General features: G+C 59.2%; 1 protein-coding gene across 2 annotated transcripts; it reads right to left on the bottom strand.

Annotated features, from left to right (window-relative positions):
- Positions 1 to 676: 676 nt before the first annotated feature.
- Positions 677 to 70,086, bottom strand: BAHCC1 (BAH domain and coiled-coil containing 1). Of its 2 annotated transcripts, none has more exons than XM_087441772.1 (28): positions 69,922 to 70,086; positions 65,655 to 66,050; positions 39,415 to 39,594; positions 27,597 to 27,719; positions 22,572 to 24,332; positions 22,190 to 22,298; positions 21,597 to 21,805; positions 21,240 to 21,398; positions 20,818 to 21,026; positions 20,320 to 20,650; positions 18,411 to 19,235; positions 13,920 to 14,119; positions 13,646 to 13,782; positions 13,154 to 13,282; positions 10,972 to 11,092; positions 10,529 to 10,573; positions 9,912 to 10,207; positions 8,532 to 9,102; positions 8,159 to 8,266; positions 7,936 to 8,074; positions 7,739 to 7,853; positions 7,567 to 7,642; positions 7,332 to 7,440; positions 6,471 to 6,590; positions 6,133 to 6,309; positions 4,846 to 6,026; positions 3,796 to 4,032; positions 677 to 3,005 (listed from the first exon to the last, which is right to left on the bottom strand). In XM_087441772.1, exons 2-28 carry the CDS (start codon positions 65,830 to 65,832, stop codon positions 2,799 to 2,801), a joined length of 8,052 nt encoding a protein of 2,683 aa, XP_087297898.1. In that variant the 5' UTR covers positions 65,833 to 66,050; positions 69,922 to 70,086; the 3' UTR covers positions 677 to 2,798. The 2 variants fall into 2 exon arrangements, with proteins under 2 accessions (XP_087297898.1, XP_014644903.2); XM_014789417.2 differs by lacking the exon at positions 10,529 to 10,573 and having other exon boundaries at positions 8,532 to 8,833; positions 8,924 to 9,102.
- Between the last annotated feature and the right edge of the window lie 36,830 nt (positions 70,087 to 106,916).

Below are 106,916 nucleotides of genomic sequence, written 5' to 3'. Positions count from 1 at the left end.
AAAGCCCTCAGGGTCCACAGTCACTGGGCGAGGCTCTCTCTAGCTAGGGGGTGCATTGAGGTGGCTTCCCAGTCCCCTAGATGTACCCCCCTTCCTGACACCCCCCAAACTTGGGTTGTCAACTCTCCGTTTAACAGTCAGGAGCATTGTTTATTTATTACCCCTACACAGCTGTCAGTCAAGAAAATGTTTGTTGAATGAATAAATTCATGCCCTCCTTGAGGAGGGTGTCTGCTGTCTGGTCTGCCCACACCACTCCCCCCACTGGCTACAGAACTTTGGGGACCACCCTTCCCCCTTATGCCTGTGCCTTGTGGGGGCTGACCCTCCCCTTCTCCCCTCCAGGGCCGCCTGCCCTGGCCACATGGGCTGGTTCAGGCTGGACATCTGACCCACGTCTGGTGAGATCTGTAAAGAAAGAGACCCTCGTCCTGGGAGGGTCTCAAAGGCCAAGACCACCCCAAACCCATTCTGGACCAACGTTCCTCTCACGGGCCTGAGACCCAGTCCCTCGAGGGGCTCCGCTCTGGCTAATGAGGGGGCAGCCCTGGCCTGGACGCCCCAGGCTTGAGGCTTGGGCATGTCTGCTGAGACCTCCGAGTCTCTGAGGCCTCCAGGGAGTCACCGTGTGACACACACGGACACTGAGGCAGAGTTAGGATTCCAGACCACCAAAAACTGTACAATAGTTCATATATTTATTCTTAAGCAAGTTATCAATAAAAAATTTAATACTAAAATGCCTTTACATAGAGTTTGCTGTTCATAAAACCTTTGTGTTTTTTTTGTTTGATTTTAGTGTTTACATTGAAAAAAAAAACCCCAGCATCCTCTTAGTTTTACACATTTACAATAGCGGAGCTTCTGCCAGGTTTAACTACGGCTCAGGGGAGGGGCTGCAACGTCCACACGCACAGATGCAGGAGGGACGAGAAGAGGGCAGGACAGAGGAAACCTGCAGGAGGGGCAGGAACCCGCAAGAAGGGCACCTCCCTTTGCCTGGGTTCCATTTCCGCAGCTGGGCTGTCCCCACGTGGAGTGGTGCACGACTTCTCCATTCAGCATCTTCCTGCTTCCCCAGCCGCGGGCAGCCCCTCAGCCACTGGACACCACCAGAATGATGCCACCAGGAATGAAATATTGCACTCGGTCGAGACAAAGGGGAGGGTTGGGTAGCAAGGGCAAGCTGGGGTTCGGGGGGGGCCCCTCCTTGTCCCTGCACTTCCCATGGAGCCGCCAGGAGCGGGAGGAATACCCTCCAGGTAGGGCCAGGATGGTTTCCTGGTCTGAAAGAAAGAGAGGCCGAGAGGGCCCAGGCTGGGGTGCCAGCACCCACCGCCATGCCTTGTTTCCCGGGGAACTGGGCTGTAGGGCTGTAGGTCACACAAAAACTTGTCCTAAAGAGCAGTGGCTAGCTTGGGGGGCTTTCCTGGGGCTCCCAGTGGGGCCAGGGGAGCCCTGGTGTGGTGCGACATGGGAGCACATGGCCCTTGGTGGGTTTTGGGGACAAGGGCTGTGGGGCCACAGGTCTAGCTTGCCCTGTCTGTCCTTCTTGGCCGTGGGAAAAGTGAAGGGTGACATGTTCTCTGGGGTTCCTGGGGTGGTGCTGAGGGTCTGGGACACCCACCCAGCACCACAGTGCCCAGATCACTGGGCAGAGGGGAGCTCCCTCCACTCAGGGCCAGGGTGTGGGCTCGGGCGGGCAGGAGGGACCCTTGCTCCACACTCCAAGCACTAGCCTGCCAAGCCATCTGCCCTGCCAAGGGGCCAGAGACAAGGCCCAGAAACCTCCACGTGTGTTGGCAGGGGCCAGTCCCTTCCCTGCTCTGAGTAGAGGCTGGACAAACTGGCAATCGAAACGGAAATCAGCAATAACTTGGACTATTCAGGAAATAAAATCAAAACATCACTTTTTCATATCAATACTTTAAAATATTTGTTCATTTTTGTTTTTTTTAAACAGAGGTAAGATACGTATGGCTGCTGTCACACTCACGGGCTGGGGGGACCAGCTGATCCTGGCTTTCATTTTAGCTTGTGGAATCCCTTCTCTCCCCAAGGGACCCTCATCAATGAATCTCCCCCCAATACTTTTGTTCCTAGGAGATGAGTTAAAAAGAAATAAACTCGTGTGACTTCCATCTTACACAGTCCCCCCAAGAGATCAGCAGGTGTAACCGAGGGTCCCATTCGACCCCACCTGTGGCCTCCAGCCCCTGCCCCCTCCCAGCTGCCTCTGTCATCACAGATGCCCCAGTGGGAACTCAGCTAGGCTGAGAAAAACAGTGCATTTTCAAAGAAAACCCCCCAGAACAAAATCTCTACATACACACACATACACACACACGCACACACATCCTCGTCACACGTGTGGGGAAAAAATTCCTTTTCCACAAAACTTCCCCGCAGAAATACAGTATTTACATAGAGAAATAAATAGACAACACACCTGATTTCTGCTTTCCCTGGTGGGAGACAGTCGGAGGTACTAGGGAAAATATGGCTTGGATTCTAATCTCTCATGAACTGCCGGTGTGGGAAAAGAGAGAGTGGCTGGCTGGTGGGACACAGCCGACTCTCTGCAGCAGACAGGATGGGACTGGGTTCCGAGGCCCAGGAGCTCTCTTTCCAGGGAAAATAATAAAAAAGCCTGGATCTTGCCTGGTGGGTTTGCATATTTGCTCAGACTCGCCCCTCAGGCGTGCGGGGCTCGTGGCCGCCAGTCCAGCGTCCTCGTGGCTCCGCGCCCTGGGCATCACTGGGCGCGCAGGGCCTCTGCGGGCCAGTCAGGTGCAGGCTCAGCACAGGATGGGCACGCCGTCAGCTGTCACCAGGCGTCCCGTGGTGGGGTCGTAGGTGCCTGCCAGGTAGTAGAGGTCCCGCCGGTCCTGGTACTTGCGGCTCCGCGTCATCCGCTCGTACTGCTCACGCCCCACGACCTGGCACTTGTGGGAGATGGTCTGCACGTCATTCTCGTCCTCGTGGCAGGACTGGTACAGTGCGTTCTGTGGGGGTGAGGAGGGTGAGGAGCACTCGGCATCAGCAGCCAGCTTGGCCAGCGCACCCCACCCAATCCCTGGGTTCTGGAAGGAGACTTTTTTTTTTTTTTAAAGATTTTATTTATTCAGTTTTTCCCCCCAAAGCCCCAGTAGATAGTTGTATGTCATAGGTTCACATCCTTCTAGTTGCTGTACGTGGGACTCGGCCTCACGTTGGACGGAGAAGTGGTGCCTCGGGGCGCGCCCGGGATCCGAACCCGGGCCGCCAGCATCAGAGCGCGCGCACTTAACCGCTAAGCCACGGAGCCGGCCCTGGAAGGAGACTTTTAACTGTGTGGCCGGGCAGAGTTGGAGAAATGCTTGTTTCTGCACCATCTACAAACCTGGGTTCTTCTCAGGGCAGACCGGAGAGTGCACGGGGGCGTTTTCTGTCTCAGGCTGGCATTGTGAGGCAGGGAGCCTCACAGGGCCCGTGGGGCAGAGAGGGGCTGCCTCGGATGAGACCTGCTCGGTGTTACCTGCTGCCATGGGGCACAGCCCCCAACAAGGTGAAATCATCACCCATTTCACGGGGAGCCTCAGAGGTGCGGCTGGGGAGGGACCCATGCGGCTTGGCTCTAGGGCACCAGCCCTCAGCTGTGTTGTTCCCTGAGGGGCCTGGGGCCGCCCTGGGCTGAGAGGCTTTGGGGTGTGGGGGATGGGGAGGGGGTGTTCAGAGATGACCACTCCCCTTGTTTCGGCTGCTGCCCACACCACCCCAGAACCCCCCGCCTGCCCACAGCTCCCAGGCCCTTACCTTCCCGTCGCTCTGCCGCTTCCCCAGCTTGGTCTCCTCTGGGTGGTAGAACCACTTGACCTTCACCACCATGTTGCTGCCCCACGACTCCCACATGCTCTCGATGCGGCCGATGTAGGGCAGGTTGGGCCGCCCAGCCGACAGGAAGACGGCACAGTCTCCGATGCGCAGCGTCTCCTTGCCCCGGACGATGGCCTTGTAGAACAGCTTTCTGGCCTTCCCCTTCATGCCGCGCCTCTGCAGGGAAGACAACCAGAAGCAAAGGGGTGACGAGGGGGCCCGGGGGATAGGCGGTGGCTGGGAGGCGCAGGAGAGAGAATGATAGAGACAGAGAGAGGAAGAGAGAGAGTGCAGGATGGACAGATGGCATGTCGTGTGTGTGAGCGTGTGTGCACAGGCACCTGTGAGGGCAAGACAGGGCAGGACAACTGCTGGAGGAACACTACCAAGTCACAGGTCCAGGACAAGGTCGGCCATGCCTGGGTCTACCCTGCCCACCAGGTCACGACATCAAGACCCTAATTGACTCTAAAGGAACGTGGGCTCTGAAGGCAGAGAGGGCAACACCCATGAGCTGTTCCCTGCAGCAGTGTTTACAAGGGCAAAAGCCCTGAACAACTACGGGTCCACCCACAGAGTGTTGGCAAAGAAAACATGTGTGTCCATGCAGTGGTATTTCGAGGCTCTCCCAAAGCTGGCCGTGTTGTTCATCAACGTGGAAAGATGCTCAGTGCAACACTGACAAGTGGAGCCGCAACAGGCAAAACAAAATACAGGACAGGTGCCTGGTGCAAAAGCCACTCATATGATCACACAGGCAAAAGCGAGGACTTGGAGGTGAAATTGAGACAGTGGGTATTTGCCTCCTTGGATCATGGGTGGGTATTTGTTCTTCCCTTGAGTTTCCTAATTTTCTTAGTTGAAACTGAATAGAATAATCCAAAAAAGGAGAGAGAGAGAGGGAGCCGGGGAGCAGGAACACGTGCCAGCTTCCCTGGGCACCAGGGCTCCTCATTGGGCCCCCTGCCCAGGGGGAGATGGCCCACTTACCTGTGTGGGGTTCCCTGACCACTTCCAGAGCTGCCGGGCGGGCAGGAAGGCGGAGATCTTTGGACGGTTCTCCACGGAAGGCAGCCGCTGCCTCCGGGACAGCTCTTTGGCTTTGGAGAAGCTCATGGCCTCCTTACGCTTCAGCTTGGATTTGCTGCCGCTGGGGCCCGTGCCCCCGCCGGCCACTGCAGCCCTGGACAGGAAGCAGCGCTGGGCGTGCGTGTGCGGGCCGCCTCCCTTGGAGCGCAGGGCTTCGGGCTGGGCCAGGAGGGTGGGCACCGGGTGGGTGAGGCATGTCTGCAGTAGCAGGGCCGGGTCCTCGTCATCTGAGCTGTAGGAGGAGCCCTCATCGTCCGAGGAGCAGAGGCTGGAGGTGGACAGGGAGCCGGAGGAGGAGGAGGTGGACGAGCCCGAGGAGGAGGAGGACACGGACAGGCGGGCGAGGAAGCGGGAGGGCATGCTGGGGGCCAGCCCGGGCCCATCCTCCTCCTCGTCTGAGTAGGAGCTGTGGCAGTCACTGTCGCAGGGCAGCGGGTACTCAGCCTGGCCTGTGAATTTTCGTAGCGCCAGCCCCATGGGCAGTGGGTGGACGGGTGCCCGGCCCTTCCTGTCCTTGCCCACGAGGGCCGGGTGTGTGTAGCTGGGGTTGGGCAGGGGCCGCCCCAGCTTGGGCCCGAGGTCCTTGTCGCCCATGAGCAGCGACTTGCAGTTCTTGTTCTTGGGGGAGGTCACGCCCTCGTGGTCCAGCTTGACCAGGAACTCGCCGCCTGCCCGCCGCCGCCCGCCCTTCTCAGCCTCGGCCCGCTCGGCCTTCTTGGCCCGCAGCAGCTTGTGGGTGCCCCCGGACAGGCCCGGGCCAGCCCCGCCGACGAAGGGCGCGTAGGAGCTGGCCAGGCTGCTGAAGGAGTCGGCGCGGAAGCCGTTGCCGAACACAGGCGCAGCCACGCTGTGCACGGGCAACAGCGCCTCGCGGGCCCGCAGCTTCTTGGCGCTGCCGTTGAGCTGGAAGAGGTTCTGCAGCACGCCCGGCCCCTTGCCACCCGCTGTCGCCGCGGCCACCGCCTTCCGCTTGGTCTGCGCCACTGCCGACCAGCTCAGCAGCGGGCTGCCCCGGCGGCCCAGGAAGTGGTCTGAGGCCCCTGAGGAGGGCTTGGCACCTGAGGGTAGGAGCTCCGCTTTGCCTGGGGGAGGCCAGGTAGTCAGAAGTTCCGCCTGCCCACCCCTCCCGCCCCCCTCCCCCCTGCCCCGGGGGCATCCCCCCTCTGTTCTCAGCAGTCCCCTGAGTACCAGCTTTGTCTTTGCTGATGGATTTCTTCCCAGGGGTCTTTGAGGCTTCCGGGCTGTCATGCACCTTAGAGGACAGGCTAGGGGCAGTGGCCTCACTGGGTGGGGGGGCCTCGCAGGAAGCTTTCTTGGTCCTCCGGCAGCTGCTGGACACCAGCAGGGCTGGCGAGGGCTCTGTGCCTGCAGAGTGGACGAGCCGCCTCAGCACTGTGCTGCCGGGTGACCACCTCCTCTCCACCCTCCTCGGAAGCCTGTCTGGACCCAGGGGAGACCCAGCCTGACTCTGGCCCTCGGGGCTGACTAGGCAGGGAGAGGCCCCCCGGGCGGGTCCCAGGGCTCACACTGGATCTTGAAGTCCGGAGGCAGCAGCCTGATGTTGGAGACGGCGATGTGGCCGGTGTCCCCATCGTCAAACTCCACCACCACTGAGTCCAGGTCCTCCTCCTCATCACTGGAGGCGCCTGGGGACGGGGCCTACCTGAGCACGCAGCCCTCCGCTCAGGGCCCACAGGGCTCTCCCTGGCGGCCAGGATGGGAGGATGACAGGATGGGCTCCCGGGCAGCTGACAAATGACGCTGGGAAGATTCTGCTCCCTGGTCACATTCGACCTTGGAGCTGCCACGGCAGCTGGGGAGCAGACGGCCTCCCCTCTGCCTCCTGCATCGTGGCTGGAGCAGCAATATTACCGCCATCCATCACCCCCACCCCGGGGCACGCACACAGGGATGTGGGGCCCTGACCTCTCCCAAGAAACACGTCCACGTGTGCAAATACACACCCGGCCGAGGCCTGCCTGGAGGCCTCCTGCTCACCCACCTGTCCACCTGCCCATCAGATCCCAGGGGCACCACATCCCCTGCCTGGGGGATCGGGAGGATTCACCCTAGGGGAGCTGGTGCTCATGTACCGGTTCATGACCCCCAGGACCAGGGCCCTGGGTCCCCTTCGCTGCCAGCCCTTCTGAAGAGCCAGAGCCCCCACCCTGTCCCTACCCCACATACCCCCTTGCCTCGCCTGGTGACCGAGGAGCTGATCCCACTGTTAGCTCTGCCTGCCCAGCTCCGCCTGGGAAGCAGGGCTGGTGGGAGGCCCTCCCTGAGAGGCAGGGACCCTTCCCCAGGCACTCTGGGGGCCTTGTCTGCAGCTTTGCTTGAAGGGAGGGGCGAAGCGTTTTCGCTGGGGGGCCTTGGGCGTGGCTTACCTCGGACCACATTGCCTGGGTACAGGCAACGGGACTTCTGGCTCCAGTAGGCGCAGACCCTCGTGCCAGGAGGAAGATACTGGCTAGACTGCGGCCGGACATCGAGAACCTGTGGGAACAGCAGGGGTGGCAAACCCTGAGCGGGCAAGGGTGGGCCGAGGGGTGCCAAGAGGGGCACGGTGCAGCCAGGCCCACCTCCCCAGGGTGGTGGGCCGAGTGGGGGCCGTCCCCTCACCGCCTCCTGCAGCAGCTGCTCCAGCGAGTAGATCCTCTGCCGGTTGCCTCTCTCACCCTCGATGACGATGCTGTAGCTGAGAGCCGTTGGGGGGAGTGTGAAGGGACCTGCGGGTCCACGGCCGCCCAGGTTGCAGCCCGCATACCTTGCCCCGCCCACACCCAGGCCTCACATGTCCGGGGGCTGCAGAGTCCTGACGCTGCCTGCATACAGCAGACTATCCTCCTTGGGGATGAGCACGGGCAGCCCGTCCTGCAGGTCCTCCTTGTGGATGGTGCATGAGCGCGCTGGGGGAACGGGGGTGTCAGCGCCTGGCTTCTGCCTGCCCTCTGTGCCCCCAACACTCAGCGCCCCCTCCCGGCCGCTTACCCAGGGCGGCGCTCTGTTCTGCGCTCAGGCGGCCGCTGGCACCCTCCTCCTCCTCTGAGAAGCTGCTGCTGTCGTCAAACTCAAAGTCGCCCTCCACTGCGAAGCTCTCTAGCAGCCGGCTCACCGCCCGGCCCTTGCCCTGGGGGCCAGAGGGGTCAGCTCCCTCTGGGGGGTGGGGGAGAGACCTGGGCCCTGGCTGGACCCCAGGGGTGGGGGACACTACCTGCTTGCTGCCGGCCTTGCTTTTCACCTTGGCCACCTTCCTGCCCCTCCCCAGGATGGCCTTGGCGTTTCGGGGCGACAGGGCGATGGAGAGGGCCCCATTCTTCCGCTGTTGGGGCAGGTGGGAAGGGACTGAGGTGAGGGTGGCACTAGCCTCCCAGCCGGCGGCCAGCCCAGGGTGTAACTCGTGCTGACTCTGCGTGTGAGCCCAAGGGTGTGACTCAGAACAAGGAGAGGGTGAGGCGAGGGTCCCCAGGCCTTTCACATCTGGTACCCACCCCACTGGGCCCGGGACCCTCAGGTGCCCGCTGATCATTGGGTGACCAATTACCCAGCGATGCCCGCTGACTGGGGGGGTGCCTGCTGAGCCTCACCCGTAGTCCCGGCTGGAGCATCGTGCTCTTGCGTGTGGCTCTCTTGAGGCGCTCGCTGGCCAGTTTGCTGCCCTCCTCGCGGCAGGTGAAGGCCCGGGTGGGGCTGAAGAGGGTGTCCCTGCTGGGGGTGGCCCCCGGCTCTCTGCGCCGGCCGCCTTTGGCCTTGCCCTTGGCCGCCTTCTCGCCTGGCGCGCCTGGGGGCCTGCGCCCCGGGGCCCGCTCCAGCTTGGTGCCCACCTTGGCCTTCACCGTCCGCCTCTTGATCTTGACCTCACTCTCTGGGCTGGACAGGTGGCAGGCCCCTGTGGGAGTGAGGGGGGCCATCACAGGGGTCCCAGCTGCCAGGTTGCTGCCGGCCAGGCTGACCCCAGCCGCCTTTGCCGCCGGCTCACCTAGCAAGCCCTGCCGCTCCTTCTTCTTCTTGGCCTTCTGGTTGGCTTCCATCTTGACCACGGAGGAGGGTGAGGGCCCCAGCATGGCCATGCTGGCCCCAGTATGCAGCACCAGCCCAGGCTCCTTGCGGGGTGTCTCTGTTCCTGAGAGACCCTCGCCGTTCTCACTGTCAGAGCCACTGCCTGGGGGGGAGGTGGAGGGTCCGGATGACCTGGCGTCAGAGCAGCACCATTTTGGGCTGGGTTTGGGGGAACTGATCATTCTCATGTGTGGACGTGTTGTGGCGCTGAGACGAGCCCTGTTACTGTCATCCCTGGGGCTGCTTTGAGGGGCAGGCCCCTGGGCCAGGCGTCCAGCTGAGGGTGTTGGACGGGGATGGGGAGGGGAGGCCCCTCTCTGACCTTCTTTTCCTTGCCTCCATTTTCTCATGCCTGGGGCAGTGGGCCGCCCACCTTGCTGGCCTGGGGATCCCCCTCCCCAGGGCAGCCCCGTCCCCTTTCTATAGTCCTCCTGTCCTATCAGCGCCTCCTGCTTCCTCTTCCCCTCCCTTTGTTCTTTCTCAGGGGAGACCTGGCGGGGCAAGGGCTGGCGGGGAGCCAGTGTCTATTTTTCCAGGCTCCTGTTTCTAGACATGTGTGTTTGCTGAGGGCCAGATAACCCCCCCAGGTCAGCCTAGCCCAACGCTGCAGGAAGGTAGGCTGGAGCAGGCAGAAGGGCTATTTTTAGCCCCCTTTCCAGGATGTACCCAGGGGCCTCTTTCCTCCTCTTGGCCCCGATGTGGGGGTGGGGCAGTGAGACAGCTGGGCTCTGCCCTGGGGCAGGGTCTTCTGCCCCTCCCCGTGAGAGCAGGAGGTTCTCCCAGGGTCCAGCACACCCCAGGAGCCCTGACTTGGCTCCAGTGGCCGTCCTAGCCCCTGCCTGCCTTCTCCCCCAGCCCCTGAGTGACCATGGCCCGGAGGTCCTGGCTGCCAAGCTCAGACCAAGGACTTGCCTGCCTCATGTGCTGTGGCCTCTGCTGGCTGGGCGGGGAACTTGGGTGTCTCCCTGCCGCCGTTGCCAATGATGGGCTGTGGGTGCCGGGCTGCCCCAGACACTGTGGCGCTCTGGGCTCGGGACAGCTTCTTCCGAATTCTCCCGCCTGGGGCAGCCTCCTTCCGCTGGAAGGGGCTGAAGCTGGCGGGCAGCCCTTTGCTCTTGACCTTTGGCTTCAGCTGGGCCACCTTGTGGGCAACTGCAGACGCCAGCTCGCCCTGACTACTGGTCTTCTTGCACCGAACCTTCTCCTGCAAATGGGCAAGCGGCGGCTGCACTCACTGGGTCCCTGGCCCCAAGCCACTCTCAGAAGGTGTCACTTCCCTGGGCCTGGCCCTCCAAAGAAGTGGAGACAACATCTGGCCCAGGGGCACAGGGCTTGCCCACAGGAGCCTATGATTGTGCCTGTCCCGTCCCCCACTCCGCAGCCCCTACGGACTGCCCTCCCTTAGGTCAGGCTTGGGGGAGGGAGGCCAAGGGCCTAGGTGGCTGTGTGTGCTCTGGGCAGAGGCACCAGCCTCCTGCTCGGGAGGGGTGGGCAAAGTGACATCAGGCTCAGACCTGCCTCTCACCTGTCCCTTGCAGGACCCTGGAACGGGGAGGGGCAGGAGCGCACCCTGCACAGAGAAGAAGCGGATGCCGGCATCTGGTGGGGGATCCCACCCCAGGGGAGGGGCAGCTGCCCTTAGCCCGCCCAATCCACCAGGTGTGCACTGACCCCTGGACACGGTGGGCCCTCATTCCCTCTGTAACCTGGGGTACCTCTGCATTCCTTTTCCGTCTGCTGGAGTGAGCTGAGGAGGAATCATGGAGCATAACTAGCCCCCCGTCCCACCCGCAGGGTCAGAGGCCAGCCTCTGCTGTGAGGTCCTGAAGCTTGCCTGGCCTTGGTTTGCTCATCCGAGCAGTGGGAGCCCAGCTGGGTATTGGCGCAGGGCTGGGTGGCAGTGCTTGCTTGGGATCTGTCTGTTTAACATCCCACACCCTGAGCCCGAGGGTGGGCCTCGGGACTCACCACAGAGGCAGGCTGCAGGCCCACGTGGACGCCCTTTACCAGTCGGCTTCGCTTCTTTGTGGGCTCATCACCACCGCCCCGCAGCTCGGCACACAGCAGGCTCAGGCTGGACCGCACGGCCCTGGGGGCACGGGGGTGCAGATGGGTGTAGGCCAGATGCAGGCACACCTGGGCACCCTGGGGGAGGTCATGTGGTGCAGCCGCATGTCGGGAGACCCCTCTCTCCCAGTGCTGAGCCCTGCTGGGCATCTGCCTCCCCGCTAGCCCCCTCAGCCCACTGACTGGAGAGAGGCAGCCCAGTGCTCAGGAGCCAGGGCCCTGCGGCCAGCTGGGCCACTGTGTGACTGAAGTTGTGGCCTCAGTCTTTCCACCTGGAAAATCGAGACGGTAACAATTGTGCTTCTCTGCAAGGCTGAGGCCCTCATGAGCCAACTGCTACCGAGTTAGAAAGAAAGAGGGTGCTAGGAGAGGCCCCTGAGAACAGGGCTCACCTCCAACATCACTGCCGCTGCCAGGGGAAGGATGGGGCAGCAGCCAGAGAAACTCGTGCCCAGGGTCTGCCTCCCAGTCCCCAGGGAGTGGGGACTCTGCTGGGCTCAGACCCCTCAGAGCTTCGTCCTCTGCCCTCAATTTGGGGTCTTGAGGGAGGGAACACTGCACCCCCCTGCCCATCTCCCAGATGGGACCTGGGAAGCTGTGATGCCAAGCCTCAGTTTCCCCATGCCCCACATGTGTGAGGCGGGGAGCTTGGCTGTCTGTCCTTTGCTAGACGGGGGCTGGGGGCAGGGCCTCTCACCTGTCCGCTCCTCCGCCAACATGGCGTTGATGAGAATGAGTCACAGGTGGAAGCGGAGCGCCCTGGCCCAGCCCTGCCTCGTGTGGCTGGTTCCCTTCACCTTCCCACCCAGAGAGGAGGCCGGGCAGAAAGCTGGGCTCTGCAGCCATGCTTGGCCCCCGGACCCCAGCCCTCCCACTTCCTGCCTGGGCCCAACTGACAGCAGCCACACAAGGCAGGGCCCCACAGCGGGATGGGGAGTGGGCAGAAGCCCAGATGGGGAGGGGGCAGAAGGGTGCCCCAATCCTTAGGAAGGAAGCTCCCTGGACTTGTTTTCCTTCCCTGTCCCGCGGCCACTGCCCTCCAGCCAGGGCCTGGCTTCTGGGGTCAGTGGAGAAAGTGGCCGCAACACGAGCACCACCGGAGCTTCCAGGGCCGGGGGTTCGATGCCAGGTGGGCTTGAGTGCAGCATGGGGTAGCCTCACCAGGGGCTCCCCGACAAGGACCCTGGCCAGACCCTGGCCTCGGCAGGCCCCACCCTAGCCAGCAGCCCTCACCGTGCTGGCTGGTTCTCAAAGGGAGCCCCCTGGAGCCCCCAACCAGGTAACACCTGGGCAGGGCAGAAGGATGGCTTGGGGAGGCCCCCCAGCCATATGGCGCCTCCCTGCCACCACCCACAGCCGACGCAAAGCCCTCCCTGCACCCTTCTCTGCGTTTGCTAATGTTTTGTGACATAAAGCCCCGAGATTAATTTTTTGCCTCTGCCTTAATTGAAGGAACCATTTAGTGCCGATTTAACTATTATTACCAAATCATCAGGATTGATGCAGTGCGCACACGCGCACGCCAATCGTGTTTGGAGGCGCTCAGAGGATTTATGCAAATGGGCCTGCCGGGAGAGGCAATTTGTAGTCGAGAAGGACAATTATACCAGGCCCGGGAGTGCGCCAACGACTCTGCCGGGCGGGTAATGGATAATAACATCGCGAAGCAGCCGTGAGCAGCACCGCAGCGTGACCAACGACTTTATACAGTGCAGATAAAGAGGCTTTTACGCAACGCTGCCTCACGCTCGAGGGGGCCATGGTCAGGTGTGTGGAGCTGGTGTGGCCGCCCTCTAGGCCCATGTGGCTTCTGGGAGGAAAGGAGCCCAGGGTGGGATGGAGGGCTGACAGTGGGCAGAGGGAACAGGACGTCTCTGCTGGGCTCTCTCTGCTGGGCACTCACCGTGGCCCAGAGTTCTGGGAGGAAGTGCTGGGTCTTTAGGAGGAGCTGTGCAGGGGGAGCAGCCCGGGGAGCCGGAAAGAAGCCCAGACTTTGCTGGCCTGACCTTGAGGGCATCCTGGGCTGGCCCCAGCCCCACCACGTGCCCGCTGGCCTGAGGCACCCCATACACCCAGGACTCACTTGACTTTCTTGCTGTCGCCCCTGGGGAGCTGGCCGCCGGCACGCAGGGTAGGCAGCAAGCTGGAGTATTTGCGCTTCCTCGGCCGGCCGGGTCCTCGCCTTGCCGGACTCCTCGAGCTCTCCTCTCTCCTGGGGGCCGCAGGAGGGGTGGTCTGAAGCTTACGCCCACCCTGGCTCCCTGACAAGGGTCTAGCAGAGGGCACTGCCCTTGGGGAGCTGCGGGGGGCAGGCTCTCCCAAGACTTGGCCTGAGAAGCCTGTACCAGCCTCTGCTAGGCGGTTCTCGCACCTGGACTGCCTCCCGCAACTTGGTTTCTCCGCTGGGCGAACGCCTCACCCTTCCACTGCCTTTATGGACCCTCCCAGACCCTAGCCTCTGGCCCAGCTCAGATGGCACACGGGGGACGCTCCCTGCCCATGAAGTAGCACCCTGAGCTAGGCTGCACAGTTCCCGCCCTTTGGCTCCAGCCCTCCCGCCATGCCCCTGGCGTACTCATGGTCATGCCTGCGTTGCAGGCGAGCCAGCTCCCGCTGCTTCTCCTTGTAGCGCCGCTGCAGCTCTGCCAGCTGCATGCGCATCTCCACCTCTTGCGTGTCCAGCTGGTCGATGGTGGCCTTCAGCGGGCATACCTGGTAGGCAGGGGCACGGGAGCCTGTGAGCCCGGTCAGGGCTTCACGATGGGGCAGGTGGGCAGCTAGCGTGGGTGCTCAAGCTTCCCCTGGGTCATGGCGCTGGGCTATGGGGGCGACCAGGGCCCCCCACTCACAGGCTTGGTCTTGGGGGTCCAGGTGTCCTTGCGCTGCAGGATCTGCATGCGGGGGGTGAGCATGGGAGCCCTGCAGGGGTCGGCAGCAAGGTGCTGGGCTGAGGAGGCCGGGCTGTCCAGGCCAGCAGCCTCCACCAGGGACCAGGCTGAGGCCAGCGTGGCCAGGCGCAGCAGGTTGAAGGCCAGGACATCCTCCTCCTCTGTGGGGGACATGAGGATCAGAGTGTGTGCAGGTGGTGGGGACACACTGTCCCTCAAAGAGGCTCTTGACGTCAGCCTGCATCTCAGCATGGCCAAGACCCCCAAGGCTGCCTGGCTCCCTGAGATGTCAGGACCAAGGGTGAGGGTGAGGCGGCCGAGAGCAGCAAGCTAGGCCCCGGGGCTGGCCTCCAGCACTCTGCCTCCTCTGCGTGGGGAGAAGTCTCCCTTGGCTACTGTGGGCCAGGCCAGCTGGGATGGCACATGCCCTCCAGACAGACCCTAAACCATGTAGTAAAGGCATGTGGCTGGTTATGCTTCTAACAGAAACTGCCCGTGTGTGTGTGCCCACTCCCAGCTTCATGAAAACCTGGAGCCTCACAGCCCTAGTGGGGTGGGGAGGGATGGCCCAGTGCGGGGTCAGAGGGCAGCAGAGGTAGCGTCCATTCAGGGGAGAGGCCTGGAGTGGAGACTAGGACCCAAATGCAATCATGGAGAGGGGGTGGCGGCAGAGATGGGGAGTTCGGTGCGCATGGGGCGGGCTGATCCCTTGAGGAGCTACAACCAGGCAGGGGAGCCAGCCAGGAGGAGCCCTGTGGGGTTAGACGGGGAGCCTGGAGATGGAAGTGTCAGTAGGCAGTCGTGGTTTCCAGAACATACAGCCAGCTCTGGCCTCTGAGAGGGGCTGGGAGCATGACACCCAAGTAGCCATGAGCACACCTAATACCCAGATCTTGGCTTCTAATACCACCCTCTGATAAAAAACTGGCTCCTCGGAGAAAGGGGTGATTCCAGGGGCAGGGAGGTGCGGGGTGAGCCCAGAACACAGGAAGTGCTCAGAGAATGACAGGGACACGTAGGCACACATGGGCCAGCTGAAGTGGCTCCATGGGGCAAATCTGAGACAATTTGGTTACCAAAATAAATGGTGACTGTGACAAATTATAAGTGATTGAAGAGAATAAGAATTCACGAGTCACACTAATACAGATAAATAAATGAATGAATCGAATATTTGAAGAGGAGTGGGTATGACATTGCTTCAAAGCACCTCCCCTACCAAGGCGGAAAGTGCCTGGCCGGCGCCAGCAGATGGAGCCATGAGGGTGAACCACCCTCTGTGATGGCACAAAGCAGCGGGGCGGACGCTGGAAGCTCAATCCTCTGGACAGTGGTTCTGGGCCAAGGCCACAGGAGACCCTCAGCCCAGAGATGGGCTGTTTGGTCAAAGGTGCTCTGGAAATGGGGGCTGAGGGGGGCTGAGGGGGGCTGAGGGGGGCTGAGGGGGGCTGAGGGGGGCTTTCTCTTCCCAGTGACCTGCGCTGCTCCTGCCACCAGCAGCCAGGGCAGGGCTATCTGCCAGCCCCATTTCAGCTAAACGTTCTGCAGGGTCTTCCCATCTCTTGGGGTCACTGTGAGCACTCAGTGACTCTCTCCTCCCCTCCCTCAGTCCTCCCCGAGCCCCCCCGCCACCAGGCAAAGCCTGTTGAGACTGTGCAAGTCCAGAGGGTGAGCCTGGGAGGAGGGTGGCTGCAGGGAGATGGCGGGGAGGGGGACTAGAGGGCAGGCCCTTCTCTGGGCTCCAAAGGACACTCTGCGTGGTTCTCTAGTCTGGGGGGCTGTGGGGAGAGAGAATAACAGCCCCACTCCCAAGCCTCGGAAGTCTCTAACTCCTATCCCCAGGGCTGGGGGGCAAGACGCAGGACCTTGCAGGGCAAGGCTGCTCAGGCAGGCAGTCGGCGTCGCAAACACAGATGACAGCCGAGGCTCAGGCTTCCTCCCCACAGCCTGGCCAGTGGGGGCTGATGGGGCAGGGAGAAGGCCAAGGGGTTGGCCCAGGGGGGTGAGGGGTGGGGGAAGGGTGGAGAAGGGCAGTTCAAAGCGGGGAGGTCTGGGGAGGGTGGGATCTCGGTTCAGCCCTTCACCTGGTTTTAGGCTCACTCAGGAAAGAAGGGGCATCCACGCCCGGGAGGGTGAGGGTCTGGGCTTCTCCAAATTCCAGGGTGGACGGGAGGCCAGTGGGCACTACACCCCTAGGCAGCTCCTCCAAGGGCAGAGTGGGGCCTTCTGGGTGCTCAGGGCCTGGACCCCGCACTTGGGCCTTACCATCCATGGCCGGACAGAAGTGTCCCACTACCCCCTGCCCCAGGGCTCAGCCTGGGGCCCGAGTCCCTGCGTCTGGGATGGGGGTCCGGGGCAGGGCAGCCCGCCCACCAAGCTCCCTGGCCTTGAGCCCAGGTAGGGGCAAGCCAAGGGTCCCTCGGCAGAGGCCTGCCCAGGGCGGGGGTTGGGGCTGTGAGGGGCTCTGGGTGCCCAGGTCAGTGAGGGTGGGATGGACCCCAGCCCAGTAGCAAAGAGCCTGGGCCTCTAATCCCAGCTCCACCATGGCCCAGCCACAGAGCCGAGGGCCACATCGCCTCTCTGAACCCGCTTACCTCCTCACCCCACCTCCAAGGGGCCCCCACCCAGCCTTTCACCAAATGCTCTGTCCAGCCTGGGAGAGTACGGGGTGGGGGGTTCCCCTCTGGGGAGGCGGGGACAGGAAACACTGCTATCCCTCTGGGATCTTTAAGCCTCCCTCTCTGCTCTTCTCACTCAGCCCCTGATCTGAGTTCTCCTACTTTCTCCCTCTCTGAGTCCTGCTGTTTGCTCACTTGGAGGAGAACGGAGCCGATCTAATTAACTTCAGGCAAAGCAATCACTGTACTTGTAGGGAATAGCTCTGGAACTGAGAGGCTGTGCAGACCAGCCAATTAATTGGGACAGAGGGAGGGTGGGGCCTGGGGGTGACAGGACAGGTGGGTGGGGGCCTGAGGACTCTAGGAGGGGAGCATGGGGTGGAGACCTGGCCGTGGCCGCTCGCTTGGTCCACACACCCTAGTGACGGCAGCGCCTGGCTGGACCGACAGTTGCAACACCCACAGCGGGACACACGCGGTCTCCACGTGAGCATTCATTCAGTGCATGGGCGCTGGTCCAGCAGACATTCACACGCACAGACCGGGTGGCCACACACACACGGCACCCGGCATCCGCTCAGAGCAGCCTCATGCCAGACACACTCGCACGGGGGTCCCGGCAGCTCGGGCCCTGCCCGGGGAACCCCCGCCTCACCCTATAGCCCCAATCCCCGAACGAGGCCCTCCTGGGGCTCCCCAGCTTACTCCCCTCAGCACAGTGGGGGGCCCTGTGCAGGCAGACAGGAGAGGAGCGACACAGAGGCCTTCGGGGAAATTAACTTTATAAGAACCTTCACTTTATCTCCACGTGGCACAGAAGGTGCCAGTGGCTGGCAGTGGGCAGCAGAGAGCTTCATGTGTTGGGAGAGGAAGCGGGAAAGTGTGAGGACTTTGTTGGGTTCTTTCTATAAACATCAATGGAACACAATGCCCAGTGAGGGGTGCTCCCCCAGGGAGGGGGCTCTCTCTGGGACAGAGAGGAGGAGCTTCTCCTAGGGGACGCCTGGGCAGCAGGGAGGGCCCATGTGGGGTCCCTGTGGGGCACAGCGGAGGGCTGGAGTGCCCTAAGCAGAGACCTGACCCTTGGGCTCAGGTCCGCATCTCACTGAGAGGCGATACCAGCCCTTTGCCTGTACCCCAGGGCCCTTGGGAGTGTGGGGAGCCCAGGAGCATCTCATCCAGGACATCAGCCCAGGGCAGAAACTGCTGCCGCCCCTGCCCCCAGGCCCTAGCCCCCAGCCCTGGTGAGGCCACGAGGGAGGCAGGAGAGCTGAGGCCTGGGGACCCACCTGAGCAGTCTCGTGCCACCTCCCCTGGGCCTGGGAGGCAAAGGCCAATGTGTCCTGAGCAGGACCCTGCACAGGCCCAGGGCTGGGAGCCTTGTAGCCCGAGGTGGAAAGTCAGGGTTGGAAGCCTGCAGAGGAGGGTGCGATCTTTCCTCCCCCTTCCCTGGCTCAGGTCAGAGGCCTCGACCCCCCCACCCTACCCCATGTGGGTCTGGGCATCCTCAGGTGTGAAATGTGAGCCCCTCAGGGCGTCATGAACACTGCAGTGCAGGGAGGTGCTGCCTAGGGGCCCTTTTCTGACACCAACGTCTGGGTACAGTCCTGGCCCCCAGGGGACCAGTCTGCAGCCAGGGCTGGGGTGACACGGTGTGGGCACACAGCCTCCAGGTTCCTGATGAGAGGCTGGTGGGTGGAGGGGCAACTGCGAGTCCATGCTGCAGAGACAGCTGAACAGGACCGAAGGCCACTGTTTGGCCTGCTGACCCTGAGCCCATGCCTGAGGGTCCATCTCCTGGGGCCCCAGAGGGATGGGGGTGCTGGCGGCTCACCTGGCAAGGCTGGCTCACTCCTCCGCTGCTGGATCTCGAGGTCAGCCAGCTCGCTGAGCAGGGCGATTCCATGAATCCCTGAGCTATGGGGCAGGGGAGCTGTGCTGGGCGGCCCAGGGATAGTGGGGGGCAGAGGATCCAGTGGGCTGACACTGGGCAGGTCCCCCAGGTTAATGGTGGCAGCCACCAGGGCGTCCAGGCCTGGCCGCGTCCTGGGCAAGTGACTGCTGTGGGAAGTCGACCCCCCATCCTCCTCCTCCTCCTCCAGCTCGTCCTCCTGGAACTCGGCCTCCTCCTCTGGCTCTGCCTCACCAGGGGCCTGCCCCTCGCCTGGCTCCAGGGTGCCTGGGCTCCCCACCTGCTGCACCAGGGCCTGGGGGCCAGCCCCCGACAAGGGCCTTTGCTTCCCCTCCGCTCTCCCCTCCTCCATGGTCCTCTCCTCTTGGGCCCCTCCCTGAGTAGAATTAGCCAGGCCAGTGGCCTCAGGGACCCCTCCCTCGAGGAGGAACCCGAATTGCAGTTCTCGCAGCCCTTCCAGTGGGCTGGGGTCTGCTGCCTTCCCCGGGGATTCCTGCTCTGCAGGGTAGGGGGTGGCGGCAAGGTCCTGGGTGGCCTCCCTGGCCCCTGAGGGCAGCCCAGGCTCCTCTAGGCTCAGGGGGCTGCGGCGGGGTGGCTCCCCAGGCGGGAACGTCCTTGCTGGCTCAGGCCGGGCCCCGGGGGAGGCGGTTTGCATAGTTTCAGGGTCCGAGAGGTCAGATGAGTGCATGTTGGGGGGCAGAGAAAAGCCCGAGCCGGCCGCAGGGCATGTGTATCCGGGAGGCAGGTCTGTAAAAGAGGGGCATTATCAGGAGAGAGCAGCTGGGGGGAAGGGTGGCCCCGTTACAGATGGGGAGAGGGCGGCCTCAAACCCCTCAGACCCACACCTGGGAGGGAGGGTCCCCAGCTGGCCCTCTGCTTACAGAACATGTGAGGCAGGAACGGTGACACATTATGTGGAGGGGGAGCCAGGCCTCCCAGGCCCCCAGGCTAGCCCAGGACCCCCTCTCTGGCCAAGACAGCTGAGGCCCCTGGCGCTGCCGCAGCCTCGGGAGCACAGGGGCCCCTGGGGGCCATCTCTGGCGTGGTGTGGTGTGGCTCATAAGAAAAGGGGGGTGTTTTAAAACCAGATACTTGAATCAGGGCTTTCCCTGAACCAGAACAAGCGACAGCCTGTCAGAGGCATTACGCCCCATTAACTGCAATTAAAGAAAACACAAAAACTAAGGGGAAAAAAAAAGCCTAAAAAAAAAACACCACCTCTCTTGGCTCAGTCTCCTTATTGTGGAACTGGGACGGGTTTTATGTTTGCCACACGGGTTTCCAGTGTAAACTCTCAGCCTAATTCAGAGAGAATCAAGTAGCTGAGGGGGAGCTGGCAGGCGGTGGCAGGCGGGCTGCAGAGGCCAATGCTCTGCCAGGCCCCTCTGCCGCAGGCTGCCTCTCTCGCTTCAGGCCCAAATGGGTGGCATCTCTGGCCCCGACGGCAGAGGATGAGCTCCCACGCCCAGCTTCTCAGCTGGAGACAGGTCTTGCGACTGCTGCCACGTGGTCCTGCCCCCGTCCACAGCAGGCCAGTACCACACCATTCACAGGGCCCAGTGCCGCCTCGTTTTGCCCCGTCTGCCAGGGACTGGGAAGAAGATGGCAGTAACCCTGCGTGCTTCCCCCCTGGGTCACCCAGAAGGATTGTGGAGAAGGAAGAAGAGAAGGAGCAGGGGACAGTCAACTTTGTCCTGGGCCCTACCAGGAGGCCTGGGTAGATGAGGGCAACCCTCAGCTCTGGTGATTTAGCTCTGCCCACCCAGGAGCAGGGAAAGGCCTCAGAGCGGAGGGGGCCGGCTGAGGCCAGCCCAGTGCAGCCCACTCTCACCTGGTTCCAACGTGCTGAGGTCAGCTCTGGGCCGCCGGGCCTCCCCACTTGTGTCCTCGGCACTGGATAGCTTGGAGCCAGGCCCGGGGCTGCCGGTGGGGCAGAGGGATAAAGTGCACGGGGCGCTGGGACGTGGTGGCGGTGCAGGGCAGCTGGCAGGGGGCTTCAGGGTGGGCGAGTGGCAGCAAGGTGGCAGCTTGGCAGGGCCTGTGGTGGCGGGTGAGGGGGTGCCCTTGGCCGTGGGGGTTAAGGCAACTGGTTTATGGGTGGACTTCAGGGCCTTCTCCTGGGTGGGCTCCTCCAGCTCCACATGGTGGTCCTCGGGCTTCCGCTGTTGGGGTTAGGGAGAGGCTCAGCCCGCTCGGCCCCCCTGCTCAAGGCACCACAGTGCGGGGGTGGGGAGGTGCAGTGGGGACTCCTGGGCCAGGCCAGGCTGGAGCAGACAGGGAGCAGGCGGTGCCCTGGGTCCCAGATGGGTGTGGCCGTGGGGGCAGGTACCTGGAACTGGGTGGCCCGCTGTAGCTCCAGGGCCTGGGCAGCCCGCTGTTGCTGCTGTTGCTGCTGCTGCTGCAGGGCGTAGAGCTCCTGCTGTCGCAGGAACTGGGACCGTGAGTAGACGGGGAGCTGGCCTGGGTGCTGCATGTGGGAGGCGGGGCCCCGGCCCCCATACATGGGGGGCCATAGCGAGGCCTGGTCCATGACATCAGCTGTGGGCAGGCCCAGAGGAGACATCAGCCCCAGCTGGGACGGGCACCGGGCTGCACCCCCAACCACCTCAGCTGGCCCCTTCCCCACCCCTCACTGCCAGCTCATCCACTTCACCCCCACCTCCCGCTCCCAGGCCAGCATGGGCTGCTCCCCTCCTCAGACATGCTTCCCACACCCCCACATGCAAATAGCCTGGCCAGAAAGGCCCTTACCAAGCGCATGGGGCGTGGGGTGGGGCGTGGGCTCTGAGGGCAGGATGACTAGCTGTGCGGGGGTGTCCTGGGAGAGGGGGAAGACGGAGGGCATGGAGCCGGGCACAGAGGCAGGGAAGCCGGGGGGCAGGTTCTGGTGCAGGGCAGGGTGCCCAAGGCCTGGAGAGACAGAGCCCAGTGGTCAGGCAGTGCAGGGCAGGGAGCAGGGACTACAGGCTGGCTGGGGCCCATGCCACCCTCAGGCCTCCCACAGCAGGCTGGCTGGCCCCAGGCCAGCCCTGACCACCAAGCCTGGCCCCGACACTTGCCCTGCCCCTTGCTCACCGGCTGCCCCCCACCTGCCCTCAGAGCACTGACCATAGGAATGTCCTCCCATCCACAAGGAGGGGCTGCGGGTGCGGGGCAGCCAGGAGGGGTGGGCAGGGTGGGGGTGGGGGGCTGGGTCCCCGCCCAGCTGGCTGCTCTGCAGGGAAGAGCCGCTGGCGATCATGAGGTGAGGGGCCAGGTCTCCGGGGCAGCTGCCTGACGGGTGGATCCGGGAGAATTCCACGAGGTCCTTGTTGTCCCTGTACACATAGGGACCACGGGGGACGCGGGGGGCGCTCAGCACAATTGCTAGGCCACCCGCCTGGCTCCTCACCCCACCCTGTGGCCATCAATCTTGGAGACGGGTGGCTTAGAGGATTAGGAAAGACCCCAGGCTCACTCAGGTGGGTCTCAGCATCAGAGGCCTCCGTCCCAGCACTGGCCCCATCAATGGAAGGGGAGGTAGCAGAGCTCCCCTCAAGATGGGCAGACACCCCAGAAAGCCCCCGGGGTGGATGCACAGCCCTGCCTGCAACAGGCCACAAAATCTGACATCCTGGCTACTTTATCCCATGCAGACTCGAGTGGGCGAGCCTGGAGGTGTGGCCTGGCCCCACCCCAAAGGCCAAAGCCCTGGTTCTTACTGCAGCAGCAGCTCACGGCCGGAGAGCCCCAGGCGGTCCTCACACAGGCGCGTCCTTTCCTCCTCAGCCTCCAGGTCCAGCGCGTGGGTGGAGCGGGGCCCACCGCCAGCTGCATGGGTCGGAGATGGCAGAAGGGATGAGGGTAGGGGTGGCAGGAAGCCAGAGGCACCCAGGGTGAGTCTCCTGCCCTGCGGGCCTCAGGGGTCTGCAAGGGCAGGTGAGGGGAGCCAGCAGGCTCACGGGGCGAGGGCAGGCTGGTCCACCCTGGGAGGTACAGGACTGCAGACATGGGGAGGGGACGGGTGGGAGCACCCAGGGCCCCTCCTGGGGAACTCAGGAGGGTGGACAAGCATCCCGTCTCCCTCCTGGTGGAGGGGCCTACCTTTGAAGGTGGGGGCTGCCCGGCCCTGCCGCCCAGCGCTGGCACCATAGGCCGTCTCAGGTCGGCTCACCGTGTCCTTCTGCCGGGCCAAGGCCACTGCGATGCCCACAGGTGGCTGCCGCACCTCTCCATCGCTGTGTGGGGCATCGTGTTCCCGGCTCCGGGCACAGTTGGGCCTCTCTACCTCACCAGGGGCCTGGCATGGGCCCTTGGAGGCTGGGAACTTCACGTCCTGCTGGGCGCAGCTGGCCTTGAGGCCACCCAGGCCCACAAAGGGTGCCTTCTGACTGACAACCAGCGCTTGGTTGCTGTACTTGAGCAGGTTTTGCATGGCTGAGACTTCGTCGGGTGGGGTGGGCAGGTCCTGGGACAGGAGAGCCGCCTGCTGCAGGCTGCCGCCGAAGGGGTCCAGGTAGGCGCTGCCCTTGCGCTCCTCACCAATGGCCATGGTGGCTCCCTGGCCTGACTGGACGCTCCACGGGGGTAGGTGGGGCCCACTGTAACCCAGAGATGCCAGCTCCAGGGACTTGCGCTTGGCCTCGGCCCCATTGCCCCCTGGCTCCACCTCAGGGGCCACCAAGTGCTGCTGATGCCGGATCCGGGCCACCTTCTGGGCCCCAGGGGGACCCGCGGGGGCCTCCTTGCTGGCAGTCTTGTCTAAAGTGCAGCAGGCCTGGGTGACCTTCCCACCCAACGGGTCCTGGTGACCTGGCCGGGCACAGTCCTGCAAGGGGGTGGGCAACTCGAAGTAGCCACTTTTGTCCAGACTGCCTTTGGGGAGCCCGGGGAAGGGGGCCTCAGGGCCCACACTGTTGAGGTACTCCAGGCCCTTGAGCCGGGGGTTGAGGGCCGCCTCGAAGACCCCAGGCCGCCGCTCACCCTTGCCCTCGGCCTTCAGCTGGGCATAGGACACCCCGTAGGGTGCAGCACGGTCAGGGGCCATGGCCCCATCCAGGTGCCGATCTTTGCCCTCACCTGCCACAGCACAGGCCTCGGCCGCCTGGAAGGGGCGGCTTTTGTCGGCCAAGTGTCCCACTGAAGGCACGAAGGTGGGCCCGCTGGCCTTTAGGTCCCGGGGGACTTTGTCTTGCAGTGGACAGAGCCCGTCCGTGCTGCCATGCAGCTGCAGGCAGGGGAAGGAGCCCGTGGCTGTGCTGAGGGGCGGGGGTGGCCCAGCAGGCAGGCCAGACGGCACTGTGTAGGACACAGTGTGGTGCAGCATTTGCCGCCGCTCCAGGCACTCGCTGAAGGCAGGCCCAGGCTCCGAGGGGCCCGCTGCCTCCTTGGTGCAGCGTCCAGAGGCCGCCACACCCATGCCGGGCCGTGCCAGCATACCCCCTGCACAGCTGGCCAGGGCAGCCTTGCCCATGTCTCCATTGAGCACCTTGGTGTTGAGCAGGCAGGAGGCCAGGTGCTTTGGGCGGCCCTCACAGGTGCCCCGGGGTGCGGCGCCACCTTCCTTGCAGTGCCCATCTGCCGGCACGGGCAGCACCAGCTTCTGGCGCTCCTTGCCACCGTCCTCCTCCGCTGCCGGCCGCTCCTTGCCCTCTGCCGCCTTGCCAGCCTTCTCTCTGCCCAGCTCTTTGCCCATGAGGAAGCGGTCGCACTCTTTGGTGCCCTTCTGCAGGAGGCCAGCCTCACCCCGGTCGCGGCTGCAGGAGCCAATGGGGTGGCCAGGGGCGGCCCGGGCCACGCTGGGGAAGTTGTGGTTGGCAGGCAGAAGAGTGGGCTGGGGGGGCAGGTTGCGCAGGTAGAAGTTATCTGCGTGCCGAGAGAACCAAGGTCAACAGGCTGCTGGGGCGGGGGTTGGACAAAGACCCCCCCCCCAGGACACAGGCTCCACGTGGCTCCCGACTGCTGGCTGGCACTGACTCAAGGTTACTGCCTGAGGAAGGTTTAAAACTGTAAACTGTACATAACATATAACTTACCACTAACCATTTTTAAGTGTGAAGTTCAGTGGAATTAAGTACATTCACATTGTTGTGCAACCAACACCACCATCCATCTCCAGAACTTTTTCATTGTCCCAACTGAAGCTCTGTCCCCATTAAACACTAACTCCCCACCCCCGGGAAGGTTTTGACTTATGTTCAGCCCCCCAGGAGATGGGAGCTACAAACGGCCCGGCCCCCTGCCCACCAGTGCCCCCTTAGGGGGTTAGCGGAAGGAGGGTGGGACTGGGCGGCAGCGTGCGCTGACAAAGCAGAATAGTGAGGTCTGGGGCAACAGGCACCTCCCCTCACCGCACAGGATGCTGGGTGCATAAACTGTTGGGTTTTTACAAATAGCCATCAGAACCTCCAAAGCTTAAGGAGGGTGCTGGGTCATCGCCAGTGAGGCTGGCACGTGGCGTGTGGTGTGATGTGGCCACTGCACAGCGTGCTGTGCCAGGATGCCCAGCCACATGGAGAGTCGTCTGAGAGAGCCTACTGACAGTGGGCCCATGCGCTGTGGAAGGCTAAGTTCCTGGCTCTCTCTGGCCCCCGGTAAGTGCTCAGACCCCCAGGAGGAAGAGAGGCCCAGGGGAGGTGCGTGTCTGAGGATAGGCTGGGTGTGAAGGCCCTCGCCCACCTATCTCCTGAATCCCCTGGCAGGCCCCCAGCCCCTCTGCATTGTAGCTATGGCTATATCTCAGGCTGGGAGGCTAGGGGAACCCTTTAAAAAAGGGAAAAAGGAAAATGGTCCCAGTTGGCTGTCCCCACCTCTAGCCCACGATTGGCTTTCAATGCCCGTGCAGCTCTGAGCCCACCCTGCCTGGGAGGGTGTGGGTATGCCCTTGGTTCCCTATGCTGATCTGTGGCCTGGGAGAAACCCTTCTTGCCTGGGTAGAACCAGCCCTGGGGACACCCACTGCTCTCCAAGCTGGGGCCGGTTACTGTCTCTGGGGACGTTGGGGGACGCCTCTTCCACACCCAGCTGGGGTGGCAGACAGGAGACAGCAGACAAGGGGGAACAAAAGAAACATTTGGAACTTGTAAAACTGTCCTCAAGTTGCGTAAATTCCTTGTCAATTTCCTGCTAATTTAAACAAGGGGAAGAGGGTCGCCTGGATGAAACCTAATTAGCTCTTTTTCCAGAACCCAAGTGCTCTTGGATGAAGCTCCACCACAACACTCTGAAAGCTGAGAGGCCGCCAGCGCTCCAAGGGGGTCCTGGCTCAGGTTCACTGGGTCAGGTTTCTGGGGCTGAGACCACCTGCCTGCCCCTGATAAACATTGTCAAAGCAGCTGCACACACCCAGGCTGACGTGGGAGTCTGGGGGACCCAGCCCATGGTCTGTGGGGGGCTGTCCTCAGGGCAGCAGAGCACCTGGTCTCCAACCCTGAGGAGACTGGGATTTCCTGGGTGTCTGTCCATCCTCTGGGTGGGGGTGGGGAGCTTCTTGGCCCTGCCCGCAGGCAGAGTCTTGTCTGCACCATGACCAGCGGGCCAGCCCCAGGCCAGGCCAAGGTCTCAGCTGCCCCACCAGGCCCAAAGGTGCGGGATGGGCTCCAGGACACGGATATACCAAGGTCCTGGAGTGGGAGGCCAACAGAGAGAAGGGGGTTGCAGGAGGGCCGGGGCGGCGGGGCAGGAGGGCTGACCACAGGCTCACTTCGCTGGGCTCCCCTTCCTTCCCTGAGACTCCTTCAGGACACTCTCCAGTTTAACTGCTACCTCCTGAAGCCCTGCCAGGTGTCCTGTTGACCTCCCAGGCCCCGCAGGGTGCTTTATGGGCCCCTCCTCTGCCTCCACTCAGAGCCCTGGCCTTGGGGCTCCCCAGGATCCTCTCTTGATCCACCCTCCTCACTTGGGACAGCCCCTCTCCTTGAGCCAGATCAATCTCCCCAACCCACCCCTCTGGCACTGACCCCCCACCACCCCTCTGGCACTGTCCAGCAACTGTCTGGATACCCCTGGAAAGGCCCCTCAGCCCCTCTGCATAGAAGCTAAACTCACTCCTTCCCTCTGAACTGCTCCCCACTAGGTGTACCCCCACCCACAGCCTGGGCCATGAATCAGGGGTCACTTAGGACCCCCTGTCCCTCATGCTCCTTCCAGGGCCCCCATGGGACCCCACGCTGCAGTTCAAGTCCATATCATTTGTCATCTGAAACATGGTAACTAACCCAACGGTCTCCCTGCCCCAGCTTCCTAGCCACCACCCAGGGAAATCTTCCTAAAATACAAATGAGATGTCACCCCACCCAGGAAAAATCCTGGAGACGGGCACCAAGGCCTCCAGCCACTCCCCACACCTGTCCCATCTCCAGGTGGCTGCAGTTCCTTCAGGTTCCTTGATGCATGTGTCTGTGTGTGTGTGCGTGTGTCTGCATGTGTGTGCGTGTGTGTGTGGTATGCGTGTGTGTGTGTGCGTGCGTGTGCTCTCTCCCCAGGGAATGCCCTCCCCACCACCCCACCAGCCCTACCTCATCAGCAAAACCCCAACCTCAGCGTCCCTCCTCCTGCCAACAGGTGGGAGCCCCTCCTCTGTCCACTGGGCGCATCGTGGCCCCACCTCCCTGCGGCCTCTGTCTGACCTCAGGCTCTGCGGTGGGGTGGGGGCCTGGGCCTCCTGCCATCCAGTGAGGCAGGAAATGCAGGCTTCTGGGGGCCTCTTCTGCCCCCACCTGATGACATCCTCCCCTGAGCTGCCCCTGGGACCCCTTAGCTGCCGGGGCAGGGCGGTGGGCGGGCAGGGCTGGGCCAGGTGCTAAGGGAGCTGGGTGCCACTCCTTTGGGGCCGTGCTTATTTGAGATGCTTCCACCGGAGCCATGAGAGCTCCAGACAGCATGGTTCTGTCTTCAGAGTGCTCAAAACCTGCAGCTTGGCCATGGTCCTGGGACCTGGAGTTTAAATCCTCCAGGGGCCTCAGGCCCACTCTCCTCCTGCCCCTACCCCACCATGGCCTGAGACCCAGAGGGGAGGGTTCACCCAGACTGGCTGCCTTTACCTGGCACTCCAGAAGCCCCCAGCCCCACCCCTTCCCCTCCAGGATGCCCTGCACCCCAGGCCCCTCGTGGCCTGACGCTAGCACTTGCCTTTTTGGGTTCCATAGAAACGATGTTGCCCATAGAGAACGTTGCTGTTTCCATGGTGATCCAAGTGGCTCATGGGTAGGAAGGTGGATGCCAGACTCCCCGAAAATCTGGGGTACCCTGGAGCTAGGGAAGCAATGAGACTGGCTACAGAGGCACCTCCAGGCCCCCCAGCCCACACCCGCCCTGACCCCAGGGACGTGAGAAGCCCGCAGGTGGCCCAGGAGTGGTGCCCCGCAGAGCGCAGCGCGCAGGCTGCCGGTGGGAAATCAACCCATCAATACATCATATTAACTCTGACTCGACTAATACCATCCCTCTGGTGCGGCACAAATTGAATTGCTGATGGGCTGGGGAGAGGGGAGGAGGGAGGATGGTGCCTTTGATGTCTCTCCCAGCGGCACTTAGCAGCACGGGAGTTCCGAGGCAGGGCAACAAAACGGGTTCTGGAGAGGCGTCTCAGAGGGGGGAGACGTGTGGATGGAGGCTCCCAGCTAGGAGAGCCAGGGCCAGTGGCCGCCCCGGCCCGTGCCATCCAACAGGATGAGCTGAGGCTGGCGCGGTCCGGGTGTGGCAGGCTTCTACCTTCCTGGAGGCAGCAGGTGCTGGGCCTCTTCTGAGCTCTGAGATCTGCAAAGGGAGCTGGTTCCCAGCAGTGGCAGCATCGCCCCCAGAAGAGTTCCCTGCGTTGGTTCCCAGCCCTGAGACCCTCCCTGGGGCCTCCCAGTCATGCCAGGCAGGCCCCTCTCTGTCCCTCTGAGGGGCCTAGACTATCTCCTGGTCTGGCCCTGCCCAGCGTAGGGATGCCAGCCACACCCTGGAGCTGGCCCCACTTGTCGGCCTTGGACCTTGGGGGGCTCTGGCCACCTAGACTTACACCCTGCCCCCAAGAAGAGATGAGGAAAGACAGAACTAATCATCAGCCCCAGGGGCCCATCCAGGCACCTGCACCCTGGCCAGGCCCAGCGGGGAGGAGGCGTGTCTGCTCGATGTCCAGAGCCTCCAGCCACCTAGAATGTGGCTCCTCACAACTGGCTGTTCCCCACCAGGCCCAGCAGGGAGGGGTCAGAGTGGGCAGAGGGCCCACAGCTGGGGAGGCCTAGTCACCCGCTGGGCTGGGGTGACCAGGACGCTGTCTTACTCCAAAACTTACACCTTCAGCTAATGCTCTGAACGTTTTCCCTGTGGAAAACAGGCCCCAAGAGTTTCTCTTGGGGACCCCATGATTGTCCCAAGAGCTACCGTGGCTACCAGGAGTGGCTTTCCATCTGACTTCTAGGCTCCCTTGGCTGTGACAAGAGAGCAGGAATCCCAGGGTTTCCCCAAGGAGCAGTGGCCATGGGGACAGGGAGAGGGAGGAGTTTGTGCAGGGCCCTGCGGGCATCAGTCCCTGGGAGGGGAGGGCAGCCTGTGTACCAGGGAGAGGGTCTGAGCGCCCATCACAGCTGTGCCTTGATAAAAGGGAGCCGTGAGCCACAGCCTGGGGAAGAGGGGCGCCAGCACCCCTCTTAGTGCATCACAACGAAGTCACTGACAAGTCCTGAAGCAGAGAGCTATGTTCATCTTGTTCATTAACTGTTTCCCAAACTCCTTTATGCCAGAACCCCTTTGCTGTTTCAGTGGCCAAGCACGCCAAGGAACACACTCAGAAACACCTTTCCAGAAGGGGCAGGCTCAGAAATACAGGACAGACCTCCAGGCCCCCACATCCTCAGAGGGCCTGGGGCAATTGCCTGTGGCCTGAGGCTGGCCTGCTGGGATGCTGAAGCTATTGAGACGGAGGGTGGAGGCCAGTGTGGCCTGGACTCTATCTTGGTGCCAGGGGGCGGCTGTGGGTGCAAGGGGGGGCAGCTGGGGAGCCCATTGTGAGCATCCCAAGAGGTGCCTCGGCAGGCTTGAGGCCGCGGGAGAGAGGGGCCAGTGTGGGTCGGGCTGTGGAACCCAGCCCAGAGGCAAAGATGGACAAGGAGCCACAGGGCCAGAGCTCAGAGTGAGAAATGGTCAGGCATCAAATGTGGCTACTCCAGGATCTCCCAGGAACAGTCCAAACGGGGTGCCCTGCACCCCAGTCCCAGCAGGCCCCTCAGCAGTGACAGGCCACTATTCAGACCCTAATGATGTAGTTTGATGTCCTCTGGCCAGCGGGTCCGAGGTGAAGCTGTGGAACACTATCCCCAAGAGGTGCCCCATGCAGAATGCATCCCAGACCCCACAAGCTCGAGTAAGGCTACCCACACCAGCCCCATCTGGAGGCTTACGACGAGCACACGCATCATGAAGGCTCTGAGGAGTCTCTAGATGTCTCTCTGCTCAGGGATCACAGCCCCAGGCCTGTCTGAGGACGCGGGCAAGGTGCCCACTGCCGCCCTAGCCTGTCCCCCCTTAGCCCCCCTCTTACCGAGGGCAGGGGCTGAGTCCGGAAAGCCTGGCCAACTGGCCTGGTTTGTGTGTGGAGACACATCTGGGGCAGCTGTTTCCTAGATTAAATGCAGCTCCTGGAAGACTTGACAAAGCTGAGAGCCGGGCAGGGTGGGGGCGGCTGGGGCAGAGGGGGGACAGAGGCCCATGTGTGCTGTACGGGGGAGGGCTAAACCCCACAGCTGTCCCCCTTTAATTGGCTGCTGTTAAATGTTTTACGGGGCCTCATTTTGGTAAACAGAAGTCTATAAATTCCTCCTTCCCAGACTCCGTTTCCCAGGCGGACCCCCTGTGACCCCTGGGAGGTCCAGGCCTCCCTCCCACCCACCCTCTGCGGGGAGCAGGCGTTCAGCCAGCTGAGTGGTGGGCTCCTTCCTGTCCAGTGCCCTTTGGGGGCAGTGTGAGGGCGATAGGTCCCTCCACTTCTGAGCCCCAGCTGGTGGCTGTCCACGGAGTGGGGGCAGAAATCTACCAGGGGCCCCAGGTCCCTGCCTCCAGCCCGCCTTCAGCCTGCCCGAGGCTCCACCCTCTGAGACCCCAGAAGGGGAACTAGGGCTGGGGGACGAAGGTGGGGGCAGATGGGGGAGAGGGAAGAAGAAACGGAGGGGGTGTGGGCCAGCAGGCTGGGTGGGGAAGCTGGGCGAGTGTGGGGAAAGAGGCCCAGACGGGTGGGGATGGGGGCGCAGAAAGAGGAAGGGGACCAGTCCTCCCAGCCCAGCCACAGAAAGGCCCCTTTCTTTGCCTCCATAGATAGGATCATACTCTCTGAATTGAAAAAGAAAATAAAAAATGATTTTATGAATCAGAGCAGCTGTTCTGAAACCAGAAGCCAGAAGCCAGAAGCGAGGGCTGCGCTAGCTCGGGCAACACTGGGTCCTTGAAGGAGCTGCAGCAGAGAAGAGTGGGGGGGGCATTTCGGGGGAGGGCTCGGGGAGCAGGGAGGGCACAGGGCGGCGGGCATAGGACACAAGAGCAGGGCCGGCTACAGACACACTGAGGTGGCTGGGCGGCAGGGCGGGGGCTGGACACTGTGGAACCCAGGGCCAGAGTTTCTCAACCCCGCACTCCTGCAGGGGATGGCGTGGTCTAGGATCTCCCCTCCCACACCCTCACACCCCTTGGGGTCAGGGCTACTGTGCTCACCCTAATGGACAAGTGGCAAACCTGTCTAAAGCAACTGCCCACGGTGAGGGGCCAAGCCCCAGACCTGCTGTTCCTGGGTCCCACTGCCCTTGGAGCCCCGGGGAGGGGCCCTGGGCCTTGGCAGAGTCTTACTGAGGATGCCCCCCACCCTGCCCCCACTGCTTTGAGCTGCCAGGAGACCCAACCGAATCCCATGACATAACTGACAATGGGGGACAGAGGGTCCACGCCATCAGCACCCGATGGGGTGCAATGAAATGGAAGCCGTCGTGGGCTGGGCAGGGGCAGTGTATACCAAGTCCCCCGGCTGCCTCGAGGCAAAGTGACCACACCCCAGCCCCTGCTGGCATCCCCTGGGCCTTTGCTTGCCACATCCAGGAAGGTCAGGGGTGCTGGTGGGAAGTGTGCAGTGTGGGCAGGAAGAGAGGGGTCAGCAGGCAGCCCACCACGGCGGGGAACACCTAGAGGGCAGGGTCTGAAAGACAGAGAGAGTGGGAAAACGGGCAGGGGCACTTTATAGGGGAAATGGGTGAAGGGGTGGGGGGCCATGGGGTGGGGGTCTCCTCCTGCCCCCCCCCCCAAGAAGGGGTGGGTGCCCAGGAGGACCCAAGGCCTGCCGCAAACCTCTTAGCCGGAGAGGAAGGAGGGTGGCTCCGGCCCTCCTCTCTCAGCAGGGTCATCTCAGCCCCACCCCGCCCTGTCCAGCACCTTACCTCTCCTGGGTTTCGTTGCAGCACCTTCCCAGCAGCCCAAGGTGCCCGAGACGCCACCTGCCCCAAGCCAAACCCAGAACTTCCCCTCTCACCAAGCTGGGGAGGCGGCGACAGCACCCCTTCCAGGGACCAGCCTCCAGAGGGAAGACTGGGGCTGCTCTTGGGTCTCTCGGGAGGCTGGACACTAGAAGTACTCTTGCCAGGCCTGGGAGGGGTGTGGTCAGCCAACCAGAGAACTAGGATTCCCTAGGAGTCAGGAAACTCCCCACTGCAGGGGCACCAGGGAACCCCCCACCCCCAGGCCCACAGAGCTCAGCACAGACACAGCAGGTTTAGGAAACTCTTCTAGCGGCGTGATGCACAGGGCTCTAACCACCCCCAGGGTCCTGCCCCAGCTCCCTGCCTGCTGCCCCCACACCCACAAGGGCAAGGTCTTCGGCAATGGATGCCCCTGCCCCCTGCGCCACCTTGACAGACAGCCAGTGTCACCTCCCTGGAGGGTGACACCCACACTGATCCTGAGGCTCAAATTGCTAGAAAGTTCTCCCCACCGTCAAGCCTCAAGCTGCGGCTGGGGGCTGCCAGCAGGGTCCCGGCATCAGGTTCTGAGGGCAGCTCCCTGCAACATAACCTGGCTGAGTCTCCTGACCACTGGGGCAGGGATCCGCACCTCTACAGCCACACCGGCAGGCTCTGAGGAGCCTGTGTCGGAAACTTCTGACCAGTCAGCGGCCCCACCTCCTCTGGGTCAGGCCATCCTCCAGGGCTCAGCAGCGGGGAAAGCCCCTCTAGATGGAGCCCCAGCAGACCTCCCTAACCCCTGCCCTTCTCCTGCCAGCCCTAATGAATCCCACCCTTACCCCACCCAAAACAATGCCTGCAGAGACACCAGGTCTGGGCAAACAGGCCCTGCTCCTTGGGCCCCGGCACACTCCTATCATTTAGGATTCTGCCACACATGCCAGGGTGGGGGCCTTGGCCCAACACCCAACACTAACTGGGTGCTAGCTCTCTCCCATGTGACACTCCTTTCACTCAGGGTGTCAAGGGGTTTCAACTGTGGTGCACAAGTCTACTAAATGATAGGAAGACTCAGAATGCTCGGTTAAGAAGGATTCTGAGGCTGTATCCACACGCAGCATGAAAAGTGCTGTGCTGCAGTCAACCAATAATGTCTGCCCTGGGTCCAGGAGGGGCATTGGGAGAGAGTTGGCAGGATATTTGCCATCCCTGCTCTAGCATCTGAAGGAGTAAGCTTGCAACAGCTCCCTCCCCATGTCCCCCCTGCTTCCCACCAAACACCCCTGCACCCATCCATAGGCCTCTCACACTCGGCGCTCAGAACCCCTGGGCGTCCAGGCTGTGTGTTCAAAGTATGGCTCCCAGGATCGACCAATCTGGGCTTTGTTGGGAGGAGCCGAGTAAGACCCTTCTCGTGACTGGAGTGGGTTTTGGCAGCTCAGCCTCTCAGGGTGTGCCTGTGCCTTGGCCTTCCGGAGGTGGGGTTGGGGGTCGGGGGAGAGTGTGAGCCCATACTGATTCCTGTTTCATTCCATCCTATCAAAGTCGGCCCACCACGCTTGCCTGTGGGGGCCTGGTGCAGGGGCCCCGCGCACACACGCTGACCTCCAGCCACCCAGGTGCAGGGCCTGGCAGCCTCCGTCTGTTCTTAGGCTGAGAGGAGCGGGTGAGAGCCGGGGAAGGTGCCAGGCTCCCGCAGGCACCTCTGGAACAGAAGTAGCGGGCAGCTCGCCCAGGACCCACGCAGCCGTGGACAGCCCCAGGCTCCCGGCAGGTGCTCTGCAGGGAGGGGCAAGGCTCAGGCTGCACAGAGCAGAAATGCAGAGTTCGGAGGAGGCCCTGGAGGGAGTTGGGGCCTGAGGGCCAGGGAGGGCTGGGGCCCCAGGCTCACTACAGGCCTCAAGCTGGCGAAGACAACAGAATCTCAGAGCTTGGAGCAAGCAAAGCCTCTGCTGACACCCTACAAGAGCTCCGACTGCCACCCTGCCCTGCCCCACCCAGACCTCCTGCCACTGGCTTCCTTGCCCTGGCCTCCAGTGGGCTCCAAGCCCCCTGGGGGTGTCCTGGACACTCATAGGTCATCGTGTCTAGGGGTCCAGGATGCTTGGGGACACAGCGCCCGGAGCCAGCCCCCAGCAGACGTGCAGTGGACAAGTGTACCTGCCCGGGCAGCGACAGCAGGTCTCTTCCCCCGTCCAGTCAGACCCAGGCTGTCCACACACATGTGCCTGCTGCAAATGTTAGCCCAGGAAGGCACCAAGGCCCCCAGCTCAGCAGTGGACAGCTGCTACAGGGAACATGTGAGGACATGTGGATCTGAATGGCTGTTCTGCTAAGTGTGGGGTGCAGAAGGGGAAACTGAGGCTCAGAGGTGCTGTGGCTCTCCCAGCCTCCCAGCCAGGTGCTGTGGACTTGAGGCTAACGCAGCTCTCAGGCTGTAAAGATGCCCTGTACAAGAGGCAGGGGCCTGGGTCCTTGTCCATCAGTCCTCACCTGCTATGGCTGTGGGCTTCTTGGCCCTGGGTCCCAGAGCTGCCTCCACATCAAGAGCCCAGCTGAGTCCCTGGCACTGGGACCAGTGGGAGCTGGGGAAGGGGTTGCCCACTCCCAATACAGGGTAGGCAGAGGGAGACCTGGTTCAGAGGGCAGAGACACCGGTACCAGAGCAGCCAAGAGGAGGGGAGAGGAGAGGTGAGCCTTCCAGCTGGACCCTAGATTCAAATCCCATCACACACCTTCTTGAGCCTCAGTTTCCTCACCTGTGAAACGGGTGAACACCACCCACATATCCTGGTACTGCCAGGAAAAGTAAACGTCATCATCCTGAAGGCTTTCGGCCTGACCTAGAGCCAGGGATTGGTCCTGGGACCCCTGCCTCAGGGCCACCTGTGGCTGCAGGAACCAGGCCCCTTTATCCAAACCAGGACAGGACAGGCGGGACCAGTAGAGTGCCCTCTGCCGGGTGCTGGCGCCCACAGTGATCAGAGCAGGATCCCTGCCCTCAGCAGCTGACAGGACAAGTAAGGAGGCACATGAGGAAAATCGTGGTGAGCTGGGCTCAGGCCACAAAGGAAACCCGCCAGAACATGAGGCTCGGGGCCCAATGGCAGGAGGGGCCACTGGAGGGGGGACCTGATGGGGAGACGGCCAAGGCGGGATGCAGCCAGGGGCCGAGGACACAGGGACGGAGCGGGGAGGGCTGGCTACACAAAGCCCTGAGAATGCTCTGGAGGGAGTCAGAGGTCCAGGCAGGACGGGCCTCCCCCTGGCTCCGGTGAAGCTGGCCAGAGGGGGCCTGTCTGGTAGGGCAGCCCTGATGTCCATGTGGGGATCCGGGGAGCTTGGGCCCCTCCCCTACACTATCCTCCCCTGGGTTTGGGTGGGGGACAGGTAGGCAGGGCGAAGGGTGCCACATAGACATGGGAGCATCTGCACTGGGCTGGGGGGAGGGCACTGGGGAGTGATCGTCAGTGGTCCTATGGGGGCAGATTCAGAGGTCATTTTAGCCACTGAGGAAACTGAAGCCAGGAGATGGGGGGAGGAGCTTGACAGGGTCTTGGGGAAAGAGACTGGGTCCAGGGCAGGACCTGCCTCAGAGAGGGGCAGGGTGGAGGGCTCCTCCAGACAGTTCTGGAAGATGGAGCTGCAGGAGCCAGGAGGTCTCTGAGGTCATTACGGAGGTGGTGGGCTCCGGGTGGGACCTCCGTCTCACACACAGACATGCTCCCGGCCCCCACTCACTCCCAGAAACCCCAGTGAGCCCTGAGGTCTCTGAGGGGACAAAGGGGGACAGAGGGGCAGCTGGCGGGACGCAGGGAAGCTGGGGGGCTGTGAACACTGATAGCTCTTTGGTGTGGCCCCTGCTTCCACTGGAGGCCTGCCCAGCTCTGGCTGGAGAAGTGGCCACTAGGGTGGGTGTGGCTCTGACGAACAGGCCAGCCAGGCCAAGGGCCAGGGCCGGCAGGTGTGCCCACTGCCGCCTCAGGCTCCCCTCCAGGTGGCACAAGAGACCACGAGTAGCCTAGGCTGTGGAGTACAGCAGCTCCGGCCCTCACCCCTCCCCAGCTGAGCCCCCAGGAACAGAAGCCCCTTTCATCCGCCCTGTGGGTGGTCCAAGCCAGGCAGCTGGGGGTGAGGTGGGGAGAGAGGGGGCCAGGCTCACTGACAACAGGACCAGCTGTGCCGCGCCCCTGCCCCCGCTTGACCCACCCAGGACAGGCTTGCTGGACACCGGCTTACCCCTGCCCTGGGCCAGTTCCACCACCCACTCCCACTCTAAGCCCCAGAGGGGAACGTCCAGCCTCCGGCAGGACCTCTCACTTGGGCAAGCCTGGGGGGCCAGGAGGATCGGGGGCTGGACAGACAATCTCTGCCCCAGGCCAGATGTTTCTGGGCGGCTCCTCCAGCTCCGGGGGGCCCCCCTTGCACCCCAGCTGCTCCACCAGGGAAGCAGGAAGCCCCAGCCCATGCTCTGGGGGCTGCCCCTCAGATGGTGGGCTGGGTTCACCAATGGAGAGGTGGGGAGCCCTGCCTGGAGTGGGGGGTTCCTGGCCCATCCCTCCACCCAGCCCACACTTGCTGCTGGTCCTGGCCTGCTTACCGTTAGGATAAGACCCCAGCCAAGGGCCCAGCCCTGGCCAGCCACAGGCCGGAGAGTTTGATTTCAGGGCACCTGCCTCCCTGCCCATCCTGGAGGCCGTGGAAGGAGGCAGGACGAGGGTGAGAGCCAGACCTCTGAAGAGCCCGCCCAGGCAGCCCACCGTGCCTGTCGGCCCCCGCCCTCCGGCCATGTCGCGTGCCCCCCGTCCGCCTCCCCCTCCTCCCCCCCGAACACACACGGCAGAGAAACAGGCCCCGGCACGCGGGGAGCCAGCTGGCACCCAGTCAAACTAGCAGCCAGGCACGCTGCCAGGGCAGCCAGCCAGCAAGCGCTGCCACTTGCTCCAGCCCCGCCTGCCACTGGCCTTTACGCTCTTGGAGCTCACAGCCCAAGAGCTCACAGCGAGGCAGCTGCACCACGTGGCCTGTCGGGGAGCGAGGCTGCAGCAGGCAGACGGGCAGAGGGTGGAGGGCAAGGGAAGCCCCACAGGAAGGGGATCCCGAGGTGGGGCAGCTCAGCTGAAGGCAGAGAACCGGAGACGGCAAGGGCGTAAACTGAGGCACGGGCCTGGAAGGTACATGTGGTTGCTAGACACACACTAGCTGCGCTCAGGTGGGACCTGGCAGGTTGTGGGGTGCTCTCTCTTCAAGGACGGCTGCCTCCCCAACACCCGTCTTCAGCCCTGGGTATGCCCTGCTCCCCACCCACCCTGTCTTCCAGAGCCTGGGTGGGTGGCTCAGAGGCCACACCTGGCTTCTCCTTGTTCTGTGTCCACCTACACTTGCCCACCAAGCCCATCGTCCCGACACACCTGCCCTCCCCCACTAGACTGTGGGCACGGCCAGCCCAAGGAGGCACCAGTGGTGTTTCGGAGCTGGGGTGGACAGACAGATGCCCACTAGTCCTCAGGCTGGCTTCAGAGGGAGGAACCTCCTCAGTGAGGCTCAGCAAGGACCCCTCTTCCTGCTCAGGCCAGCCCTGCCTTGAAGGAGCTGCCTCTCCAGGACGCAGGATGGGGCAAGGGCAGGTAGGGGGCCAGCGCAGGCCAGAGTGCCACCCCAACACTAGCCTCCCACCCAGACAGGTGGACTCTTGCAGGACGGGCTGAGGGCGGTGGGGTGACTCCGCCAAGGCAGCCGTTGGCTCAGGGGAAGTGAGTGGCTGGAGGCCGTTGAGGGCACTGTCTGCAGGCCGCCTCCCACCCCACCCTCCCAGCAGCCCCCAGAGGGACGGGGGCAAGTTCTCCCTAGGCCCCAAGGCAGGTGGCGCTGCCCACAAACGGCCCTCCTTGCTGGTGAGGTCCCCAAGTGTGGGAGAGAGGGGAAGGGGAATACGTGTCTCCTGATACAGGGCTGCTGCCACTCCTGGGGCCGACCAGGGGCTGCCGTTGCAAGGAGGGGAAACCAAGTCAGCCAGGCCGGGTGTGCCCGTGCACCTGTGGCTGGGCCAGGGTGGGGCAGCAGCCGTTATTTCGGTTGAGGTTGTCCCACACGGCGGCTGCAGGCCTCCCCCTGCCTGCTCCCCCCATGCTCGGCCACCCTCCTCCCTCTTGCAGACACCCTGGGAGCCAGATGCTCCTGCCAGGGCCGAGAGTTTGCCCGACAGACACAGAACGCAGAAAGGCTGGAAGGGCAGGGGTGCCAGGAGCACGTGGGGCCCACCCACGGCCAGCCTGGGAAGTCCCGAACTGGGGTCTGGCCTCATCTGCACCGGCTCGCCCCTCGGGGAGGCTGCTAAGAGTGCAAGGGCGGGAAGCGGAGGTGGGTCTGGGCCAGGGACCCTGCTCTGCCCACCTGGGTCCTCAGGGCTGATCCGGCCTCCCCTCCGCCGGGGAAGAGAGCTGCTCCTTATCACCTGCCCAACATGTGCGCTCTGCACAGCGCTTAAAGCCCAGATTATTTTAACAACTGTCCCTCACTTGTCACCTGTCCTGTTTGGAAAACAGCCCCTTTCTTATTGCACAAAGAGAGGTTTCTCTTGCTCTCCAGCAACGCCGGGCGCTAATCTCCCTGCCTGGAACATGGGCGGTGGCGGGCGCAGTGTGTGGGTCTGCGTGCTCTGCAAACACAACGCCCGCCGCTCAGCAGTCATTGAGTTACGGCAGTGCCAGTGCCAGGAGCGGAGAGCCCTCTGTGCCCGCTGCCAACTGCAATTACCTCTCCGCGTGCCAGCCGCCGCTGGGCTTAACCCTTCCCACGCCTCGGGGGATCAGATGGCTGAATGGACCAGCAACTATGGGCCGGGGACGTCAGGGCCCAGGGTCACCGCCCACGTCACAGTGCCAGAGCAGACAGCAGGAGCTTGGTGGAGGGTGCGCAGCCCCGGGAAACCTGAGGGGAGCCTCAGAGACCTAAAAGGACTCCAGGGGCCCTCTTGCTAGCCACCTGGCCTGAGAGCGATGCATTTTCACGGGGCACCTACTGTGTGCACAGGGCTGTGTCCCACAGGGAGGCTGGGCCTGGGAGGGACTCTGTTCTAGGCCAGGCCCCAGGGTGGCAGCTGAGTATGTTGACAGCTCCTTCCTTGCCACCCCTCCCTCCCAGCTGGCACATCTGGAGCCCATGTCTTGCTGAGTCGGGGAGGTGGGCGCAGCCCGGCCAGGCCGGCCCAGCTGTGCTCCACATTTCCTCAGCCCCCAGAGCACTCCTGGCTCCACCTCCTTCTCTCCCTCTCTGCCCATCTGTGGTGCACATCTGGCCAGGACCACTGCCTGGCGGGGCCTGCCCACTCTTTCCAACCAATTACCACCTCCCCCATGGAGGCTTCCTCTGCTGGGAGGCAGCCCCTCACCAGCATGCTTGGCAGGGTCGCCAGCTGGCTCTGGCTGGCCACCGCGGGGGAGCCCTTCCCCTCGCCACTGGCCCTGGGCACCACAGTCAGTCCCTCCAGCTGCAGGTGCTGCTGGGAGCCCAGACCCCTGACTTACCTTCGTGGGAGTGGGAGAACCAGATCTGGGAGGTGGCAGGGTGGGAGCTGTGGTAGGCCTGCTCCGAAGGGGACGGGGTGGGGCCACTGGGGTGCGTGGAGGCCGCTGAGCCCAGGCTGCCGGTGAGGAAACTGCCCATGAAAGAGGAGGCCGGAGAGCTCCCCATCAGGCGGCTACTGGCTGTGGACACAGGGGGCAAGAGTGAGTCAGGGCAGCATCCCCCCAAGGAGCCCTTCTCAGGAGTGACTCTCGGGCCCCACTTCATCTTCAAATACCAAGAAGCCCAGGCAGGAGAAGCTGCCCTGACCACTCGAGCCCTGACAGGCACACTCAGGGTCCAGAGGCCCTGACGTCCTCCTGTTACTGCAAAACCCCCAAGAATGGGACCCATTCCCACCTCATCAACCAGGGGCCAGTTTCTGTGCCAAATAAATACTCAGGGCCCATGGCGAGCAAACTGCCCTGTGGGCGGGCCTTCCCCTTGCAGGCAGAGCCCTCAACTCCCACAGGCCAAGGCGGTGGGCAGCTCCACGGCCTCTTAGCCATGGGCAGACCTGACAGAGTGCTTTGCCCACACCTCCCAGAAAGGTCCAGGCTCAGCAGGGCCTCGCCAAGGGCCCTGCCCAGCCCTGTGGGCCCAGCAGTCTCTGCCCACCCCCTGGGTGGCACTAGGGGTGCTGGCCTTTCCCCCCAGGGGTCTTCAACCTTCTCCCCTGGTCCAATTAACTGATTCATCAGACTGGGGGCCCTGTCCCAGGTGAGAAAGAGGAGAAACTGAGGCAGAGGAAGAAAGAAGGATGGGAAGAGCCTGAGGATGAAGCACATGGATCTGCTTTTAAATCCCCCCAGGGTGTCTCCGGGTCAGGCCCTGACCGGCTGGCGTGGAGACGCAGACAGCCATATAAGTCCCTGGACACGGGGCCTTTTCCCAGGCAGCCAGCCTGTGCAGCCTGCCCACCCCAGCTCTCCATGCCCACCAGCCCACCTGTACCCTCCGCCACTGTGTCCTCTTTCTGCCCAAGTCCAGTGGCCAAGGCCAGCCCCAGTGAGCCTCCCTGGTTTCCATGGCGACCAGTGGCTTGCACAGGAAGGACATAGGGTACACAGAGCGCTCTGCGCAGAGCAGCCCCAGGTGCCTGGTGGGTAGTCTGGGGCTGCACTGCTCGCCCCTACCATGGCAGGATGCCCTGGCACCTTGTCACCCCAGTTCCATGGGCAGCGACCCTGGCTTGGCACCATCCCAGGGGTGAGAAGCAGGGAACTGGGGGCTCGCCGCCCCATCAGACTGAGTGTAGGGGCCTGGTAGGGTTTGCAGGGGTTCTGGGGGCCCCGGGAGGCTGCAGGCCCGGCCCAAGGTGAGTCAGGGCAGCTGTTTCCCTGCCCCGCAGGCAGGGGGAATTTGTGAATTTGTGATGTCTCATGCAGCCTGGCCTGGCCGGCCCTGGGAGCTTCCCAGACATGGGTGACTCAGCAGAGAGGCGGCAAGGCCCAGAGCTGGGGAGAGGGAGGGGCTGCCCCGGCTGGCTGTAACCCTGGCAGCTCCCCTCCCCTTGTGTGTGAATGGGACATGTGGACAACGGGGGCCTCTCCTGGGCATGGGCCACAGAGGAAGGGCCTGTGAGCACTGGCCGGGGTCTAGGGTGCGAGCTGACTTCTGCGATGGGTCTCAGACTGCAGGGAGACCCTGAGAGGACCCAGGGGCAGGGGGCGAAGGTGCCCAGGAGCCAGGGACTTCCCGGACCACAGGGCTGGGATTGCCATGGGCCATGGCCAGACCACAGGCAAGTCCAGCCAGGGGAGGGGACTCTGGGCTGGGAAGGGAAGCGTTGGCCTCCTGGGGCCAGGCGGGTGGGAGGGAGGAGCAGGGTGGGAGAGGGAGGGCAGCCTCTGCTGGGCTCCAGGGACCCTGGGGGGGGCATGCCTGTGGGATGAGTGAGGCCTCTTCCTGCCTCACCCAGGCCCACCCCAAGTCCCCCAGGCCTTCCCGCCCCCACACCCTCCCAGGGAAGTCCCTCCCACTCTGCTCCTCCCAGGGACAGTGGGAAGCAATCGAGTCCAAAAGTCGGGTCTGGATAAAGGACTTCTCTAGGAGCTTGGCCTGAGAACCCCGCACCTTGAGCTCTCCCACACTACAGCAGGCGGGGGCGGTGGGCCAGGCCCCAGGCCGGGCAGGAAACACAGCTCCCGCCCCATAGGGCCTTCTGGTCCTCAGATCAGGGAAACCGAGGCTTGGAGGTAGCTCCCTCATGGGGTCTCCCACGCCCAGGGCGCCCTTGCAGGGGCAGCAGGCAACTTCTGAAGACCACCACCCATGCCCCTGAGGGCCACCCACCTGGGGCTGGGCAGGTGGGGAGCAGGCCTGAGGCCTGGCGGGGCATCTGAACCAACTGGACCCCTCAGCTGGTATCTGGGGTGGGGAGGCTTGGGCCATCAGGCCATCATGCCCGCCCCCCACCCCCTTGAGACTGATCCTGGTCTTGGGAATACCCTGTTCTGACACCATCCCAGAAGGGGGTCCCACTGCACTGGGGCTTTGGAGGGTGCCCTGGTTCTGGCTTCACAGGGCAGTGGACTCACCAATGACAGGCTGTGCTTCCTGCTGTGGCCAGAGACCCCAAGCCTGGGGCCCACTTGGCTCCACACCTGCCTGTCTCCTGACTTGGGGGATTCTCTTGGAGTGCTTCCTTATAGCTGGTTTCTCTGAGTTCATAAGGAAGGGACCCTTGATCCAGAGTGTGAGAAATGAGAGGGGTGGGACAGGGTTCCAGCCGAGCCCCCGTCCCCCACCTCAGTCCTAGGCTCCCCAGGGCCCCCCTTTGCTCCTAGCCCTCAGGGCCGCCCCTGGCCACCTGAACTAACCCAGCTGCCCCTGCTGCTCCGCCTCTCCCAGCCTTCTGCGGTTTGTGGGCCCCCAGGGTCCAGACTCAGGCTGGACGGTCCAGCTGGGGGTCTTCTCCACTCCTTTTTCCTTTCACATTGAAAACAGAAGAGCCTTGTCATGCAAATATTATGTCTTTATACCTTCATTATAAAATGCTCAAGGGATAAGGAAAAGGAACGAAGTAGAGGTCATCGTGACCCACTGCCCTGAGAGCACGGCCACAAGCGTTCCACAGACCACCTTCCGGGCACTCACCCTGAGACAGAGCCACGAGAGTCCTTCACTGCACCCCAATGCCACGCATGGATGTCCTCCACCATGAGGGCACCGTGGGAGACCATGTGAAGACCTAGGAGGCCTCTCCCTCCCAAAACCTTAGCCCACGGCAGCATGTCCTACCAGGGGCTCTCACTTGAGGCTCCCTGACCAGCAGGCCAGCCCTGAGGGCACAGGTGCTGGGTAGGCGCAAAGCCAACACCCTGATACACCCCCTGGCCTGGGCCCCGTGTGTGAGACTCCATGATTCTTGCTCTGAAGGGTTCAATCTCTCCCCCACTGTCCTGGGCTAGAAGTTTGGAAGCAGCCAAAGGTCCTGCAGGCCTTGCCAGGCAGGCACTGCCGTGGTGGGTGTGGGGAGGGGACTGCTGGTTCCCAGAGCCTCCCGACCTCAGCCAGCTCCCAACACCTGGACAGAGCATCCATGCCTCCGTTGTCACCTCCACCTCTGAGAAGCTTGGCGATGCCACTGTGCCTGGCCAGCAGAGATGTGGGCAGACTTGGCTGCCACCTCCCCAGCCCCCACCCGCCAACCAGTAGCCAGGCCCAGACAGAGCCTGAGCAGAGGCGGCCTGGGCCCTGGCCAGGGCTGGAACTGCGCAGCCAAGTCTGGCTGGGAACTGGGCTGGAGGCTTCTTTCCTCCTGGCAAGGTCCTTGCCCACAGAGTGCTGCGGTCACCCGCCTGGGAGGGGACTGTGGGAGCTCTGAGTAGCAGGGAGGGTCAGAGGGGCTCTCAGCTTGAATCCCCCAGGCTGGGAGCCCCCATTCTGGCATTGTCTGCACCAGCACCTCTTGAACCAGGGGCTTTACAAAACCTCATACTAATTTGCCTCACCAGGATCCCAGATGCCAGGCCCACCATGGGGCTGATAAAAGAATGTGGCATTGTTAGTTTGGGCCCCATGGTTCCAAGTGCCCAGCTTGGGGTTTGAATGAGGCCCATCCACTCCAAGGCTGCCCTGTCCCCTCCAGTGTGCACGGTCAAGGTGGCCACTCCCCTGGGTTCCGAGGCAGGCCATTCTGTACTGTGCGTCAGCCCCCCGCCGGCTGCCCCCACTGCCCAACTGGCCCAAGCCAGGGTTTGCAGCCCCAGACACAGGGCTCCAGCCCCAGCTCCAGCGCCACCTCAGCTCTGCCTAGTACACCACGGAGGCCTGGCCCGGGCGCCGGGCTGGCTGAGAAAACCACTCCGGAAGCCAGCATGCCCGGGATGGCTGGTTGACATCCCCCTGGTGGCCCAGCTCCTTAGACACAGCACCCAACCCTGGAGGCCAGTCCATCCCCACGCCCCAAGCCCCAGACAACCTGGACCGAGAGACAGGACGTACCTGGACCTGGCTTCAGCAGCCACTTCCCTCCCAGCTGGACAGAGCTGGGCTGAAATGCCCTGACACCTTGAAAACCTCAAGTGACCACTGGGCCCAGCCTTTGCGCACAGGCCGCAGTGCGGACTAGCTGGCACCAAGTAGGTAGTAGCAAGCTGCACTGGCCACAGCAGAGATGGCCCTAGATGGCCAGGCAAAACTGAGGGGAATGGGGCCTTCTTCCACCAACCTGTTCTCCAGGCCCACCTGCTGCGGCCGAAATGGTTAGCAGATCCTGGGCAGCCCCGAGGGTACCAACAATGCTCCTGCCCTGGAGCCCAGGTGCTGCTAGGGGAGCCTCCAGGCCAGGGGCTGGTGAGGCCCCCCCACAGGTCTGATGCAGCAACACTGGTGGTCCCCTGCCACACACCCAGAGCTTGAGGATCCAGCACACCTGAGGCCGGCCTGGGGGCCTGGACAGCCAGGAGCCCTCTGTGCCTGTCCATTCCTTCAGCCCCACCTGCCCACCAGCCTCTCCTGGGTTGGGGGCACCGGGAAGACAGGCTCTTCACTGTGACCTCAGGCTGAGGGCAAAGGGGGCAGAAGGAGGAGATGGACAGATGGGACGGAAGGGCCTCAGAGAACCGGCGAGGATGAGCAGGAGCTCAGAGCTGCAGCAGAGCGAGCATTTGTTTTGACTTAAGTGAGCCACAGAGACAGCATCCTCCTTTTCTGGAAACTGTGAAAATGGGTTGTAAAAAAAAAAAAAGCCTCATTGAGATGGCTGGCGGCTGCTCCTGAGAAGCAAGCCCCTTCCCAGGCTCTCAGCGTTCCTGCCGCTTCCGGAAGCCCAGCTGACGGGCTCCTGGCACCGGGCTCCCCGGCTCTGGGTCTGGCGGCTACACCCGCCGCCCGCGCCAGCTCCTACCCTCCCGCTCACACCTGCTCAGGCTCCCTGCTTCTCTCAGCACCACACTTCCCCCAGCCACTTGCAGAGCCTGCCTGGGCAACTGGGGACACCTGGCTCCCCTGGGGCCATCCCTGGGTCTCCCCGAGGACACCAGGGGCGGCTGAGACACTGGAGCAACAGGTGGCCTGCCTGTGGGGTCAAAGTGCCCCTCCTGCGCTGAGCCAGGCCCCAGAGGGAGCTGGGCAGAGAGGAGGAGGAGGAGGCAGGAAGGACCAACAGCCCAACACATGGACCTGGCCCACATGCCTCTCATTCCAGGAGAGGGAGGGAGGGTGGAGGGAGAATGTCGACCCAGTATCCTGCGTGGATTGAGGTGGAGAGGCCTCAGTTCATCTGTCTGTCCTCCCAGGAGAAGGATGGGGGTGAGGGGACAGGGATGAAGAGAGATCTGACCCTGCTGGGAGGGGCCGCTCTGGGACTGCCCCCTCCAGGAAACCCAGAGCAGCTGCAGCAGGGGCCTTAGAGGCCACGCCACACTGCTACCCACGAGACCCACTCTGGATGCGCACAAATTTGCAGGCTCAACTCCCAGATACCACCCAGGGACATTCCCTGCTGGGCCGGAAGCTACCAGTGGCCCAGGCATAAGATGATGAAGTGTGTGTGTGTGTGTGTGTGTGCGCGCGCGCGCGTGTGTACATGGCACAAAGGCAGCGGAAGGACTGTGTGTGGGCACTCATGGGGTGTGCCTGGGTGTGCATGCACGGCTCAGTGTGCGCACGTGGCTATGATTGTACATGTGGGCTCCAGATGTGCATGCATGTCTGAGGTATGAGCTCTGAGTGTGCACTCTGGATATGGGTGTGCAAGCATGGCTCTGAACGTGTATGAGGGGGCAACACAGGCTGGGTGGCCCTCAAGGATGCTGCTTCCCAGGGTGAGACCTCCAGTGAACTGTGCCCTCACTGGACTGGCCCCTGGAAAAGGCTCCTTGCCTGTGGTTCTGTCTGACCCCATGGTGGTTCGGTGGGGGCAGCAGGCCACCTCCTTCTCCTCCTGAGGGTGGGGGCACACCCAGGCTGATTCATGGTCCAAGGAGAACTCTAGCCTCAAGGCTGCACCAAACTGCAGCTCTAAGACCCCTGACCCCCGACCCTGCTGCCTAGGAGTCAGCCCCCTCCCCAGCCCAGCTGCTCAGCCCCCAGCCACCTGGCCCTGAGAATGGCTCCAAGAGTCATATGGATTCTGCAGTGGAGAAGCAGCTCAGGGCTGGCACAAAGCCCTCTCCGGATCTGGGACCCCCTGCAGGGCCAGACTGCCAGATTTGGGGCAGTCCCCTCTGGCCACAAGCAGGCAGCCCCCAACGTCAGCCAGGCCAGCACACTCACTCACTGTCTCACCGGACACTGGGCCTGCCCTGCCTCAAGCCACCCCTCTGCTACCACAGCCCCAGGGGCACCACGGAACGACCCCGGCTGCTGTCCACAGCTCCATGAAGGGGGCTAGACACGAAGAAGAGGCTGAGACCAGCACAGGGAGAGAGGGAGGAGGTGGGAAGGGACCAGAATGGCGGTGTGGGGGGTTCAGGCAGCATGGGGGGCAGGAATTGGAAGCCGTGGGTGAGCCTCCCGGCCAGCCCAGCCCCAGGATGTGGAGGCAGCCCTGGGTAAGGGGCGCCCGCCTAGAAACATGAGCACGTCACACGGGAAACTCCTCTCGGCCGGCACAGGAGAACCTTCTAGAAGCTTGGGTTGGCCCAAAGGCAGCATCTCTCAGCCATAATAGGAAAACCCTGTGGTTGCTGAGCCACCCAGCCCACAAGCGGGGAGGCACTGATGACAGGGGACGGGCTCAACCACCAACAGCCCAGAACTAATAAAAGAAAAGGAAAATCGGATATAAGTCTGCTTCTTATCAAAAGGGTAAATTTAGCCCTTTGGCTGTTGGGGGAAGGGGAGGGGGATGACGACGACGACGACCACGACGACGGTGACGACGACGACGATGACTACGATGACGACGACAATGACGACGCTGGGCTGAGTGACTCAGAGGTCCCTGGCGGAGGGAGGGCTGCCTCCCTCTCTGCCCTCTCTCGTCCTCACACCTTCTGCCGGCCTGGTCTCCCCTCCCTCTCATACTTTCCCTGTGGAGCGGGGGGGCGTGGGGAGGGGACCAGCCCAGATCAGCACCACCTCCTCTAACCCCACCAGCTGGAGGAGCAGCCTTGGCCAAAGGAAGGCACTGCCCTGGCCACCATCTTAAAAGAAGCCACCTGCAAGGAGATGAAGACCCTGTCTAGACATTTGGGCGCGCGCACACACACGAATGCAGGCACACACGCATGCATACGCCCCAGCCCCAGTGGCCACCTCAGAGGTAGAGCCCATCTACACAGGGTCAGAGGCGCCCACCCTGCTCTGCTGCACCCCATCTCCAGACCCAGGCCCCCAGCCCCTTGAGCTAACCCTGGACACGCCCCTGTTTCAGCTGTGGGCAGGGAGAGGAAGAGGGCAGCCTGGACAGGGATGTAGAGTCCCTCTGTGCCAGGCAGGTCTTCTCACAGGGTTTGGTCTGCTCTGGCTACACCAGCACAGGATGGACCCCCATGGAACCGGGTTCACAGGAAGGCCCTGTGCCCGTAGGCGGTGAGTTCACCCTGCTGACCAGCTCTTCCCCATCTCCTCAGTAGACCCAGCCATAGCGTCCTGCACAACTGGGCACAGACCAGCGTCCAGCAAGGGTGGACCCTCATCCCACCTCGGCCCCATGAGGGCGACATCGTTGGCTGCACTGGCAGAGGCTCCAGGGCCAGCATAGCAGAAGAAATTAAGGGAAGAGGAGGCAGGTGCTGACTGAGGGCAGCCTAGGGGCAGGCTCACCACCATCCTGTGCCCTCCCCCATCTTGCAGATTCATCCATTTATCCATCCCTCCCTCCATTTATCCATCCATTCCTTCATCCATCCACCCATCCATCCATCCATCTATCTATTCCTCCCTCCATCCATCCCTCCATTTATCTATCCATCCATCCATCCATCCCTCCCTCCATCCACTTATCCATCCTTCTATTTGTCCCTCCCTCCATCCATCCATGCCTCCATTTATCCATCCATGCATCCCTCCCTCCATCTATCTATCCATCTCTCCATCCACTTATCCATCCATCCCTTCATCCATTCATTTATTCTATCTATTCCTCCCTCCCTCCATCCATCCATGCCTCCATTTAACCATCTATCCCTCCATCCTCCATCCATCCCTTCATCCGTCCATTTATCCATCTATTCCTCCCTCCATCCACTTATCCATCCATCTATCTATTTGTCCCTCCCTCCCTCCATTTATGCCTCCATTTATCCATCCATCTATCTATTCTTCCATCCATCCATCCATCCATCCATCCATCCCTTCATCCATCCATTTATCCTTCCATCTATCTATTCCTCCCTCCATCTATCTTTCTTTCCCTCCATCCATCCCTCCATTTATCTATCCATTCATCCCTTCATCCATCCATCCGTCCTTTCATCTATCCATTGATCCATCTATCCATCTATTCCTCCATCCATCCCTTCACCTATCCATTGATCCATCTATCCATCTATCCATCTATTCCTCCATCCATCCATCCATCCATCCTTTCATCTATCCATTGATCCACCTATCCATCTATTCCTCCATCCATCGTCTACCCATCCTTCCCTCCATCCATCTATCCATTTATCCATCCATTCCTTCGTCCCTCCCTCTCTCCTTCCCTCCATCCATCCATCCCTCCATCCCTCCATCCATCCCTTCACCCAACCATTTATCCTTCCATCTATCTATTCCTCCCTCCACCCATCTATCCATTCTTCCCTCCCTCCATCGATCCGTTTATCCATCCATTCCTCCATCCCTCCCTCCCTCCCACCAACCCTGGAACATCCATGATGGTTCTGTGGGTAGTCACAGCCCCCAGACCAAAGGTGTACAGTTAGCCCCTCTCCTGCCACCCCTCATCCCTGTGTGGAGGCCACCCCTGCCTACCTGGGCACTGGCCCTGGAGTAGAGGGCATCTGTGCTGCAGCTCCCCTGGCCCAGGCCTCCCTGCCCCATCACCCCAGCCCTGTGGAGGCAGTTTTCTAGGCACTCGGAGTTGGACTAAAGCAGCACTAAGTCTGACTTCTTGCTCCCAGCCGGGCTCATGAGCCCCTTTGCTGTCATAAGTAAACGCAGGACTCTTACCCTGCCCGGGGCTGGCAGTTTCAGGCACCACATCTGCCCAGGGTGAGGAAGGGCCAGCAGTGTCCTCCAGATGACACCCCCACATCCTGCCCCAGGTCCAGTCATGAGGCCTGGAGGTTGGGCTGGCTTGGGTGGGTGTGGGGGATCTGAAGACTCGTCCCAACGATGCCTAACAAGGCTACAGGCCAACCCAGGCACCCCGCATCTGCACCCAGGTGGGAAAGCCATTAGCCTGTGCCAGTGAGCTCCAGCGGAGCCGAGAGGCCAGGACAGCGGGCAGGGATAGCAGTGCACACTGTAGTCACTACCTCTGGCTACAGAGTCAGCTGCTACATTGAGCTAGGAGAGCTCCACCTGGCCACTGCGAGGACTCAGGCCAGCTCCTGCTCCTTCATGCCTGAGAAGGACCAGGGACCAAGGGCCTGACCCCCAGAATGGGCTGGCTGGGACTGTAGCATCCTGGAGTGGGGCTGGGAGGGGCACTGGGACCTCCACAGGTCACTGCAAGGCCCAGCCTGCTGCACTCCTTTTCTCAAGAAGCTTCGTGGGTCCCTGCTGCTGGTGCCAGCTTTCTGTCCTTATTTCCCAGTAACTGCTTCAGGTGAAGTTTGCTCCAGCCACACTGGGATTTATACTCCAGTGCTGCTCCTTCTGGGAGAACACATGGTTCTTCCCAATTCTTTATTTCTCAAGGCTCAGTTCACACTTGGCCTCCTCTGTGAAACCCACCCTGACCCCCTTCACAATGCAGGTCCCCTCCTCAGAGCTTCCCACCACCTCAGGACTCTTCATTCAACATCCAGCCATGCCTCCAAGGTGCTGAGCACCCATCCATCCCTTGCCACATGTGGTCTGGCGCCAGGGTCCCAGGAACTCAACCCTATGGAGGAATACGGAGATGGGAGGAGAAAGAGAGACAGGAAGGAAACAGGAAGAGGTGGGCTGACTCGGGGCACCCCAGAGAGCAGGGGACACGGGCAAGGTGGGGTGGCCGGAGGGACACCTGATTCCAACTCCCCTGAGCTGGTCCAGCTTCATGTCTAGTCAGTGCACGGCCACCCTCCGACCCTGGCAAGGGGCTGGCTCAGGACCAACCTCCCAGCCTCAGTGGGGAGGCCTCTAGAGGGGAGACCAACTGGACTGGCCGAGAGCCAGAGAGAAGCCCAGCACAAACATGCACACAGAAGAGCCTGAAGCGGAGAGGAAAACAAACTGTGATGAGCTCAGAAAAGGCAGCGAATGCTTCATGGGCATGAGATATGACAGCAGGGACCAGGGAGATGGGGAAAACGCAGGGGTCTAATTAACGTAAGATGCTGATTATTTCCCAGCAAGACTGCCTCACCGTGCAGGGGGAGCTGGGCAAAGGGTCCCCGAGGCTGCCTGCCAAGCCTACCCTCCTGCAGAGGCCTGACCTGTCCCCCCAAGAGAGTGGGTGTGACTCGTCCAAGACACACCCGAGCGGGACCCAATCCCCAAGGGGACCCCGGGGGGAGCCTGTATCTCAGCCTGCCTGGCACCCAGATGCACTCCCAACGCATTACCACCAGACGGGGGACACCAAGTGAACTGGGACCTGGCCTCTCCCGGCAGAGATCTCCAGAGAGCCCAGAAATCCTCGAATTTCTGATGGATCTCCTGGGCACCCCATCTCTGGCTCCTGAGGCTCTCAGCAGACCTGGCCTCGCCCCCCAACTCTAAGTCCTCACGGCAGGCAGGACAAAAAGGCCTGGTGATGCCCCCCAGTACACTCCTGGGGGCAGTGCTACGAAGGGAAGTAGGGTGCGGCCGGGGCTTTCTGAATCCTGGCAGGCTCTTCTACCAGTGCTGCTTTGATAAACCAGCCTACTCCCTTCCAAGTACAGAGATGAAATATTTTAACCTCTAAAGACGGTGAGTATAAGTGCAAAGAAAATCTCAATCCTCCGAGGTAAAACTACAGTGTTTCTGGGAACTCGCAAGGTGAGCCGGGCGAGGAGAGCAGTTTCTGGGGCAGGGAAACCTCACCCCAGTGATCTTGGGGCCCCTGGACAGAGGAGCAGCCCTGGGGCCAGAGTGATGGCCAGCCCAGGGGAGCCAGCGGGGGACCCGGCTCAGGGAGGCCCAGCAGGAGCTTCCCACAGAGAGAAGACCCAGTGCCCAGCTCTCTGCCCCACCAGCCCCCTGCAGGGTATGCCAGGGGCCAGGGCAGGAGCTCGGGTGGAGAATCAGCCCTGGACTTCCAGCCCAGAGGCCTGTGCTCCCACGTCACTCTCCGTGTGACCACAGGGCAAGCAAGTGGCCTCACTGAGCCTCTGCCACCTGGACCCCACCTGCCCCAGGGGCAGGGGGTGATAGGAGACTCTCTCTTGCCTGAGGACTGACTGCCTAGCCCCGTTTCACACCCTGGGCTCTGAGCAGGTGTCATGTGTAGAAAAGGCTCTGCTGCCACAGGAGGGGAGGAGGACAAGGTCCCCAAAGGGCACCCCAGACACAGCCTCAGAGCGTCTAGAGTCTGCAAGATGCACCATAAGCCTCCGGCCACCTGGTCCAGCAGTCAGGCCCAAGGCCAGCTTCCCACTCCAAAGGGGACCCAGGGCTCAGTGGGGCTGTTCAGGGTCTGCCCTGGACCTGCATCAGCTCCAGGCGGTCCAGGGGGAGAGCCCAGGTAAGCCCAGGTGCCTGTGGACCTCACTAGGACAGGCAGCTGGAGCGGAAACAGCGGGAGAAAGTGCTGCCCAGACCAGACAGCACAGACGTCCCTGTTACCGGAGCCACAGACGGAACCTTGAGCTCTGTCCAGAGAATGAAATTCTAACCAGGCTCGTTCATTAGACAAACAGTTATTGAACACCTGCAATGTGCGGGCCCCCACCCTCACCCCAGCCCAGCCTGGAATCCGAGGAAGCCACAGGCCGCCCAGGCACCTCGGCCTCCAACAATGGCCCTCCGATCTCTCGGTGGCCCACACTGGCCTCGCAGCTGTTCTGGGGTGAACTCGCTGGCCTGTTGGTGGCACGTCTTGGAGCAGATATCCCACAGGTGGCAAGATGACAATGCATCACCATGGGCAGCAATGCCCAGCCAGCAGGAGGGCAGGGCCACATTTGTCTAGGGGCCCTCCACTGAGCGGGGATCAAGCTTTCAGAGGGGACAAGCTAAGTGGAGTCGCCGATGAGGACGTGATGACAGGACTCCAGTGAGAAGAAAGGGACTGAGCTGGACATCAGGGGACAGAGGCTGAGAGGGAGTCTTCCAGTGGCTTGGCCTGGCCACATGCAAGGAGGCAGAGGGTGTGGGGGGAGGAAAGGGACAACCCTGCAGAGGCCTGCAGCCAGCCAGCAGCGGGAGGACAGGGAGGGCCCTGGCTGCAGAGGAGATCTGGGTGTGGTTGGCATACAGGTACACTTATAGCCTCAGGAGGGTCCAGATGGACCCTGCCCAAGTGGGGTCAGCAGGTGCTGTGGGCCCCCAATGACGCCTGACCCCTGGTCTTCATGCCTTTATGTAATCCCCTCCCCCGAGTGTGGGCAGGACTAGACTCGCCTCTATGAGCAGAAAGCAAGCGAGGGGACATCCCTTCCTAGATTTGGTTATAAAGAGACTGTGGCTGCTGTCTCACTCGCCGCCCAACGGAGAGGCCCCTGAGGAAGGAACCGTTGTCTCCAGCCAGCAGCGGCAGGGACCTGAGGCCTGGGACAGCCACTCGGGTGAGCTTGGAAGGGGCACCCCCTGCAGCCGAGCCTTGAGATGCCTGCAACGCTGGCTGACACCTTGACCCAGATTCGCGACCCACAGAAACTGTGTTGTTTGAAGGTGCTAAGTTTGGGATGATCTGTTATGCAGCAATAGGTAACTAATACACAGAGAAACAATGGAACGGGGTAGGGGGGGCGGGGAGGGTGAAGCATTTATGGTGGAGCCAAGGGCAGAGAAGGAACCTTAAGGAAGGCAAAGGGAGGACCAAGAGAGGAGTCAGCAACTCAGGGAGCATTCTGCTTCTGCAGAAAAGTTAGAAATCCAGGTTTGTGTGTAAGGTCCCCTCACCCCCATGCCGGACAGAAGACACAGACACACAGATGCAGCCCCAGCCCCCACACTCCGGCTTCCCCTTCAAGCCAGGCCCAGGGTCAATTCAGCCCTCGACCACTGCACGGACAAGTAGCGTGGCGGTCCCTGCAGGGTATCTGCATCCTGTCCCTCTCCTCTTTTGTCTGGCATTTTAAGAACTGTTGACCCATCTCCCACCCAAGGGCCCTTCAGACTTAATAATTTTGGACTTCTACTAAGTATTTATCATCAAATCTGCGATGGGTTATGAAGGCTGGGAGTGGCCTCATATGTACCTTTCCAATTTTTCTCAATTTTGTCTGTATTCACACACATTAAGGGCTTTTCAAGAGTTAGCCTAAAGATGCATTACAATTTAATTTTAATATTAATTTAAAATAAATTAAAAGCTTATTTTTAGGAGACCCAAAGGGATGCAAAAAGTCTCAAAAAGGGGACTGGTTTCAGGCAAACTGCCCACGAGTGACCTGCTGGCTAGGGTGGCTGGGGCGTGTGGCAGGCCAACTGGATGGAGCAGCTGCCCTGCTGGGCAGATCCAGCATGTACTGGGGGACTGCAGAGTCCGGTCCTCCCCCACCATCCCGCGCAGGAGGAGGAGGGCCCTGCACACAGGCCAGGGACAAAGGGATCTGCTGTCACCCTCCTGCAAGGCACCGCTGAGGCCAGGAGGCAGGTGGGAACTCCAGTCCTGCCCTCACCACATCCACATCCATGCCCAGGTCCTGAATCCACTGCCTGCCGGCCACCAGGGCCCTATGGAGAGTGACAGGGAGGAGGCATCTGGGCCTGTGCCATGCTGAGTGCAAAGTGTCCTCATTAGCACACATGCAAAGGCCACCACGGTGCAGGGATAGTGACGTGAGGGTTGCACTGGGAGAGAAGAGTGACCAGCCCCCAGTGGCAAGGGGGCTTGTGGGAAAGGAACTGGATGAGATGTGAAAGATGGGTGGAGGGTCTGCAAGGCAGAGGGGATGTGCAAAGGCCCAGAGACCATCTGAAGCTCTGGCGTGGGCAGGCGGGTGGAGCGGAAGGGCCTGAAGTCTGAGAGGCCTGCAGAGGACACATATCCCCAACCCACTGCTATCAGGGGCCACCGAACACCCAAGGTGGGGCACCCAGCAGCCCACCTGCGCCTCCCAGCAGACAAGTGAGGTCAACAGACAAATAGGCAAGGCTCTGGGGCTGCCATGGGGAGAGAGAGGACGGAGGGATGAAGGGAGGAGGGCAGGATGGAAGGAGGGAGGGAGGAAGGGCAAGGAAGGAGGGAGGGAGGGGAAGGAAGGAAGGAGGAAGAAGGGAGGGAGAAGGGAGGGAGAGAGGGGAAGGAAGGAAGGAGAGGTAGCGGGGGAAGACCAGCAGCTGACCTTAAAGTCCCCTGGTCTCCTGTGCTCAGTCAGGATCTAAGTGGCAGAAGATGGAGCCAGCCAGTCGCGGGTGGGCGACCGCCCCGTCCACAAGTCACTGGTCCCCCACCCTCCCTCCTCCTGGGGCCTCCCCAGCCCACCCGTGCTCACTGAGCCTCACTCATCAGCCTGAACTGACCTGGGTCTGGGCACTGGTGCCCCTCTGGGATCAGGGTTTGGACTGCAGGGAGGAGGAGCCGCCCAGGCCCTGCAGGATACGCCGACACCAGGGGAGGGCTGGGAGCTGAGGACCAGGCAGGGTGGACCCGGGACAGGGGATAGAGAGGAGAAGCCCAGGACCTATGCCAGGTGTAGGGGAAGCCGCCTTCACAGCTCAGAGCTGGGATCCTGGCCCCCAGCCCCAGCAGCATCTCTTCACACTCACACGCATAAATTAGAGATGAAAGAGACCTCACAAAGCATGCCTTCCCGAGGAATCCACCCAGGGGGTTCTGAGACACCGCCAAGCACCTTTCAGTGTTTGTTTACAGGCAGTACCACCAGGTCGCAGCACCCCCAGTGTGAGGAGCCCAGGGGGCGCCCTGGAGCCTCCCCTCACCCCAGGCAGAGACAGCCCTGCACCCTCTGCCGGGGTCCTGCCCAGGGTCCCCCTGGGCTGTCGCGCCTCTGATGCTGGGAGGCTCCCTACGGTCTCCAGAGCCCAGCACAGGCTGGGCATCCCGAGCACCCCAGCTCCGTCTACAGGTCTAGGGCTTCCCAGAATGTACTGCGAGGGGCTCCAGGACCTGCAGGCTGCTCCTGTTCCAGAGCCTCAGAGCAGGGCTGGTGCTCCCCCAGCCCAAGATGTCAAACCCCGTGACAAGCTCCAGACATGCCCAGCGAGCTTCCCCTTCCATACCAATGGTCCCCAGAAGCCAAAGCCCACACAGACGGAGGGTGAGAGAGGTACAGACCCCAGGGCACAGGAATCAGGGCCCCCACTTCCTAATTCTGTGGTCAGACTAAGGCCTCAAGACAGACACCATGGAAAGGGGCTGGGGGGACTGGGACCCTTGAGGTGGGCCCCCAAGGAGGCCCCCATGTGCCTCCCTGCCTGTCCCCAGGGAAACAACCCCTCCTGCGAGGCCCAGGGTGAGTCACTTCCTCCCCAGGCCTCTGGGCAGGTCTTGGGGCAAGGGTGTGTACAGGTGTGTGCATCCAGCCAGCTCTCGTGGGCTCCCAGGACCAGCTGACCGGGGGTGGGGAGAGGGCACCCCCCCTAGGACTGCACCAGTGTCCCACACAACCCACCAGCAAGGCCCGGGCATGGCCCATTTTAGAGGTAAGAGGCCAAGATGCAGAGAGGGACACAGCCTGCCAGTCTCAGAGCTCCTAAGGGCCAGGGCAGGGGCCACTGATGGCCAGAAGTCCGGGCAGCCAGACACTGGCCCCCCCACGCACTCTTCCCAGGCTGGGTGTTGAGCCTGTGAACCAGCAGTGAGCTCGTAGGTCCAGAAAGCAAAACAGCACAGCACGAACGGCCCGGCCTGGTGGTACAGACCTCCAGTGCCCACTTGGACCCTGCTGGCACGCCCAGCCTGCCCAGGAGGGAGACCTGCAGAGGGCGAGGGGTGAGACCATGGCCCCTGCCTTCTCCCTGCTCCCCGTCTCTCCTGAGCCATCATTTTTCTTTGGTTGGTTGTACCCCCAAGCCCCTGCCTCCACTTCCACCATAGGGGGGAGGGACAGCTCTCCCCCAGCACCCCCCTCACCCGCCAGCGCCCTATGACTCAGGGGAAACCGTTGGCTTCTGCCCCAGTCATAGGTGCCTCACCGCACACAGAACCTCATGTTGATGGTCAGGGAGCCACCTGCCAGGGACCAGGCAAGGGACAGACAAGAAGTAGCCCCATCCAGTGCCTGGGACTGGGTCCCTCCTTTACTGAGGGGGTGGGGGGCAATGGTGTCTCTCTGCAGGGGATGGTCCCCTCCTGGGCCTTGTTCTATCCCCACTGGCCCCCTCCCTCCACTGCACAAACACACACGTGTGCATCCAGACACCAGCCCACAGGCCACATGGATGATGCCAGGCTGCATTGCCCAGTGGACCTCTCCCTGCCTCCCCCCATCCCCTGCCACTGAGTGTGGCACTAACGGGGAGGGAACAGCTCGCTCTGTCAATCTGTTTAGCTCTGACACCTTTTTAAAATGTAGCATGCAGCCTGGGAGCCTCTGCAGACGACAGAAGATGCTTCTGGAAGGCAAGATGCTGATCTGGTCCTCAGAAGGTGGCCATGCACGCTGCAGACACGTGGAGGGTGCTGCCAGCATGAATGTCCCCACGCCGTGGTCAGGTACGGGAGCAGGGCACTTTGCTTTCAGTGAGGACACAGGGCCAATTTGAACTCTGCTTGTCTCCCACTTTCTCCTCCTAACTTGATTCTCCCTCAGCTGAATGTTACCTCCCCTCTTTTCCAGGGTGGGGTGAACTTGCAGGAGAAAAACCAGACAGGCTCTCTTCATGCCCACAGGTGCATGCGTGCCACTCAAGCGTGGATGGGCATGCACACCCCCTTATGGCCTTCACCATCCTGGGTGGGAGGGAGGCCAGCGACAGCCAGGCCCAGCTCTGGGAGGGTACAAAGCGACAGAGGACACAGACACCCCAGACTCAGGACCTTGCAGTCCCATGGGGAAGGTGCCCCATTGTGGGGAAGGGCACCGGCCCCACAGGCGCTAGTCGTGGTGGCTGACGGGGGCTGCTGCCAGGCCTGGTGGGACAGACTGCCGAGGGTGGCCAGGGAACACGCGGGACAGGAGGTGGGCTAGAGACCCAGGAAGGCCTTCCTGGGAAGGAGGCAGGGCGTGTGGACAGAACTGGGGGGGACACTTTCAGGGCTCAGGAACCTACGCAGAGCTGCCATTCCCCACCTGGGCTACACGTCAGAAGCACCTGGGGACTCTGAAAGGCTGTGAGGCCAGGACCCTCTGGGACCAGCTGTGGGTGGGAACCTCGGGGTGGGCCAGGCACTGGCAGCTGTAGAAGCTGCCCAGGTGGAGGGCCAGCAGGGGGGTAGCTCCAAGAGGGGCAGGCAAACGGGAGCTGAGAGAGGAGCACAGTGGCTGGAGCCTGTAGATGGCCAGGCGTGGGTACTGAGACAGTGGAAGGAAAAGGGCAGACGTGAGAGCTGACCTAAGGTGCGGGGCTCCGGTTAGGGAGACCCTGAGGGCAGGGAAAGCAGGCTTTCCCTGGCATGAAAGGCATGAACAGGCTTGGGGCTGACCAGCACCTCCTGGAGGACAGACTTTCCTGGAGGAACTCCAAGTGGGAACGGCTTCACATGAAGCAGGAGCCTGAGGCCGGTGCTGGGAAAAGACCAGCCCAAGTTCGCCGGAGAATGGGCTCCACAGTGAGAGAGAGAAGGAAGGAGCTGCAGCAGGGCAGGCGGCCCACCAGGGCCAAAGCCGAATGAGGGGGCCCCGGGGCTGTCCCAGAGGGTCACTGGGGATGTGCGGGCTCCACCCAGCAGGCAGCCAGGAGCTGAAGGACAGAGCAGGTGGTGGGAAGTGGAGACAGACTAGAATACACATTCTGGTCGCTGGGCTGGCTGGCTCTCCCAGGGGCCACTGGAATGTGATTCCTTGATGGCCAGTTGTGAGAGTGTGAGTGTGTGTGAGTGTGAGTGTGAGTGTGAAGACCTGCCCTGCAGTGTGAGCAGGGTGTGACGTGCATCCACACGCTGTGGGCACATGTGGGCTCAGCAGTTACACGCCGGCTGGCCATGGGGACATCTGGGTCTGCAGGGTGGGCCTCTGCCTCTGCCCACGAAGAAAACACTGGCTGGCCAGATGGCAATGCCTGTCCGTGTCTGAGAGGGAGCCTGCCACACGGTGCTGCCGTGAGATGCTGGGTGGACACCGGCTGGACAGTGCAGCCTCTTCCCTACCTCAAATACTGCGGCCCCACCCCGGGCTCGGTTCCTTGGGTCTCTTGTCCGGCTGTCCCCAATCCACCTTCTCCTCACCCTGCCCAGCTTTGCTCCCAGCACGCCTGCCTTGAGGGGGGCCCCTGCCTGGCCTGGCTCTGTGATGGAGGGGCCGTGGAGCCCGCCCCTGGAGCCACCTGTGAAAGTCACAGGCAAGAAGCCCCTTACTTCCTCGGAGGACAAAGGGATCCAGCCAAGACATGCCTTTCCCAAGAAGACGGTGCTTTAGTTCTTGTTCCACTGAGCTAAGGATTCTCTTTCTTGGTGGGGTATCCCAAGAAGGCACTGCCTCCAGGCTGCCTGCACAGAGGCCTCTATGGGCAGCATATCCATCCTTGTCTCCCCCCATTTCTACAAATTTCCAGTGGAAAGCCAAGTCCCTACACCGAGGAGGTGGAGAGACTGCTTCATCTTTCCTTCTGGTTGCAGACACACAGTGGGTTCCCCCCAGCCTCAAAAGTCTTTGCATCTAAAGATACTTGACTCTTTATTGGGGGTCTGGGGGAGGGGAGAGAGGCAGAGAACTCAACCCACCTGCTTATTCCCTCCTCCTCTTCCCCCAACCCCAGGTCAGAATGAAAACAAAAAAGTGCTTCCTGGCTGATCCAATCTGGAACCTAATCGTCTGGACAGCTGCAGCAGCCCTCAGATGCCAGCCTGGCTGGTTCCCAGCTTGGGCGCAGGACGCCTAGCTGCCAGGTCCGCGGCCTGCTGCAAACCCAGCGCCGACCTCATAACCTGGCCAGGGTGCCCCCCACGCCCTCCTCTGAGCCCACGCCCAGTTCCAACCAGTCCCTAGTCCTCCATGGCAGCTGCTTGCAGGGCCATGGGAGGCAGTAATATTATATATCACAATAAACAGGGGCGGCCCACTGACAAATAGGCCTGCGTGATCTAAACGGTATATTATCCCATAAAAACGTCAGCGGGCAGTGCATCAGAGCTGAGGCAGCAGCGGCCCCACGCCCGCAGGCTTCCAAGGCCTGGACCCCGGGCTGCGGGGTATTTTCTAGTCATTGAATGCCAATTGTGATTTTGTCATTGCCTTGTAATACTGAGTCTTTGATGGGAGAAAGGAGGCTCCAGAGGTTCACGGGGATTGGGGAACCCCGGCGAGCAGTTCCCTGGTGGGCAAGGCGGGTGGTAACCACGCAGAGCAGTTGCCTATCTGCCAAACAGACAGACTTTAGGGCAAACCTGAAGCCCTAAAGTCACAGAGTGTAGCTAAAATAATGTGACGCAAGGCTGAATAGACCCTCTGGGAGGACCTTTTTCAGGTAGCGCCCTAGGGAGGCCACCCCTCCAGAAAGCTGCTGGCAATGGCTGGTTTGAGAATCTTCTCTGGACAGGTAAGGATGAGTCCTTACCTTACCTCTTCCTTAAGAAGAGCCTAAGGCAGTGCCTCTGTCCTGGGGGGATAGTTTCTTTTTGGAAACTGCCAGCAGTCATTCAGGGTGGATGCTGGTCAATATGGTATTAATAAGGCAGGGAGCTACTGCTGTTTGAGGATGTGAGGCTGGCGGGGCACCACCCCAAAGGCTGTGCAGGATTTTCTTGTAGGACTCCCTAGGCAGGGACCAGCCTGATGCTACCCAGACAGAGTCCCCACATCCCTTCCAGGCCAGCCCCTCACCACTGTGATCAGAGACCCTCTGAGAAGCCCACTCTGAAGGAGGGCACGTGCAATGGGCTAAGATCAGGAGGTCTGGTGGGAATCCCCCAGAGACTCTGGTCATGCCAGTCAAAGCAGCTGCTACACAGGATCCGTGGGGCAGAGGGGCAGCTCTCATATGTTGGGGCCTATATTCAGATATTTATGGTAGGGAGGAAGCCAGGCTGGGCCCAGAGGCCTCTTTCAGGAGGAAGGGCAGGGGGTGCTGGTTGGTAACCAAGGCCCCCTGCCAGATAGCACTCATTCCCAGCGGCACTGGCTGAACTCTCTCTGTGGTTGGGAATTGCCGGCTCAAGGCCAGTCCCAGGCTCAGACCCTGGATCTAGATCAGGGGCATTCTGGGAAGTATAGTCCTTTGGGAGTTAGGAGGGCCTGCTGGGATTTCCAGGGGCATTTGGTTAAGAGCAAGCTAGGAAAGGGAGAGAGCAAAGAGGGTCACCCTGACCCGAATCCCAGGGTGGAAGTTTAACATTCCTGGGAAATGGCTGAACTTAGACATCTGCTGCCTGAAAAGACACCAGCCAATGCTGCAATTCCAGTCTCAGATGGTACTGCAATGGTTTTGCTGAGCAAGCCGTCTGGTGCTCTTATTTTGGTGGGGAGATCTGGGAACTCCCCAGAGAGCAAAGACCCCAACCAAAATGCCTCCACTCCTGTCCTCCTCTGGCTGCTGCCCCTAGACATCAGGGGAGAGAAGCGTCCACCAGGGGACAGGGGTGCTACCTGCTGGGCTCCAAGAGGCTACAGTGCAACCCGCATGCTCTTGCACATTATTTATGCTCACAGCTCGCTCCGATGACATATGTAAGTTGACAGCGAACATCCTATCAACTTGCTGGAGTGTATCTTGATTGTTAAAACACACTCTTAAAGGTGTACCATCATCTATCAAATTAAAATAGCCCCACCCTGCCTTCTCTGCCCAACCCCTGCAGCCTCCCTCCTCCTCTGGCCTCCTGGGCAGCCTGCCCTTGCCCCCAGGCCCCGCCCCTCGGGGGACACTGCCTCTGCTTCCAAGGACCCAGGCCTAGCAGCCCCTCCCCATCCCACCCCAGGCCAGGGCAAGCCCACTAATCGCCAAGAAGTGACAAATGCCAGAAGCCCCACCAATTAAATTTAAACTCATGCAAAGCTCAGTGGCTAGTAAATTATTATTTTTATTAGCTTGAACCAAGTTCCCGTAAGAGAGAAAGTCAACTTGCTCCCATGAATGGCTCTTGTATAATTTATTTAACTCTGTGCTCTTTGCCAAAGTCTGGAATATTTTTAGCTCATTCTGTTGTTGGATTTGGCTTTTTTATGTGTGTTTCTGAGGGGTATTTTTAGCCTCATCCATGTTATTCCAACAGCCTCCTATGCGTTTTGTCCTGTCTGTGCCGGCTGTTGAACCCAGGCTCACAGCAAGAGGAGGGAGATTTCTAAGAAAAACCGGGGAGCATTTGGGGGTGCCCGTGTTTTCTAGGGGAGACGTGCAGTTTGCACAAGGCCACTCCCTGCCTTGCTCACTAATTTGCCTTATTACTCATGTGACCTGGATATTCCTATATATCCTTATAGGAATAATCCTTATAGGAATAATCAGACATGGCGGGGCAGCACAAGCCCCACTGAGAAAAAAATCCACATTCCGAAAATGGCTACAGTGGGACAGGGAGGCAGCCACAGCCTGGCCAGTCTACGCAGCCCAGCTGCTGGATTCCCGGGGCTCGGAGGGTAGGCGGGCAGCTTTGATGTCTGGTTCTGTCACTTACAGAGCAGGATGGGTAGTCTTCAGAAAGTAACTCTTTTCACACCTACTTAACGTTGGTAACTGTTGCAGAAACACTCCATCGTGTCATTGAGTTAATGAGGTATTTATGAAAATGTTAGTTTTTTCTTTACAAAAAAATATCACATATAGAGGGAGGGGGAACCTTTGATGGGGTCTTTTCACACTAGGAAATTATCTTTTACCCTCTACTGCATTTTTCTTTTTTTTCTTTTTGAGACTGTTGATCAGAAGCACTTTTAGCAGGAAAGAGTCTGCAGTTCTCTCACCAGAAGGGACCTGCTGCCCGGTTTACTCCCAATACCCTCAGGCCCACGGCACCTGGCTTCCAGACAGGGCCATTTATACCCCAAAGAAGACAAGAGACGGGGCAGAGGGGAGAACCCAGCCCACAGTCAGATTGCTGAAACCAAGACTGGATCGGCACCTCCACCTCCCTTGGGTGGAGACCCGGATTCTCCAAGGCTTGGCCCTGTAGGGGGGATGTACACAGAAGGATGGAGGACAGGAGCTGACCCGGCAGCAGGGAGGCAGGGCCCAGGCTTCTCCCAAGCCAGGCTGCCTCCTCATTACACACGTTCGGGGAGAGGCGCGATCCCCAATTGCCCCAGGCAGGAGTGCTGATGAAAAATCTTGGGTTGATGCGTTGTTGATTTTCCTTTTTTCCCCCCTAGATTTCACAGCTTTGCCTCCAGACCATCTGTATTAGAGACAAAATCTAACACTGCACTAAAAATAATGATTCCAAACGTTTTAATTGCACCTTTCGGTGACAAGGTTACTGGAACAGCACTTTACCATAAAACCCTACAGCCCGATTATAAAGCTGCCAGCACTTTCATTTTTAGAAAAACAATAGAAGCAGCCTTGGAGCCCAACATCCCATCAGGGTCTCTCAACCTGACATTCTGAAAGCACTGGGTGGGGATGACAAGGACAGCACAGGCAGCGGGCGGGGAGGGAGACCCTTGGCCCAGCGCAGGTGGCCGTGCCAGTGCCGAGCAGTCCTCAGAAGCCAGGGACTCCATGTCTGATGGTAGATCCTACTCCCCTGTTACAGCCAGACAAATAGGAAAGAGCCCCGAGCAATTTTCCTTTCAGTGGGGCAGTCGGTGTTGGGAGGGGCAGCTGGGATGCTGCAGCGAGGCCTGCAGACCCAAGGCCATCCGCGGAAATGGGAAGGAAGTCCGCCAAGCTGGCCATTTGGAAATCCACACAAGACACAAAAAATTTTTAACTTAATTATACTTTTTTCTTTCTAAATTAGATCATATATAGATATAGACCAAAACAAAGTAATCTGGGGTATAATTCCTTAAAAAAAATTGACATAGCTAAATTTCAAAAACCAATGCAATATTCTGGCTTTCAGCAACTTCAAAAGGCTTTCAGCAGCAGATGTTTGTAGCTAGATGCCCGCTCGCTTGGCCAGCCTTTCCATCACAAATAGGCTGAACACCTCTGAGCACAAAAGGTCTCCCCAGTCCCCCAGGGGGGTGGAAACGACCTCCAGGGGCAGGGGACACATAGCCCTCCAGCCCCCATCTGAGGATGCCCTGAGGGCCTCCAGCGCCCTCTAGAGCACCCTGCGTGTGGGGGAGGCTGGTAGGGTTTGGTCAAGGACACAGACCAGGCCAGCGCTCAGCCTAGTTTCTCCAAATCCCCCAGGGCCTACTCTCCAAGAACCACGTGGTCAAACTTGGAATGAGCAAGACAAAGGTTCGGGCCACCCAACCACGTTCCCACCTGATTCCTTGGTGCCTGCACCTGGAAATATGGCAAAGGGGAAATGGCAGCTGACCAGGACCTGGCCAGGCTGTGAGCTGGTGAAGGAGATGAGGAGGCAGCAGTGACCTGAACTGAAAGGGAATGCGGCCTGGCAGAGCCTCCCCAGGGGGGATGGCCCCAGCTTGCCTGTGCATCATGAGGAAAGCCTTGGGGTCAGGGGCCTTTCCAAACCCTTGTTTCTATGATTCTGTTACCTGCTAGGCTAGAGAGCATGGCAATGGGGGCGGGGGGGGGGGGGCGCTCCCTCCCCATCCCCCAACCTGCAGGCTCAGCCTCCCTACTCCTAGTAGGGGCCACTAGCCTGCAGCCAGAAGCAGGGGCTGTTAGGGAAGCTGTGGCTCTGTCCCTGCTGCCACCAAGAGCCCCCACTCACAGCCCCCCAATGTGGGCCGTGCTGGGTGGGCAGCATCTCCAATGCAGGCGCAGGAGACACAGTGAACTGCAGGGACAGCAGGACTGATATTTTTAAATCACCAATTGCCCAGGCAAGTACTTTTTGTCTCTTGAGTTATAAATCTAGAGAAGAAAAAAGAGAAGGCAAGAAGAGCAAGGAAGAGGAGAACGGGCAGGCAGGCGTGCAGAAGGCTTGCACTGCAACAGGAAACAGCAGCGTGGGGCTGATTCCAGGAGAGCCAGGAGTCCAGCCCCTCCATGCCGGCTCCCTTTAACTTTTTGAATCTCCTCATGTTGTAAATGCTAAAAGCCCATTAGTAAGTACGCGGGATTTCTCATATTTTTTCTTTTTAGGAAATTTACGTTTTTCTTTCTGACTGCCCTCCCTTCTGACATTTTCCCTTCTAGCCCAACTCTGCCATCGGTTTTAATCCACACACTAATTGTAATCCCATTAAAGCAGACATAATTTTATTAGTATTCACAGTTCATCAAGCTAGCAATAACTGTTACTGCCAAATTAACGACAACAAAAAAAGCGGCAAACAACATTTCTGATGTTTAGAACAAACTGTAAACAAAAGCAAGCCAGCCTTCACGGGTGGCCAGCGGGTCCCCCCGCAGAGCCCCGCTGGCCTCCTGCAAACTCAGTGGGTGCTGGCCAGCGACCTCCAGGATCTAAGCGAGGTAGCTGCCTCTTCACCACCCTCCCCCTGGCCCTACTTCTCTTCTGACCTGGCTCAACAGTAATATCGAAGCCACCGGAGAGGCGGACTGCTCTGGAGGCTTGGGTCAGCTCTGCCAGAAACCGACCCTCTCCTCTCCGGGAGGGGATCCGAGAGGACGGGAGTGCCGGGCGGCCCTCAGCTCTCTCCTCTTGGAGCAAATTCGCTGCGCACTCGCCTGCACCGAAATCCTGAGGTGCCCCCGCGCCGCCCCCAGCCGAGGCGGCGCCGGGCGCTGCCCTCCCCCTGGGCTGCGGGCCGTGAGGCTGGGCCACTCTCTGGCGATGCTTTGTCCGGCTTTAGCAGGATACCAGAAGCACTTGTTAAAGCAAATGCATCCCCTGCAAACCCATTCTCGCCCTGACACTTCAAGGCTTTATATAGAAACAGGATTTGCTCGTCTTACACCAGCAGTCCCTATTAACGCTTACTCCGTGCACACACCGCCCTAATCCACGAGGCCGCGGCGCACCCCGCGCCCCTCACCCCAGTCACAACAGCCGTTTTGTTCCCGCAGAAAGTGCCTCGTTGTCCTAGCCCCGGAATGTCTTAAGGATGTGAATGCAAAATGCAGAAATGAGGTTTCCGCGGAATTTAGTTCTTCTGCAGGAAGGGGTGGGGGAGGGTAGCAGGATCGGAAAGGCTTTATTTTTAGCCGGCTCGGGGCTGCCCCTCGGAGACCCCGGGGAGACCCCGGGGAAGGCCGCTCTAAACCACGATGATCCTGCTCGGGGGCCTGCGGGGAGCTGCTCCGCGAGCGGGCTGCCACCGGTGCCAGAGCAGGGAAATGAAACCGAAGGCTTCTCCGCAAATGCTCCAAGGAGAGGAGGGGCGGGCGCGCATTACACCCTTGACTGTGCCCACCTCGCGGCTGGGCCTCCTCTCCCGCGCCCGCCCCGGCCGGCACTGACCTGTGTGCGAAGCCATGGGCAGCGGCGACGGGAAGTACTTTCCGGGCTGGAAGTGCGCCGGGGGCTGTGCAGCGGGCCCGGCCGGGGCGAGGCGCGCAGCGGCGGCGGAGCTGCGGTGGCCCAGGCTCCCGCGCTCCGACAGCAGATGCGGCGGCGGCGCGAAGTCGCGGCCATCCATGCCGGGCCCCGGCCCCGGCCCGCCGCCTCCTTTCGGGAGCAGTGCGGCCGGGGCCCGGGGGCGGCTCGGCGCGCAGGTGGCGCGCGTGTGGGCGACGCGGAGGAGGCGGTGTCCGGGGTCACCGGCGGCGTTGGCTGGGCCGGTCAGCACGCCGGCGGGCTGGGTTCCTCGGCGGGCGGCCGCGCGCCGAGCCGGCGGCCGCTGTGTGGGTCCATAGTCTGTGGAGGCAAGCAGAAGATACTCGGTGACTCGGGGGCTCGGCTTGCCCAGGGGTCCCCGCCCCGCCTGCCCCCATTCCCCCGCCGCCCGGAGTCGCGGCCGGGCCGGGCCCCAAATGCTCGGCGTGTCTCCCCGCTGCACGCGCACGCGCCGGACCACCCGGGCCGCCCTGGTCCCCGAGCGCACACGCACCGTCCCGGCCACGCTCGAGCCAGAGGAGCCTGGGGGAACCCGGCCGCACAGCTCGCCGCTTCCCTTTCGCGTCCCCGCGGGTCCCTGCGACGAGGGCGCCGCGGCGGAAGGCTGCTGGCTGCGCTGGGTGATAAAAACCCAAATCTGCGAAGCCATCACGCGCGCACACACACACTCACACGCACACCCTCTCCCCTCCCCCGCTGCCCCAAGGTGTCTCGGAGGAAAAGGCCTGGGGTCCACGTCCACGCTTCGCTTTTTTCCTCTCCCCGCCTCATTCCGAGGTCCAGCTTTTACTGCATTCCGCTTAACCGAATAACCATGCTAATTAAGCGAGTAATTTTATTGATTGTAACTCAAGAGGTTTTTTTTTTATAACCTTCCTTTTCTCTGCTTTCCCATCCCCCTATACGTCTTTCGGTCCATTCTTTTGAACCCGCCTCCCCCTACTCCCCGCCCCAACAGGACCAGGCCCCCACCCCGCAGCACCGAGCCAGGACCCCGAGCCAGCTCCCCGGAGCCCGGGCGTCTGCGTCCGCCACCGGCGTCACCTGGGCCGCCACGCTGCAGTGCCCGACCTGCCGTCCCTGAGTCAGGAGCTTCCCGGCGATGCTGGAACAATCACCCCACCCCCCAATCAGATTCACCCAGGATCTTCCTCTGCGGATTTGGGGCTTGGGTGGGGTGGGGGTGGGGGGTCGCCTTGAGAGTCAGAAATTGTTGTCTCTCAACGACCCAAATCGGTCACAGGATCTCTCCCTTCAGCGCCTGCCTGGGGTCGCCGAGCCGGGGCCGGTCTCTGCGCGGCCAGGCGGCCTAGGGACCCGGGGTCTGCGCCGCCTGGCTCGGCCCTCGGGCCGCAGAGAGTCGGCTGGGCCCAGCGCAACCTTTGCCCGCCTGCCCTCGGGTCCCAGCAGACCTCGGGCCTCCGTCGTCCACCTCCACCTCCACCTCCTGGCAGGGCCACATAAAAATGCCCCCACCTCCCTTCTCTTCCACCCCCACCCAACGCAGAGAGTCCACTCCGAGGCGAAATTGGGGATAATTTCAGACGCTGAGTGCGGCGCGAGGGAGCAAGGGACAAGAACCGCACGGCCCTGCGCCCGCGGGGACCACTTTCCTTTTGCATATTTCTCATTTCCTAAGTCTGCATTGTTTTGATTGATATCACCTCCAACAAAAGGTAGATGGATAGGCTCAATGTTAATTGTGAACTTTGCAGAAAATCTTCTGATTTTTTTTAAGCCGTCCCACGGTGACAACAAAGAGATTAAGATGTTTTCCATTTCGTAGACACCGCTTTAAATTGCTATATTTAATGCTACGGGTTCTACAACGTCTTATTTGCAGACTATTTTGTGTTAGATTTAATCTATAACCGAAAACATAATGTATTAAGTGAATACATATTTGCTCAGCTGATAAGCTTTTTTAATATTTATTCGGAGAGCTTTTGCATTGTAAATAAACGAGACCTACACAAAGAGTTCCCTTTGTCTCTTAACTTCATACAAAGAGGTTCGGGGCTTCCTCCCCTCTGGGGATGGCCAGCGCTCTCCCCCGGTCTAACAAATAACTCAATTCGCCGCTGCTCGGGCCTGCAAAGCGAGTGCCAGGCCGCCAGAGCCGAGGGAGCCCCGGGCGAGGGGGTTGCCCTCGCCGGGGTCAGAGGAGGGGCTGCCCACGCCGGAATAGGGGCCTGGGGGCAGCAGCGAGGCGAGCGCTGGTGGAGGAGGGGTGGGGGGGGCCCGGGGCGGGACAAAGGGAAAGGAGGAGGGGTGGGAGGTCGGGAACCTGCGGCTTCAAAGGTGCCGAGGGCCGGGGGCTGCGTGCGAGGGGTTGCCAGGCTTCCCGGCGGCCTCCGGGGAGTCGTGTGTGTTATGCTTTTGTTCTGTGGGGTTTCTTTCTTCCAATAAGAAATTAAAAAATTGTCGAGAAAGCGCGAGCTGCTCGCGATTCTCGGGACGCGGGCTCGGCTACCAGCAGGAATTTTAATCTTCCACTTCCTGCGGGTGGATTGCAGGATCGACTGAGCCTTCTTTGCCAGCCTGCTAGACTTTTTACGAAAACAGGGGGTTGATTATTGTCGCCCGTCTGTGCCGCTGCGATTCTTACCAGATTGGAGGAGGCTTTTCTTTGTGTTCTTTGCTCCCGGGGAGAGGCGGCGCCGCGCCTCCTCGTCTGCCAGCGCGCGGCTCCCGGGGCCTGCGGAACCCAAGCCGGGCAGGGAGCGGGCCGGGTACGCGCGACGGCCACAAGGCCTGGGCCCGGAGCCGGGTAGCCGCCACCCCTGAGTCCCAGGGCTCCGAGCCCCCTCCCCCCAGCTCTAGGAGTGGCTACCGCAGAGGACAGCGCCGCAGCCCGAGGCCAGCTGGTCTAAGGGAGGAAGCGGAGCGCAAGCGGAGGCGGGCAGGGGACCCCGCGCCGGCCGGAGAATCGCTGACAAGGGCATTCTGAAAAGAAACGAACCTCAGAAAGCCAGGCTTCTCCCCGGGGTGGCGGGGCGCGGTCCCCAGAACAGCCGTCCCCTCTTCGCCTGGCTCGAGCGTTCATGGATGTGGAGTTCCTTCACCTTTGGTTGGGTTTTAGGTCATGCACCTAAAAACCTACCCTCCCTTAGGCTGCACGCCAAGGACGAGGACCCCTTCCCGTTTGCCTCCCCCGGCGCCGTCTCTGGGCGCGCGGGCGCCGGGTGTGTGTGTGTGGGGGGGCTGCCTGCTGAGCTGGGACCAGGCGCACACCGGCGCGCAGGCTGCTGGAGCGCCGCCGCAGAACCCGCTCCCTGCGAAACGGCCGCGCCCGCCCCCCCGGGAGAGGACTGAATAGCGGGGCCGCGCCGGACCCCGCGCCCCAGGGCGCACCCGCCCGCAGACTCCATCCCGAGGGTCGAGGCCTGAGCCCCGAGCGCTGTCCCGAACGCGCGCGGTGAGAACGCCCCGCTGCGCTCGCCTCGCTCGGCCCACTTCTCCACCCATACCCCAGGCAGAAAAAATTCTGTAATGTTTTGAAATGAATTAGTCTCTGGAAAGCGAAACCCCGAAAAGCTCGCCATTACCCCTCCCCGTCCGAGCCCCTAACTCTGCACCCAGCCGGCAGCCGGAAAGCCCCTCTGTCAGCGGACCTGGCCGCCTTGGCCACCACGAGCCGGCCGGTTCCCTGCGTCGCAGAGCGACCGGGCGGGGCCGACCAGGACTGCTCGGGGAAGGGGAGCGGGGGTGGGGTGGGGGGGCAAACAATTGGGGTTCGTTGGTGGTACCGCCAGAGCCGGGCGCGCGTTGGCGGCGTCCAGGACCTAGCCAACTGTCCGCCCGGAGCCGCCCGCGCCGCTCGCGTGGGACGCAGCCTGGCTGTCCCTGTCCTGTTGCGATTATTTATTTTTAATGCTAGGTGTCGATCGCGACAACAAGAGCTCAGAGCAAAGCAAGGACGCATTACGGGGGGAATTTTAAACCGATCGATAAGATTTTTCAGAGGGAAAAAAATCGCTCTCATATACAGTCCATCTTTAAAAAAAAAGCCTGCTCCACATTATAACGGAGTTTTTTAAAGGGAAGATATATATTTCTTAACATCGCAACCCTGAATTTCTCTTACTAGAAAAAAAAATGTAAATCCCCAAAGCCAAAATAATAATAAAAATAGAAAAACAAAAAAATGAAAGCAATTTCAGTTACTTACTGGAGGCTGTTTCCTGGATACAACTGAATGCAATACAATTAAACCAGTAAATGTGACTTTGTTTTGTATTCCTATTGGTATTTTCAATGTGCTGACTGTTGCACTGTAAATGCACCGCTTCCACAACAACGACTCTAGCGAGCCCATCCAGAACGGCTCTCAAACCTGCAGCCGGCGCGGCGAGCCACGGGCCCTGCATACTAATAAGCTCGTGCCACTCAGCCCCGAGCAGCCCGCGCGCTGATTGGCCGCGCGGCCCTCCTCGGCCGGGAGCTCGTGCCACTCACTCGGCGTAAACAGGCCTCCCAATAGGCTGGCGCCGGGCCAGGGAGCTGCCAATCAGGGAGCAGCAGGGCTACTACCGAGCCCGATGGCGCCTAATTCAAGCCCTGCGACTGCGCAGCTCCTCTGCGCATATCGTTGCAGCTGAATGGGAATGTGGTGGCGCTGGGCGGGAGAGGGAGTAGAGGCGAGTGGGAGCGCGTGTCCGCGCAGAGGGGGAGGCTTTTTTAAAAAAAATTTAATCCAGCAGGTCTAACGTTTGGTTTCTGGTGCACAGAGGCCAGGAGAAGAAACAGCAACACCCGTTAAAGCCGATGCTTTTTTTTAAATCCCTGGGATCTGTCTGGCAGGTGGCTAAACCAGGCGCGGGTAGGCCCGAGCTCCAAGCGCGGAGGCCTCCTCGGGTTTGCCTGGCCCTTCCACCACTCCGAGACCTCCGCTTGCTCCGACCGAGCTCGGGAACGCCCGCGTCCTGGGCAGCACGAGCTCCAGAGTCGTCTGCCTTGTCTTTTCCTCCCCTTGCCCCGGGGATCAGACCCTTGGGAGAGGGACCTGCGTCTCTGGTCATCTATCTGCGGACCCTCATTTTTTACCTCCCTCGGCTACACTTTGCAACGGAGCACCGATCAAAATGAAAATCGGAGACTTATGGCCAACACAGAGATTGCCCTTTCTCCATATGCAACTAGATTTTTAAAATATGTTCTGATATGCATGGTGCGAAAACCATGCATAGCATTTCTCAATGCTGCTCTCCTGCATATCCGCTAAATACTCTCCCCAATTAAAAAGAGCCACTGATCAATTATCATCATCGTAATCAGATGCAAATCACTTTTTAAAATATTCTCCAAATAAATATATCTGTTAGAATTTGATTTCCCAACAAAATGCTATTTATTCTTGGGGAGTCAAGGTGATGTCTTAGCGATGGATACATTATTTTTATTCCTCTTTCTCCATATGAATCTCTGCTTCCCCCTCCGGGGGACAAAAAAAAAGATATTTAAACTAGGTGTTAACCAACGCACGCACACGCGTTAAAAATTCTCCACCGGCTCATCCCCCCCCCCCCGTGCGGACACGAAGGAGTTAAACCGGAGGCAGTCTGTTGTCTCCTTCCTTTCCCGCCCCCCCACCCCCTCCCGCGGGACAGCCGCGATTGGCTGGCACTCCGCCAGCAGGTTGTCAATCACAGAGTGTAAACAAGGCGCTGATTGGCTGTTGTCCAGTCCCCATTGGGCCTCCAGAAAAAAGCAATTACTGGCTCCGCGGTTTCAAGGCGGCCCAAGGCCGCTCGATGAAAGGAGATAAGCTGGGGACCGTTTCCAGGATCCCCGCGGGCCGACCCGGGCAGCCCGGGAGCCGAGGTGCGGCAGAGAGCCCGCGGATCAAAGGAATCCGGAGAGAAAGGGGAAGCGGGCGCACGGCCCTGGCCTGCCTTCCCCCGCGGGCATCTCTGACCAGGGGTGGGGGCTTGGGCCGCGGGCGGGGCTCCGGGATTGGGCGCCCGCTTCGGGCGGCGCGGCCGGCGGGGCAGCTCCGGAGAGCCCGGGGCTGGAAGGTAAGCGCCGGGGCTCCGCGGGCCCGGGCCGGGGACGCAGGACATGGCGCGTGGACCCGAGTCCCGGCTCCGGCAACGCTCCGCCCCGGCGGCGGGGACTCCTCCCGCGGCCTGAGTCCCCGGCCAGTCCTGAGGCCGGCGCCATCGGAGGCGACCCCGGGCGGCGGGCGGCGGCGGCAGGGGAGGCGGCATGCATAAATCCATGAAGCGCCCGGAGATCCGATTAGCGCGCGGCTATTCATTAGGCCGGGGGCGATTGAATTAGGTTCCCGGGTGCGGACCAGGAGTGGGGAGGGTGCGGGGGGCGGCGCGGGCGGGGGTGTCTGGCGCGGACCTGCGGGTCGGGCTGTGGCTTCTGGAGGATGAAGTCGCAGTGCCTGCCCCTGCGTGAGTGTTGGGCGGACGGAGTTCCTTCGGGTCCCGACCCCGCAGATGCGTGCAAAGGCCGCCCGCTTCCCACGCACACGAGGAAAGCCGGCCCCGGCCCCCGCCCGGCTGCGGAGAAATCGCGCCCGCGGAGAGGTGGACGGGTGGGGGCGGCCGCCGGCCTCTGCTCCCGGACCGCGCGCAGGGCCAGGCGGCGGGAGCCTGGCGGGGCCGGAGCTCGAGTTAGGGGCGGCTCGGTGCGCTGTCCCCGAGCGCACGGGCTCACACTGCCTTCCCGGCTCCGGTGGCCTGCCCCGCCGAGCTGCCTGGTCCGCACGCCCCGAGGCCCCCCCAGCTTCTCGTCGCTCTCGGAGTTCCGGCCCCGGCAGGGCGCCCCTGGCTGACGCCACGTTTCCTATTCTCGTGTGGAAGCGGAGTTCCCCATTACTAACTTTCTCCGATGAGCTTGTTTTTCCGGCCCAGGAGCTTTTTTTTGTAACTTAAGATTCAGTTTTAAACCTACATTTGAAATATATATAAAGAAAAAGAGAAATATATGAGAAAAACCCTCCATCCAAACAGAACACCTTGGCGACTGGCAGTGTCCCTAGAGTTGCTCCGAGCTCCTGGAGCGCGCGCCGCGGCGGCCCCGCTGGCCCTTGGGCTGGGAAAGGGCTCCGGCCTCGGACCGCCTGGTGGGGAAGGGGCGGGGGCCTCCAGTCTCCCCAAGCCCCCACTTTCCTCCAGGGTGTGTGCCGCCTGGGAAGCCCCCCGGGGCCCCCAAACCCTGCCCCCAGCTCCCGCAGGCAGAAGATTGTTTGAGGGTCCTGGAGCCTGGCTGATGGGCCCCACCCCAGCCATAGTCCGAGACATGCAGGCTGTCTGGGAGATGGGACGTCGAGGGCGGCATGGTCCCGGGCCTCCCGCCCCTCGGCGGACTGGCTCAGATTGTTGCAGCTCGCCATCGCTAGATTCCCAACTCAGGGGTGAGAACTGGCTTTCAGAAGCTCCAAGTGCTGTCCCCTGCCCCTCTTATCTCGCATCCACGTCCGGAGAGAGGCTGCCCTGTGGGGACGGCCTAGGCCAGCCGCAGCTCTCTGCCGGCCTTGCTCCCTCCGCTGCCTTCTCTCCTCACTTAAAACAAATCTAGTGGGCTGCTTTTTTTTTTTTTTTTTAAATACTGTTTCAAAACAGTTGTTACAGCAAATAGCTGCAGACGGGCCTGCTGGATGTGGCAGGGGCTGGCAGCTCCCGCAGTACCAAAATAAGCTCCTCGTGTTCCCCATCGGAAGACTGGCTGCAAGGCTCCCTCCGCAGGGGCATGTTTGGCTGGGCAGCTATCAGCTCCAAGGAAACCTACCCGTTTCCTTTTTTACTCTCCCTGCTGTCCCGAGTTAACAAATGCTTTTAATTTTAGAGAATCATGGTGTAGGGATCTGCAGAGTTGTCTTCCACTTGGGAGGGGGGGTGGGTAATAAGGTGAGGTCAGGGCTGAGCTGGGGTGTCCAGGTCTCTGCAATTGCCTCCAGTTTCACAAATGAATGGGCTCCCAGTAAGGTGAGGCCCTGAGGCCCACACACCCTGGCCAGCTCACATGCCCTGCCCCAGGCTGGAACACTGCCAGGTGCATCCTTGAACCCCTACCCCTCCCAGCGGGCTTCCTCCCTAGCAGGGGCACAGGGCTTCCACACTCCTGGCAGACACCACTCCCGGCTTGCCCTCTGGCCTTCAGAGAAGATAAACAGATGCCCCAGGCAGCCCTGACACCTGGGCATGCACACTCACATATCACACTTACATGCACACTACAGCCATGCATACATACAACACGTGTGCAGCCTCACATGTGCACACACGCACATTCACATGGGCTCACACATCACATGTGTACACGTACACAAACAGCAGACACAGGAACACACTCCCGCATGCACACATGCACAAAACATGCATGCACGCACTTCCAAAGCACATACCAACGCATGTTTACAGCATACACTCGCACCAACACCCCAGAGAACCTGCCTTCCCACCCACAGCCTAGGGGCCCCTGTCGCCCCAAAACCTCTCCCCAGTCCTGGAGCCCCTCTGCACTCACCCGCACACACTGCTCCCCGAGAGTGGCAGCAGATTTAGGTCTCCCAGCTCCCAAAAGACCATGATCCCCGCTCTGTCTGAAATCATGAAATAAGTAATCATTTTTTAACACAAAGGGGTGGGGGTGTTGGGTGAGTTACATAAAATTGTGAATTAGTCGCTGCTCCAAATAAATGCCTACTGGTCCAAAGAGCAGCAGAGCTGCGCGCCCGGGTAATTGTGTGTCGGGTGTCTCTCCATTGTTCCCAGGGCCATTAGTCAAAGGGCAAATTAGAAACAATTTCTTGACAAAAAATGACTCTTTAATTCTTCCCACCAGAGGCTCAGAGGGCCAGGTCCACAGGCCGGGGCCAGGGTGCAGGCAAGCCCATTTGGAGGGGGGCCCTGTAGCAAGGGTTTGCACTTGCCCAGTGTAGAGCACATGCGGGAGGGGGAGGAGGGGTGGGCTGGGGCTCCAGGTGGGGGCTGAAGTGTTTCACAGCACCCCTACGCTCAGCAGGAGAACAGTGGTACCCAACCCCACCCAGAATCCCACCAGCTTAGCCCACTCTGCTCCCAAGGACAGTGCAGGGGTTAGGAGTCTGCATCCTTCCTCTCAAGGAAAAGGGGTAGAAAGAAAAATCATACACGTTCCCACAAGTGCCCTGGCTGGAGGAGCACGGCCCCCAGTGCCACTCCAGCCTCCGGGAAGCAGGGCTGGGTCCCCACCCCATCCCCCTGAAGGAAGTTTTCTGCCACCAGATGTGGGGAAGGAAGTTTTCTGCCACCAGATGTGGGGGATGCTCTTTCATCAGAGCCTTTGGCCCATGCACTGGAGGGGGCAGGGGTGTGGAGGGAGGTCAGAAGGTGCCAGCCCCAGCCCAGGCCTGAGAAGCCACTGCCCCTCACCATGGCTCCCACTCACCAGGCACTCACCAGAGCAGCCTGAACCCCTGCCTTCCCAGGTGCCCTCAACTGTGGCTGTGGGTGGGGTTAGGAAGCCCCCCGGGGCCCCCAGAGGTCCTCCCCAAGGTACTGCACCAGGAATTTATGCCTAGACGGGGTGGCCTTCTCTCTGCCATGTCCTCTGTCTTTGGGGGCTTAAGCTTTGTTAGGACTGGCCTATTTTGGAGGGGAGAGGAAGGCGAAGATCTCCTGGACCCCCTCAATGGAAGGGGGCTGCCCCCACCGAAAACAAAGCTTCCAGTTACAGCCCCTTCGTTATCTAGCAGGGCTTGCTGGGCCGGAGGGCCAGGTGGCAGGGGAGGGGGCCGCTTTGAGGCCCAGGGTCAGGGGGGTCAGCCAACAGAGGAAGAGTTGTCAGGAGCCAGGCCAGGCCCCAAGGGTCCTCCAGTCCCATCTCGCCGGCATTGTCCTGGCCTTGTGCACTGGGCTGAATCCCTCCCTAAAAGGTCCCGACTCGGTCCTGAGCAAAGGGCCTGCACCCTGAGACCTAAGCCCTGCTCACTTGGAGCCCATGGACCTGTCAGGGAGGCACAGCTGGTCCCTGCAGGCCACAGGCAGGCTCCAAGACAGACTTGGGGATGTGGCTGTAAGTTTTAAAAGGCAACAAGAGCAGCCAGCGAGAAAGACTTTGAAGTCAGATGAACCATTCCCAGGCCCCTCCCTCCTGGGGGGCTTTAATTCTGTTGTAGAGGCTTCTTCCAACCCGGTCAGGAGGCTGCCCAGCCCCCTCTGCTCAGGGAAGGTGCTTGTTAAACAGAGTTGCAATTTGTGGCTAAATATAACCCAGTGGGTTCACACAGATAGTATAATTCAGGGTGCTGGTTGTGTGAGGTTATCAACCAGGAGACCCATCTGGGTTAAATTGAAGTGGTTTTCATAAACGGTCAGGAGCGTCCCATTGCCAGGCTTCTCCTCCCTGACTTTTTATTAGTGACAGTGATTGTTGTTACTGTTAAAGGGGATAATGGGAGTGGGAAGCCGCCTGGGGCCCCCAGGGGTAAGGAGGGCGGAAGAGAGGGGAGCCTCCCATGGCCCTCCCCACTCCCTCCTGCTGCCCTGCCCCCTCCAGCCTCTTGGTCACTTTCTCCAGTAGGCTGGAGGAAGGCAGGGGACCCTCAGGGAAGTCTGGAAAGGAATCAATAGTGCAGTGCAAGGCTGCCCTCCCCAAAGGCCGCCCGCTCCTTCCCCACAGGAAGCCAGCCTTGCCAAGTGGGGTGGAGGTGGGAGGGACAGGAAAGCAGGTTCTCTGGGGATCTGTACTCACCCTCTAAAGCTGAAATGGGGGGATGTGCTTTGGGGGTCGCCCTGCAGGAGGCTGACCCAAACGTGGCCCTCTGTCTTCCTGCTTGTCAGGAAGAACCCTATTGATGACTGCAGCCCAGACCTGGCCTACGGGAATGGAGTGGGTGGCTCAGTGGCTGGAACTGCCCTGCTTGGGGACAAAAGCTCTGATAGAACCTAAGCGAGGACTGTTAAGTGGTCCTTCCAGGCCTACCCCCAATCAGAGCCTGGCTGCACATCCTCCAGGAAAGGACACTTGTCTCCCTCCAGACAAGACCTCACCACCCAGCTAGAGCCCCTTGTAAGTTGCTGTGGCTCCTTGACTCCTCGTTCAGGGCCCTGTTTGGGTGTGTTTACACGTGTCACCATCAGGGTATGTCTAGACGGCCCGGGGCAGACTTCTCAGGCCTGGTCCCACACTGACAGGAGGGCCCTGGGAGAGGGGTGCAGGCTGGGTGTCAGGGTCTCCTCTGATAAAACCCAGCCAGCCCACGCAGAGCCGTAGTGGGCAAGCAAGGCCAGGAACAGAACCTAAAGGATGGGGACTGGGGCTGACCAACCCTGATCTGCTCTGCAGGGCCACAGCTCATCAGCCCCCACCCCCACCACTCGGGTCTAGCAGAGTTCTCTGAGCACCAGAACTCAGGCAGCGAGCGGAAGGACAGGGCCCTGAGATGCAGGAGAGTGTGGCAAGCACCTGCCCCTTCACACCCAGGCTCCCAGGGTGGGCAGGAACCTGGAAGCCTGCTTCCCCACTGGATTTCTTCACATTCCCAGATTTGGAAACGCCCCAGCCCCTGCCAGAATCCCCCTCCCACCTTCACCCCAGCAGAGGGTAAGGCGCTGCCCATTCTGACTTGCTTCTGACACACAAAACGGGAGGCCTGGGCAGTTCATCTCCCAGGGTCACATACCCGACCCTCCTGTTCTCTTCCTGTTGTAAAGTTGTTGCCGGTGGAGCTCCCCACTCATACCCTGGCCCCAGCTCTGTAGGGTGGGCCTACCCCACAAATCTCCTCCTGCCCCTGGTCTGAGCACCCCCGGTCCTGCAGCCCCTAGGACTTCTCTCCAGCGTCCAATGGCCAAGGCTGGAGGCTGCCTCCTGGGGCTGCCTTTGGGAAGACACCAGGACTGGGCATCAGGGCTGGCAAGGCGCCAGACACGCCTTGTTCTCTTCCCTCTTATTTCGGGGGGCACTGAGTCCTTACCCTGGTTACTTGTGGCATATATAGACCAAAAGTAAATTATTACCATCAAATTCCCACAGAGCAGTGGGGACCTGCAGCAAAGCCTTTTCTCCCAGTCCCCAGAGGCAGGCATCCGGGGTGGCCAGACTCAGCCACACGACCACCACTCTTGTCTGACCTGAGCACAGCCACCGCCTCTTTTGTTAACAGGACCGTAGATCCATTTAATTAAAAACCATTCAATAGATCCGTTTTGTCCCCTGACCTGCACAAATACATATTCCACCCAATTCATGAGGCATTAGCCCACTGCAGGTGGTAAATCCCCAGCTGGGGTGGGGGTAGGGGGTGTCCAGGAAAGTGTCCCAAAGGGACACTCCCCAGAAAACTCCCTCTTCCAACGGCCCAAGCCAGGAGGGCCAGAGCAGCCTGCCACGAGGCCAGCGCCGAAGTCAGGCGGTGCTCCGCCAGCTCCCGCCCGCCACTTCCGCCGGGGCCTTTTCGAGCACATTCCACTAGGCCGGGTCTCTGGCCCAGGCTGGGCCCCGGTCCCTTTCAATATGCAAACCCCAAGCCCAGCTGGCCACTGCCTGCTCTGCGTGATGGAAGCGCAGACGCAGATCGGGGGTTTTCTTTCCCTCAGAACTGATTTTGTTTGCTTTGCATTTGTATTTTTTAATAGCAGGCATTTTCGATGCAAAAAGCCTCCCGAGGCGGATGGGGTAAAGTCAAAGCCGCTACATCCCAGCCAGAGACAAAAGCCCTTTGGAAACAGCGGCAGGCGGGCAGCAGGGATCGAGCTGGCCGAGCGACCCCGGACCCGTGTCGGGAGAAGCGGCGCGGCACCTACCGCGCGGCGGCTGCTCCAGCGGCTGCGGTCGGGCTCCGTCCCGCCCAGCTCGCCCGAGTCCGCCCGGCCTCCTAGAACGGGGAGGCGGCCGGAGGCGCCATAATCGCAAATTTATGGCCTGGGTGACGTGCTTCCCTCTCCCACAATGGGGCCCGGTGACATTAAACAGAAAATTGATGAGAGAGGAGCGAAATCTAATCTCTCTCCCCTCCACGCCGACTCTTCTTGCTTTTCGGGGGGGGGCTGGGGACGAGAGGCGGGGAGTGGTCGCCGCGAGTTGGTGCGCTCGGGAGCCCCGCGCCCAGACGCGTCCTCTCTAACTCGGGCTCCCGGCCGGCGGGCTGGGGGAGGGACCACGACCCTCGCCCCGGGCCCCCACCCTCCGCGGCCCGCCGACTCTCCGCCGCATTTCGGGCGGAATTTCGGCTCCTTGCCACGCGCCCAGGGCGGAGCGGAGAGCCAAGCACCCCAGTCCCACCCGCTCAGAGGGCCCGGGGCCCAGGTGGGGCTCCGACGAGCCCCCGGCCCTCGCTCCGCTCCCCGACTCTGGGGGACCCCCCATCCAGGGCGGAGCTCCCCGCCTCAACCACGCGGAGCTGGCGCCTGCAGCCGAGGGGAAGACCCCGGCCGCCCAACCCGGAACAAGTGGGAAAAGAGAGCAAGCGACCACGCGGGGCGCTCCGGGGGTGGCTGGCCGGCGAGCGCCTGCTCTCCTCCGCCTGCGGCGCGGCTCCCCCGGGGCACGCCCGGCGCCTCCTGGCACCGACTCCGCGGTGCCTCGTCCTTAAAGGCGCCGCCCGCGCAGCCGGCCTTTGTCCGTGCCTCGGAGGTCACACCAAGGGGGGGGGGCGTCGAGGGCAGCAGCAAGGCCCTCTCTTCCTCCACCCCTTCCCCCACCCCATCTCCACCCTGGGGCAAAATTCTGCTGTGGCCTCCCCCTGCCTGGAGGAGGCCCCAGGCCCAGCAGCCACCCTTCCATGCGCTGCCTGAGACCTCCAGGCTTGGGCAAGGTGCTTTGTCGTGATGGGATACACGGAGGCCAGGGATCCGCTTCAACAAGTGAGAGTGTGGAGAGTGCTTCTCAGAGAGAGAATGAAGGAGCCCCCGTGGGGGCTCCTAGGAGAAAGGAAGGGCCACCTGCTCACAAGAGAGAATGCATCCCCACCAGCCAACCTGGCAACATGGCTGTCCTGGGCCCTGACCCACCAGTGAGGGGCAGCTGCAGGGAATGGACAGAGCCCTGGTTGGGGGCCCAGACCCGGATCCAGAGGGCAAGGCTTTGAGCAACTCCACTGGTCCACCTCTCTGGCCTAGATGACATGAGCGTCTGGGTGCCAGATGCTGTCCTAGACACTCATTTAATCCTCTGGACAGCCTGGGACACAGATGTCGTGGTGATCATGCCCATTTTAGAGATGAGCAAACTGAAACTGAGCTGGTATAACTCACCTGCGTTCTCACCCAGGGGCTAGGTACCAGGGCCCCAGATTCTTCTGCAAAACCAGGACATGGATTGGCTGGCCTTTGGGTCCCTGACAGCCCCAAGACTCATGGATGGGGCAGACTCGATATGTCTTGACTTTCACAAGTCCATTATCCTTGTAGACAGAGAGCACAAAAATGTGGGCCTCATGACCGCATTTGGGTGCTTTGGGCCACAGCACCCACAGAAGGATGCCCTCAGGGCCCCGTTCTCCCTGGGAAGCCCTCTCCACAGGCTCCACTGGCCCAGCCTGTTTCTCTGAGTCCCTGGGATGAAGGCACAGCAAGGCAAGTCACCATCCTGGTGGCTGGGAAGAACTGCTAATATATGGCAAGAATCTGGAAGCCAGATTCCGAAAGGTCACATTGAACTGAAACCAACAAGATTACATTTAACAGGCTGGATGTGAACCTCCACTTTTAGGTTCAAAAATCAGTTATAAAAATGCAGGCAGCTTCCCATGGGAGACGGGAGGAGCCGACTTGCAGCTGTCTGTCCTGTTCAGGCAGAACTGGCTCCCCAGCGCAGGCCCCTTGTGAATTTCCCAGAGCCCCAGCAGCTGAGCCTGCGCCCTCCGGGGCCCTCCTGGGCCCTCCTGGGATGTCAGGCTCACTGGGGGAGGGGATGCAGCTGGGGATGGCAGAGAATGGGGTCCTTGTGCTGCTATCATCAAACCCAGCCTGGATGAACACAGCTTTGTCTGCACCCACACTCCCGTGGTGGCCACGGGACCAGGGATCAGCGCCTGGGGTGGGGGGGGCGCCTCAGAATAAGAGTGGCTGCTTTTGGGCCTCAGTTAACCCTTGAGTGGGTATTGGATGTACAGTCTTCTCCAGCTCTGCACCTGGGGGTTGGGGGGTAGGCAGGAGAAGGGTAAAAATCAGTGTCAAGCCCCAAGGTTCAAAAAACTGTTGTTAAACCCAATTTTTTTTTTTTATTCACACTGCTGCAGCCACTGGGGGAGATGAGAAGGTGGCCCTGGATGAAGGGATCCAGGTGGGGGTAACTCTGAGACATACTTGGCCTTCCTCACAGAATCCCCCTCCCACACCAGGCCCAGCTGGGAACAGAAGCCCAATGTGACGGCGCCCTAGTCCTGGTCTGGCTGTGGCATGCACCTCACTTCTGGGGAGTTCTTGGTCATCCAGAGGAGGGGGTCCCCACTGGGCATCCATCAGCCCGACGAGATCTCAGCCCCAGCGGGGAGACCAAGGAGACCCAGCTACGGAGGAGAGAAGAGCCTAAAGACCCTCTGCTAGAAGCTGGAGGGCCTTGCAGTGACTTCAGAGCAAGCTGGGATGGGGGTCAGTCAGGAAGGGCTTCCTGGAGGCAGGAAGGGTGGGTGGAGGTGAGGAGAAGCAGACGAGGGTTATTTGCAGGTCTAATGGCTTGAATTGCTGCAGTGGGTCTGGGCTAGGAAGTGGGGCTCACTGTGAGTCAGCGTTGTTCCCTCCTAGTGAACAGAGGGAGTGGCAAAGGGGCAGCGAGAGGACAACGGGGGCCCCAGAGGGCTGCAGCATCTCTGGTCCAGCCCAGGCCTGTCCGGCCCACTCTTCTTCCTGGGCAGGTGGCCTCGGGGCTGAAGGAAGTACACCTGGTAGCAGCATGATCCCGCCCCCCAGCCACACTGTTGGGGAGCCCTGGGGCGCGCTGCCCCATCTTCCAGCGGCCTTGTGAATTTACTGCCTTAGCTCAGTGCTTGTGGTTCCCCTGAGGCCCCGAGGCCCCGCCCCGGCCCCCCGCAGACCCCTTGAGGAGTTGTAGGCCCTGAGGGGCTTCAGTTAGCCCCACACCCTCCCCTAGGCCCTGTAGAGGCTACAAGCAAGACTGAGGGCAGGTGCCATCTGCTCTGGCTCTAATCCCTCAGTCCATGGCATCCAGGGGAAACACAGACCAGCCCCCGGAAGCCCTTCTCAGGCCGCAAAAGCACTTGTTTCCTGAACATCCACAGTAAGGTGAGCCCGGGCCGTCAGACCCCTGCCCATGAGAGGCCCATGGCTCTGAACCTGCCATGCCAAGGCTGAGGGTGCCGGGTACCCAGCAATGGCGAGGCATATGGGGCCCAGTCCCCAGGGTCAGGGGCTTCGGGAAAGGCTCACCCAGGGGTCAGGGTCCACTGCCGATAGGCACACCAGTGAATCGGAGCCCTGCCTGGGGAAGGTGGAACTGGTAAGCCAGTGTGTGGGGCCTGGTGTAAGTGAGGAGCTGCCTGATGTCGCAGGCACCGGGAAAGGCCGAGCTAGCTTCCTTTCAGATCCCTATTCGGAACTCTGTACCCTCTGCAGTGGCGCCCAGACCACGGCCCCAACTCTGCCCCAGGCTCCTGGCCCAGGAGGGCAGGGGGGCCAAAATCTCCTCACCAATCCTGCCCTGGTTAGACTGCCGCGTTTTCACCATGGCACGGCACTCGCTCTGTGAGCTGGGGTGGCTCTATCCCACCCGCACCCCAGGATCCAGGGCCATGAGTGGGAAGCCCCTGGGGGGCTTGGCTGTGGGGAGATTGGAGGGTTTCCAGCAGAAGCTGCTGGGTGAGAGGCTGGCTCAGCGTACTCTGGGGTGACGGGATGCCTGGAGTCCTGGGTGTGGACAGAGCAGGCCTAGGACCCTCCGACTCCTGGGGAAGATGTGGGAGAGATTCCCCAACCCAGAGTCAAAGAAAGAATATACAGGGTGATGGGGCAGAAGAAGAAATGGCTGTGGCCACAGGCTGGGTCTTGGGGCACGGCAGCCACCAGACATCCTGCTTGGGTTGACTGCTTCCCCTCAATGACCAAGAGGAAGAATCGAGGTTTCCTGAGCACCGAGCCTCAGACAGCAGGTGACCCCCGCTCCTGGTCAAGGTCACACAGCAGGAAGGAGGAGAGCCAGGATTGGGACCCAGGATGTCCACCCAGCCGGAGCTCCAGCTCCAGTACCACCCAGCCCTGCAAACCCCAAGAACTGCAGGATTTGGGTTCTGATGGGAGAAACTCAGAGGGCGCCGCTGCTCCCTCTGGTCCAGGACAACCAGATTTGACCTAGACGTCTGAATGGCCAAAGGGACCTCTACAGAGTGTTAGGGGGCACTGTTCCCATCCTCGGCTGAGCCCAGCCTTGTGTGCTCCCCGACGGCCGTGAAGCAGACCCCTCCCCCTGCCCTCAAATGGAGGTAGGGTGGTGCAGAGGGCTCCTCAGGTCTACCTGGGCTCCAGACACCCACTACCTTCCTCACCTGGGAAGGCCTCTCCAAGTGGGGAGACCGAAGCTGAGTGGAGGGGGCTGTGGTGAAGGGACTCAGCCAGAGTCCAGAGGCCAGAGGGCCTGGGAGAGACGGGGTGGGGTCCAGCCCCAAGGAGGGTGAGGGAACATGGGGCGGGGAGGCAGATGGCACTCCTGGCCAGTCAGGCCCAGCCCCTGCTTCTGCCTCCTGTTGGATGATTTACATTATTAATAAACCTGAGGTCCAAAGTGCAAAGATTTGAGTGGCATACCCATACCAGCGGCAGAAAGGCCCACGGCCCCCAGGCCTCATCTGCTCCATCCGTCCCACGCTGCTCAAGGAGAGAGGCTGCGTCAGGCCCAGGCCCACACTGCCCTCCGCTACACGGAGAGGAGGTCAGCCCCATAAACCCCGCATGTCTTGGGCTGCCTGGGCCACATGAGGCCCCAGTGTGCACCTGTGCCTGTGCCCCTGCCCCCCATCACACACCGTGCAAGGCCACACCCAGTGCCCACACCACACCAGACACCCATAGGCCCACTGTGTGACCTGGACCCTGAGGAACTGGGCCTGTTGGGGCTCTCCTATGGCCCCTTCTCTCTGGTTTCTGAGGGACTGCCCAGCGTCCACAGGGCCCAAGCCCCCCGATGACGTGGGACGAGACCCTTCACTTTCTGCAAACTGTTTCCAGCCCAGTTGCACCTGAGCATGCTCAGCGGGAGCTGCAGGGCTGCCTACCGCCCGGGAGTTACATGCCTCCTGGGTCTCAGGAGGCAGCAGGACCCCAGGCTCAGACAGACCCGGAGAAGCCCGGAGGCAAGTGTCTGTGGACGAGGGCTGCTCATTCTCATCACCCTCCTTCTGGGTCAGAACCACGGTCATGTTTGCTGAGGGGCCCTCTGGGCCAGGCCCTTCACCTGTGACCTCTGCCTGTCTCCAGCCCCCGCTGTTGGTTTGTTTGCGTCTGGTGCTTCAGTTAACGAGTCTCTGACTCGCTCACAGCTCTCAGACCCCACACCCCATGTTTCTAACCACATGACCAGGAGCAGCTCTGTCCCTGATTTCCGTGATATCTTGGGAGTCCCACTGGAGGGGATTAAATGGTGGCCCCCAAAAGACATGTCTACCTGGATCCTGAGAATGTGACCTTATTAGAAAAAAGGGTCTTTGCAGATGTAACTGAGATAAGGACCTCCAGATGAAATCATTCTGGATTAGGGTGGGCTCTAAACCCCACGACAAGTGTCCTAATAAGAGAGGCAGAGGGAGATCTGGGAGGAAGGAGGGAAAGGCCACGTGAAGAGGCAGGCAGGGGTTGGAGAGATTCGGCCAGAGGCCAGGGAACAGTGGGGCTGCAGGAGCTGGAAGAGGTGAGGAACGATGCTCCCCTTGGAGCCTTCGGAGGGAGTGTGGCTCTAATGACACCTGGATTTTGGACTTCCCGCCTCCAAACATGAGAACACATTTCTGCTGTTTTAAGACACCCAGTTTGTGGTCATTTGTTATGGCAGCCACAGGACACCAACCCCCACTCTGGTCCTGGGCCTTGGGTGGCTCTCCCCATCCCGGGCAGAAGGTGAGGGCATGAGTTTCTCCCAGAGAAAGTCTACAAAGACGGCAGGAGGTGCCTTTCTCCCTCTCCACTCCCTGGGCAAAGCAGGGCAGAGGGGAGCATTGCCTCACCAGCCGCTCGGAGGACAATCCCAAACGTGCTCCAACAGGTGGGGAGGGAGGTCTGAGGCCTGGTGGTGCCTGGCTGAACTTGGAGGTCACCAATTAGGACTGGGGACAGTTCAAACCGTGTTTAGGCAGCAATGGAGTTTCTCTCTGGGGAAGGGTGGAGCAAAGGGCCGCAGGACGGCCAGCCTGCAGGGGGTCTCTGCCAGGGCTCAGGCACCGTGTGGTTTCTGCCTTTGCTTCCAGTCTCTGCGAGTCTGTTTGGTTCTCCTCGTTGGGGTCAGAGCTATGTCTTCACACGGAAAACTGCCCTCATCTAACCAGGCTGCTCACGGCCCACCTCGGCTGAGCACCACGTGTCCAGAGCCTTCGGGGCTCCTCCGGTGATCTCACTTCATCTTTCTGGCAGCCCCACGAGGTCGGGGATTGTTCCAGGTTATGAAGAAGGGAACTTCAGCAGGAAAGCCGTCAGTCTGAAATGACTACCTTTCCAATGTGTCCTGGCTGCCTCCCCACCCCACTCCCACCCTCCACTGAACAGGCAGAACTTGACATCATGTCTTTCTTCTTTCCAGAAAGAGCATACCAGATGTGCTCCTGGAAGTGGGAGATCAGAATGACCAACTTCCAGAGTCCCTTCCAGCTAAGGACCACCTGATGCAACAGTGGGAAACTGAGGATCCTGAGGGCTCCCTTCCACCGGCACATTCTGGGGCACTTGAGAGCTTGCCCAGAGCTCTCACCTGGCCTAGACTCCCAACCACCTTTGGGCATAGAGAAACTGCCCCTGCTCTGAAAATGTGGCGACTGGGGCACAGAGGGGTAGAATGACTTGCCAGAGGCCCACAGCATGTGATGGACAATCAGGTTTGGTCTGCTGTGGCTATTCTGTTCTCTCCTCTAATCTCAGCTGATCCTAATCTTAGGATCCCCTAAGAGAGTCATCAGGCTGGGGGCACAGCCGGGTGCTCACTGTGAACTCCAGGGGAACGTCCCAGTCCATCCATTCGTCTCAAACGGTGGCCTGAGACACTTCCCACCTAGCCACACACTGCCTGGGACACCCCCCCTCCTACCTGCCTGGCTCTCACCCACACCATCAGGAGCAGCATGGATACCCGGCCCAGTAGGGCCAGTGAGAGGGAGGCGGTGCCCTGTTCTGTCTTGTGTAAGCGCACCCATCACTGGGTGAAGGAGGGACCTAGGACATCAGCTGTGGACAGGGCTCCTGCAGGCTCTGGTGGCCCATCTCCGACTCTCACCTTCCTGCCATCCCCACCTGGAAGTCCTCAGGCCAAGGAAGAGGTGAGGCCTGTCGTGCCTGAGCCTAGGCCCTTCTGGCTCTCCTCAGTGGGGCTCTGCTCTCCCCTCGGCCCCCACCTCCATGCCAGCTCCCAACTCTGCCCAGAGTCTCTATTTCCTGGTCCCAGCCCATCCAAGGCCCTGGAGGGGCGCCTTCACTGACCAGCCCCTTTGGATCACCTCTCCCATCTCCCCACTGCTCTGCTCCTAGCCTCCAGAGAAACCCAGGAGGACACTTGGGTAGGGCCGGACACAGAGGGCCTGGAAGAACACAAACACCACAGTCCCAGACCTTGGGGGCCCAGGGCTGCAGTATCACCATGAAGCTGACCAAGACCCCTGGAAGAAAGCACAGGTGGACAGACAGGCAGCCCTGCAACCACCCTCCAAAGTGCCCGGGGCCTGCCAGGCCAGGGGCAGTGGTGCCTAGGGCAGGACAGCACAGCAGCTGCCTGGGACGGGGGGGGACCTGGGAGGGGGGGCCAGCCCCTGGTTCCTGAGAAACTGGCAGCCCCAACTGTCCTGAGTTGGCCTGGCTGTGACTGATCTAGGCCCCTCCCAACTGTCCCCCACCTGCTTGGACAGATTTCGGCCCAGAATGAGTGCGGCTGAGGGAGACACATTTGCGTGAGCGTTGGTCCACATACATCTTGAATTCAGGCACTTGACTTTAATCTTTTTTCCTGACATCAAAAGAGTTCCTATGCCCAGGTCAACTTAAACAGAAGTGGGTTTTCTCTCAGTCCCCTAGCTAAGCCCTGCCGGGGGTGACAGTACTGTCGCAGGTTCCTCCCTCAGTTCTCCGACGCTGCGCCCACCCTGCCCTCAGCTCGCTGTGGCTCAGGCTGCAGGATTCTCCCACTGACAGCAGCCCGCAGAGGGGCCAGAGGGGGCCACGGGCATGCTGGGCGGCCTTGAGAACACGTGGGCGAACTCTCCCTGCGTGACCCATCAAGAGCCAGACTTCAGATGCTGGGCAGCCTCCATGGCTCCGGCCGCAGGCTGCCCCCCTGCCATGGATGGTACACGCAGGTGATAGGGCCTGGCACCCCTCCTCAGCCAGAGCCCAGAGCCCAGGTCCAACCCAGAGCCCCCTGGAACCCCCTGAACCAGGCTTCTGGGGTCCCTTTGCCTTTATACTTGCCAGGACATCATTTGTAGGGCCTGCGTGTCCAGTGTGAAATGAAAATGTGGGGTCCCTGGTTCAAAAATTATTAATGGTTTTCAAGACGGAAAACATTATATCCAGTGCCTGGGACAGAGACTTCTCGATGCTCTTCCCTCTGGTCACATCCTCGTCCTGTCCTCCTGCTGCTGAGCTCCTCCCTGATTCATCTTCTAGAGCAGTGCGGTCCAACAGAAACATTAATTGAGTCCCAAGTACAGAACTTAAACATCTCTAGTAGCCCAGGCCTCAACCTCCCCCTCCCCAACCTTAACTTCCAGGTAATATATTCACACATATGCACACATGCACACGTGTGTGTGGAATGGTACATGCATACGTGCACACTCACGCAGGCACACCTGCAAGTGCTGCCCAGCCTCCTGCCTTGAGCTGGCCCTGGTCCCTCACCCTGGAGTGAGCTCTCCTCCACCCTGGGCGGGGCAGATGGAGTAAGATGAAGACTCCTTCTGCTCCTATGGAAGTTGCCGTCTGTGAGGCAAGGCTCACACGCCCATTTGACAGACAGGGAAACTGATGTTCAGAGACGTAGAGTGAGGTGTCTGAGGCCAAGCTTCAGACAGCAGAGCCACTGACTCCCCCCAAGCCCTGCCAGCACCCCCTCCGCACCCTTCCCAAACCCAAAGGGGGGTACCCCTGCGCAGCAGGCTTCCCTTCAGCCTGAGGTATTGGTTGGGTTCCTTTTTTAGTTAGAGTGCAACACACAGAGAGTGAAGCACACCCATCTTTAGTTACAGCCCCACATGTTTTTACCCACCCGCACCAGCACCCGGGTGAAGACAGAACGTGTCCCACCTCCATGGAGTGCACTTGGAGCTTTCCCATCTCTAACTGCCCTCCAACCCCCTCAACCAGGGGACCACTCTTCTGACTTCTAGTGCCTGGATTTGCTTGGCCTCTTTCGTGTCTGGCTTCTTTCTTTCTGTGTCCTCTGTGAGATTCACCCATGCTGTTGCATTTGTCAGTAGCTCCTTTTCATAGCTGAATCACATCTCATCATAGGAATAAACCACAATTTGTTTGTCTATTCTCCTATTGATGGGTATTTGAGTTGTTCCCGGTTTGGGGCTTGCTGAATGGCACCTTTCCCCTCACCAAAATAGATACGTCTGCCAGATCCTGTGAGTGTGGCTTTATTTGGAAAAAGGGTCTTTGCAATGTAATTACCTAATGATCTTGAGATGAGATTACTCTGGATTAGGGTTGGCCCTAAATCCAATGAGAAATGTCCTTATAAGAGTAAGGCAGAGGGAGATCAAACACGGACACACGGAGGAGAAGGCCACGTGATGACAGAGGCAGAGACTGGAGAGGTGCGGCCACAAGTCCAGGGATGGCAAGGTTTGTCACAGCCACCAGGAGCCAGAAGAGTCACAGACAGATTGCCCCTCAGAGTCCCCAGAAGGAGCCACCCGCCAACACTTTGCAGACTTTTAGCCTCCAGAACCGTGAGAGTATAAATTTATGTTCTTTTATTTATTAATTTTTTTTGGTGAGGAAGATTAGCCCTGAGCTAACATCTGAAGCCAATCCTCCTCTTTTTTTGCTAAGGAAGACTGGCTAACATCCGTGCCCATCTTCCTCTACTTTATATGGGATGCTGCCACAACATGGCTTGACAAGTGGTGCGTCGGTGCACGCCCAGGATCCGAACCTGTGAACCCCGGACCTCCAAAGTGCTGCACACTTAACTGCTGTGCCACTGGGCTGGCCCCATAAATTTGTATTCTTTTAAACCACCAGTTCGGGGCCGGCCCCGTGGCTTGGTGGTTAAGTGCGCGCGCTGCAATGCTGGTGGCCCGGGTTCGGATCCCGGGTGCGCATCGAGGCACCGCTTCTCCGTCCATCCTGGGGCCGAGTCCCACATACAGCAACTAGAAGGATGTGCAGCTACGACATGCAACTATCCACTGGGGCTTTGGGGGGAAAAAATAAAATAAAAATAAAATCTTTAAACCATCAGTTCGTAGTCCTTTGTTACAGCAGCCACAGGACACTAACCCAGGGCTCTAAAGAGGAAAGCTGTTATACACGTTCTTATTCCTGCCTTTTGGTGCTATAAGCCCAATTTATTTATTTATATTTATACGTATATCCTGTTGATATTTTATAATATATCCTTTTGATAGACATATAAATATATATTGTATAATACATATAAATATATTTATATATATATGTAAAAAGATAAAGAGATTTATTGTAAGGAATTGGCTCATGTAGTCGTGGAGGCTGACAGGTCCCAAGATCTGCAGTTGGCAGGCTAGAGACCCCGGAAGAGCTGATGTTTCAGTTAGAGTCCTGAGGCAGGAAAAAATTGATGTCTCAGCTCAATGCAGTGGAGCAGGAGGAAACTCCCTCTTACCTTCCGGAGCTCAGCCGTTTTGTTCTAGCCAGGCCTTTCATGGGTTGGATGGACCACCACCCTGGGGAGAGCGGTCTGCTCCGAGTAAATGTTAGTCTCATCTAAAATCATCCTCATGGATACATTCAGAATAACAGTTGACCGAATGTGTTGGTCCCAGTCACACTGACACATAAAATTAACCATCACAGGTAGACACCTAGGAGTGGAATTCCTCGGCCGCAGCTCAGGGACGGGAATTAGTAGAAATTGCCCATGGTTTTCTGAACTCTCACCCCACTGGAGGCGCATGAGAGTGCCGGTTGTTCCACAGCCTCACCAGCACTTAACACTGTCAGAGTTTTTGCTTTTAGCCTTTCTAGTGGGTGTGGAGTAGTATCTCACTGTGGTTTAAATGTTCTTTCCCTGGTGATTAATGAGAGAGGCTTACCAATTTTTCATCAGAGTATTGGCCATTTGGAGATTTTGAGGTCTGTGAGGTGCCTGGTCAAGTGTTTTGCCTGTTGGAAAAAACTATGTTTTTTTTGCTTTGTTTGGTTTTTATTGATTTGTCACAGTTCTTTATAGTATATTCTGAACACAAGGCTCTGCTTGGATGTCTCCATCTATCAAGATGTACAGAGGTTTGGAGAGAATCTCGTCTCCCTGTCTGTGGCTTGCCTTTTTGCTCTCTTAATGGCATCCTGATGAGCAGAAGTTCTTAATTTTAATGAAGTCTAGTCTTTTCTTTTATGCGGAGTGCCTTTTGTGTCTTATGTAAGAAATCTGTGCTGACGACAATGTCTTGAAGAGAGTCTCTTACGTTTTATTCTAGAAGGTGTTTTGGTTTTACTTTTCACATTGTGGTCTGTGATCCATTTTGAATTAATTTTTGTATACGGTGTGATGTAGGGATCAAGGGTCGTTTTCCCCATCAATGTCCAGCGGACACGGCGCCCTGAATGAGAAAGCCATCCTTTCCCCCTGCACTGCAGTGGCCTTTGTTATAAATCATTTTATTCGGGGAAGGTGAGGGGTGTCTCATTCTGGATTCTCTCTCCTGTCCATTGGTCTGCCTGACTGTTTTCGTGCCAATCATTCGGAGCCTTCTGCTCACTACCCAATGAGCCCACGCACTGGCTTGAGCAGAGGAGGCCCCTGGGCTGAGGCTGCAGGGAAAGCTTATCTGGGCCTCCCAGGCCCCTGAGTGTCCATTCAGTCTGCTTCTCTCAGTGCAGAGGGTAGCCTTCTCCTCTCCTCCACTGAGCAGAGCTGCCCTGACAGCTCCTCAGCAGAGCACAGACTTCCCAGGCCAGGAGGCAGGCCCACGGCCCTGAGACCCAGCTGCAGCTCCCAGGCAGGGGCCCAACCTCAGGCCAGTTGCTGATGCTGAGCATACCTCTCAGAGGATCCCCTGGATGAATGTGGGGGCAACTCTTAGGGAAGGGACATGCCCAGGTCAGCCCCACCTGCCATGCAGTAGTACTCATGACCGACCTTCTCATCTAGGACCTGACGTGGGCCTGGCATGTGTACACAAGGAGCTGGGGACCTCGTGGAGCTGGACACTGGGGCCTACATGGTAGCGGGGGCAGGGTGTGGGGACAGAGTATGGAAAAAACAAATAGGTCAATTATATAGCATGTTCTAAGGGAGTGCATGGTACCTGGGAGGATGGAGAGGTGTTGCAATTTTAGACAGGATGGTCAAGATGACATAGATGAGGGAGCAAGTCATTCAGGTATCAGGAAGGGGTAGGGTGGCACTTCAGGCTGAGGGACTGGCAGGTGCAAAGGCCCTGTGGCTTCCAGGAAGGAAAGGAGGCCAGCAGGCCTTCAGTGGGGGCAGGAGAGTTGAGGCAGAGGGTGGGGAAGCTGGCAGCTGGATTCCAGAGGTCCTTGCAGGCCTAGGAAGACTAGCTCTGGGAGCATGGCAGTGGAGGCCAGTGGCAGGCTCTGAGCTGTGGCTGTTGGGAGGAGACTGAAGGGAGCACAGTCAAGCCAGGAGGAGGCTGCAGGTCCAGGAAGAGAAGGTGGCACTCCGGTGGGGGTGGGGGCAGGGAGTTGGATTTCACATGAATTTGGAGACCCAGAGCCACAACCATGAGGATTTGCCGTGGGTGTGAGGAGAGAGTCAAGCGTGACAGCAGTCTTGGGCCTGAGCCCAGAGGGGTGGGGGGCCCTTTGCTGAGATGGGGTGCCGAGGGCCAGCAGGTTTCAGGGAGGCTGGGGTGCATGTCTGCTTGGTCTGAGGGGGCTTGTCAGGGGGCCAGGTCAGCCTGGAGGGGTGAGACCCACCCACCGGTTTGCAGACTTGGACTCGGGAGGCAGGCGTGGTGTGGACAGAAAGCGGAGGGGTGGGTGAGGTCAGCCCAAGGGCGAGAGGGGACAGCCTGAGAGGGTGGGGAGACCAGAGAGGCAGGAGGGCCACCAGGCCCGGGTGTGTCCTGGAAGCCTGGAGAAGGAAGGTCCCATCAGGCAAGTATTGACCCCTGGGTCAACCAAGAGGTGGGCCCTCGGATCTGGTGCAGTGGAAGCCACTGGCCACCAGGACAGGCCCCTGTTTCACTCCCCTTCCCCATCTCAGGTTAAGTGCCAGTGCACAAGACTGACCCCTCCCCAGCCCTGCGTGCACCCCGAGGTCCCCTCCTTGACCTGGCCTCCTGGCCTCAACCTCCTGATCCTACAGGGAGGCTTTGACCCTGTGGTTCGTCCCCTCGGCACCCTGTGAGCCCTACCGTGTCCCCGTGGTATCCAGGTACCTCCTTGGTTACTACTAGCCCTCCTGGCAAGCGGTGCTCACTGAGGCCCTCGTGGGACTTACCCCTGATGAGAGAATGGCCTCTGCCTCCTGTCTGACACCTCCGTGACCCTAGCAGTCCTCTCGTTCCCTCCTCACCTTACAGCCTCCCCCACCCCAAGCGTCTAGCACTTGGAGGTGGCCAAGTGTTAGTGTCCTGGGGCTGCTGTGACAAGTCATCACAAACCCAGTGGCTTAGAACAAAAGAAACTTACTCTCTCAAAGCTCTGGAGGCCACAAGTCCGAGATCTAGGTGCGGACAGGGCTGGGTCCGTCAGAGGCTCTGAGGGAGATGGGCCCATGCTCCTGGCTTCTGGTGGCTGTGACGATCCCCCTGGGCTTGTGGCTGCATCACTCTCTCGTCACATGGCCTTCTCTTCTGTGTCTCTGTATCTCAAATCTCCCTCTGCCTCACTCAGTTTTTTTTCTTATAATTTTTATTCATTTTTTTAAATTGAGGTAAAATGTACATAAAATTTACCATTTTAACCATTTGTAAGTCAGTGGCATTAAGTGTATTCACATTGTTGTGCAACCATCTCCAGACTCATTCCCAGTGGCTCACTTTTATAAGGACACCAGTCACTGGATATGGGTCCCCCCTACTCCAGCATGACCTCATCTTTATCACGGCTGCAAAGACCCCCCTTCCAAATAAGGTCACAGTCTCAGGGGGGACTTCAATGTATCTTTTGGGGGACAAAATTCAACCCACGAAGTGGGGCTGCAGTGAATGTGGGAGAGGACGCCTGTGGGCCTGTCCCAGGCAGAGATGTCCATGTGACACTGTGCACTGGGACCCTAGGTCCAGCTCAGGCAGCCGGCTGAGCCCTATCTCCCAGCCCCCACATCTCTGCACGGGTCCTGCTTCCGTGTTCCCTGAATCTGGCTGCCCCTGGCAAGCCTCCTGTCCAGATGTGGCTTTCCCAGGCAGTTCTTGGGGACTCTACGGTCTCTGCTCCATGGCTGCCCTTGCGAGGGCTTGCTCCGGAGGAGAACATTTGAAAAGAGAGGGGTCTCAAGGTAAAGAAGGAAGAAAGGCAAAAGGTTTGAGCCAATGTTTGGAGGGAAGATGAGGCCAAGCAGACATGGGGTGTCAACCGTCACCTTTACCAGGCGGGCCCGCATCCTAGGGAGCCAGGGGGCTGGGGTTCAGCAAAGTTCCCGGGCGTCCAGAGCCATAGCAGAATGTCACCCCCCCCGCCTGGCAGGAGCAGTGGTGGTGGGCTCCACCTGAGCCAAGGGGCTGCTCAGGACCCCAGGACCCCAGGACCCCACTGCAACCTGCTCCTCCCCCTCTGGTTCTACCCCTGGCCAGTGGGTGACCCTGGGAGGCTCTGAGCCTGGGAGCATCATCTGAGAATTGGATTAACTAGCTTCCCCCCAAGGGCACTGTGAGAATGAACCAGCCCACCTGTAGCTGGGAGCAGAGAAGGGTGGGCTGGGTTCTGCCAGGCCCAAGTGGGGGACCACTAGACGCACACTCTGAGCATGTCTCTTGTCCTGCTCCTGTCCTCGCCAAGCCTACAGAGGGAACTCCTCGGGGAGACGTGAGCTCCCTATAAGCCCCTTTTACTACAACCATCTTATTTGGTTGCCCCAGGTCTCGACCTTGAGAGCTCCAATGCCCATCCTGTGGATGCGGAAACTGAGCCCAGAAAGGGCCAGCAGCTTCCCTCAGGACCCCTGGGGCCCCCAGTCTCACTCCATCCTAGAGGAGAAGGACTGGGAGGATAGAAGGGACTGTGGCAGTCAGGGTCCTGAGAGGGCAGGACCTGGGTGGGGTGAGCCCTCTGCTCCCATCAGGGGAAAATGGCCCTGAGTCCTGATGGGTGATGTCACTGGTCAGCCACTCCTGTGCCAGCAGCAGGAGGGCAGGTGGGTGGGGCTCTGACCCCTCTGTCTGCCCCTCCACTTCCCCCGGGTACCCTCCTCACCCCATGTGAGGCTGCCCCGGTCAGCCTGGTGGAGGGCAAGAACCGCCCCTGAGCCTTGGGGCTCCGGCCTCTCACCCCGCCCCAGCGGGCTTTGATCCCCAGCCCTCAGCTTCCTGAGGGAGCTCTGGGCCCAGACCAGCTTCCACCACGAAGGAAAGGGCCTAAAGCCTTGGTCAGGTTTGGGCCCTGGGTTTCCCTTCTTTCCCAGCCACCTCGGGCTCCACACCTTCACAGGTAAGGGGTACCAGGGGGGTTTGGCCACCTCCAAAGCTGGGGGAGCACAGAGCACTGGACGGGCTGCCCACTTATTCCTCTTGGGTGAAGTCTGGTGCCCTGGGAGCAGCCACCAGTGCCCATAATGGAGAAGGGCCTCCATCTACCTACAGATGAGGGACAGAGTCACTCGGCCAAGGCCCCACAGCTGCAGATGGAGCCCAGGCCACCTGACCCCAAACACTGCTCCCTGCTGGCTCCGAGGCTGTGTGCGGGCAAAGCGCCACCGGAGGGAGCGTCTGCCCAGGCGGGTGGGTCAAGCTGCACCAGCCCAGGCCGAGCCATCTCTGCACTGCCCGCCCTCTTGGCTCCGCTTGGTTTCTGAGGCACCTGGGAGCTGGCCTCAAATACACATCCCTGTTTTTATTGTGGCTTTTCCAGAATCTTCTCATCCCCCTCCTCCCCCTCCTCCTCGTGTGACCTGGGACCTGGGGACAAACTAGGGGGGCCTGGGCCTGAGAAAAGGGGCGCTGGGAGGGCAGCCCGGGTGTTCAGGTGTCCAGGTGCCAGAGTGCCCTGGGGCTGAGGGCACTAGCTTCGGCCAGTCCCCCCTCCCAGGGCTATGCACCCCCTTCATAGAGGAGGGGCTGGCTCTAGGTCCCTGGGTCCCTCCTGGTCCTGATTTAAATCATTTCCAGCTGAGGGCATCCTGGTTCAGGTTGGGCTCTAAATCCAGCAACAGGCATCCAAAATAAGAGAAAGGCAGAGGATGATTTGAGATTCAGACACACAGGGAGAAGCCACGTGAGGAGGAGGCAGAGACTGGGGTGGTGCAGCCACAAGCCAAGGGACGCCTGGGCCCCCAGGAGCGGAAGAGGCAGGAAGGGTCTTCTCCTGGAGACTTCGGAGGGTTCATGGCCGCGCCGTGAATAAATTCCTGTTAAGTCACCAAGTTTGTGGAAATTTGTCGTGGAAGCCCTAGGAAAATAGTACAATACTTTTAAAAAATCCAAAAGGTAGAAAAGATGATAACTGAGAGGATGCTCCGGGCACCAGCCCTCTCCCCATGACTGCATCAGGACACGTGCAGGGAGAGCCACTTTGTGTTAACAAAGCCACACACCACACACACACAGACGCACACACACACCCCACACATGCCGCTCAGCGCTCTGCCAAACTTAACCAGTCCCTGCCTGGGCCCTCAGCTCGAGTCCAGCTTCCGGGGCTGTGAACGTCCTTGCTCCATATCCCGGCTCCTGGTGGGCTCGGCTGTTGGGAAAATCTGCAGAAATAGAATTGCTGAATTAAAAGCATTCCCATTTTTTCGATAAATATTGCTAAATGACCCTCTAGGAAGGCCGTCTGGACTCTCACTGTCCCCAGCAAACACTGAGGGTGCCTCCCCTCCCACCCCTTGTCTGGGCCACCTCACAGGAAGGCTCGGAGAACAGGGGCACTCTGGAGCACAGGGGGGCCCTGGGCTGTGGCTCTTTGGGGCGTGGGTGTGGCCAGGGGCATTAACACAGCTGTATGCAGGGCAGCCCAGCCTCCTTGGGTTGCAGGGCTCCGCGTGGCCGGGCAGCAGGGCTCTGCTTGCTGCCTCCTCAGGCAAGTTGATGGACGTGCAGTTAACCTGTCTGTGGTTGTGTTGGCAACTGAGCTGGAACAGGAAGTTAGCGTATAAACCAGGGCCTTTCAAGTTATGACAAAGTCATCAAACAAATGAACCTGTAAGCACAGAGGGCAGCGTGCTCTCAGCCTCCATGCGCATCAGGAGATAAGGTCTGCTCCAGCAACGAGGACTGAGGCGCCTTCCAGCCCTTTTTGGCCCTCTCCTGGGGCTCCAGGCCCTTGCCTCCCCCCTGCTAGAGAGAACCGCCCGGGGAACAGAGCCTGGGGCTGGGCCCAGTGCCAATACTGGCAGGTGTGCCATGTCTCTCTGGGCCTCAGTTTCCCCATCTCTCTGGTGAGTCTCCCACTCCCCCCACTGCCGTGAATGGCTCAGCATCACTGATTTCCCTCCTGAATTCCAGATCCCAGACTTGGCCTGATGCTGCTAACACCTGATCAGGATCCCTGCTGACCCCTGTGCGTGAGAGCAAGTTCTGGACCTTCATTCTCTCCGGGATGCCAGTTCCTAGCAGAGCCTCTGGGGAGAACCCTCGCCTGACCTGCAGACACAGGGCCCCTTTGTCCCCAGCAGGCCTGAGCAGCCGACACCTTTCAACTCAGGGCCCTGATGCCACAGCAAAGCCTGAGCAGTCGAGGGAGGGGGATGTAGTACCAATCCAAGTCGGGGGCCTTGGGTCCAGCCTCCTTATCTTACAGGTAGGAATGTGAGCCAGGGAGGTTCTGGCTCTTGCTCAAGGCCACTCAGCTCTCACAGCTGGGGCAGAGAGGGAACTAAGAGAACCCCTCGAGCAGACCACCTCAGCCAGCACGCTGCCCACCACTCCCCGATCCCAGGAAGAACCACCCTGGCTTGTCCAGAACTGAGACCTTAGGCCACTGCAGCACCAAGGCTGGAAGATTCAAACCAGGGGTTCCCTCACGAGCTTGGGGCTCAAGGCTGGCTGCAGCGTGGAGAGTCCCCAAGCCAGCTTCATTGGCTACAGGTAGAGTGAGACAACGTCATCCCTGGACAGGCTGCCACGCGCTGCCTGAAACTGGCCCTGTCCCTCATCTGTGGTAAGCACTCGTCTCCAGTGCTCCAGATGGGTGCTGCCCATCACACAGCCCTGCCCCAAGGCTGCTCCCTTGCCTTTGGGTTCCGGACCCTCCTGCTGAACTTGGACACTAAGCCAAGGGGTCCTGCAAGACTGTGCAGCAGTGAGCCCCTGGGCTTATGACAAATGTAGGTTCCACCCTCCTGTGGGCTGAATTGTGTTCCCCAAAAGATGTGTCCAAGTAAGGCCTCACCCCTATGCCTGTGAATGTGACCTTATTTGAAATTAGGGTCTTTGCAGATGTGATCAAGTTAAGATTAACTAACCTGCCTATGGTTATGGTGGCAACTGAACTAGAGCAGGAAGTTAGTGTTATAGACCAGGGCCCTAATCCACTGACTGGTGTCCTTATAAAAGGAGGAAAAGTTACACAGAGACACAGACAGGAGAGGCCACGTGATGATGGAGGCAGATTGGAGTGACACAGCCACAAGCCGAGGGACACTGAGGATTGCCAGCAGCCACCAGAAGCTGGAACAGGTACGGAACAGGTGGATTCTCCCTCAGAGCCTCTAGAAGGAACCAGCCCGGCTGACGTCTTGACTCTGGACTTCTAGCCTCCAGAACCGTGAAAGAATAGATTCCTGTTGTCCTAAGCCACTCAGTTTGTGGTAATTTGTTACAGCAGCCCCAGAAAAGTAATACGCTCCCCTTCTGATTTTTTCTCTTCTCTCTTCTCCACTCCCCTCCTCTTCTCTCCTCTCCTCTTCTCTTCTTTTCCCTTCCTTGTAGCTGGGGCCAAGGAACAAGCTCATGCAGGCAGCACGGGAGGCGGCAGGCATGTGGCTGGCGAGTTACACACAGGGGAGTTGGTAGGTGTCTTGAGGGTAGTGGAGCCAGCTTCTCAGCATTGGAGAGGGAATTTCAAATATGGAAAGGAGGAAGGCTAGGATCAGCTCTGTGGATCTAGACTCCAATTGCAGTATTGATGCAAACTCACATTTTTTAATATAGAAATAAATATAGGGGTGTGTGTGTTTCTTAGCTGTGCCTGGCAGAAGAGCCCAGAAGCAACAAAGCCCCAGCAGCAGTGAGCACAGCCAGTGCCAAGATCTTGGTTTCTAAATTCCATTCTCCAGTGAAAGGCACAAGGGCTCCTTGGAGAAATGGCTGATTCCAGGACCAGGATGGGGAATGCTCCAGATGAACCTGGAATATCTGGTGGTGCCAGAAAGTAAGGAAGTGTTCAAAGAATGATGGAGATGTCAAAAGGCAGAAAACAGCCTGAAAGGGCTCCCACTGGCCAAATCTGGAACAATTTGAGCAACAAAATAAAGAGAGCAATGGATTGCTCTCTTTATTTGTGACATAAATAATTCAAGATATAAGTGAATGAATACATAAATGTGAGAGAAAGCTGACTCTTAAATGTAGAAGGAATAATGGAATTAGAAAACTTCCACTTGGCAACCAGCATATTAATAATTGACTCAGGGAAGAATCAACAGCAAAAGCTCAAACTGCTCCTGAAAGGCTGGTGGGAAGCAGGGTGTTTACACAGACCCAACGTGCCTCCTTGCAAAGTATTTACTGATGATTACTTATTAATTAGTAAGTTCAAAATACTAATTAATTAACTTTACAGTGGAGAAACCTGGCAGACGTGATATTAACCAGGTGATAAACATTAACGTCATCAGTGTTGGGCCACACAGACATCGTGTGCCTCCTGATAGGATGCACGGAGAAAAACACAGTGTTGCTGCTGAGATATTCCTACCAAAAGTGCAGACATGGCATCTAATGCGGAGGATATATCGGACAAGCCCAAAGTGAGGAATATTTTACAGTCACTGGCCTGTTCACTTCAGAAATATCATAGTCATGAAATATACAGAAAGACTAATTCAAAAGATAAATATTTATTTATCATGTTTGAAATTAGATTTTTCAAAAGCAACCCTCTTGCCCTTTGACCTTCTGGTTGCTTGTCAGTCCCAGCTCGGGGTCCACATGGTCTTAGGAAAGGGGCCAGTGAGCCTAGAAACCCTACTGTCAGCAGGTTGTGTGATCTTCAGCAAACCCCAAAATTTCTGGCCTCAGTTTACCCATCTGCTAGACATGGTTTGCTCACCCTGCCTTCCTCCCTGGATCCCAAGTTCTGACCTCAACTGTCAGACCCAAGTGTGGAACCAAAGCTTTCTCAAGCCTAAGCGACAGAGCCACAAAGAAAGACCTGACTTCCACGTGAAAGGAGACTGAGGAAACATGACAACAACCCAGCATGGGATCCTGGGTGGATTCTGCATTATATATAAGACATTACTGGGGCAATCCGTGGAATTCTGCCCGGGTTCATGGGTGGAGGGTAGTGTAGTGTCCTGATTTTGAGCATTATGCCCTGTTATGTAGGAGCTTGTCCTTGTTTTAGGAAATATACACTCAAGTGTTGAGGAACAATGGGCATCGTGTCTGCAACTTACTCTCAAATGGTTCAAAAACTTAAGAAGAAAGTAGAATAAGAAAATGTGATAAAATGTTAATACTTGGGGAGTCTGGGTGAGCCGTATACAGGAGCTCTTTGTACTACTCTAACAACTTTTCCATAATTTGTAAATTATTCAAAAGTAAAAAGTTAAAAAAAACCCAAACAGGGCCGGCCCTGTGGCTTGGTGGTTAAGTGCGTGCGCTGCAATGCTGGCGGCCCGGGTTCGGATCTCGGGTGCGCATCGAGGCACCACTTCTCCGTCCGTTCTGAGGCTGAGTCCCACATACAGCAACTGGAAGGATGTGCAGCTGTGACATGCAACTATCTGCTGGGGCTTTGGGGGGAAAAAATAAAATAAATAAAATCTTTAAAAAAAAAAAAAAAAAAAAAAACCCAAACAACCCACCCTGTTCAAAGGATGAAAAGCTGAGGTGCAGCCTGGGAGAAGACATCTGCAGCCACAAATCTGACCCAGGACTGGCGTCTAAACAGGCAAAGAATTCTTAAAGCTTAGCAGTAAAAAAGCAAACAATTGCATTAGAAAATGAGCAAAAGACATGTAGAACCAGCTCACTGAAGAGGCGACACAGATGGCAATACGCCCACAAGAAGACACTCAACATCACCCCTCCTCAGGGACATGCAAAATAAAACCACAGTGAGAGATGGGAACACATCTATCTGAATGGCTAACATAACAATAGTCACAAAAACAAATGCTAGTGAGGATGCAGAGAAACTGCATCACTCATGCGTTGCTGGTGGGAATGTAAAGCGGAACAGCCTAGCTGGAAAACAGTTTGGCAGTTTCTGTAAAAACTAGACATACAACTACCTTAAACCCTGCAATTGCCTTCCTGGGCATTTATCCCAGAGAAATGAAGACTTACGTTCACACAAAATCCTGAACATGGGTGTACACAGCAGCTTTGTTCGTTATGGCCCAAAACAAAAAACAATCTAGACAACCTTCAATGGGTGGATGGTTAAACAAACTGTGGTCCATCCATGCTACACGCAGAATACTACTACTCAGCAGTAAAGAGGAACAGCTGTTGACACAGCAACAACCTGGATGAGTCTCCAGGGAATCATGCTGAGTGAAAAAAGCCAGTCCCAAAGGTCACATACTGTATGACCCCATTTATATCACAGTCGTGAAATGACAAAATTATAAAAGTGGAGAACAAGATGGTGGTTGCCAGTGGCTAAGGTGGGGGTGGGGGGAAGTGGGTGTGGCTACAAAAAGGCAACATGAGGGGTGGGCCTGGCGGCGTAGGGGTTAAGTTCAGGCACTCCGCTTCTGCAGCCGGGGGTTTGCAGGTTCAGATCCTGGGTGCAGATCTACGCGCCGCTTTCAAGCCATGCTGTGGCAGCGTCCCACATATAAAGTGGAGTAAGATGAGCACAGATGTTAGCCCAGGGCCAATATTCCTAGCAAAAAGAGGAGGATTGGCAACGAATGTTAGCCAAAAAGAAAGGCAACATGAGGGATCCTTGTGGTGATGGAATGTTCTGTATCATGACTGTGTTGACATCAGTGTCCTGGTTGTGATATTGTCTAATTTTGCAAGATGTTACCACGGCAGGAAACTGGGCTCTTCTGTGTTCTTTCTGACAACTGCATGTGAATCCGTAATTATTCCAAAATAAAAAGCTTATTTGTGCATACATATATGTGATTTTATATAATTGCTAAATATATATTGCTCTATTTATTACATACATTTGCATACATTTAAGGAAAATTATAAGTGCTTAGAAAAAAATGCCAGTTCCTGGGTCTCCTCCAGAGCCTGTCAATTAGAGCGGCTGACGGTCAGGACTGCGTATCTGAGGCTCCCAAGTGGATCCCGATGGGCACTTAGGCTAAGAACCATGAGCTCTCCAGGGTCGGCAGAGAAGAGTAACGTCTTGCCAAGCCCTCAACTTCCGCCAGGCCATAAGCCCGCATTCCAGTCCATTCATACTTGAGGATGTACGGTGAGCAGGCCCTGGGCTAGTGCTGGGCTACAGAAACCAAAGGGGGGACCCTGCCCTCGTGCAGCTCACAGGCCAGGAGGGGACTTAGCAGAGGTTAATGCTCCAAGATAGTCATGAAGCAAGGCCAATAGCCCGGGGCCAACCGCTCCCTGCCCCAGCTCCCCTCTCTCACATCTCTTCCCTCTCATGGACCCCTGGGGCTGCCCTTTACTCTCATGGGCTCCTGTTAACACTCAGTTCATCAGCCCCCTACCCACTCAGGCCCCGGGGTCCACCCCTCAATCACTCATTCACCCAGCACTGGCTGTCGGTCGAGGTGGCGATCTTGATCACTCACAGGTTGGAAAAAGCAGGATAAAATTACTCAGATGTCTCTCAAAGTGAGGTGCCCCAGGAACCTGCATCAGAATCACTAAGGGAGCCTATTATGGGAGCTCCTTGGGCCCTAGCCCAAATTAAGAAACCAGATTTCCTGGCCAGGAATCTGACTTTAAAACAAACTATCCTGGGGATTCTTCTGCACGTGGACAGGAATCTCAACGGTTAGATTCTGGCTCCCTGAAATTTTAGCTCTTGAGCAGAGTGACAGAAATTTGTACACTTCATGTGCTAGTTTGGGGAAAAAAACATGATCACAAATTATTTGATACTCCTTCCATTAAGGGATGGGTCTATATTTCCCCCACACCCTCAAATCAGGGCTGATCTTGGTGACTGGCTTGGCTCATTCAGAAAACCCTGCTGCTTCCACTTGGTTCTCCTGGGACACCAGCCTTTGGAGCCCTGAGCTACCATGTAAGAAGTCTGATATCCCAGAGGCTGCCATGTTGTGAGGGAAGCCCAAGCCACAAGGAGAGAGCATGGGTAGGTGTGATGGACAGTCCAGTTGAGGTCCCAGCCAACAGCAAGTGTCAACCACCAGATGTGTGAGTGAAGGTGTTTCCAGATGGTTCCAGGTCCCAGGCCATTCAAGTCACCCCCAGCTGTATTCCCAACCATGATGTCTTTGCTCAGACATCATGGAGCAAAGACAAGCCATCTCCTCTGTGCCTGGTCCAGATTCCTGACCCACAGAATGTGTGAGCATGATGTAATGGTAGTTTTAGCCAGTGGGTTTTGGGATCGTCTGTTATGCAGCATTAGTAACTAGAACACAGCAGATGCACCCGGCATGAAGCCCAAGCAGAATGCCATGGGTTCCTGCTGCCTTGATTTCAGGAGCACCCCTGCTTCCTGTCCTGTTGGAGGCCTGGATGTGCAGCTCTCCCCTCCAATCCATGAGCCAACCTATATCCTTCCACCTTAGCCCCAAGAATCCTACCTGATGCAGTCATGCTGACCATGAGGTGCTGTGGACATCCAAGTAGAGGTGACCAGTGGACAGTGAGGTAGTGAAAGTGGCTGGAGTACAAATTTAGAAGTTCTTGGCATGTAGGCATGGTCAAAAATCCAACCCACAATGCAATTATCCAGAGAAAGCATGCAGAGAGAGAAGAGAAATGAGTCCAGGACACCACATTTGAAAGGGTGGGCAGAGAAAGAGAGACCCATGAAGGGGATCAGAAAGAAACAGAGAGGTAGGATGGGCAACGACAGAGCAGTATTAGTGAAGAAAGGAGAACTGGTCATGTGAGTTGCCCAGTGAGATGAGGGCTGAGAAGTCACAGGAGTCTTTGGAGACCTTTGCTCGAGCAAGGAGGGGTGGCAGCAGAACCCAGACGGTGGCTGATTTGAGGGTGTGTGGATGGCCCCGAAGTGGGAGCAGCGCACATGGTGGCACCCTCCGTGTGTGGCCGCAAACCAGGGCCCATGGTGAGCTGCTTCTTCCTCACCCATGTCAAGATAAGTACAGAAGTCGAGAGGGAGCATTTAGCAACTTTTGTAGCAATTGGACAGAGTAATTTATGTCTGTTGAACCTAATAACACAGAATTGGGGCCTACACTTTTTATTTCGCTTTTTTAGTAATTCATTTTATTATATTTTTTGAACATATTAGTCTGCAATGGATTCAGGCAGAAAACAAAACAAAACGGAAGCACTGGCGTAGACTGAGAAGAGAGGGATCAGTGCGAGCTGAAGGGTGGTCAGTGTTGAAGGAGGTATTTTTGGTTGGTTGGTTGTTGTTGATGATGAAGATGACGTCTGCTATTAGGATGAGAGAAACTTGAGCGCGTTTCCACACCAAGGAGAAAAAGCCAGTTGAGGAAGAAAGAGATGACAGGATACAGCAGAGAAGATATAACTGATGGAGTGAGGTCTCCTCTTGAGTCATCAGGAAGAAGGAGAATCAAGAGTGAAGATATGGAGCCATCCCAATGGCATAGTGGTTAAGTTCACGGGCTCAGCTTCTGTGGCCTGGGGTTCTCGGGCCCGGATCCCCGGGCTCAGACATACATACCACTCATCAAGCCATGCTGTGGCGGCATCCCACATACAAAATAGAGGAAGATTCACACAGTTGTTAGCTCAGGGACAGTCTTCCTCACCAAAAAAAAAAAACAGTGAAGATACACACATACGGAATAAGAAAAGGGACCAAAAGTACAAATGCAGAGTTTTTTAAATTATGAGAATGCTAGGTACACCTCTGCACCAACAAAATAAAAAGAAATCTAGATTATTTTCTAGACAAAAAAATGCTGAAATTGACTCAAGAAGAAGTAGAAATAACCACTGGAAGTTGGCAAGGTGGTGAAGAATCTATCCATAAAAATAGCATCAGGCCCAGATGGTCTTAGGCAAGTTTTAAGGTTTCAAGGAATAGATAATTACCATACACGTGAACTCCTCCAAAGCATAGAACAAGATAGGACTCTTCCCAACTCTTCTACAAATGCAAAGTGGAAAAACCAAAAGAAATCTGTTTTAACTTCCTTTATGAACACAGATGCAAAAAAACCTAACTAAAATATTGGCATTTCTTTGTTGTTTTTATAAACTTCTCCAACTGAAAGCTCAATTTGTTCCTTTTCAATCTTGCTTGTTTTCCAAAAAATGTACTTAAGGGTATACACTTTCATTTTTTCCTTTGGGATGTCCCATGGGTTTTGAGATAGTGTGTTCTCCCTCTCTCTTTATTTATAAATAGTTTGTCATTTCTGGTTTCTTTTTTTTTTTTTTTGTGAGGAGGACTAACCCTGAGATAATATCTGATGCCAATCCTCCCCTTTTTTCTTGAGGAAGATGGGCCCTGAGCTAACAACCGTGGCCGTCTTCCTCTACTTTATATGGGACGCCGCCACAGCATGGCTTAACAAAGCAATGCGTCGGTGTGCGTCGGGGATCTGAACCTGGGAACCCCAGGCCACCGCAGCGTGCGCACTTAACCGCTTGCGCCACCGGGCCGGCCCCTGTGATTTCTGTTTTGATTTCCTTCTTTAGCCAAGAGTTATTTAGAAGGGTGTCTGCAAATGCCCACCAAGAAGATGTTTATGTCATCTTCTTCGTAATTTCTAAATGATTTCATTGTAGTCAAGGAATGTGAACTGTATGATTTCTGCTTTGTTAATCTATTAGATTTCTTTTGTGGCCCAATAAATGGTCAACCTTTTTATGACTGGTCCATATGTGTGAAAATGATAGAGTCTCTATTCACTGATCACCAAGTTCTATTACATAGATCTGTTGGATCAAGTTTGTTAATTGTGCTTTTCCGATCTGCTATATCCTTAACTGTTTTTGTCCACTTGGTCTCTCAATTTCTGACACTGATGTGTTAAGATCTACTAAATGTGGATTGGTTATTACGTGTACTCTATAATTTTCTGCTCTATATATTCTGAAGATATGTTGGTCGGTCCATAGCAGTTCACAATTGGTGTGGCAGACTCTGTGGAAAGAGGTTCATCACTTACTCCAACCCCTTCTCTTTTGCCTTCTTCTCCTCTACCAAAAGGAAATGCCCAGATTCCTGGTCTCCCTTGAAGACAGGGGTGTCCACAGGATCTAGTTCCGGCCAAGGAGATGTAGGCGGAAATCTCCAAGGACTTCTCATCCTAAAAATAAAGAAGTCTTGTGGAGATCAGTCTTCACCCCTTGGCCCTTCCCCCTTCTTCATTTTTGGAAACAGGATATAACTGGAGGTGTGGCAGCCATCTTGTAGCCATGAGGACAAAAGCCAGAAGCCACCAAAAGACAGAATCTATATCTCTGGTGATTTCCTCAGGTAGTTCTATCAATCTTGGACTTCTTGCTGCGGGAGACAAACCAGCCCTGTGCTTGTGCAGCCCCACTCTCTGTTAAGTTTCCTGTTATTTGCAGCTGATCAGTTACAGAAACAGCTGATCCAACTGGCACCTCTCTGAGATGGCTGTCACTGACATATAGCGCGGTTTTGGGGGGTGGTCCCTCTAAATGCTTTTTGCCTTGAATTCTTTTTGTCTTTTATTAATATGATTACACCTGCTTTTTTTTGTTAGCATTTGTCTGATATAGTATGCTTTTTGTCATCCTATGAATTTTGTTTTGTTCTTGTTGTGGTAAAATATACATAAAATTTACCATTTTTAAGTATACAACTGAGTGACATTAAGAATATTCACAATGTTGTGCAACCAACACCACTGATATGGCATTTTAAAACTTTGTGTTAAAGTACAACAGACATAGATAAAAATGTACCTATGTTAAAAATGCAGCCCTTCAATTCTCACATAATGAACACATCGTGCAACCAACACCCGCATCAAGACACAGAACTTTTGTCTGGTGTCTCTTTCTCCCCTGCTTTCATTTTCTGTACTTCTGTGGTGTTTTCTTCTGGGTGGGTGTGCAGGTGTCAGAAACTCTGCCTCAAACTGGTGTCGACAATAATGACGTTTAACGTTTCACAGGATGGAGGTGGGCAAGCACTAAAGTTGGCTCCTCAGAGGTCCAACAGCGTCTCCCAGACTTGGGTCCTTCAGAAGACTCAGCGAGTGGCGAGGGGTCCATCCTGCCCTCAGGCTGGGCAAGGTGGCTGGTAGTTGCAGGCTTCCCACCCAGATCCAATGGGATCCAGGGGAAGACCAGAGTATCTCCTCCTGGAGCACTCACAAAAATAAGGAGCTCGTCCTGGAGTCCTGCAGCACGCGCCCCTTTGCATGTGTTGTGCAGAACTGCCTCCACACTCACCCAGCCTGGCTCTGGCTTCAGCAGTGGAG

The sequence above is a fragment of the Ceratotherium simum genome, chromosome 16 (genome assembly GCF_057802395.1).
Source record: "Ceratotherium simum simum isolate JZ-2026a chromosome 16, ASM5780239v1, whole genome shotgun sequence".
NCBI lineage: Eukaryota > Metazoa > Chordata > Mammalia > Perissodactyla > Rhinocerotidae > Ceratotherium > Ceratotherium simum.
Note: the sequence above shows the minus strand (reverse complement) of the source record. Positions and strands in the feature narration are given on the sequence as shown.

Coding starts and splice junctions, on each gene's coding strand:
- BAHCC1 (XM_087441772.1), bottom strand. CDS start 65,832: ATGGATGGCCGCGACTTCGCGCCGCCGCCGCATCTGCTGTCGGAGCGC. Junction 11,093..13,153: donor GGCGACAGCAAGAAAGTCAA/GTGAGTCCTGGG, acceptor CCGTGCCCCCAG/GGCCGTGCGGTCCAGCCTGA. Junction 10,574..10,971: donor GCCTGCAGCCTGCCTCTGTG/GTGAGTCCCGAG, acceptor TTCTCTGTGCAG/GGTGCGCTCCTGCCCCTCCC.